This window comes from Zophobas morio, unplaced genomic scaffold (assembly GCF_036711695.1).
Source record: "Zophobas morio isolate AGI-343-1 ecotype UQ-CSIRO unplaced genomic scaffold, CSIRO_AGI_Zmor_V1 ptg000026l, whole genome shotgun sequence".
NCBI classification, from domain to species: Eukaryota; Metazoa; Arthropoda; class Insecta; order Coleoptera; family Tenebrionidae; genus Zophobas; species Zophobas morio.
The window spans coordinates 2,227,812-2,371,990 of NW_026972131.1; the positions used below are offsets into that span (position 1 = coordinate 2,227,812).

Genomic DNA, 144,179 nt, shown 5'->3' on the forward strand with positions numbered 1-144,179 from the left:
ACTTCACTTAAAAGAAAATATAAGTAAATACGATTCCAACAACTGTTTTCACAGTCATGATACACGAAACAGATCAAAACTAATTACACCCTATCATCGTTTAAAAAAGTGTCAAATTGGACCTAATTATCTCTCTATTAAGTTTTATAATATTCTACCAGAATCGGTGAAAAGCTTGCCATTGCCTAGATTTAAAAGCTTCATGAAATCTTTTTTAATTAAAAAGGCTTTCTACAGTTATGAAGAATTTTTAAAATGTAAAATTGTGATGTTTGACTAAGATCTTTGTTATAAGAATAATATAACACTGTATGTATACATTTTAATGACGTGTATAAGCAATTTAAGTGCAAAAATACGAAATAAAATCATTATTATTATTTGTCAAAATGACTCTTATTTTGGCAATTACTAACCTGGCTTACCCATCTTTTATTTTCTTAGAGGATAGGCCTTTTTTTGCTTTTGATTAAAATTCGCCAACCACTTTTTTTCCTTTGGCCCCCACACTTGTGTAACATCGGTGCAACTCAGTTGCTCTAGATCTTCATGTTTATAATGAATAATTTAATGTTAACATTTTTCGTGATCATGGATACGCTGTTATGATTCCCCTTATTATGTGATAAAAATGTTACCTTTATTTTTCTGATTTAAGTAAATTAGTGTAGTATATTGCGATAATACCGCTTTTTAAACTCGCATCATCACATCAATCTAAAACAATTTCATGAGGTGGACATTTGAGTGTCGATCATTGAAGACACATCGTCGTCTGAGAACTTGTTTGATCACTACAGACCAGAGCGCACTCAGGCCAATGTCGACTCTAAGCGTTCGGAAACGATTTGATTTATAAACTATGATCCGTGATCTGATACACATCCTAACCGGTTTCGACCATAATTTCTTGCAGTTTCAACTTACGAATTCTCAGTTTTTCGAAATTTTAGTTTGGGGACTTTTCAGTTTACACCTATTTATTATTCAATTTCTCGGTTTTCAGTTTTTCTCTTCAATTTTACGATTTTGAAATATTTCGATTTTTCAATTTTGGACTTTTATAAATTCTTTATTTGTCGATTTTTCAATTAATTGATTTGTCAGGTTTTTTGGTTTTTCAATTTTTCTATTTTTTCATGTTTCGATTTTTTGACTTCACTTTTTTGATTTTTCGATTTCTCAATTTTTCGATTCTTTAGAGTTTTCGAAGATTTCAGTTTTGGGATTTTTCAGTTTTTCGATTCTTCAGTTTTTCGATTTTTCAGTTTTTCTTTCATTTTTCAGTTCTTCGACTTTTTCATTTTTGACTTCTGGATTTTTCGATGTGTCGACTTTTTACTTTTTCGATTTTTAAATTTTAGATTTTTAAATTTTTTGGTATTTTAATTTTTCAATATTTAAAATTTTAGATTTTTCGATTTCTCGATTTTTCATTTCAGCTCTTCTATATTGCAATTTTTCAAATGTTTCGATTTCTTAATCTTTCGATTTTTCGACTTCCCGGTTATATATTTTCTGTTTTTCAACTGTCGTTTTTTCAAAATTTCGATTTTTCAATTTTTCAAATTTGACATTTATAAACTCTCAATTTTTGGATTTTTCAATTAATCGATGTTTTGATTTTCCCATTTTTTGACTTTCGAGGATTTCGATATTCCTGTTCTTCAATGCTTTAATTTTTCGATTTTTCAGGTTTTTGATTTTTCACTTTTTAGTTTTTTTAAGGTCTCGATTTTTCGACTTCACTTTTTGGAGTTTTCGACTTTATTTTTTGGATGTTTCGATTGTTCAATTTTTCGACTTTTTAGGTTCTCAGTTTTTGGATATTTCAGTTTTCGGATTTTTCAGGTTTTCCATTTTTTAGTTTTTCTATCATTTTTCAGTTTTTCGATATTTCAGTTTTGGGATTTTTCAATATTTCGATTCTTGAACTTTTCGATTTTTGGCTTCTGGAGTTTTCGATGTGTCTGCATTTAACTTTTTCGATTTTTAAATTTTAGATTTTTCTTAATCTCTCTATTTTTCGACTTCCTGGTTTTAAATATTCTGTTTTTCAGTTTTTCGATTGTTAATTTTTCATTCCCGATTTATCCAGATTTGATCGTTCTGGTTTTCGATTTATCAGTTTTTCAATTTTTTATTTTGGCTTATTTCGGTTCCTCAGTTTTTCCAGTTTTCCATTTTTTCGTTTTTTGATTTTTCCACTTTTCCAATTTTTCAACTTTTAACTTTTTGTTTGTCGATTTCTCTATTTCTTGATTTTTCGACTTCATCACTTTTCGATTTCTCGTTCTTTTGATTTTTCCGTCTCTCAATTTTTCAATTTTTCGAATTTTTAAGTTTTTTGATTTCTCGATTTATCGAGATTTGGATTTTTCGATATTTTGATTGTCAATTTCTCAATTTATAAATTGTTCAATTTTTAACTTTTCGATTTTGGCCTATTTCGGTTTCTCAATTGTTCGACTTTTCGACTCAACGATTTCTTGAGATTTTGATTTTTCAATTTCTCGATTTTTCGAATTTTCGATTATTTTAATTTTCGATTATTTTAATTTTTCATTTTTTTTTTCACTGTTAATGCCATACAGTGTATTGAAAACAACCACAAAAATTGTCACTAAAAACATTAAAAAATTCATACAAAATAGAATACAGTGTTTCCAAAACATTTTCCCAAAAAAAATCCATTGGGTTATTACGATTTCTACAATATTCTTAGTTTAAGACGTTTTGCAGTATAAAACACAAATAAAGAATTAATTCTTAGTTAAACAAAATATGTAAAATCATCTAAATATGTACCAAAAATATTCACTTAGTCGTTATAAAAACCGACCAAACAACTATTTCCCACAGAAATTATAGTCCAAACCAACCAAACCGTACGCGCCAACAAATAGGATACCAAATGAAAATCGCAAACTAATTAATTAACTAATTAATTAAGTCACAATTAATTAATTAATTCGGGCATGTTTTGACGTTTTTGGTGCTCCAACTAGTGACAATGAAATTCGCGAAGTCATAAAAATTTCGTTAATTATTACAATAACAGGTATTACACACAAATTAAGTATGTTTTCATTTATTATATTTATTGACGGTGGCGCCGCTGGCGCGCAAAGTGGCAGCATTTGCTGCGCATGCGTATTTTTTGCATTACAGAAATTATAAATATTTTGGATTTAGGCGTACTACAATTACAACTCCAATCGTTACGACAACGGGTGCGGTTTCATCAAACCATAAACCCAGCATTAAAACGTCAACATTATTTTCCGCACCCACTATGTTCGGCTGTATAGATGTCTAACAAACCTTTTAAGTGGAAGTTGTAGATGGCGCCAGATCGCTGTGCATAATTTTGCTAAAAGAGTGGACTATCTATTTCCTTTCTCATTTATGATGCCAACGCAAGGTTGAGTTGAGGTTCTAGGTTGCCTCGAAGTTGTCCGTCGTCGTCGCTAGTTTGTCGAGTCCACAGTGTCGGTGCACAGTTAGGTAGCCAAGAAATGGCCAGCGTAGAAGTAAACGGACTGAGTGCCACAAATGGCTCGCCCCGGAAAAGACCTCGGATTGTCCCCGCCGAATCGAAAGCGATAGTGATTCTGGGAGCGCAATGGGGTGACGAAGGCAAGGGAAAGGTCGTGGACATGCTGGCCGAAACCGTAGACATCGTTTGCCGGTGTCAAGTAAGTTCACTCCTAGCGTATTATTAGTAGATGTTTTTCAGTTCCTTGTTTTGAACGTTAGTTTGGGTTCGAAGTTTCCACGGATTAGCGAATTTTAGTCGTTGCAAACATTCGGCGCGACCTTTATGTAACAGGAACATAGGAAGGCACGTGTTTATTTTTATTCACGGGTCGCATCGTTTGTTCAAATTTATAAAAATTTGTTCGCCTTTTGATAGGAATGAATATTTCGGATTTAATAAAGTGTGCATACTTCGAAACACCTATGCGCTGAACTTGGCACTTTTTGTAATAGTAAGATACGATAAGTGTATATTATTTATACATGGTTGTTTCTATATGAACATCGTGGCATCGCAGTACATAGAACATTCTGAAACTAATTTACGTTTGTGGTAGTTTGTGAGTGCTGTATTTTTGTAAAATAGGCGCCAAAGCAAGCTCAAGCTTGTTTGGCCCTGAATGTTAAAAATAGCCGGTGGTGTGTCTTTTCTCTGTTGCTGTGGGTGTTAAAAGACTGAATTCATAATGCACATTCAAATATAGAATCCAATGTGCTATCATGTGATTTTAAGGTTGCTTCACACTTGCAAAATTATTAGATTTTTGCCACTTTTGTAAAGTTACGGTTCTGCTACGAATTTATGCATTCACTAAATGTATTCATGTAAATTTTGCTTTGTGTTATAAGAAAGTTGCTGGTTGTTGCTGATAAATCGGTATTTATACAGTTGGCGAAAATATACATATACGTATACGTAGACACCAGATGCATGGTGAAACATGTCGTCAGTTTAAATATTTGAATGGTAACAGGGAGTTCTCGGCTGACGTCAACTGTATATACTATAATAAAGTGACAATAACTTCTTAATATTTTACAAACAGAACTTATGACGTCTAGTTTATGTCGACCGATAAATACTTATATCTAACATGCAACTGCTCCGTAAGTACGAATGTGATAAAAATTCACTACTATGCTTTTTACTTCCCGAGCAGTTATGATAAGCATGATAAGTTTTTATTCAAAATATATTTACTTGTTCCCGCCAAAAAATTGATGACGTCACGTCAAAAGTTTGCCGAATAAATCCTTTCTAAAATGTAGAAAATATGATGAGTCTGTACCTGTAATTTATCATTCCATTCATATTTTTTGGATTTACAGAAACTACAAAACCAAATGCTTTGAAATCTTGGAGATGTTGTAAAATTATCATTTACAATCAATTACAATTTACCTTAAAACTGCTTGGAAATTTCATCTTAAAATTTTGCCAGATAAATCTTATCTAAAATGTGCTAAATATTAAGTGTTTATGCATTTAAGCGGGATGGCAAATGACCCACTCTTCTAAGAAAATAAAGGGTGGGTGGGCGGGTCAAGTACTTGTCAAGATGAGACTGATTTTGGCAGATGACTTATTCTGCTAAGAAAGCAAAGGCTGGGTGAGTGGGGTTAGTACTTGCTAAAAATAAAAAAAAAAAAATCAAAAAATGATAAATTGAAAAATCGGATAAATGAGAAATCGGAAAATTGTATAACTGTATAATCGGAAAATCAGAAACTGAAATATCGAAAACTTGGAAAAAACAAATCTTATAAAATCGAATTCGTAATTCCAGTTTTAATTTTTTTTAGTGTTTAGATTTTTCAACTTTTGAATAATTCATTTCATAATTTGTTTGACAATTTTGCAGGTTTTAACTCCAATCTTTTGATTTTTCAAGTTTTAGCTTTACAATTTTGAATTTTTTGATTTTTAATTTTTCAAGTTATCAAGTCAAAATTTTTCCGTTTCAAGATTTGTCATTTTTCGATTTTTTAACTAATACAACAAATTTATTCGAACCGAAATTTTGAAACAAAATTTTCAGATGTTTTAAAGTTACGGTAAACATGACAAATCGTTGATCAAAATTACTTTTTACTCCCTTCCAAAAACTCGGTGACAAAAATCAAAAATCGAAAATTTTAAAAAATAAACATCTATTTTCCCGATATTTTTAAAAATTAAATAATTTTGAAATCGGAAAAATGCCAAAATTCTAAACTCAAAAAATCGAAAGTTTTTGTCAGTTGCCCAAAGAAATCAAAAATCGAAAGACGGATCAAAAAACTGAAAATTTAAAAAGCGAGAAATTGAAAAATTCGAAAGTTGAAAAATTGAAAAACTGAAAAATCTAGTAGTTTTCACTGCGATAAGACTGATTTTGGCAAATCATCTACTCTCTAAGAAAACAAAGGGCGGGTGGGTGGGGCTAGCACTTGTTAAAATAAGACTGATTTTGGCAGATGACACACTCTTCTAAGAAAATAAGGGGTGCGTGGGCGGGGTTAGTACTGGTCAAGATAAGACTGATTTTGGCAATGACCCACTCTTTAAAAAAATAAAGGGCGGGTGGGGGGGGGGGCTAGTACTTGTCAAGATGAGACTGATATTGCCAAATGACATATCCTCTAAGAAAATAAGGGCGGGTGGGCGGCGGACTAGTACTTGCCAAGATAAGACTGATTTTGGCAGATGACTTATTCTTCTAAGAAAACTGGCTGGGTGAGTGGGGTTAGTACTTGCTAAAAAATAAAAAAAATTGAAAATCAAAAAATGACAAATTGAAAATTCGGAAAATTGTACAACTGTACAATCGGAAAATCAAAAACTGAAATATCGAAAAATTGAAAATAATAAATCTTATAAAATCGAATTCGAAATTCCAGTTTTCATTTTTTTTTAGTTTTTAGATTTTTCAACTTTTGAATATTTCATTTGATAATTTGTTTGACAATTTTGCAGTTTTTAATTCCAATCTTTTGATTTTTCAAGTTTTAACTTTACAATTTTGGAATTTTTTGTTTTTTAATTTTTCAAGTTCTCAAGTCAAAATTTTTCCTTTTCACGATTTGTCATTTTTCGATTTTTTAACTAAAACAACAAATTTATTCGAACCGAAATTTTGAAACATCCAAAAATCTAAAAATTGAAAATTAGAAACAAAATTTTCAGATGTTTTAAAGTTACGGTGAACATGGCAAGTCGCTGATCAAAATGACTTTTTACTCCCTTCCAAAAATTCGGTGACAAAAAATCAAAAATCGAAAATTAAAAAAATAAACATCTATTTTCTCGATATTTTTAAAAATCAAATAATTGAGAAATCGAAAAAACTGCCAAAATAGGAAAATTAAAAAATCGAAAGTTTTTTTCAGTTGCCCAGAGAAATCAAAAATCGAAAGACAGATCAAAAAGTTGAAAATTTAAAAAGCGAGAATTGAAAAATTCGAAAGTTGAAAAATCGAAAAACTGAAAAATTTAGTAGTATGAGACTGATTTTGGCAAATTATTTACTCTCTAAGAAAACAAAGGGCGGGTGGGTGGGGCTAGTATTTGCCAAAATAAGACTCATTTTGGTCAATGACCTACTCTTCTAAGCAAATAAAGAATAGGTCATCTGTCAAAATTAGTCTTATCTTCGCAAGTATGAGACTGATTTTTGCAAATGACATATTCTCTAAGAAAATAAGGGTGGGTGGGCGGGGTTAGTATTTGTCAAGATAAGACTGATTTTGGGAGATGACCCACTCTTCTAAGAAAATAAAGGGTGGGTGGGCGGGGCTAGTGCTTGTCAAGACGAGACTGATTTTGGCCAATGACATATCCTCTAAGAAAATAAGGGAGGGTGGGCGGGGGGCTAGTACTTGCCAAGATAAGACTGATTTTGGCAGATGACTTATTCTGCTAAGAAAACAAAAGCTGGGTGGGTGGGGTTAGTACTTCCTAAAAATAAAAATTAAAAATCAAAAAATGCCAAATTGAAAAATCGGATAAATGAGAAATCGGAAAATTGTACAATTGTATAATCGGAAAATCAAAAACTGAAATATCGAAAACTTGGAAAAAAAACAAATCTTATAAAATCGAATTCGTAATTCCAGTTTTAATTTTTTTTAGTTTTTAGATTTTTCAACTTTTGAATATTTCATTTGATAATTTGTTTGACAAGTTTTAGCTTTACAATTTTGAATTTTTTGATTTTTAATTTTTCAAGTTATCAAGTCAAAATTTTTCCGTTTCAAGATTTGTCATTTTTCGATTTTTTAACTAAAACAACAAATTTATTCGAACCGAAATTTTGAAAAATCTAAAAATTGAAAACTGCCAAAATTGTAAAATTAAAAAATCGAAAGTTTTCTTCAGTTGCCCATAGAAATCAAAAATCGAAAGACAGATTAAAAAGATTGAAAATTTAAAAAGCGAGAAACTGAAAAATTTGAAAATTGAAAAATCGAAAAACTGAAAAATCTGGTAGTATACTCACTACGATAAGACTGATTTTGGCAAATAATCTACTCTCTAAGAAAACAAAGAGCGGGTGGGCGGGGCTAGTACTTGTTAAAATAAGACTGATTTTGGCAGATGACCTACTCTTCGAAGAAAACAAAGGGTGGGTGGGCGGTTCTAGTACATTTTCTTAGAAGAGGTCATTTGTAAAAATGAGTCTTATTTTGGCAAGTACTAGCCGCCTTTTATTTCCGTGGAGGGTAGGTTATTTGGCAAGTACTAGCAAATTTCGACCCATTTTCGACGATTTTCTAAATTTAACTAAATACTTTTACTATAGCCCCTAGAAAACACATAGTATCGTCACCGTGGAGCAGACCTGGCGGAAACTTAACAAAAACAAAAATTATAAACACCATTTGACAGACCGCGAAATTTAAAATGCTTTTATGTTGGATTTAAAGTTTGTAGTTTATATACAAAATATGGAGTTTTAATTTGAATAAAATATAAAATTTAATCAATAAAATCTTATTTAATAATTATTAGTTATATTAATTGACAATTAATTGACTTTAAATAAAAAGACCAAGCCAAGACCACGTGACAAGAACGGTTTACGCGCTGTCAACTCTCTGCTGACACAATTTGGTTCCAAACCAGGGGAATTTTTTGCGTTACCAACTGCATTTGCTCCACTCGTACAACAATGGCTGACGGTACTATGTATTTCTAGGGGCTATAACTTTTACTTTAAATTTCGGGGCGCGGAAGTCACTTCCGGGCTCATTTCTTGGATAACTTCAACCTTTTTTCCAGAATTAGATAATTAATTCAGTGCATTGAAATTTCACAATTTTTAGAAATTTCAAAAAATTCAATACAACACGTAGAGAAAGAAAATCTTGCGTCATTTTTCCAAGCAGGTGCATGTTTTCAAGTTCAGTTCGGATTGCAGAGTTTTTGTTCGGATTAAAGAGATATCGACTTCAACTAGCCTCTGTTCGGATAATCGTGGGTTTGGATTATAGAGGTTATACTGTATTTTGCAATTACGCTCCGCCCCTCGGTCCAACAACGAATGAAAAATTCATCACAATTGAGAGGGAGCGGGTGGGTGGGGCTTAATCTTTGTTTTTTTTTTGACAAAATATAAGCCCCGCCCACCCACCCCTTCTCAATTGTGATGAATATTTTATTCATCGTGAGCTGAAGGGTGGTGGAGTTTAGTTGCAAAATCCTCATTTCTCTACAAGAAATTACTAATATGAAATACTTATGTTTTTAAGAGGGTAGAATTTTTTAGAGAAATATTGATGTTACAATTAAACTCCGCCCTTCGGTTCAACAACGAATGAAAAATTCATCACAATTGAGATCGGAGCGGGTGGGTGGGGCTTAATCTTTGTTTTTTTTTTGACAAAATATAAGCCCCGCCCACCCACCCCTACTCAATTGTGATGAATATTTTATTTATCGTGAGCTGAAGGGCGGAGTTTAGTTGCAAAATCCTCATTTCTCTACAAGAAATTACTAATATGAAATACTTATGTTTGTAAGAGGGTAGAATTTTTTAGAGAAATATTGATGTTACAGTTAAACTCCGCCCTTCGGTCCAACAACGAATGAAAAATTCATCACAATTGAGATTTGGGGGTAGGGGGGTGGTCCTTAATCTTTGGTTTTTTTTTAATATATACAGTTTTCTGTCAACAACAGGATAGCTAAACATGTTTGCAGTTTCTTATTGAAAAAAAAAGACTTCGTATATTAAGAAAAAATGGACAGAATATAACTGAAAAATCTAAAAATTGGAAAATAAAAAATTGAAAGGGTCAACAGTTGGAAAATCGCAAAACTGGAAATTAAAGAAAAAAAAATTGATAAATTGCAAAGTGAAAAACGACGAAACGAAAAATTTAAAAAACAAAAAATTATAAAATCGGAACATTGGAACATTCTAGAAATAAAGAAAATAAAAAACTCCAGAAATTCAAATTAAAAAATTGCAACATCTAGAAATTGAATTGAAAAGTTGAAAAATTGTAAAATTAAATTTAAACTTCGAACCTCGAATAATAAATGAAGGAACAAAAATTGAACAAAAAAATTCAACTCAAATAATCTGCGGGAACGTTATTTACGCCATTGATTTTAACTTTATAGAGGTTATCAGAAAACAAAAATCGCAGAATAATTTTTTTATAATTTTTCAAAAAAAGCGATAATTATATTTTAGAAACGAGGGAAATAAACTCCGAACAATTTTTAATAAATGTGGAACTTTTTTTGTAAGTTTTGGCATGAATTCAAATTGGAGGTTACGCCATGATATAAAATAAGAATCGGATTTATACACATTGTTGAAAAACACATTTGCGGAATGCTGTGTAAGAGTTTAAAACATTACACGTAACAGTTTAAAAATGTGTCATGTTAATGTGTTGCTATTAGAACTTGGGAAATAAAGGACTAAAAGGTTGCAGTTAATAGTCTCCAAGTGGTCAATATATACGTAGATTCATGAGACCAATAAAATAAAATAAAACAAAAGCAGAAACTAAATTTTCAGATGGCCCCAGTAGACAATTTGAATTTGTTACGAAAATAATAGTTTTGTAAAAAATAGCAAATGTATGATTCAACCAGTAGCAATTAGGAAAAAAACGCATGCAATAGTTTCAGTGTCGTTAAAAATTTACCCATTCATTATTTATATTAATAGTAAACAAATGGTCAAAAATAACTAAATGTACATTTTAAAGACGATTCATGATGTAATTAAATAATAATTAAACTTAAAGAAAAGTGTTACAGTAGTTCATCTTTGTCTTGACATTTTACGACTAGAATACGAGTCCACCTGTTCCCATGTTTTTCAAAAAGTTCTTAGAATTGCTTTAAGTTCTGTCGATGAAATTAATTTTATGAGCTCCATTCGGTAACACGAGTGGAAAACAATAAATATGCAATAGAGTTCATTTGAACAACTTTTCGCCCAATCATTCTGTGGTTGTTCAAGGCGGACCAGTCGTGTGGAAAGTTTGGTGGAAATTTTTATGAGTGGAATTTCTTTTAATGCCACAAAATATGTCACAAAAAAAGAGAGGGTAGTACCTGCTACGATAATTAAGATAATTTTCGAAACTACCGAAAAAATAATTTAAAAAAAAAGTTTTTTCTTCTTCGAACACTTCGAAAATTAGCCAAGGGTTTTTTTTTTTTTTAATTCAGATTTGTAGAAGTTATTTTTGGTTCCATTTCTTCGAAAAATGCAACAAATTTAGCAGAATTGATCAAACGAAAAATGTCAATTTTCGAGGCAAAAAAATTCATTATTAAACCAAATTTTTCGAAAATATGTCCTTCTGTTTGTCAAATAAGCTGGCGAGATTTATAGCGCATAATCTTTTTTGAGTATTTTTGAGCAATTTTTCAAAAATCAAAAATTTTCAATATCGTCTTCCACCGTATACATTTTTTCAGCGTTTTTCGAACATGAATTGAAAATTACTCAGACATTTTTTTGTAGATTTCAACTGGTTTCTGTAGATTACAGTTTTGGGTCTCATATCATCAAAATTCCAATAATTTTTCCAGAACTGATGAAATGAAAAATTTCAACAGGTTATGTTTTCGAATCACTTCAAATTTTAATCATTTACTTCTATTGCCGAAATAATCACGTATATCAAAAATGATTAAAATATGTTTACTATTACTGGGTGTTCTGATTTCCATGCCACTAAGTATATTTTCAATTGACGTCATCAATTTTTTAGGGGGGATCAACTATGGTTATGATAACTTTAAAACATCTGTAAGATTTCAAAGGATTCGGTTTTGCAGATTCAAAATTAAATTGCAAAATGTTGTTTAATAATTTTGATTTTTGGTTCATTGAAAAATCGAAAAATAAAAAAAAAATGGAAATCGAAGCATACAACAGTTAAAAAATTGAAAAATCTATTTAGTTTAAAAAACGGAAAATTGAAAATCCAAAAAGTAAAAAGTCGAGAAATGTAAAAATCCAGAACTCGAAAAGTCGAAATACTAAAAAATCCCAAAACTCAAATGTCGAAAAATGGAAATATAGAAGAAAAATTGAAGAATCGAAAAACTGAAAAATCACAAAATTGAACGAAATATCAAAAAATTAGGAAATTAAAAAATTGAGAAACCGAAAAGTCAAAAAAGCAAAGTCGAAAAATCGCAAATTAAAAAATCGAAAAATTGAAGAACTGAAGAACTGAAAGATCGAAACTTTGGGAAGTGGAGAAATGGGAAAAAAAAATTAATTGAGAAATACGAACACTGGAAATTCAGAAACGTCAAAATTTCAAAATTAAAAAATATTGAAGAACTGAAAAGTCGAAAAATCAAAAATTTAAAACATTGAAAAATAAAATATCGTAAACTTGAAAAATGAGAAATCCAAACATCAAAAAATAAAAAAAATAAAAAATTGGAAATCGAAAAACTGAAAAAACAACCAATCGAGAAATCGAAACTGGAAAATTTAAAAAAATGGAAAATTGAAAAATCGGATAATTCAAAAATCGAACATCGAAAAATCGAAAAACCGACAAATCGAGAAATCCAAAAATGAAAGGATCGAAAAGCCGAGAAGTCGAAAAATTGGGAAACCAAAATAAGCCAAAATCAAAAAATCGAAAAGTAAAAAATGGAAAAATTGAGAAATCGAGAGATTGAACAATCAAAATATAGAAACATCTGAATCTCGATAAATCGAAATCTCAAAAAATTGAAAAATCGAAAATTTAAAAATTCGAAAAATTGAAAAATTAAAATATGGAAAAGTTGAAAAATTGAGAAATTGCAACATAAAACAATCGAAAAATTGAAAAATCTAAAGTTTAAAAAACGAAAAACTGAAAATCCAAAAATAAAAAATTGAAAAATCCAGAATTCGAAAAGTCGAAGAATCGAAATACTGGAAAATTGAAGAATTAAAAATTTGGAAAATTGAGAAATCGATAAACAAATAAAGCGAAGTCGAAAAATCGAAGAATTGAAGAACCGAAAAATCGAAACTTTGAGAAGTGGGAAAATTAAAAATAGATTAATTGAGAAATCGGAAAACTGAAAATTTAGCAACGTAAAAATTTGAAAAATTGAAAAATAGAAATTCTGAATAACTGAAAAATTAAAAAATCGAGAAATCGAAAAATCTAAAATTTAAAACAATGAACACATGCAATTATCAAAAAATCGAAAAATCAAAAATTCAAAAATTTAAAATTTAAAAATCGAAAAACTGAAAAATCGACAAATCGAGAATTCAAAACCCCAGAATTTAAAAAATTAAATTTAAAAATACCTAAAATTGAAATATAGAAGAACTGAAAACTCGAGAAATCGAAAAACCTAATATTTTAAAAACTGAAAAGTTAAAATATCGAAAAGTTAAAAAATTTAGAAATCGAAACATAAAACAGTTAAATTGAAAAATCTAAAGTTTAAAAAACGGAAAATTGAAAATCCAAATAGTAAAAAGTCGAGAAATCTAAAAATTCCGAACTCGAAAAGTCGAAATACTAAAAAATCCCAAAACTCAAATATCGAAAAATTGACAAATAGAAGAAAAATTGAAGAATCGAAAAACTGAAAAATCGACAAATCGAGAATTCAAAACCCCAGAATTTAAAAAATTAAATTTAAAAATACCTAAAATTGAAATATAGAAGAACTGAAAACTCGAGAAATCGAAAAACCTAATATTTTAAAAATTGAAAAGTTAAAATATCGAAAAGTTAAAAAATTTAGAAATCGAAACATAAAACAGTTAAATTGAAAAATCTAAAGTTTAAAAAACGGAAAATTGAAAATCCAAATAGTAAAAAGTCGAGAAATCTAAAAATTCCGAACTCGAAAAGTCGAAATACTAAAAAATCCCAAAACTCAAATATCGAAAAATTGACAAATAGAAGAAAAATTGAAGAATCGAAAAACTGAAAAATCACAAAATTGAACGAAATATCGAAAAATTAGGAAATTGAAAAATTGAGAAACCGAAAAGTCAAAAAAGCAAAGTCGAAAAATCGCAAATTAAAGTCGAAAAATTGAAAAACTGAAGAACTGAAAGATCGAAACTTTGGGAAGTGGAGAAATGGGAAAAAAAAATTAATTGAGAAATACGAACACTGGAAATTCAGAAACGTCAAAATTTCAAAAATTAAAAAATATTGAAGAATGGAAAAATCGAAAAATTTAAAATTTAAAACATTCAAAAATAAAATATCGTAAAATTGAAAAATGGAGAAATCCAAACATCAAAAAATAAAAAAAATAAAAAATTTGAAAATCGAAAAACTGAAAAAACAACGAATCGAGAAATCGAAACTGGAAAATTTAAAAAATTGGAAAATTGAAAAATCGGATAATTCAAAAATCGAACATCGAAAAATCGAAAAACCGACAAATCGAGAAATCCAAAAATGAAAGGATCGAAAAGCCGAGAAGTCGAAAAATTGGGAAACCAAAATAAACCCAAATAAAAAAATCGAAAAGTAAAAAATGGAAAAATTGAGAAATCGAGAGATTGAACAATCAAAATATAGAAACATCTGAATCTCGATAAATCGAAATCTCAAAAAATTGAAAAATCGAAAATTTAAAAATTCGAAAAATTGAAAAATTAAAATATGGAAAAGTTGAAAAATTGAGAAATTGCAACATAAAACAATCGAAAAATTGAAAAATCTAAAGTTTAAAAAACGAAAAACTGAAAATCCAAAAATAAAAAATTGAAAAATCCAGAATTCGAAAAGTCGAAGAATCGAAATACTGGAAAATTGAAGAATTAAAAATTTGGAAAATTGAGAAATCGATAAACAAATAAAGCGAAGTCGAAAAATCGAAGAATTGAAGAACCGAAAAATCGAAACTGAGAAGTGGGAAAATTAAAAATATATTAATTGAGAAATCGGAAAACTGAAAATTTAGCAACGTCAAAATTTGAAAAATTGAAAAATAGAAATTCTGAAGAACTGAAAAATCAAAAAATCGAGAAATCGAAAAATCTAAAATTTAAAACATTGAACAATTAAAATATCGCAAAATTGAAGAATCGAGAAATGCAATTATCAAAAAATCAAAAAATAAAAATTCGAAAATGTAAAATTTAAAAATCGAAAAACTGAAAAATCGACAAATCGAGGAGAATTCGAAACCCCAGAATTTAAAAAATTGAAAAATTGCAAAACCGGATAACTAAAAAATTGAAACATCGAAAAATTGGAAAATCGAAAAATTAAAAAAAAATGGAAAATCGAAAAATTAAAAATTCCGAAATTTGAAATCGAAAAACCTAAAATTTTAAAAATTGTAAAGTTAAAATATCGAAAAGTTAAAAAATTTAGAAATCGAAGCATAAAACAGTTAAAAAATTGAAGAATCTATTTAGCTAAAAAACGGAAAATTGAAAATCCAAAAAGTAAAAAGTCGAGAAATCTAAAAATCCAGAACTCGAAAAGTCGAAATACAAAAAAATCCCAAAACTCGAATATCGAAAAATTGAAAAATAGAAGAAAAATTGAAGAATCGAAACACTGAAAAATCACAAAATTGAACGAAATATCCAAAAATTAGGAAATTAAAAAATTGAGAAACCGAAAAGTCAAAAAAGCAAAGTCGAAAAATCGCAGACTTAAAAAATCGAAAAATTGAAAAATAAAAAAATTGAAGAACCGAAGAACTGAAAGATGGAAACTTTGGGAAGTAGAGAAATGGGAAAATAAAAAAATAGATTAATTGAGAAATACGAACACTGAAAATTCAGAAACGTCAAAATTTGAAAAATTAATAAATATTGAAGAACTGAGAAATCGAAAAATCTAAAATTTAAAACATTGAAAAACGGAAAAATCAACGAATCGAGAAATCGAAACTCGAAAATTTAAAGAATTGGAAAATTGAAAAATTGAAAAATCGGATAATTCAAAAATCGAACATGGAAAAATCGAGAAACCAAAAAGCAAAAATTCGAAAAATCGTCAAATCGAAATCGAAAAATGAAAAGATTGAAAAATCGAAAACTAAAAATGGAAAAAATTGATAAATCGAGAGATTGAACAAACAAAACATGGAAACATCCGAATCTCGATAAATCGAGATCTCAAAAAATTGAAAAATCGAAAATTCAAAAATTCGGACAATTGAAAAATTTAAATATAGAACTGGGAACTCGAGAAATGGAAAATTTTAGAAATTTGAAAATTGAAAAATTAAAATATGGAAAAGATGAAAAATTGAGAAATTGAAATATAAAACATCGAAAAATTGAAAAATCCAAACTTTTAAAAACGAAAAACTGAAAATCCATAAATAAAAAATCGTTAAATCTAGAACTCGAAGAATCGAAATACTGAAAGAAATATCGAAAAATTGAAGAATTGGAAAACCGAAAAATCGAAACTTTGAGAAGTGGGAAAATCAAAAATAGATTAATTGGGAAATCGGAAAACTGAAAATTTAGCAACGTCAAAATTTAAAACATTGAACAATTAAAATATAGCAAAATTGAAGAATCGAAAAATTCAAACATCAAAAAATAAAAACTCGAAAATTTAAAATTTAAAAATCGAATAACTAAAAAATCGACAAATCGAGAATTCGAAACCCCAGAAATTAAACAATTGAAAAACCGGATAACTAAAAAGTCGAAAAACTGAGAAATCCAAAAATCAAGACATCGAAAAATTCAAAAACTGAGATATCGAAAAATCCAAAAATCAGAGGATCGAGAAATTGAGGAGTCGGAAGCCCAAAACAAAACTTAAAAATCAAAAAAATGAAAAATCGAAGAATTTTAAAAAATAAAAACTAGAAAATCGAAAATTTAAAAATTCGAAAAATTGAAATATAGAAGAACCTATGAGAAGAACTGAAAACTTGAGATATCGAAAAACCTAGAATTTTAAAAACTGAAAAATTGAGAAATAGAAATATAAAACAGTCGAAAATCCCAAAAATAAAAAACCGAGAAATCAAAAAAAAATCCAGCAATCCAAAAATCGAAAAACTAAAAAAGTTAAGTCGAAAAATCGTAAGCTTAAAAAAATCGAAAAATTGAAAAATCGAAACTTTTGGAAGTCGACAAATGGAAAAATAAAAAAAATACTTCAGAAATCGGAAAACTGAAAATTTAGAAACGTGAAAAATTGAAAAATCGAAATATTTAAAAACCGTAAAATTGAAGAGGACAAAAATTGAAAAATCGGAAAATTGAGAAATCGAAAAATAAAAAAATCGAGAAATCGAAAATTTGAAGAATGGAAAAATTTAAAAAGCCCAAAATTGAAATATTGAAAAATTGAGACCTCTAAAGTTAAAAATCTAGAAATCGAAAATCATATTTATAGGATTTTTTCATGCCTTAGGAAAACAAAAAGTAAAAAATACAATAACAACTCGAATTTTTGAACAGTATATGTTGTGTATTTATTTATCAATTTCTGTCGTTTAGATGTTTGTTTTGGATTTTTCAGGGTGGAAACAATGCAGGACACACGGTGGTGATCGAAGGGATGGAATATGATTTTCACTTGTTGCCGAGTGGTATTATCCATCCCCAATGCACTTCCGTCATTGGTAAGCGCTTTTTTTGTTTTTATTACTTGTTGCTCGATCAGATCGATTTTATTGTATTTGAGCTTGTATTTCAATTACATTTAATGAAAATCGAGTTTTGTGACGAATTTTTTCGTAAATTGTGCAACATTTGGGTGTTGCGTCAAAGTACGCAACATTACATATGTGTATTATATTACAAACAAGATTATTTTTGCTCGTGACCCAAACATTTAATATCAAATTCTCTTCAATTTACCACAAAAATAATTCAGATATTCCAACTTTTGCTTTATTTATTGATCTAAGAATTACAAACACGCAATAGGTTATTAAATAAAGACTTGTCTTGCATGACATAATAAACATCATCAGTAATTTTATAACAGAAGTACCATTTGGCGAATGGTACCGTTCCAAAAGCATGTTAATAAGTTTGAAGGTTGAATGTTCCTCAGTATTTTAAATAAATAACTTGGATGTTTGCTTTATCTAGGGAATGGCGTGGTAATCCATTTACCAGGATTGTTCGAAGAAGTGGAAAAAAACGAAAGAAAAGGGCTGCAGAACTGGGAAGGACGCTTGATTATATCGGACCGCGCTCATTTGGTTTTTGATTTCCACCAACAAGTTGATGGACTCCAAGAACAAGAAAACACCCAAAAAGGTCAAGGTTTAGGGACTACGAAAAAAGGGATTGGACCGACGTATTCGTCGAAAGCGACAAGAAATGGCATCAGAATTGGGGAATTGTTAGGAGATTTTGCGCAGTTCGAAAAAAAGTATGCTCGTGAGAAAAGTTTTGGTTTTTTCTAATTGACTACTGTAACTGTAGATTCAAAGGCCTAGTGAATATGTATCAGAGGATGTTCCCGGACTTGAAAGTCGACGTCGAAAGTGAATTAATTAGGTACAAAAAATTCGCCGAGAAAGTAAGGCCTTTTGTTCACGAAACGGTTTCCTTCCTGGACAAAGCAATAAAAGCGGGGAAAAAAGTATTAGTGGAGGGTGCCAACGCAGCAATGTTGGACATTGACTTTGGTAAGTGTATTTAGTAAGTAGAATGTAGTTTTATTGTATATTTTGCATTATTCTGTAAACAAATTCTCACGCAGTATGTCTACAGTTTACAATTTCAGGGACTTATCCTTATGTTACATCTTCGAATTGTAGTGTGGGTGGGGTATGCACAGGCCTAGGGCTTTCGCCTTCAAGAATTGGTGAAATTATAGGTGTTGTTAAGGCCTACACAACGAGGGTAGGAGACGGTCCTTTCCCGACTGAACTACACGATGTAAGGAAAATTTAATATCTCCCACTAGTCATACAATTGCGTCAATTCCTTACAGAGTGTTGGGCAATGTTTACAAGAACGAGGTGCCGAATTCGGTGTCACCACAAAGAGAAAACGGAGATGTGGTTGGTTGGATATCTTCCTTCTTCAGTATAGCAACATGATAAATGGTTACACCGCTTTATGCCTAACGAAACTTGATATATTAGATACTTTGCCTGAAATCAAGCTCGGTGTTGGATATAAATTAAAAGGAAAGGCGATTGATTATTTCCCGTCTAGTGCGGCGGACCTCGGTGAAGTAGAGGTAATTGATTTGTTATTATAATTTTTAAGCGACTTGTTGAATTTTTGAATTATAGGTTGAGTACATTACGCTGCCTGGGTGGAACACGTCTACAGCAAACGTACGAGAGTTCAACGATTTGCCAGAAAACGCGAAAAAATACGTCGATAAAATCGAGCAGTTGCTAAATGTTCCTGGTACGGTATTACTAATTTTGTAATATTTTGTAAAGTACACCATTTGTATTTCAGTGAAATGGATAGGAGTCGGCAAAGGCCGGGAGTCCATTATAACAATAGCAGCCCAGTAAACACTACCACAGTACACGTTTTAATTAAATTTTTAATGTGTAATTTCATCATTTTAAAATTATTGCGCTATAGTGAAATATGCAATAGTATTAGACATTAAGTACAAACATGTATTTAAACCGAGTATTTGTTGTTTATTCTTATTTTTGTTTAATTTAGAAAAATTTTTATTGCAAATATGTTTATGAATTGAATTGTTATCAAGCTGATGGTTTTTGTAAAGGCAAATTTAAATTTTCACTTTGCACAAATATTAAGTAGAAGTGTAGGTAATCAGTTGAATTGTGGCTTCCAGTATTTGCTACAATAATAATAATATTGTTATATATTTGTGCAGTTGACTGAATCATTGGCTGTAGTGCCTATTAAATTTTGTATACAATATTTAAAAGTGCGCAATTTATTTGAATTGAGTACTTGATACCCAAAGGATTTTGGCTTTTTAATTGTCGGTAAAATTGTGTACAAGTTGCGTGTTATCTACGTTATAAATTATCAAGTATCACAGAAAATGGATAAGCAACAAGTGTAAATATAGTATTTCTTATCTGCTATTAACTACAGTTAGACTTTGTTTTACAGGTGTAATTGATATTAGGATTAGTTACTTTTGAGAATCCAGCGATTAACTTGGTTTTAATAAATCGTGCGCACACGCCTTAATAGGAATTTTACACTTCTATTAAGTTTCTAAAAATTTATTTATGTAATTTGAAGGAAACCCTTAATTGTATTTTCTTTGTTTCAATATAACTGGTTCTATTTTTCACTTGATGCTTAATCGCAACTTTCTGATTGTTGTATAAATATATTTTAAAAGAAATGTTGTTCTTTTTGTTATGATCATATTAATTTGCCGTTTTGTTTCTAGAATATTGAGTTATTTTGTCGTGAAAATAGCTTTTAAATTATTTAACATTGACAATCTAATTTATTGCATTGTCACTCCACTAACTGATAAATTTTTTTGTTTATCATTTTCCATAATCTATAAAATTTTATCATAGTCGTTGTTTGATGCGTAAAATGGTGTCTTTGACAGGAAATTGTAAAATTTTTAACAAGCAAAGAACTTTTTTTAAAGTCAACAAGCGGCAAATGTAGATGGTACATTAAGTTTATTTTTGGATGGAAAGACATATTTAGCAATACTTTCTTGGAATGGAATTTAAAAGTTGGTAACTTGTCTTGTTTATATTTGGACAAGAATTCTAACTCAATGTCTTCTTTATCAAAATGAAGCAAAAATGTGTCCTGAACTCTTAAACGTTGTGTACATAATAAAAATGAAAGAAAATACAGACATGAATACTATAAAAATTAAGCTTTAAGAAAATTTGCAGTAGTTGGATATGCTGCAAGTTGCAAGATACAAAAATTAAAATTTAACACGTTTAGAACGTTATATTGTATGTATAAGACTGATATACTGACTTCTTCAGAGATACGGTGGTATTTATAAAAATGAAACTTAATCCATACAGTGAAAAATTTTTTTAGGTAAATTCCGTTCGTTAGATTTCCATTCTCGTTTGGTGTGCAATTTTTGATTAAAAAAACTATAAACTTGACCAATTTTCACACAACAAACTTTAAACGGACACGTTCATGAATTTTTTAATGAAATGCTGAAAGTGTTTGCGTTCTGAGATAGGAGATACACCTTTCTTGTGATACCATTTATAATCCTAAAAAATTCTGGTTCTAATTGTGAATCCTCTTTGTTGCGTGGTTGGTTGCCGACCACAAGTTTCGGGATGAAAATCGATTATGTAGTGTAGTAACTGTCCCCTAGAAGGCGCTGGTTAACCTTCAAACATTTTTTAGTAGAAAATCTGAGATCCGAATTTTCAGTTACAATACCGTTTTAATGATTCTAGAAAACTCTACTTTCTAAAATAAACTTTCAAAATGTGTTGTAAAATGTTGATTTTTACTTCCCGAACGTAAGCTAAGCAAGTACAGTAATCGACAGTCATGAACTCATGACATCATGACCTATAGAGTCTGATAAAGTGGTCTCCCGTTTCCGTCTATCTGTCTGTCTGTCTGTCTGGTGTCTGTATCCATTTTTATTAGACACGTAATCTCCGAAATTGCCGGACCGATTGTTTTGTATGTATATGTATTAGGAATATCATGTAAATAGTTAAACGCTAATTAAAATTTGGCAATCATCCCACCACCAATGGGATAACGTCATTTCCAAAATTTATAGTAGTAATTGTTTTAAATTTTATAAAAGAAGATACCCCTGCACTGGTCTGTGAATTCGTGGAAAAAATTCGGAACTGTATAACAATATTTTGCAATTTAACTTTGAAACTGAAGTTCTTTGTTTATTCCCTCCCAAAAAATTGATGACGTTATCTCCAATTTTTACGAATAAATCCTCTATATACCAAATATTATCAATGTATACTTATGGTTTATCAACGCACTCATCCTTTTGAGAATTACTTATACAGGGTGACACAAAAAGTTAATGAAAGAGTCAGAGATAATGTATTTATATTAGGAATATCATGTAGACGGTAAAACGCTAACCAAAATTTGTCTAATAGTAAATGGGTTTTGAATTGTACAAAATAACATAGTCCTATACGTGTAGTTTATGACTCCGTGTTGAGTTTTTACCGGAAACGTCCAGATTTTTGGAAAAAAATCAAAATTATAAAACATTTTGCAATTTAATTTTGAGTCTGCAAAACCGAATGCTTTGAAATCTTGCAGATGGTTTACAGTTATGATAACCATGATAAGTTTTTAATCAAAGTGTATGTGTTTATCAACCCCAAAAAAATTGATGTTGCATTAATATTTTTTTTAGATTTGCATATACAGGATGACTCGAAAAAATTATGAATGAGTCAATTTATTTTATTGATTGAATCAAGCTTGCAAAACTGAATACTTTCAAATCTTGCAGACGTTTTAAAGTTATTGTAAGGATGGTAATCGTATTGTAAGGTAATCGTCAGGTTGATCATTTTTTAACCAAAATATATCTGTTTCTTCCCCTCAAAAAATTGATGATGTCATCTTAAAATTTTGCCGAGTAAACTCTATTCAAAAGGTGCAAAATATGATGAGATTTTACTTGCGATTTTTCATCGCATTCATATTTTTTAGCACAAAAAATTTTTTGAAATTCAATACTGTTATTTTTAGTATCATCATCAATCCTAGTTGATAAAAAACTTAACTCGAAAATATTAGATATGTTTCATTGTACTTCAGGAGCGAGGGAAGTTCTGTGGAATCAACTTCCGACCAATTTTTTTTCAAATATCGGAATTTCTAGTGTGGTGACCGAATTTGAATTAAAATTTCTCGCTGAAAAAAAACAACGGCGCGAAATTGCATTTGAATAATTTGAATTTGAAAAAAAAAATTCAGTCAAGAAAATCATTAAACATAGGCAACCATGTGCACGTTTAGTTCTTTTCTGGTAGTTGGTAGCTCCTAGGGAATTTTAGTTCGAGGGTTGGTAGTAAGAGGGTTGATAGCGAGGTGTGCTGGTTTGGTAGAGGGTCGTCACACGTCACTTTTTAAGTTTAGTTGGTTTAGTTGTTAGAAAAAGGGATGAAATCTTTGTTTAACGAAAATTAATCGTATCGATTGCGATGTCACAGTTTCCCCAACACGCGTAACTAATTCTTGCGGTTTTTCCAATGCGAATTTTCGACCGACGCTAACAGGTGGTGTAAATTTGTTTTATTGTTTGTAAATTCATGTCAGGATTTTAATCGTTAACTGGTTCTAACACAATTTAACAATCAGGAGATTATTTAGATACAGTACTGGCTAGGAGGTTTCGTGAGATTCACTTACTCAGGGCTCATCCTTTTTTTACTAAGTTATAAATAAAGACGGGCAAAATTACTTGGCTTGCTCGAAAAACGCTCCCACTACTCATTTTCACTGCCAGTCCAGGGTCGCGCGACCGAACATGCAGCGATGGGCGAAGCGAAACAATAACATAGCGCGCTACTGAAAGAAAGTGGTGGGAGCCGCATGCATTAACTTTGACTGTCTCTAGTTATAAATAAGGTTTCTAGATGCTTATACTTTATACTTAAGTGTTAAATTATAACATTTCTTAATTCCTCACACAAGATTGCTAATAGTTCATAACGGCAGTTAAATTAAACGTTGCCCCATTCTGGGAAAAGGACCGTGAAAGTGCAGTAGAATTCATAATATCGTGGAATGGGTTACGGAGGAATGAAAAATTTCTCCCCTTAGGCAGTTATTATCATCACATCATCACATCACCGAGACATATTTTCTCGCAACGTGGAAAATTACATCACCGAGAAGCTTTTCTCACAACGCCGGATGCATTTTGTGTTTATTTATCATGTGTTTGTCTAGGATAAGTTGATTGTTTTTAAGTAACCAATCACTTGGATAGTGGCATAATTTAACATAATGTAAATTCTTTGTTTGAATCGTTGATAAATTGCGGCGTCATTTCACATAATGTACATTCTTGGTTTGAATCGCTGATAAAGTGTGGCATAATTTAACATCAGGTAAATTCTGTGTTCTGGCAACCGTCATGTTGAAAGAGTATTTTCAAACCGAACACATGTTTGAACTGTAAAATTTTATTGAACAAATTAACAACATCGTAGGTCATGTGGGACGTGCATTTTATTCCTTTGATTTTCGCATTTCTAGGAGACATATTTTTGACGCACATTGCAGCTGAATAACTTCACTTTTAAAAAATTAACCAATAACTCGGATGGACATAAAATATTGATCTCATGTAATTTTGTTAGCTTTGCAATTTTTCACCTCATGTAATTTTTCTCTATCTCGCAGTTTTAACTTCAGTAATTTTCTTTGTTGTATAATTTAAATTTAACGTAAATTTTCATGCTCCGAATTTTCTAACCTCAGGTAATTTTTTTGTCTGCAGAAGTTTTATTTCACACCAGATCTTTTTTGTTTTTTATAAATCTTTGCTAGTTTTTGTTTATTAATGCTTCCATCATATAAATTGTCTGATATTCAATCTTAATCTATACTTCTATACTTATATAATAAAGCTGAAGCTTTTGTTTATTTGAACACGTTAATCTCAGAAACTACTGGTTCAAATTCAAAAAATCTTTTTGTGTTGGATAGTCTATGTACCATATCTACATATAGGCTACATAATATCACGCTACGATCATTAGGAGCGAAGTAGCAATGAAAAATTCGGAAAAACGGGAAAATTATTTCTCCTTTGACAGCTTCCGTTGCTGACGCTGCTTAAACGGTTAAAGTTACGTAAAAATCATGTATGACGAAATTGTTCCCCTCTAAAAGTTCTAAAGAAAAGTCCGCGACAGCATATGTCTATCTTTTAAGGTCGAGTCAGTATAACCTTTTTTATGATAATGAAATTTGTTCTAAAAGTAATAATGCATTATGTATAAAATTCTCGCGTCACAGTGTTTGTAACCGAACTTCTCCGAAATGGGTTGACCGATTTGTATGAAATTTTTTTAGGTATATTCGGTAGGTCTGCGAATAGGTTGTAAACTATTTTTTAAACCCCTAAGTGATAAGGATGGCCCACCCTAAAAAGTTTTTGTCTATTTTTTGGACACATTTTTTTATTTTTATTTTTTTAAGAATTAGCATCAAAAATTACACATAACCCTGAATTTTCACCTTTCTATCACCAACCTCCATTTTTAATCGTCTATATAATAAAAATCAATTGCTGTTCCTGTTAGTCTCGCTAAGACTCAAAAACGGCTTGATCGATTTGAAGAATTTTTTATATTACGGGGATGGTTTATAAATAAAAAAAATAAGGAAAACTTAAAAGAACAGTTAAAAAATAAAAAAATTCTAAAAATTTTGTATGGGAATCGCCACTTCGAATTAATTTCAATAGTTGGTGTTTCTGACGGACCTGTCGTCTAACTGACGTGTCATACAAAACTAATTCTTCCGTGCAATTGTGAAAAGTATGTTGCATTTCAAATCCTTCTTTGTTTTTTCGTAAAAAAAAAAACGTCGTTTATTTTAAGAAAAGTCTTGGTTAAAGTGAATTTAATTACACATTGCGAAAGTTTCTTATTAATTTTGATCTGCCATTCTATTTACCTATATTCACTTTGTTGGTTTCGACAAAACCTCAAACTTTACCGTTATTCGAGGATTTAATTTGAAGTTTTCAATATTTTAAAATTCTCAAGACAAAATTTACAGATTTGACTGACTGTGAAAATAATTCTGTGTCGTTTTATGAGGTTCATTAAAATGCCGAGAAGACGACAACCTCACATAGGTCCACGAAGTCAATAAAATGTACGACGAACTACCTCAGGTGCAAACCGCAATGATTTATTTCATGGGTAATTCGGATATGGAAGTTGATCAGCGTTGTGCTCATAATCAACATAATCAAACATTGAAGCGAGACATTGGGTGGTATGAATAAAACTGAGTAGAAACTAATATTCAAAGTACGAAGTACCTACTTCATTATTACTTTTATATACCTGAGCATCTACTCTATGTACTGAGTACCTACTTGGAAACATTGTATCTCCCCGGACATTGAACATCTACGCGTTTTGTGAGCATTTAATCTCAAAATGAGCATCGGCGTGGCAAATAACTGAGCTGTCTGTTAAGCAGCTTAGAAAACGAGTAGGATCGTTGTAAGAGTGAATTTTGACTAAACATGGTGACTTTCATGAACGTGGAACGTCGTCAAAAGGTGCATTCAGTTTGAAAAACACATTAGGAGCAGGAATATCGAAAACTTTTCAGGTAATTAACTTTTATTTATGCATAAATTGTGCAGTGCATTTTTTATAACACTGGCCATAGAGATTGCCATCTCAAGGTGTCTACCCCATACTAACTTATATTTTGGTGACTCGATTTTTGCTTTGATGGTTGAACACTGTCACTGCTGTCCTTTTTTGTTGTATCGAGATGCTACTTGAGCATCAACTGTTACCTACTGAAGTATTAATATCATCTAGAAAAACTAGAAATATTTTGATTTGATATTCGAGTAGATAGTTCATATTTCGAGTATGAGCATCTACTGAGTTTTATTTATATCAACCATTGTCAAAAAATTGTTCGAACGTTGTTTCGACAGAACTTCCTTCGCACCAAAAGTATAATGAAACATATTCAGCATTTTCGAGTTGAGTCTTTTCTTCACACAATTTTGTGATGACCTAATCAACATTTACGATTAACACGTATACCACCTTGGATTGGTGCAGTGTAATACTAAAAATAACTGTATTGTATTCCCAAAATTATCTGCGAAAATCGAGTGAGCCGTTCCACCAATTTTTTGGGGGCAATAAATAAATATTCTTAACAATTTACCATGCTTACAATAACTTTAAAACGTCTGCAAGATCTCAAAGTATTCATTTTTGCAACTCTTGAGTTATTCACTAAAATAAATTGACTGATCCATATATTTTTTTGAGTCACTGTAAAAGCAAATCTAAAAAATATGAATGCAATGATAAATTACGAAAATATACTGATGATATTTTCCACATTTTAGATTGGATTTATTCGACAAAATCTTGAGATGACGTCTTCAAGTTTTTGGGCTTGATAAACAGATATATTTTGATTGAAAACCTACCATGTCAAACAGTAACTTCAAAACCTCTGCAATATTTCAAAATTCAGTTTTGCAATTCTTGATTCAATCAATAAAATAAATTGACTTAGTGATTAATTTTTTTGAGACACCCCCTATAAGCAAAACTAAAAAATATGAATGGAATGATAAATCACAAGTATAGTCTCATCGTATTTTGGACATTTTAGATAGGATTCATTTGGCAAAATTTTGGGCTGGCGTAATCAATTTGTTGGAGGGGATAAGTAAATATATTTTGAATAAAAATTTATTATGCTTATCATATGTTTAAAACATCTGCAAGATTTCAAAGCATTCGATTTTGCAGATTCAAAACTAAATTGTAGGTGAAACGAAGTTCACGGGGTCAGCTAGTCTCAGATAAAAATTATTTGCTGTTTAAATATTTCACGAGAGTCAATGACGAATTCAAATGTTGTTTATTTCTCTTTTTGAAACTTAACACTTGTTCAGTTGTGGTTTAATAATAGGGTTATAAGAATTGAATATTTAAATGGAATTGAGGTTAAATAACAAAAAAAAACACGTGGCTGAAGCAGAGTGCGCGGTTCCTTGTTGAGCTGGCCGTCGCGCCATCTGCACAAAAGATGCAGACCTAGAATAGAGTCAGGGGCGGTCGGGATGACATGACGCTGACGGCTTTTGTCCATAGCCGGGGCCCAATCACTAGTTTGCGACCGTAACGGCCTGCTCGTACGGCGAGCCGTAGGCGAGATCTGTATGTTTGACAATGCCATAAAAGTGCTACCGGTCGTATATTGTATAACATTTTTTAGGATACTGCAACAATTTCAAAAATTCATGAAAACAATAATTTTATCCGATTCGTCGCGTCGATTCAAGTGGCGCATAAAGTGAAAATCATCACATATGTGCTGGTTTGTTGCTAAGATGAAGGCAGTAAACAATAAAATTTCGTGAATTTAATTTTCCATTAAAATGGATTTGTCCCAAAATTTTGAAGAAAGTAAACAGCGCTAGATCGAATATTCTGCCAGGAAAATCTTCGGGAACATCTTGTTACGTTGATTAGTGAATAAAATCGCTGGACTCGACTCCGCTGAATAATCCTCGTTCCCGACGGTGGCCTCTTTTTAAAGCCATATATTCCTCTGGATACATCGCGAACGCCGCTTCGAGGTTTTTCTGGACGCCGCAATCGAGACTTCCGGTAACCCGCTCCAGGCTGGTCTTTATACGAACATCACCCATCATCGTCGCATATACTAGAAATGCCTCGCTAAACCCATAGGCGTCATACCGGGACGACATATAGGTTTACACGGAGGATGGTAATCTTCTTCCGTTGCACGCAGTTACTTAGAAGATTCCACCATACGCAAAAGAAATATTGCGGAGAAAATTTTGGGTTCATCTAACGGAAATGAATCTGTTGCAATTACCGAGTTATCTTCTGTATGTCATGCAAGCCCCAAGAAAGATCAACGGGGTAACGAAATTAATTTGTTACCAGCGAATATTTGTTTCAGTCATATTAGTAATTTTACTTTTAATATTTATGTAAATAAGTGAAATGTTTTGTTCAGATAATAAATTGGGTATACTACTGGCTTAAAGGCTGGTAAATTTTAGTTACCGGACTCGTTTGTAACTATGTAATCATTAGTTATTAAAGCAGTATCCTAAAAATACTATTATGGCGGATTTATAAACATAGCTTTTGTCGATCGATTGACAAACATGTTTCTGGATTACTCTTTTTTACTTCCCGAGCGTAAGCAAAGCAAGTATTGTAATCGAATCCGTCGGTCGACTCTCTACTTTTGCATTTTCTCGACCTATCATGACTCCTAGAGGACAAAGAAATAGGTCTCCCGCTTCCGTCTGTCGGTCCGTCTGTCTGCCGTCCCGTATTTCTATTAGACAGATAATCTCCGACAGTACTGGGCCGATTGTTGTCAAATTTTGTATTTATATTAGGAATATCATGTAGATGGTAAAACGCTAACCAAAAATTGTATAATGTAACATAGTCCTACACATGTAGTTTATGACTCCGAATTGAGTTTTTACCCGAAACGTCCAGATTTTTGGAAAAAAAAATCAAAATTAGGAAACAACATTTTGATATTTAATTCGGAATCTACAAAACCGAATGCTTTGAAATCTTGCAGATGGTTTACAGTTATGATAAGCATGATAAAATTTTAATCACAATATGTTTATTTATCCCCTAGCAGTATACAGTACAGGTCAAAATTTTATAAATAGAGCAAGTGATTTTTATTAGGCAGATGAGTATGTACTTGAGATTTATCATCTCAATCATATTTTGTAGATTTGCATATACAGGGTGATTAAAAAAAATCAATGAATGCGTGAATGTATTTAATTGATTTTTATCAAAATGTATATGCTCATCCCACCTAAAAAACTGATGACGCCACCCCAAAATCCTATCTTAAATGTATAAAATCTGATGATATACTTGTGATTTATCACTGCATTAAAATTTTTTATTTAGATTTTTTATTAGATCTGCTTATACGGGGTGTCTAAAAAAATTAATGACTGAGTCAATTTATTTAGAGCAATTTTTCGTACCTAACAGTTATTTTTTTTTCCTGGGGATAATCGGATTGTTTACCAACTATTTACAATCTTGCTAAATTTTGATAACTGTAGAATTTGGGGAGGGTAACCTTACCTCTTTTGGACCTTATTTTATGACGAATTAATTGACTAGTCATTTGTATCTGAACATAAGTTATCAAAAAGTCGAAAATTGCAAATTTTATTTGTTTATTAAGTAATGTTAATTGAATGTACATTTTCAACATTGTGTAATGAATGAAAGGGTACGGAAGCATAAAATAAACGAATTAACTCTGCATTTATAAACCATAACTATATTTTGCACACTTTAGACACGATTTATTCAGCAAAATTTTGAGATCATGTCATCAATTTTTGGAGGATTTAAACAGATAAATAAGTGAGATCTTTTTTTACAATAAATTTGTCATAACAAATATTTTGTGTTATGATTATCAAATCAAGAACATTTTTAGGTCAGTTTGTTTGGAAGTGAAACGTGTGTTTACTAAATATAGTTCATTATAAATCAAGTTAAATTATGACCAGAATTTAGTACAAGTTTTTATTCCACAGTTGACATAATTATTAATTTTCTACTCAAACGATCACTACAATCATAAAATAAAACTACGTTTTTAGTTTATTTACAAAATTTATTTACACATTTGGAACAGTTGATTTCTGTTAATGATCATTGAATAATAAATAAATTATGGAATTATGGTAAGGATTGTAAAATTTGTTGCCTAAATCTGGTGATTGACTGGAAGTAAACATTCTGTTAAATGACTTTGTAATAATGCTTGAGCAGGCAGGAAGTTGAGCACTTGGGGAACTGGACTAGATCTAGGCGAACTCGGCGTGGTAGAACTTTGTACAACTTCTGAACCAGCGCGATTTATATGGTGCATTTTTTCTCGTCTTTCTCTTGCTCTTCTATTTTGAAACCAAATTTTTACCTACAATGACATGTTGATATTACGGTTCAAATAAACTTTAGCACCAACTTACTCTAATATCAGCTAGTTGAAGTCGCCTAGCTAGTAAAATAACCTCTTCGCTACTGAGATACGGACTTTGCTGAAATTTTTCTTCCAAAACTGAAAGTTGATGACTAGTGAAGGGAATACGCGGATGACGTCCAAGTTGCCGTTTTTGGGGACCGCACCTCTTCAGGGTTCCTATTTCAGGTACAAATTATTACTACATTTTATGGTGATTCCAAAAGAACTTACGTGGAATTTTCGGTGGACAGTATCTGGTGCAGTTTAGCCAAGTGTACGCGTCCAGTGATAAACTAGCACTTGTAGAACTTTCACTAACAATTAAATTAGTATCACTACTCGAACAACTATTTCCTGCTCTGTTTAAAATATGTTCTATACTAAAATCGGAACTGTGTGATGCAGCATCGTTAGCACTTTTATTTATTTCTTTTTGAGCGGTCATTGTTAATACAAAAACAAAACGTTTTATCACGTGTATACAAAAGGTAATACATTTATCCACTTTTAACAACCACTGTTTACAAACCAGTTAGTTACCCTTATTTTATACTTCCCCACTCTTTTCAGTGGATGCATTTGGGCAGATCCCATCTTTGGGTAATTATGCGTAAAATAGTAGCCTATCTAACATCAGTAGCTTACTGGTTGTCGAAGGGACAAAGGACGGCCTGTTACATCTTTTTAACCAATGAAGTTCTTCGAATTTCAGCGTGTTCATAAATAATATTGAATTGAAAATTTGTCATATTACGCCTTAATTCCCTTTTTCGTTAAAATATCAATACATTTTATTTAAACATACGTACTTTGATAGAGTGCACACATTAAATGATAAAAGTGCTTCAACAAGTCAAATTAAAGAGAAATTATTTTTTATTTGCTTCAAAGAATGAGTTCTATAAAGCTCTGAATAACCAACTCGAACAAATTACATCGAAATATTATAAAATTATGCTTGAAATATACAAATTTTGTCTGGTTAAAATTCTTCATGGTGTATGAGAATTAGTTTGTTCTTTTTTTGCATTAATATATAATATTTTTATAATTTTTGTGTATATAAGACTTGCAATATGTTGATATTTGAAAAATCCCTAAAATTTGAACTATTTTTTCTTTTTGGAAATTACTTATCTTGTTTATAACGTTGAAAGAGATTTTTTTTATTTTTATTTGTTTCACTACTAAATTGTACATACATAATAACATTAATAATATGTACAATTTTTCACTTCCCAAGCTTAAGCGACTAGCTACTTCGACGTTTACGAATAAATGGGTTACCCGTTACCGTCTGTCTGTCTGTCGGTGTCGTTTTTTATTAAACAGAAAAAAAATCAGCCGTAAATCTCCAAGGTCCAAAAAACATCATCTCTATTAAAAAAATGTTTATTATTATTTTTTATCGGTATCAACAAAATGATTATTACCGAATAGATCAGGTGATCAGGTGATCAGGAACTTTGTAAAGAAACTCAATATCTAAAATCTCTGACTAGAGTGACGTGCGTTCGAACGGAAGATAAATCCATCACGGGCGATTATACGGAAGCCAAAAACTTGTGGTTTCATTATGCTGCTCAAGCAATCGTAATTAATTCGTTATTACAGGAGCATTAGGACGAGCCTGGTGGTCTGATTCTCATGTAAACCTAATACTCCGTTGTATTATTTAGAGCTACCACCTGATTTAAATATTCATTTAGTCTGTAACTGATACCCTTGAACAGAAGCAGCCGAGCGGTAGCTGTCGATTGTGAGTGAATTGGTTGCTACCCGTCGTTGCTTAGGTACATACATCACATCGGTATCATACATACTGTAGAAATCATTACATACAATATAAATATATGCAGTTTATTTTGTCGTTATGTGTCTATGATAGTTCAGCAACATTTTTAGGCGACAATTTCAAGACAATTCGTTTTTTGCACTTAACGCTAGTAGGTCATGATTGTAGCCTAAGTAATTGCTTTTTTCCACTTTTTAATAACACCGTTTTAAGTTTGTCACGGTGAAGACCTTGCAAATTATATCATTAAGAATAGTGATTGTTGCATTAGTGTTAACAATAAGCTTAAAATGTTGTTTATTGACAAAATGTGTAAAACACAAGTATCATACATTTTTTGTATAAGAATTTTCTCTTGTTTGAATTGTTGCTTCTGTAATTGTACTTATAGTAAAATAAGAAAAAAGGGTTTATCAAAAAAGTAATTAACTTTTATTATCTAAATGCGGATGGGTTTCCAAATGGGATTAATGATTTGGTTTTAAATGTTAACTGTTGCGTTTATGGCATTATTATCATTACTGAGATTTGGTTGTGTGATAAAATGTCAAATGAAGAATTATTGTTGAGGAATTATAATATTCAAATTTCGGCCAAATTTTGACATTTTCGAAACTTAACGAAATATATTTCCTTGTACATTTCGAGTTCCAGAAGTCACTTCCGGCCTGGTTTTTTCGATAACTGCAACCGTTTTTCCAGAATCGACCGTCGAAATATCGAAATTTTTAGAAATTTTCAAAAATTCTCATTTCATACTGATTCTAGCGAATATTTTGCTCCGTGACCATAAACATTCTATATTTTTGGAATCAGGAAATCGAGATCTACATCCCTGATATTTTTCAGAATTTTTAGACAACTTTTTTTTAGTGAAATTTTTCCAGTGGACCACCTTCTTCAAATTTCAGCCAAATTTTGATATTTTCGAAACTTAACTAAATACATTTTCTTGTACATTTCGTGTTCCAGTACTCACTTCCGGCCTCGTTTCTTTGATAACTGAAACCGTTTTCTCAGAATCGACCGTCGAAATATTGTAATTTTTAAAAATTTAAAAAAATTCGCGTTTCATACCGATTCCAGCGAATATTTTGCTCCGTGACCATAAACATTCTATATTTTTGGAATCAGCAAATCGAGATCTACAGGCCTGAATTTTTTCACATTTTTTAGACAACTTTTTTTTAGTGAAATTTTTCCAATGGTCAAATTTTGACATTTTCGGAACTTGACTAAATACATTTTCTTGTACATTTCGAGTTCTAGAACTCACTTCAGGCCTCGTTTCTTTGATCACTGCAACTGTTTTCCCAAAATCGACCGTTGAAACATCGAAATTTTTAGAAATTATCAAAAATTCTCATTTCATACCGATTCTAGGGAATATTTTGCTCCGTGACCATAAACATTCTTGTATATTTTTGGAATCAGCAAATCGAGATCTACATCCCTGAATTTTTCCAGAATTTTTAGACAACTTTTCTTTTAGTGAAATTTTTCCAATGGTCCCCCCTTCTTCAAATTTCCGCCAAATTTTGACATTTTCGAAACTTAGCTAAATGCATTTTCTTGTACATTTCGAGTTCTAGAACTCACTTTAGGCTTCGTTTCTTTGATCAATGCAACCGTTTTCCCAAAATCGACCGATGAAATATCGAAAATTGTAAAAATTTTGAAAAATTCGCATTTCATACCGATTCTAACGAATACTTTGCCCCGGGAGCATGAATATTTCACATTTTTGGAATCAGCAAATCGAGATCTACATCCCTGGGTTTTTTCACAATTTTTAGAGAACTTTTTTTTTTAGTGAAATTTTTCCAATGGTCCCCCCTTGTTCAAATTTCGGCCAAATTTTGACATTTTCAAAAATTAACTAAATACATTTCCTTGTACATTTCGAGTTCTAGAATTCACTTCCCGCATCATTTCTTTGATAAGTGCAATCGTTTTTCCAGAATAGACCGTTGAAATATCGTAATTTTTAGAAAATTTCAAAAATTCTCATTTCATACCGATTCTAGCGAATATTTTGCTCCGGCAGCATAAACATTCTATATTTTTGGAATTAGCAAATCGAGATCTACAGGCCTGAATTTTTTCACATTTTTTAGACAACTTTTTTTTTAGTGAAATTTTTCCAATGGTCAAATTTTGACATTTTCGGAACTTGACTAAATATCTTTTCTTGTACATTTCGAGTTCTAGAATTCACTTCCCGCATCATTTCTTTGATAAGTGCAATCATTTTCCCAAAATCGACCGTCGAAATATCGAAATGTTTAGAAATTTTCAAAAATTCGCATTTCATACCGATTCTAGCGAATATTTTGCTCCTTGACCATAAACATTCTAGATTTTTGGAATCAGCAAATCGAGATCTACATCCCTCAATTTTCTCAGAATTTTTAGACAACTTTTTTTTTAGTGAAATTTTTCCAATGGTCCCCCCTTCTTCAAATTTCGGCCAAATTTTGACATTTTCGAAACTTAACTAAATACATTTTCTTGTACATTTCGAGTTCCAGAAGTCACTTCCGGCCTCCTTTCTTTGATAACTGCAACCGTTTTCCCAGAATCGACAGTTGAAATATCGAAATTTGTAGAAATTTTGAAAAATTCGCATTTCATACCGATTCTAGCGAATATTTTGCCCCGGCAGCATAAATATTCTAGATTTTTGGAATCAGCAAATCGAGATCTACATCCCTGAATTTTTTCAGAATTTTTAGACAACCTTTTTTTAGTGAAATTTTTCCAATGGTCCCCCCTTCTTCAAATTTCCGCCAAATTTTGACATTTTCGAAACTTCTAAATGCATTTTCTTGTACATTTCGAGTTCTGGAACTCACTTTAGGCCTCGTTTCTTTGATCAATGCAACCGTTTTCCCAAAATCGACCGTTGAAATATCAAAATTTGTAAAAATTTTGAAAAATTCGCATTTCATACCGATTCTAACGAATACTTTGCCCCGGGAGCATAAATATTTCACATTTTTGGAATCAGCAAATCGAGATCTACATCCCTGAATTTTTTCAGAATTTTTAGACAACTTTTTTTTTAGTGAAATTTTTCCAATGGTCCCCTCTTCTTCAAATTTCCGCCAAATTTTGACATTTTCGAAACTTCTAAATGCATTTTCTTGTACATTTCGAGTTCTAGAACTCACTTTAGGCCTCGTTTCTTTTATAACTGCAACCGTTTTCCCAAAATCGACCGTTGAATTATCGAAATTTGTAAAAATTTTGAAAAATTCGCATTTCATACCGATTCTAAGGAATACTTTGCCCCGGGAGCATAAATATTTCACATTTTTGGAATCAGCAAATCGAGATCTACATCCCTGAGTTTTTTCACAATTTTTAGAGCACTTTTTTTTTAGTGAAATTTTTCCAATGGTCCCTTGTTCAAATTTCGGCCAAATTTTGACATTTTCGAAAATTAACTAAATACATTTTCTTGTACATTTCGAGTTCTAGAACTCACTTCCGCCATCATTTCTTTGATAAGTGCAATCGTTTTTCCAGAATAGACCGTTGAAATATCGTAATTTTTAGAAATTTTCAAAAATTCTCATTTCATACCGATTCTAGCCAATATTTTGCTCCGGCAGCACAAACATTCTATATTTTTGGAATCAGCAAATCGAGATCTACAGGCCTGAGTTTTTTCACAATATTTAGACAACTTTTTTTTTAGTGAAATTTTTCCAAATTTATTTCTTATTTTATCCACTTGACCTGACTTGACCTAACGTGAACTGACCTGTCCTGACTTCTCTATTGTACCAGATAAACAAATTTGAAACATTTCTATAAATATATAAAAACCACAATGTAAATTCTTGAAACAATTGTATTTTTGTGAAACAAAAATTGATAATTTCCTTTTTTATCTACAAAAGTTTTCTAGAGAGCTATTTTGACGAAACTGTAAAAATGGCTAAATTTCAATTAGCGATTTTGGAAAAATGACAGGAATTTCCGAAAAAACGAAAGCGAAAATGACTTCTGGATATCCAGATCTACAAGAAAATGTCGAAAGTACCAAAATCAGTCTTATCTTATCAAATACTAGCCCCGCCCACCCACCCTCTATTTTCTTGGAAGGTATGTCATTTGCCAAAATGAGTTTTGGCTTAGCAAGTACTGCCCCCCTCCTGTCCTTATTCTAACGACTAATTTTATTTTCTGTTCGGTATAAGATCATTCAAATCGGATAAAATCAATCACTAAATCGGAGGCGAGGTGGGTGGGCGGGGCTAATCGTATTCTTCCGTCGAGTAGGAGTGGATACTAATAATAGAATCTAGGATGTGAAAAAAGTAAAAAAAAGGCTAATCATATTTTTTTGTTATACTTACTATTTGCTATAAAATTTATTTTTTATTTCATGCACCTGACCTGACTTGACCTAACGTGGATTGACCTGTCCTACCTTTTCTAATGTCCCAGATAAACAAATTTTAAACATTTTTATAAATCTATAAAAACCACAAAGTCCATTCTTGAAACAACAGTATTTTTGTGAAACAAATATTAATAATTCTTTTTTTATCTACAAAAATTTTATAGCGAGCTATTTTGACGAAACTGTAAAAATTGCTAAATTTCAATTGGTGATTTTAATAATAATAGCATTTATTGCCCAACAGTGTACACCATTTACAGGACAATACATTGTATAATACCTACATTCTGCATAGTATAATGCAATTAACAAAATATATATGTAAAATAAAATAAGAATTAATTAATTAAATTGTGAAAAGACTTAATATGAGTGAAATACATACAAAATAATTTACAGTTAGTGTGCAATATGAAATATATCATCATAGTGGATGTTAGCAAAACATGATATTCTAGTCATTGGCGAGTTCTTCATGACATTAGTTCTTGGTGTTACCAAATGAAACGTCTCCACATAACGTGATGCATATTTCGGGACATGAAAGTTTACATAACCCATAATATATGGACAGTCAATCTTGTTAGTGATGAGCTTTAGCATAAACTTCGAACATTGTAAGCCACGCCTGTCAGACAATGAGCTGAATCCATGTCTTTGCACTAGTGAACTATAATCAATTCCCCTTTCCGGATAAATACCATCAATTTTGAAGGAGATGTATTTTAAGAATTTTCTTTGGACTCTTTCCAGTTGAAGCTGATGTGAGAGATACAATGGCGACCATACTATCGAGCCATATTCTAGTTTGCTGACAACAAAGGCATAATATAGGGTTTTCAACGCCATGATATCATTGAATATTCTGCCATTCCTCATAATGAAACCAAGCATTTTCATCGCAGCCTTAGAAACAGAATCTATATGATTAACAAATGACAGTTTGCAGTCAAAAGTGACTCCAAGATCTTTAATATACTCCTTCCTTTGCAGAGGACATCCCTTTATGATGTAATTGGTTTGAACAAGATGTTTTTTCTTTGTGTATGACACCACATAACATTTATCAAAATTCAGTTTAAGTCTATTAAAGTCACTCCAGCAAACCAAGTGATCCCAGTTTCTTTGAAGGCGAGCCGAATCCTCAATATTGTAGATGGGGCAAAAAAGTTTGATATCATCTGCATAAGCGAGTGTGCTGCAGTTTACTGATGTTAGGAGGTCATTTATAAACAAGTTAAAAAGCAGGGGCCCAAGATTAGACCCCTGTGGAACTCCGGATGTTGACACGTAATTATCAGATTCAAACCCATTAAAAAAGACAAAATTCGAACGATTAAACAGATAAGAAGATATCAGGTTCATAAGTTTCAAAGAAAATCCAAAGCTGCTCAACTTCTGTAGGAGGATGTCATGGTCGATGCTATCGAAGGCTTTGGAAAAGTCTGCATATATGACATCCATTTGTCCTCCCTTGTCTACAACTTCACACAAAGATTGCGTTAAACAGACTAGATTGGTAACAGTTGACCTGTTAGTCATGAATCCATGTTGATGTTGTGAAATATATGACTTGACACTATTGTATATACTGTTGTAGAGTAGCTGTTCATATACCTTAGCGAAGTTACATAAGATTGAGATAGGTCTGTATTTGCTTGCATCTGAGCGATCACCATTTTTAAATACTGGCACAACTCTCGCATTTTTCCATTTTTCAGGAAATACACAATAACGAATCGACAAGTTTATGATTTTCTGTAAAGGTTTTGCGAAAATTCCTTGACAGTCTCTTACTAGAAAAGAAGGTAGTTGATCATTACCACATGTCTGTCCGGCTGGAAGTTTTCGTATACTCTCTAAGACTTGACCCTCTGTAACTTCTGAAAGAAAGATTGTTGGTAAATTAGAAGAGATGTCTTCAATTTGATACGTTGCTTTGCCAGAAAAACCTTTTGAGAATACCCCTGCAAAGACATTAACAATTTCAGAGGGATTACGATATACATTATCATCATGTTTTATCAGGCCAGGAATTCTCGTTTCTTTGTTCTTAAGATGAATATATTTCCAAAAATCATTGGGGCATTTTTGCAAAGACTGCTCAGCTTTTTGGGTAAACAGTTTATAAGCATCAGAAATTTGCAGTTTGGTCAGTCGTCGCAGGCGGTTGAATTCTGCATAATGCCTATAGCATCCGGAGCATTTCCATTTTTTCCTATAGTATAGCTTCATTTTGATGTTTTGTATTATTTTTTTATTATACCAAACAGGAAACTTGTTGCCTTCATTGCGATTTCCAACTTTCGGAACAGAATTATCAAGAATTTGATAAACGACATCATAGAACTTTTCCAAAGCTACATTAACATCATTATGTGCATCTAGAAATGACCAGTCAACATTTAATAAATCAGAATAGAGTTTGATGTAATCTGCCTTACGAAAATTGTATCTTACATTAGTAGCAGAAGGAAACGGTATGGGATCAGGAAATTCAATAAATGTATTTATTGATAGCGCAGGATGATGCAAATCTTCCCTAACCAGTGGGAATTGCTCATGATGAACCGTCGTCTCAAATTTTGTATTTGATAAAACTAAATCCAAGATATTGTTATTGCGATTAACAACACCATTAAACTGAGTTAAGTTTAAGAGGTTACAGAAATCAACAAAACAGCGAGTTTTTGCACAGGCAATGTGACGATTAGGGTCAAGAGAAAACTGTGGCAGGTTGAGATCACCTATTATAAAAACAGAATGTTCTAATAACATCGGTGTAAGTGCTTCAGTAAAAGAAAACATGTCAGCTGATGATATATCTGGTGGTACGTAAATAGTAATAAAAAATATGGTTTTGGCATTCGTGACGTATTTGCACATGATGATATCAACCAATGGTACCAGATTGCTAATATGCAATTTTTGGAAAAACGGTAGGAATTTCGGAAGAAACGAAGGCGGAAATGACTTCTGGAAATCCAAATCTACAAGAAAATGTGAACAGTGCTAAAATCAGTCCTATCTTATCAAATACTAGCCCCGCCCAAGCACCCTCTATTTTTTTGGAAGGTATGTTATTTGCCAAAATCAGTCTTGACTTTTAATATGACTATTTTTTTTATAAAAATACAAAAATCACGAAAACTTGAACCGTGATTGTAGATTTACTTTTACTTTTAACCCCTTGTTTGTGACATATTTTAGTTTACATCAAAAATTATTGTAACAGACGTATTTAAAAATTTTAGAAATCACAGCAGTGATTACCTGAAATTTTGTATTTATCGTCGTCATCTTTAAATATTATCGAGTAAAAATTTTGTAAAATAAAGTGCAAGGAAGTGAAACTCTGATTCTGAGGATTTTTTGAATTACGACCTAAAATAAATTTATTCGAAACGACAGCAACATTGGCACAGAGATTAAAGTTCATATAATGTCGGTTTATTTCCACGTGAACATTTTTATCATCAGATGTTGAGATTTAACGCATTAACTAACAATTGTTTTTGGAATTGTTGTTAGTACAGAATCCAGCAAACCTGACATAAAAAGAAGGATCATTTAGAATAAAGTTCGAAAATGTTATAAAATACAGGATGTCCCATTTGAAAAAAAAATCCTATTGTTAAAAATACCAGAATTGTGATTTTTTAATATGACCTTTTTTTCCATAAAAATACATATCTTGAAAACTTTACCCGTGATTTAATATTTTATTTTTTCTTTTAACATTATTTATACACCAGAAAGTATTGTGACAGATGTTTTTGGAAATTTTAGAAATTACAGTAGTTTAACTGAAATTTTCTATTTATGTCGTTTAGAACATGTGAAGTTCCTCTAGATAAGTGTGGTTTAATAGCCCACTGTTATCTATTTATTTATGCCTATTATTATAATTTGCATTTTTTTTGTTCAATATACGTAGCCTTCTTTTCCCAACAAGAATCATAAAACATGTTTAAAATGGTAAATTTTTGTAGAAAAATATGCATTTTGTCCGCGCCTCTAACTGAAAACGAATAAAAAATTCATCACAAGTGAGATAGGGGCGGGTGGGGTGGGGCTTAATTGTTGGCCTCCTTTTCTTAATGTGTACCTATTTTCGACAACACGATATTTGAAACATAATTCTAACCTCAAATTTACCATTTGATATGTCAAGTATTTTTATTGTTGGAAGAAATACTAATAAAATCAAAGGATAATGATGAATTTTTCATTCGTTGTTAGACCAAGGGGCGGAGCATAATTGAAAAGTCCATATTTCCTAACAAAAATTTACCATTTTAAACATCGTTTATGTTTCTTGTTGTGAAAAGAAAACTACGTATACAAAAAACTCAAATTTTGACATTTTCGAAACTTGACTAAATACATTTTCTTGTACATTTCGAGTTCTAGAACTCACTTCAGGTCTCGTTTCTTTGGTCACTGCAACCGTTTTCCCAAAATCGACCGTTGAAACATCGAAATTTTTAGAAATTTTTAAAAATTCGCATTTCATACCGATTTTAGCGAATATTTTGCTCCGTGACCATAAACATTCTATATTTTTGGAATCAGCTGATCGAAATCTACATCCCTGAATTTTTTCACAATTTTTAGACAACTTTTTTTTAGTGAAATTTTTCCAATGGTCCCCCCTTCTTCAAATTTCGGTCAAATTTTGACATTTTCGAAACTTAACTAAATACATTTTCTTGCAGATTTCGAGTTCTAGAACTCATTTCCGTCCTCGTTTCTTTGATAACTGCAACCGTTTTCCCAGAATCGACCGTTGAAGTATCGAAATTTTTAGAAATTTTCAAAAATTCTCATTTCATACCGATTCTAGCGAATATTTTGCTCCGGCAGCACAAACATTCTATATTTTTGGAATTAGCAAATCGAGATCTACAGACCTGAATTTTTTCACATTTTTTAGACAACTTTTTTTTAGTGAAATTTTTCCAATGGTCAAATTTTGACATTTTCGGGACTTGACTAAATACATTTTCTTGTACATTTCGAGTTCTAGAACTGACTTACGACCTACTTTCTTTGATAGCTGCAACCGTTTTCCCAGAATCGACCGTTGAAATATCGAAATTTTTACAAATTTTCAAAAATTGTCATTTCCTACCGATTCAAGCGAATATTTTGCTGCGTGACCATAAACATTCTACAGTTTTGGAATCAGCAAATCGAGATCCACATCCCTGAATTTTTTCAGAATTTTTAGACAACTTTTTTTTTAGTGAAATTTTTTCAATGGTCCCCCCTTCTTCAAATTTCGGCCAAATTTTGACATTTTCGAAACTTAACTAAATACATTTTCTTGTAGATTTCGAGTTCTAGAACTCATTTCCGTCCTCGTTTCTTTGAAAACTGCAACCGTTTTCCCAGAATCGACCGTTGAAATATCGAAATTTTTAGAAATTTTCAAAAATTCTCATTTCAAACCGATTCTAGCGAATATTTTGCTCCGTGACCATAAACATTCTATATTGGTTATTTTTTTTTGAATTTGAGTCAAATGAAACACATTCCAAATAATATTAATATTTTTTTGAATCTTGTATTTTCTAATATCGATGGTTTGCCTGTTGGTACTACAGAAGACCTTAGTTTGAAGGATACTGTTCATCATATTCCATATTGCTGGTCTCTTGATTATTAGTATCATTTTAGTTTATGATTTTCCAAATGATAATTCTCAATTGCTTAATGATTTTTATGCCTCTATTAATTGAGAGAATATTTTCAATAGCCTTAGTTTAGATGAGAAAGTCTCTAATTTTTATAACGTTATTTTTATAGGCATGGATTTATATATTCGGAAAAAACGTATTCAAGTTAATAGATATATAGGAAAGGAAGCATAGATGGTTCAATAGCGAGTTGAAAAATTTATGTCGTAAGAAACAAGAAGCTTATTTAGCCTACAAACAATCGGGTAGATTTGAGAATTACCAATATTTCAAATCTTTACGTGGCCGCTGCAAAGAACTTAATCAAAGTCTCGATAATTTATACGTTGAGAGTGTTAGCAATAGTATAATAAATCGTTCGAAGTTTTCTGGAAATTTGCCAATGACAGAAAACAGAATAACGGAATTTCGTATGAAATGAAATTTCAAGAATGTGTAAAGAGTGGTAATGTGTGAAAATTATGGATTTTATTGTGTCTCAACAACTTCAGTGGATGACTTCTTCTATTATTTCTTCCAAACAGCATGATGGGTTCTTCAAAAACAGGTCCCCTTTAACTAATTTTTTAGAGTATTATAGTTATCTTACTAAAGCTTTCGCCTATAAGGTACAAGTTGCTACGGTATACACCGATTTTTCCAAAGTGTTCCATTAGGTAAACCAGTTGCTTCTATTCAAGTTGAAAAATCTCGGATTTATATTGGTTATTTATTTTATTTTGTATTATTATAATCAGGTTTATATTTTGTAAAAAGGTTTCCCGTCAATAAATTATTATTATTATTAATTAACAAATAGGAAAGTCTAATTCTTACATCGCACCGGTCGCGTGCAAGATTCGAAAATTTCAGCTTTGAAAGTTGTCATCCTTGTAATAAACAGTTACCATTGTGTGCTTCCTTCACAATACAAAAGAAATGTTGCGTGAAGATTTTAAGGCCACAGTCGCTAGAATGTCGGCTTGTTTGTGGAAAAATATTGAGTAATGGTAGTGGTTAAGGCACGAGCCGCATAGGAGGTACCCTTTTTGCTGGCAAACAAATTGCAGTGTCGGCTTTCTTCTATTCTGCACCTCCTGCGGTGTTATATTACATTACATGAATTAAGGAGATCATGGTACAATTGTTGTTGTTACTGTTGTTGTCGGAGATTAAACGCATCGCTTAAACTTGTGTTCTGCATGACAGAGAGGCATAATACATGCGGTATTAAATTTTAATGGGGATTTCGGATGCGCTTTTATTTGTCGAAGAGTATCGTTTACATTAGGGAAGCTACACTGTCAGCAGTCTCGGTCATAATATATAAATACGTGCAATAATTAATTATTACATGGTAAGTAAACATGTTTTTTTTACTTCCCGAGCGTAAGCAAAGGAAGTATTGTAATCGAGTCCGTCGGCCGACTCTCTACTTTTACGTTTTCTCGATCTTTCATGACCCCTAGAAGACGAAGAAATAGGTCTCCCATTTCCGTCTGTCCGTCCGTCCGTCTGTCCGTCCGTCTGTCCGTCTGTCCGTCTGTTGTCCCGGATTTTATTAGACAGATAATCTCCGAAAGTACTCGACCGATTGTTGTGAAATTTTGTACTTATATTAAGAATATCATGTAGATGGTAAAACGCTAACCAAAATTTGTCTAATCATCCCCACTACTAATGCGATGACGTCACTTCAAAATTGTACATAGTAAATGGGTTTTCAATTGTATAAAATAACATAGTCCTACACATGTAGTTTACAACTCTGAATCGACTTTTCACCCGAAACGTCCAGATTTTTGGAAAAAAAATCAAAATTATAAAACAACATTTTGAAATTTAATTTTTAATCTGCTAACCAGAATGCTTTGAAATGTTGCAGATGTTTTAAGGCTATAAAGAGCATCATAAATCTTTAGTCAAAAAATATTTGCTTATCCCCTCCAATAACTTGATGACGTCAGCTCAAAAGTTTGTGGAATAAATCATATCTAAAATGTACAAAATATGATGAGTCTGTACTTGTGATCTATCACTCCATTCATATTTTTTGGATTTGCATATACAGGGTGACTCAAAAAAATTAATGAATGCGTAAATATATTTTATTGATTTAATCAGGAACTACAAAACCGAATGCTCTGAAATCTTGCAGATGTTTTAAGGTCATAAAGAGCATAATAAATGTTTAGTCAAAATATATTTGCTTATCCCCTCCAAAAACTTGATGACGTCAGCTCGAAAGTTTGCCGAATAAATCATATCTAAAATGTACAAAATATGATGAGCCTGTACTTGTCATTTATCACTCCATTCATATTTTTTGGATTTGCATATACAGAGTGACTCAAAAAAAATAATGAATGCGTAAATATATTTTATTGATTTAATCAGGAACTACAAAACGGAATGCTCTGACATCTTGCAGATGTTTTAAGGTTATAAAGAGCATAATAAATGTTTAGTCAAAATATATTTGCTTATCCCCTCCAAAAACTTGATGACGTCAGCTCGAAAATTTTCCGAATAAATCATATCTAAAATGTACAAAATATGATCAGTCTGTACTTGTGATCTATCACTCCATTCATATTTTTTGGATTTGCATATACAGGGTGATTCAAGAAAATAAATGAAAGCGTAAATTTATTTTACTGATTTACTCAGGAACTACAAAACCGAATGCTTCGAAAGCTTGAAGATATTTTAAAATTATCATAAGCATGGTAAATTTTTGATCAAAACGTATTTGGTCGTCCCCCCTAAAAAATTTATGATGTCACCACAAAATTTTGCTGAAAAAATCCTATCTAAAATGTACAAAATATGGTGAGTCTCTTCTTGTGATTTATCATTCCATTCAAATTTTTTCGATTTGCATATACAGGGTGACTCAAAAAAATTAATGAATGCGTAAATTTATTTTATTGATTTAATCAGGAACTACAAAACCGAATGCTTTGAAATCTTGCAGATGTTTTAAGGTTATAAAGAGCATAATAAATGTTTAGTCAAAATATATTTGGTTATCTTCTACAAAAAACTGATGACGTCAGCTCAAAAGTTTGCCGAATAAATCGTATCTAAAATGTACAAAATATGATGAGTCTGTACTTGTGATTTATCATTCCAATCATATTTTTGGATTTGCATATGCAGGGTGACTCAAAAAAATTAATGAAGGCGTGAATTTATTTTATCGATTTAATCAGGAATTAGAAAACCGAATGCTTTGAAATCTTGGGAATATTTTAAAGTTATTATAAGCATGATAAACTTTTGTTCAAAATGTATTTGTTCATCCCTCCTAAAAAAATTGATGACGTCACCCTTAAATTTTGCTGAATAAATCCTATCTAAAATGCAAAAAATATGATGAGTTTGTACTTGTGATTTATCATTCCATTCATATTTTTTAGATTTTTTTAAGAGGTGGTTCAAAAAAATTAATGAAGTCAATTTATTTTATTGATTAAATTAAAGGCAACACTTATTATTAGTATTACACCCCAACCAACCCAATGTGGTAGACACAAAATTTGTTAAAGGAAAAACTCGGTTGAAACATAAGGGTGGCACGCTTATTTACATCGACTTTAACATTACAGACCTGCATTTGTTTTATGCGCTCACTTGGTTCCGCGAATGTGAAATAGACATGTTTATAATCAACCAATTGTGAATTTCACCGTCAAGAATTAAAATAAAACCCAATGTTTTATATAATAAGCGGAAGTCGAAGCAATAAAACCGATGGTCGTTTTGTTTACAGTTTCTCTGTATGACTCACACGTATGCTGTTACGCCTGTCATCTTAAATTAAGAATGTTTTTACATACACGATTTTCAGTTGCCTCTGATACGTATACGTGAGTAAATTGTTTCGTTATTTTATTGATTATTACAAATCAATATTCAAAACGACCCAATTCATTTTCCCGAAAATTTGAGAATATAATAATTTTATTCTTAGTATTACACTACATCTATCCCAACTGATATACGTGTCCTTGCAAAAATGTTGATGACGTCATCGCAATTTTTTTTTAAATTCCCACTACAAAAATGTAATGAGAAAAAAAACACAATAGGCATGCAGTCGTCAAGTTTCCGACAGCGAGGGAAGTACTGTCTAAACTCTTTAGACCAATTTTTTCCTAAATTTTTAATGGTCAATAAGCTGCCCATAAGAAAGCTGATCTGTTTGTCCTCCATATAACTGAATTATAATGGAACAATAAAGTGTTTCGGTTGTTTGCTCACTCACCTTTAAAAACATCCCTTGTCTCTATTATCATTGAAACATCTTCCAAACCATGGTTATCTAATTCCGATCTTGTTTTCCACTTCTGCCGCCTATTAAACTGTGGGCTTCTGACATACACCCCAGCGGTTCCAAACAAGTAATTTTTTTTTACTTGTTTGTTACTTTCTAGCGTCTAATTCCGACAAATTTTGTGAAAATCAGTGAACAGACATTTTTTATTAGTTATTTAAATTAATTTTGTAATTTCGTCTCCAGTAACCAGTAATACGTTCATCAACATTTTTGGTGGTTCTGGACAAGTCTATTGGACCTAACGTTGTCGATCAGATAAAAATGAGTGGCGGGTTCATTCGCTTTTAGCGGTTTGCAACTGTCCACTTGAAATCCACTAAATAAGTTGTCAATTATACATTTCTGGTATTCATCTGCCTGGAAAACGGATTTGAAATTGTTCCAAATGCTAGTAACAGTCTGAGATGAATCGAATGCATTCTAGGACCTTGAAAAGTAGGAAATAATTGATTTGTTTATTAAACACTATTCCTTTCTCATGAACCATGAAACCCAAAGCTACGGGTTACAAGGTCAAACCACAACTTGTCGTGGACAAATAGTACATACTTCACTGTTCGCTGCGTTTTCCGCGCATTTGCAAACATACCTACTTTCAGGAATTATTGTAGTAGTGTTAATATTTTAGTACACGGCAAAGTTGGAAAATGAGTGTCCCCAGTGTTACTTTATGTGATAATGTAAAAATGCCCGTTTTGGGTTATGGAACTTGGCAGGTCAGTTTTTATCGTTGTTGCATATAAATTAAGTATTCCGATTAAATTAATTAATTTGTTTATTATTAATATAATGCGGTCATAATAATTTCGAAATTCTTTTTTTTTCGATACGAGTGAATACGGTAACGTTGTATATCACGAAACAAGAAAGTTTAATGAACTTCCGTCGCGTCACTTAAAACACACATCAAACATATCGCTTTTCTTTTGTTAATTATTATCGAAATATGTAAAACAATGAGATTTAGGTGAAGATAATAAAATAAAAGCAAACATTTGGTATATTTAATGCGTAGTGCAAATGCAAGATACACACATATTTAAAATGCTAATACCTACCGGCAAAAATAATCTTAAGCTACTAAACAATCATGGTCACTAAGCTACTAAAACTAGTCTCCTATTTCTTGCAAAAAGTGTTATGTAACTTTACGCTAAATTTTATATCAATATATTTAAGATTTTTATTTTTGAAACAGACATTAAAAAGAAATTTCCGTAGGTATACCAGACTTGAGCTTTGTACTGTAAGAACTTAACACTTTTATATTAATAAGTTTAGTTGTTAATCGTTTTAATAATATAATCTTTTGTGTTGATGTGTGCTATAAATAACTATTATTGTGATGCGGAAATGCCAAAAATAATTACCAGATTAAAGTGTTGAGTAATTATTTATCTTTGAAAGTATTTTGCCTTCATAGACATACTTTTTAATGTGTTGTTGATTTTCTTCTGTATGTGAATGTAGATAACCGGTGTTCAATTGAAAAATCACTTAATCAAAATTTTATAGTTTATGTCCTCCAAACATTACTGACGACATTTTACAGTTTTCCCGAATAATTTTTCTTTTTATAGAATTACATACTCTTGAATGTGTTATTTATGAATCCGCGTTTTTTACACTATACATCCATATTTTTGGGAAAAAAATTGGTCTAAAGAGTTTAGACAGTACTTCCCTCGCTGTCGGAAACGTGACGACTGCATGCCTATTATGTTTTTTTTTTCGCAGTGGATTTCAAAGAATTCGGTTTTGTAGTTCCTGATTAAATCAATAAAATATATTTACGCATTCATTAATTTTTTTGAGTCACTCTGTATATGCAAATCCAAAAAATATAAATGGAGTGATAAATGACAAGTACAGACTCATCATATTTTGTACATTTTAGATATGATTTATTCGGCAAACTTTCGAGCTGACGTCATCAAGTTTTTGGAGGGGATAAGCAAATATATTTTGACTAGACATTTATTATGCTCTTTATGACCTTAAAACATCTGCAAGATTTCAGAGCATTCGGTTTTGTAGTTCCTGATTAAATCAATAAAATATATTTACGCATTCATTAATTTTTTTGAGTCACCCTGTATATGCAAATCCAAAAAATATGAATGGAGTGATAAATTACAAGTACAGACTCATCATATTTTTACAGTTTAGATAGGATTTATTCGGCAAACTTTCGAGCTGACGTCATCAATTTTTTGGAGGGGATAAGCAAATATATTTTGACTAAACATTTATTATGCTCTTTAGAACCTTAAAACATCTGCAAGATTTCAAAGCATTCGGTTTTGTAGTTTCTGAGTAAATCAGTAAAATAAATTTACGCATTCATTAATTTTTTTGAGTCACCCTGTATATGCAAATCCAAAAAATATGAATGGAGTGATAGATCACAAGTACAGACTCATCATATTTTGTACATTTTAGATATGATTTATTCCACAAACTTTTGGGCTGACGTCATCAAGTTTTTGGAGGGGATAAGCAAATATTTTTTGACTAAAGATTTATGATGCTCTTTATAGCCTTAAAACATCTGCAACATTTCAAAGCATTCTGGTTAGCAGATTAAAAATTAAATTTCAAAATGTTGTTTTATAATTTTGATTTTTTTTCCAAAAATCTGGACGTTTCGGGTGAAAAGTCGATTCGGAGTTGTAAACTACATGTGTAGGACTATGTTATTTTATACAATTGAAAACCCATTTACTATGTACAATTTTGAAGTGACGTCATCGCATTAGTGGTGGGGATGATTAGACAAATTTTGGTTAGCGTTTTACCATCTACATGATATTCTTAATATAAGTACAAAATTTCACAACAATCGGTCGAGTACTTTCGGAGATTATCTGTCTAATAAAAATCCGGGACAACAGACGGACAGACGGACGGACAGACGGACAGACGGACGGACAGACGGACAGACGGACGGACAGACGGACAGACGGACAGACGGACGGACAGACGGACAGACGGACAGACGGACAGACAGACGGAAATGGGAGACCTATTTCTTCGTCTTCTAGGGGTCATGAAAGATCGAGAAAACGTAAAAGTAGAGAGTCGGCCGACGGACTCGATTACAATACTTCCTTTGCTTACGCTCGGGAAGTAAAAATCAAAATTATATAACGACATTTTTGTCTTGTTTATACCCCCGTAAAACTGGTGACGTCATTTTAGTTTTGTCGAATTTTTACTTCCCGAACGTAAGCAAAGGAAGTATTGTAATCGAGTCCGTTGGCCGACTCTCTACTTTTACGTTTTCTCGATCTTTCATGACCCCTAGAAGACGAAGAAATAGGTCTCCCATTTCCGTCTGTCTGTTCGTCTGTCCGTCTGTCCGTCCGTCTGTCCGTCCGTCTGTCCGTCTGTCCGTCTGCCGTCCCGGATTTTTATTAGACAGATAATCTCCGAAAGTACTCGACCGATTGTTGTGAAATTTTGTACTTATATTAAGAATATCATGTAGATGGTAAAACGCTAACCAAAATTTGTCTAATCATCCCCACCACTAATGCGATGGACGTCACTTCAAAATTGTACATAGTAAATGGGTTTTCAATTGTATAAAATAACATAGTCCTACACATGTAGTTTACAACTCTGAATCGACTTTTCACCCGAAACGTCCAGATTTTTGGAAAAAAAATCAAAATTATAAAACAACATTTTGAAATTTAATTTTTAATCTGCTAACCAGAATTCTTTGAAATGTTGCAGATGTTTTAAGGCTATAAAGAGCATCATAAATCTTTAGTCAAAAAATATTTGCTTATCCCCTCCAAAAACTTGATGACGTCAGCTCAAAAGTTTGTGGAATAAATCATATCTAAAATGTACAAAATATGATGAGTCTGTACTTGTGATCTATCACTCCATTCATATTTTTTGGATTTGCATATACAGGGTGACTCAAAAAAATTAATGAATGCGTAAATATATTTTATTGATTTAATCAGGAACTACAAAACCGAATGCTCTGAAATCTTACAGATGTTTTAAGATCATAAAGAGCATAATAAATGTTTAGTCAAAATATATTTGCTTATCCCCTCCAAAAACTTGATGACGTCAGCTCGAAAGTTTGCCGAATAAATCATATCTAAAATGTACAAAATATGATGAGCCTGTACTTGTCATTTATCACACCATTCATATTTTTTGGATTTGCATATACAGAGTGACTCAAAAAAATTAATGAATGCGTAAATATATTTTATTGATTTAATCAGGAACTACAAAACGGAATGCTCTGACATCTTGCACATGTTTTAAGGTTATAAAGAGCATAATAAATGTTTAGTCAAAATATATTTGCTTATCCCCTCCAAAAACTTGATGACGTCAGCTCGAAAATTTGCCGAATAAATCATATCTAAAATGTACAAAATATGATCAGTCTGTACTTGTGATCTATCACTCCATTCATATTTTTTGGATTTGCATATACAGGGTGATTCAAGAAAATAAATGAAAGCGTAAATTTATTTTACTGATTTACTCAGGAACTACAAAACCGAATGCTTCGAAATCTTGAAGATATTTTAAAATTATCATAAGCATGGTAAATTTTTGATCAAAACGTATTTGGTCGTCCCCCCTAAAAAATTTATGACGTCACCACAAAATTTTGCTGAATAAATCCTATCTAAAATGTACAAAATATGGTGAGTCTCTTCTTGTGATTTATCATTCCATTCAAATTTTTTCGATTTGCATATACAGGGTGACTCAAAAAAATTAATGAATGCGTAAATTTATTTTATTGATTTAATCAGGAACTACAAAACCGAATGCTTTGAAATCTTGCAGATGTTTTAAGGTTATAAAGAGCATAATAAATTTTTAGTCAAAATATATTTGGTTATCTTCTACAAAAAACTGATGACGTCAGCTCAAAAGTTTGCCGAATAAATCGTATCTAAAATGTACAAAATATGATGAGTCTGTACTTGTGATTTATCATTCCATTCATATTTTTGGATTTGCATATGCAGGGTGACTCAAAAAAATTAATGAAGGCGTGAATTTATTTTATCGATTTAATCAGGAATTACAAAACCGAATGCTTTGAAATCTTGGGAATATTTTAAAGTTATTATAAGCATGGTAAACTTTTGTTCAAAATGTATTTGTTCATCCCTCCTAAAAAAATTGATGACGTCACCCTTAAATTTTGCTGAATAAATCCTATCTAAAATGCAAAAAATATGATGAGTTTGTACTTGTGATTTATCATTCCATTCATATTTTTTAGATTTTCTTAAGAGGTGGTTCAAAAAAACTAATGAAGTCAATTTATTTTATTGATTAAATTAAAGGCAACACTTATTATTAGTATTACACCCCAACCAACCCAATTTGGTAGACACAAAATTTGTTAAAGGAAAAACTCGGTTGAAACATAAGGGTAGCACGCTTATTTACATCGACTTTAACATTACAGACCTGCATTTGTTTTATGCGCTCACTTGGTTCCGCGAATGTGAAATAGACATGTTTATAATCAACCAATTGTGAATTTCACCGTCAAGAATTAAAATAAAACCCAATGTTTTATATAATAAGCGGAAGTCGAAGCAATAAAACCGATGGTCGTTTTGTTTACAGTTTCTCTGTTTGACTCTCACGTATGGTGTTACGCCTGTCATCTTAAATTAAGAATGTTTATACATACACGATTTTCAGTTGCCTCTGATACGTATACGTAAGTAAATTGTTTCGTTATTTTATTGATTATTACAAATCAATATTCAAAACGACCCAATTCATTTTCCCGAAAATTTGAAAATATAATAATTTTATTCTTAGTATTACACTAGATCTATCCCAACTGATATACGTGTCCTTGCAAAAATGTTGATGACGTCATCGCAATTTTTTTTTTTAAATTCCCACTACAAAAATGTAATGAGAAAAAAAACACAATAGGCATGCAGTCGTCAAGTTTCCGACAGCGAGGGAAGTACTGTCTAAACTCTTTAGACCAATTTTTTCCCTTTGGTTGTCTTCTGAAAAAACTTAGTGGATGATTTTTAGTAGTTAACTTGTCTTTGTTTTGACGCAATGCCTTGGATTTTTTAGGCAACCTCTGGGAATTTAGTTGAACTCACTTTTATGAAAATCGGTAAAGATTCAACAAAATTTATTCGACAAACGATTCATTTGACAATGACAGTGGCATCGCCTACTAAAAATTACTAATAATTTTAAAACAGAGGTGGTAGAGTTGCAGTTCTTTTGTTGAGTCAAACTCAACAACGCCTAGTTAAGTACTTGTTACTTAAATGCTTATTATTCTCACTTTTGTTAATTATACGTAATTATACATAACAACAATTAATTAAATATTTACGAATGTAGCCAACTGTTATTAATTAATACTCGTTTCACTGCGAATACAGCCGTCTCAATTGACTATCTTGTAATTTTTGACAAGTAAAATAAAGACAAAATGAATTAAAAGTGTCAAATATTTGACGCGATCTGTCACAAACTTTAAACTTACAAATTCGTAAATGTTTTGAAGTCATATAGTAAAGGTAGATTTATAAACTTGTCGCTGACGTTACTGTTCGCCGTTGACGTTACCGTTGCAAGATAAATACGCAGCGAAGGTATGCGTCGTTTATATCATCCGTTGACATTGCCGTTGACGTTGGGTTTTCAACCAATCAAATTGCGGTAGTGGGCGGTGCTTCCAACTTAAAGGAAAATCAATTTTCCAATTAGGCTCCGCCCCTCGCTCTGACAACGAATGAAAAATTCATCACAGCACGATACTCAAAAACATGTTTTTTATTTCTTGTGGAGAAATAACGATTTTGCAATTAACCTCCGCCCTCTTGTCTCACGACAAATAAAAAAAATCATCACAATTGAGATAGGGCGGGTGGGCGGGGCTTATATTTTGCCTTTTTTTCTTAATATACATAGTCATCATTTCACAACAAGAAACTTAAAACATGGTTAAAATGGTACATTTTTGCAAGTAAATATAGATTTTGCTATTATGGGGCGGAGCGCACTTGCAAAATCGATATTTCCTTATACAAATTTTCCATTTTTAGATATTTTTAAGTTTCATGTTGGGAAAAGTAGTCTAAAAATATTAAAACAAAAAGGCAAAATATAAGCCCGCCCACCCTCCCAACCTCAATTGTGATGATTTTTTTTTATTCGTCATGAATCAATGAAACTTAACTGCAAAATACTTATTTCTTTACAAGGAATTAAAAACATATTTTTAGTATCGTGTTGTTCAAAGAATACCATGTATATTAAGAAAACAAGGCAAAATATAAACCCCGCCCACCCACCCCCTCTCGATTGTGATGATTTTTTTTATTCTTAGAAACTTAAAACGGGTTTAAAATGGTAAATTTTTTGTAAGGAAATATGGATTTTGCAATTAGGCTCCGCCCCTATGTCTACCAACGAATGAAATCTTCATTACTATTTAAATCAGGGCAGGTATGAGTAGGGCTTAATCTTTACTTTTATTATTATTTTTTTTTAATATATGTACATAGTATTCTTTGAAGAACACGATACTCAAAAACATGTCTTACATGGTAATTTCCTGCAGAGAAATAATAAGGATTTTGCAATTATTAAATTTTGCTTGGGCTCTCGACGATTAAAAAAAAAATCATCACAATTGTGATAGGGCGGGTGGGCGGGGCCTTTATTTTGCCTTTTTTCTTAATATACATAGTCGTTTTTTCAGAACAAGAAACTTAAAACATGTTTAAAATGGTAAATTCTTGATGACAAATATAGATCTTACAATTAAGCCCCGCCCCTCGATCTGACAACGAATGAAAAATTTATTACAATTGAAAATTGAGATCAGGGCGAGAATGGGTGGGGACTAATCTTTGGCTTTATTTTCTTCTTAATATACCTAGTATTCTTTGAACAACACGATACTCAAAAATATGTTTTTAATTTCTCGCAGAGAAATATGCAGTTAAGCTCCGCCTTCTTGGCTCACGACGAATAAAAAAAAAACATCACAATTGAGATAGGGCGGGTGGGTGGGGCTACATTTTGACTTTTTCTCTTAATATGTGTAGACTTATTTCGACAAAAAGAAACTTAAAACATGTTTAAAATGAAAAATTTGTATAAGGAAATATCGATTTTGCATTTAGGCTCCCCCCCTTAATTGAAAGATCCATATTTCCTTCCAAAATGTACCACTTTAACAATGTTCTAAGTTCCTTGTTGTGAAAAGATGGCAATGTATATTAGTAAAAAGAAGGCAATATATAAGCCCCGCCCACCCGCCCTATCTCAATTCTGATGATTTTTTTTTATTCGTCGAGGGGAAAAACTGGAAAATGTAACATTGAAAAATCAAAAAATAGGAAATTCGGAATGGAAATCTAAACATTGCAATCGAGAAATTGAAGAGTCGAAAAATTAACAAACTGAAAGTTTCAAAAATCGAAGAATCCAAAAATCGACCAAAGGAAAAATTAGAAGTCGAATAATTCTAACATCGAAAAACTGAAATATAGAAAAATCGGAAAATTGGAAAAAGAAAAAATTGTTGCTGAAAAATCGAAATGTTGAGCAGTCGAAAAATTCAAAAATCGGGAAAAATCGAGAAACTGAAAAATTAAAAAAAATGGCAACGAGATACCCAAAATTCACAAAATAATAAAACTAAAAAATTAAAACTGAAAAAATCGAATAATTCTAATATCGCAAACGGAAAAACTAAAATTTAAAAATTCTAAAACCGAAAACTGAAGAATCAAAAAATTGACAAATCGATAAATTCAAAAACCGAAAAATCGAATAATTTGAAAATTAAAAGTCGAGTAATAAAAAAATCGAATGTACTGAAATGGAAAAATTGGAAAATTGAAGAATTGAAAAATCTAGATATTAAAAAATGAAATCTTGAAAAATCGAGAAGTTGAAAAATCAAACAAATGAGGGACGAAGTTTATTTGTAAAATCCTTATTTTTCTACGACAAATTACCATGTGAAATATGTTCTTTAGTAATCGTGTTATACAAAGAAAAATAAATGTATTAATTAAAAAAGAAAACCAAAAGAGAAGCTCCACCCATCCGTCTCGTTCTCAATCGAGATGAATTTTTCATTCGTTGTCAGACTGAGGGGCGGAGCGTAATTGCAAAATCGATATTTCCCTCTACAAATTTACCATTTTAAACATGTTTTATGTTTTTTTGTTGTGAAAAGATGACCACACATTAAGAAACAAGGTAAAATATAGCCCCGCCCACCCGCCCTATTTTGGGATCAATTATGATGATTTTTTTTTTATTCGTCGTGTGCCAAGAAGGCGGAGCTTAACTGCAAAATCCTTATTTCTCTATGAGAAATTAAAAACATGTTTTTGAGTATCATGTTGGTCAAAGAATACTATGTATATTAAAGAAAAAAATAAAGCCAAAGATTAGACCCCACCCATAATAATTTTTCATTTATTGTCAGATCGAGGGGCGGGGCTTAATTGCAAGATCTATATTTGTCTACAAGAATTTACCGTTTTAACCATGTTTTAAGTTTTTGTTCTGAAAATGCGACTACTTATATTAAGAAAAAAGGGAAAATATAAGCCCCGCCCACCCGCCCTATCTCGATTGTGATGATTTTTTTTAATCGTCGAGGGCCAAAGGAGCAGAATTTAATTGCAACATTTTTATTATTTTTCTACAATAAATTACCATGTAAGACATGCTTTTGAACGTCGTGTTATTCAGAGAATACTAACCATGTATACTAAGAAAAAATTAAAGCCAAATATTAAACCCCACCCATACCTGTCCTGATCTAAACAATAGTGAAGTTTCATTTGATAGCAGACCTAGGGTTGGAGCTTAACTGCAAAATACTTAATTCTTTACAAGAAATTAAAAATTTGTTTTCGAGCTTTGTATTGTTCAAAGAATACTATGTATATTAAAAAAAAAAGGCAAAACGTAAACCCCGCCCACCCACCCTGTCTCAATACTGGTGATTTTTTTATTCTTAGAAACTTAAAACACGTTTCAAATGGTAAATTTTTGTAAGAAAATGTGGATTTTGCAATTAAATTTTTCTCCTTTGGCTCTCGACGATTAAAAAAAAAATCATCACAATTGAGATAGGGCGGGTGGGCGGGGCTTATATTTTACATTTTTTCTTAATACGTATACATAGTCGGCTTTGAAAAACAAGAAATTTAATAACAAATGTTTTTTCTTATACTCAAATATACACGATACTCAAAAACCTGTTTTTAATTTCTCGTACAGAAATAAGGGTTTTGCAGTTAAGCTTTACCCTCTTGGCTCACGACGAATAAAAAATTCATCACAATTGGGATAGGGCGGGTGGGCGGGGCTATATTTTGCCTATTTTTCGAAATATGTGTAGACTTATTTCGACAGTAAGAAACTTAAGCAGACTCAGTCATTTCTGAGCACACGGTAGCAATTTCTTTCCGGTGATTTTCACAAAATTGTTATTAACGTATTGTTACGATTTACGTCGTGGGTAAAACACAACAATCGGTTTCTCAGTAATACAAATTTACATGACTATCTACACTGCGAAAATGTAACAGCGAATAATTTCAACTCACCTTGACTGATATGCATTAATCGAGTCTACTGGATAAGACTAGACTAGTCTGCCCCCAAATGCCCCTAAGTCATACTTTCTTCTGAACAGATCGCGATCGCCGGTTTCGAGGTTGTTCTGGAGCCCACCATCTTCCCCAGATGTCCGGTAAACCGCTTCTAGCGTTTATTCGAACAACGCGGTCGCCGATAATGATAACTTTTGAAAGTTATTTTTGCATAATTATGACTAGTCGAAACAACGATTTTGAAAGTGATTTTTAGAAAGAAACGTACAGTCTTTAAATAGTGAAATATCTGTTGGCATAATACGCAAGATCTCTCCAATAAAAAAAGTGGTCGAAAGTTATTTCGACAGAACTTCCCTCCCTCCTGAAATACAACAAAACAAATCCAGCGTTTTCGAAAAATTTTTATTATGATTAATTTATAATAATTTTAATTATGCGAATTTTATTTTTTATGAGAAATTTTATAAATTTTTAAAGAGTTCTGTAGAAAAAGCCTGCACCCACGTTTTTCATTTATATGTGTAGGTGCCTAAATCTTTGATGGTATTTACGTTTCCTGCTCCGTCCTTATGAGGTTCACTGAGCACAGAGCTAAATATTTACCCGTAATATTTTCAGGCAAAAGATGATGAGCTGGAGCAAGCTGTCGAGGCAGCTTTGGAAGCAGGATATCGGCATATCGACACAGCTCACGTATACGAAAATGAAAAAGTTATTGGAAAAGTTCTGAGTAAATGGTTTTCCTCTGGCAAACTAAAGAGTAGTGCAATGTTATCAGTGTGAAAAGTTTACATTTTATCGCGAAAATACATTACAGGGCAGGATATTTTTTTGGTGACAAAATTACCCCCTGGAGGTAATCGTCCCGAATCTGTTCCAAAGTACCTCAAGAGGTCGCTCGAACTGCTTCAAGTTGAATACGTGGATCTATATTTAGTGCATGTTCCCTTTGGATTTAAAGATGTAGAAGGTGATTTGCATCCCAGAACTCCTGAAGGACTTATTGATATGGATACCGAAACGGATCACGTGGCTTTATGGAAGGTAGAGATTTAAATTAGGTAGTTCTAAATGAATTTATTGGTGAAAACGTCGCGGTGATAGGCTAGGATAATAAGATACCCGTTTTATCACAAAAATGTATTGATTTGTCAATAAACAATTTAATTTCTTAAATAAGATCTTAAATATAAGTGTATATTTTGTTAGGCATTTGTTTGCAATACTTTTATTTTAAGTATTAAACTAAGTTAAATTGATTGTTGACAAAAAATTCCTAGTATCTACTAAGTGAATTACTTTCTAATGTCAAAATTTAAAAAAATTGTATTGCATATTTTGTTCGCTGTCTTAAGCTTTGTATAATAAGCGTTAAACATTGTTGTACAAGTTGTATTAATTTTTCCTCTTGCTTTAAGTTCTTTACTTTTTCAAGACATCTTGTTTTTCCGTTGCTATTCATTCACTCTTCGCTGCTCTTTGACCTATTCTTTAGATCTGAACTATTATCTCATCATTTGCGTTGTTTTCTTTTTGGCTCCATGAAGCATCTGCCAATTTTAAATCTTGCATATTTTAAGGTGGAATTATTAAAATTACTTTTATTGATTCCCTTGTGCACAGTACTGAAAGATTCCTTGAAACTTCTAATTACTCCCAAGGTTGCAATATCGCGTGTAAACACGTAATGACTTCCCAGAAATGAGTGAATGTTCCAGCCATTATCGTTAAAATGCAACTCCTTGGATTCAATCTGTTTTTCCTATACTTAGGCAATGGAAGCTCAAGTTGATGCCGGTTTAACAAAAGCAATAGGGATTTCGAACTTCAACAAAAATCAGATAGAAAAGATTCTGGAAAATGCTAGGATTCCTCCATGTAATTTGCAAGTGGAGCTTCATGCTTACTTGCAACAGAAAGATTTGGTCGAATTTTGCAAGAAGAATAAAATCGTTGTGACGGCCTATTCACCGTTGGGATCCCCGGGACTGGCTAAATTTATGGCTCAATTTGGTCGAACGTAATCATTTCTTCTGCATGTTGTAACGTATAACTTAATTCTGTTTCAGGATTGATTTACCAGATATTTTGAACAACCCAGTGGTTCAAACGATTGCAACGAAACACAAGAAAACGGAAGCGCAAATCGTCCTTAGACATGCAATACAGAAGGATATCGTCGTGATTCCGAAGAGTACAAATCCGAAACGTCTTCGTGAAAATATTTCAATTTTTGATTTTCGTCTAGATGACTCAGAAATGAAACAATTGAATGATTTAGATCAGGGGCTTAGAATCTTGAATTTCATGATTTTTCAAGGGTAACTTCGTGCATAGGTTACGTTATTGTTCGTTACAAATCTATTGTTTTAGGATTCAGAACCATCCGGAATACCCTTTCAAAGCAGAGATCGGTAAACTTTAATAAAAAATTTATTGTTTCGTTAACGATATGATGCACAGACAATACAGGAAATTATTTTCGTTGTAGTTTGGTGTTTATAAGTATAACTAGGTAGTAATTTTATTGTTTTTTTGCACCTAATTGACTTTTCCTTAACTATGATATGCAAATTTAGTAAGACATCACTTTAAAAATTCAAGCCTTGCAGTCTTAAAAATAGGACCTGCAATATAAAACTGCTAGAAAAGAACATTTAGAGAAGACACTCTTTAATGAACAGTAAGCGTAAAAAGTGTCTTCAAATAAATAACAATTATGTGTAGGTAACAATAATTAACAAGGTTGTCTTAAATACTACTTTCTTTGATAGAACAATCGTTATGAAAATTCCTAGTTGGAGTAACAGAGTTTAATTCCGATGTAGACGGATCATATTCTTCTACGGTAATATGAACACTGTTAGTTTCATCACGTGCGTTCTGATCATCAAGTTCTTTGTTTAAATTATTTTCATTATTAACTTCCGTATCACTGACATTATCAACGAGGTTTTGTTCGTTGTATGTATCCATGTTACGCATCTCGATATTTTCGGGTTCGTTCAACATTCGTCTATTGTATGTCCTAAACATTAAACTAACTTCACTGTAAGAAGGCGGAAGATCGTTGCTTTTGTCGCCAAATATGTCTTCGTACGCAGGCGGTGATACTCCCAGAGAGGTTGGAGAGAGCCCCTTGCTTGTGGTTTCCGAATCGAGAATACTGGGCGTACTCCCAGTTTGGTACCTCTGGGCTCGAATCAGATTCGCACTGAGTTCCATGAAGTCGATACCCGTATGGTCCGCTTGCAACTGGGCAAAAACAGCTCTATCGACAACCAACATTCTTCCATAAGGTAAAAGGATTATTGTCGGCGTTGTTGACTCTCCCGCCGCGCTAGCTGTAAAGAAAATTTTTATTAAAATATATTGATTGCGTGTAAATATTTTTTAATCATACAATTCAGTGGGTGGGAAAGTTCTACCAGTTTTCTGTATTCAAATTCAAGACACTGTTAATGACAGCGCAGTCTGTTTGAACTCAATGAAGAAATCGTAATTTAAGCGAAGTGTAGTGTGATACTTAGTTTAAAAAGTAAAACTGTGGAAACAAAAGTACTTGCATTCTTGGTTTAATAATTTTTATCTTGAAGTAGCGTCTTCAAAGAATAATGTTAAGTCAGGTAGAACTGGGAGACACCAAATTTTCTTTAAATTTTTTATTGTACCACGTACACAAAATAAACGTAACTTCAGACAGTGTTTTCCAAGAGTACATAAATTAGAGCTGTATTTAATAATAAAATAACTTTGTATTAAATGGGATCGTCAAACGTTTACAAAACTGCTTCTACCTGGAAGTAGAATAAATTTTACGTAAGTATTGTCCGAAGGGTAAACCGCAGAGGAAATCAACTGTATACGTGTATCAAAGGAAATCACAGGAAATCAAAGGAAAGCAAAAGGAAATCAAGAGGAAATCAACGAGGAATCAAGAGGAAATCAATGAGAAATTAACGAGAATTCAACAACAAAACAAAGGAAATGCAGAATCATCATACCAAATCCAGTTAAACTAGATATTTTCTAGAACTAATAAACGTAACATGTGCGACATAAGTCATCGCATTCATCATAAGAAAGAAAATATCAATTTAATCTTACAAGTGGAGATTAAATAACCTTTTCAGGGGATAATGACAGAAAATTCCAGTATAATATCAGTAACTGACAGCATGATATTTCAGCTTGACAAATATTAAAGTTGCAGTTAATGAAGTGCAGTTCCGATGAGAAATGATACATTATATTGCTTTATACCTACAAACCAAATTTATAATTTCACCCCAAATTAGTTTTTAAAAATTGAGTTTGTGATATGAGGTACCAAATTCATTAAGTTCAGGTCGTGCAAAAATCTTACTAATGATATGTTCTTGCCTTGGAGGTTTAGCTCTCAAACTTGTGAGAGTATGTTTAGAAGCCTTAGATCAATGACCTCAACTTTTAGCACAATTGTTAATTTTAGTAGGTATGAGAGATATGTTGCATCGAAGTGACAGACTGCTAACTATAAACAACATTAAAAACGATTTGGATAAAAAATTCGTTTTTCTTAAAGAAATCAGGAAAAAAAGTTCAATCACGAACAGAGATTTTGTGAAAAATGATGACTTGGGAAACATTTCAGATAAAGATATACAAAGCACCGTAGAATAAGCTTTACGGGATTGTCTGCGTGACACTGAAGATTTAGGAATGAAAGTGATTGATTTCAACTATGTATTGTCTCCGTGTAAAGAAAATGAATGCAATGACGAAGTTGAAGATGAAATATTTAGTGAAGAACAAATTGAAAATTACAGCAATTCTCAAATAACCATGAAACGTAACTTTTTTCAAAGTTTGGAAAACGATCCAGTTGACCAAGATGAAGATTTACTGAATGATCTTTGCACAATTTCGTACGAATCTAAGAAATTTGACAGAGACATACACCTTAGAAGTTTTGATAGTGACGATATTTTTGTTGAAAAAGGTGATCTAGTCAGAATACGCTTAGATAATACAACAAAAGTTATAAAAAAGTCTTCACTTTGCTGGCTGTTAGACAATGAAAAGGATCGCGTCAGTGTGGATCGTCTCAAAAGATTTATTCAAAATAAGAAATGTAATAGTAGTAGAGTTAACTCAGAAACAGATACCTGCCTTCAACATAAAGATGCATCTCAAATTCAAAAACCAGTCCAAATTGGAAAACAAAAAAGACGCTATAATATATCAAGTGACTCATCTGATTTAGACAACCCAAGTAGTATCGAATATGATGACAGCACGGACACCGAAAGTTTGAATTCTTCCAATTATTCTGATGATTTGAATCCTCGTTTGAATCTCAGGGCTGAAAATAGTAAGGCTGATCGTTCTAAACCAGACTTAAATATAGACGATTATATTATAGTACAATTAACAACTCAAAAACAAAACAAAAAATGTTGCATTAGTAAAGTGTCATCACTTAACTCTATTTTTTGTGATTTTTTGACAAGGAATCCAAAAATTCCGGATGCTTTTATGTTTCCGGACATTAAAGATCAGGGGGAGATCCAAGAAAATGAATATATAATGAAACTACCTCCACCTCAGGTACTCAGAAGAGGCAGTTTAGTTTTTGAAAAAAAATTATTGAAAAAATATTTGATTTAATTCTAGTTTTTTTTTTAAGTGATGTGATTAAAATTTGTGATAATGTAACCTCAACCTGGGTCGAGATTTGTACAAGTATATATCGTAGAGAATGCTAAAGTAAGAAACTGTGCAAAATTCTAGGTGCCCATGAACACTTTTAAATGGGAAAATTACCTCTGAAAATTTATCAAGTGGGGTTATCCACTCCTTTATTGTGCAAAAAAAAAAAAATTCTTACGTGTTAAATTTTGCATTTCAAAAGTCTTTTTTCTAATATGCTTTATTTGAAAGTTGTGAACAAAAAATTAAAAGTGTTATCATCTGTATTTATGGGTAGCTAGAATTTAGCACAGTTTTTTACTTCAACATCATCTACAATATATACACAAATCTCGACCCAGGTTATGGGATAAGTATTTTTTAAGAAGTTGTTTTATTTTGTGATATTTTGTTATGATCCAACAGAAATGCTTTACTTTTATGTTTAGAGTTACCGTTTTTTTTAACATTTAATAAAAAAAATGAAACTACTTGTTTTTTCTGTTTATGCTATCATAATAAATGAATAAAGCCAATTTTTAAAAAGTAATGACTTAAGTTATTATTATAAGTTTGATTTAGTAGGTCAAACTTTAACATGATCTTGTATTGAACCTAATAGAATGATTTTGGACTATTTGGTATTCATTAAGACCTCTGTGAACGTATGAGCCAGTCGCTGTTGCCTTATGAAGATGAGTCACTGATAAGTAAAAACTGCTGACGTAACTAAAAATATCCTGAGAGAGCCGAAATGCGGACAAAGAAATAATTTACTGAAATTATCCGAGTGTTGTCGAGAATCAGAATCTTCCTGGTTTATTATGAAACGGGAATACAGTTAATTGGAAAACTATCCATTATTTTTTTCCAGTCTTGAATAATCACTTCTTTACATTGAATTATAGGATTGGTGCGGAGGAACTCACAAAACACTGTACTTGGCATACAGGAGTTCATCCACTTCATATATTTTAATCGAGTGATCTAGATTTAGTTTTATTATGAACTGTATCACATAGAAAAAATAAAATATTCCTTGGTTTTGTGAAATTGAAATACTTTTTAGAAAAACACCTCTCCGAAAAAGGGGTCGATAAAGACTGCAGAGGGACGATTGGCCCCTGTTTTCAAATCATGTAGGAGTTCATCTTACATGTGTATTTTGATATTTCTGTAGACAACAGATTGACAACAAATATCTGGAAAATGAAAAAGGTATTCTGTACTTACGGGGATATAGGATGAGAGTTTATAGAACTGAAATTTCATTACAATTTATTCTCATAGACTACGTGGGATGATATCTGTGGATTTTATCATATTCATTATAATATATACCTTTTTCATCTCAGGACTCAGCACTCATTTTTACTTCCCGAGCGTAAGCAAAGGAAGTATTGTAATCGAGTCCGTCGGCCGACTCTTTACTTTTACGTTTTCTCGATCTTCCATGACCCCTAGAAGACGAAGAAATAGGTCTCCCATTTCCGTCTGTCTGTCCGTCCGTCTGTCCGTCTGTCCGTCTGTTGTCCCGGATTTTTATTAGACAGATAATCTCCGAAAGTACTCGACCGATTGTTGTGAAATTTTGTACTTATATTAAGAATATCATGTAGATGGTAAAACGCTAACCAAAATTTGTCTAATCATCCCCACCACTAATGCGATGACGTCACTTCAAAATTGTACATAGTAAATGGGTTTTCAATTGTATAAAATAACATAGTCCTACACATGTAGTTTACAACTCTGAATCGACTTTTCACCCGAAACGTCCAGATTTTTGGAAAAAAAATCAAAATTATAAAACAACATTTTGAAATTTAATTTTTAATCTACTAACCAGAATGCTTTGAAATGTTGCAGATGTTTTAAGGCTATAAAGAGCATCATAAATCTTTAGTCAAAAAATATTTGCTTATCCCCTCCAAAAACTTGATGACGTCAGTTCAAAAGTTTGTGGAATAAATCATATCTAAAATGTACAAAATATGATGAGTCTGTACTTGTGATCTATCACTCCATTCATATTTTTTGGATTTGCATATACAGGGTGACTCAAAAAAATTAATGAATGCGTAAATATATTTTATTGATTTAATCAGGAACTACAAAACCGAATGCTCTGAAATCTTGCAGATGTTTTAAGGTCATAAAGAGCATAATAAATGTTTAGTCAAAATATATTTGCTTATCCCCTCCAAAAACTTGATGACGTCAGCTCGAAAGTTTGCCGAATAAATCATATCTAAAATGTACAAAATATGATGAGCCTGTACTTGTCATTTATCACTCCATTCATATTTTTTGGATTTGCATATACAGAGTGACTCAAAAAAATTAATGAATGCGTAAATATATTTTATTGATTTAATCAGGAACTACAAAACGGAATGCTCTGGCATCTTGCAGATGTTTTAAGGTTATAAAGGGCATAATAAATGTTTAGTCAAAATATATTTGCTTATCCCCTCCAAAAACTTGATGACGTCAGCTCGAAAATTTGCCGAATAAATCATATCTAAAATGTACAAAATATGATCAGTCTGTACTTGTGATCTATCACTCCATTCATATTTTTTGGATTTGCATATACAGGGTGATTCAAGAAAATAAATGAAAGCGTAAATTTATTTTACTGATTTACTCAGGAACTACAAAACCGAATGCTTCGAAATCTTGAAGACATTTTAAAATTATCATAAGCATGGTAAATTTTTGATCAAAACGTATTTGGTCGTCCCCCCTAAAAAATTTATGATGCCACCACAAAATTTTGCTGAAAAAATCCTATCTAAAATGTATAAAATATGGTGAGTCTCTTCTTGTGATTTATCATTCCATTCAAATTTGTTCGATTTGCATATACAGGGTGACTCAAAAAAATTAATGAATGCGTAAATTTATTTTATTGATTTAATCAGGAACTACAAAACCGAATGCTTTGAAATCTTGCAGATGTTTTAAGGTTATAAAGAGCATAATAAATTTTTAGTCAAAATATATTTGGTTATCTTCTACAAAAAACTGATGACATCAGCTCAAAAGTTTGCCGAATAAATCGTATCTAAAATGTACAAAATATGATGAGTCTGTACTTGTGATTTATCATTCCATTCATATTTTTGGATTTGCATATGCAGGGTGACTCAAAAAAATTAATGAAGGCGTGAATTTATTTTATCGATTTAATCAGGAATTACAAAAACCGAATGCTTTGAAATCTTGGGAATATTTTAAAGTTATTATAAGCATGGTAAACTTTTGTTCAAAATGTATTTGTTCATCCCTCCTAAAAAAATTGATGACGTCACCCTTAAATTTTGCTGAATAAATCCTATCTAAAATGCAAAAAATATGATGAGTTTGTACTTGTGATTTATCATTCCATTCATATTTTTTAGATTTTCTTAAGAGGTGGTTCAAAAAAATTAATGAAGTCAATTTATTTTATTGATTAAATTAAAGGCAACACTTATTATTAGTATTACACCACAACCAACCCAATTTGGTAGACACAAAATTTGTTAAAGGAAAAACTCGGTTGAAACATAAGGGTAGCACGCTTATTTACATCGACTTTAACATTACAGACCTGCATTTGTTTTATGCGTTCACTTGATTCCGCGAATGTGAAATAGACATGTTTATAATCAACCAATTGTGAATTTCACCGTCAAGAATTAAAATAAAACCCAATGTTTTATATAATAAGCGGAAGTCGAAGCAATAAAACCGACGGTCATTTTGTTTACAGTTTCTCTGTTTGGCTCTCATGTATGCTGTTACGCCTGTCATCTTAAATTAAGAATGTTTATACATACACGATTTTCAGTTGCCTCTGATACGTAGGTATACGTGAGTAAATTGTTTCGTTATTTTATTGATTATTACAAATCAATATTCAAACGACCCAATTCATTTTCCCGAAAATATGAGAATATAATAATTTTATTCTTAGTATTACACTACATCTATCCCAACTGATATACGTGTCCTTGCAAAATGTTGATGACGTCATCACAATTTTTTTTTAAATTCCCACTACAAAAATGTAATGAGAAAAAAAACACAATAGGCATGCAGTCGTCAAGTTTCCGACAGCGAGGGAAGTACTGTCTAAACTCTTTAGACCAATTTTTTCTACTTTATTCCATTTTCAGACAAATAAACAATTATTGCTAATGTTTTGGTTTTACCAAAATGGCAGTCCCATATTCCCCCTTTGATAATAAACCTGGAAGAATTTGAGCCTGACTCAGATTATTATCGTTTACAATCAGAGGTGTAATTAACTCAGATAATTTTTATAATAATAATAATGAAGTCAGTACAATATTTATTAATACTGTGGCGACCCAATAACACGTTCGTAAGCGGAAATAGATAAGCTCCTCCGTAGTCTAGTGGTAAGAGCACCCACCCGGCAAGCGGTAAACGTGTGGTTTGATTCCCACCGGAGAAGCAATATTTTTCTACGCTTACCTTCATTGGTGACCACCAACAGGAGCAACGTACGCACGCATGCACGCAACGTCCTTCTGCTAATAGTGAATAAAGTATTTTTTATATTTGTTCCTTAATTTATTCAATAATTTTTTGACATGGGTCCTCACTTTTGAGCAGTAAGCAAAATACAGTACAAATATTCATAATCTACAGGATTATTCACCAGAATAATTAACTCTCCGTTACGCTTTTAACAATCAACGGGTGAGTCTTTGAAAAATAGTAAAAACATTCCACACATTCTGGTGGAGATATAATAATTTTAAAATTGGTTTTTTGCTACCTTTAACAACTAAACAACACATTCATTATCACAATAACTAGTAATAAAACTTTTAGTTAATATTTCTCTCAACCATGACCATGTTTAATTACCATTTCAAAGCGAATAGTACTAAATTTTAGGTCCCCTGGTGTTTTATTTTCGGATAAATTTAAAGGAATCTGGTGTTTTGTTGCTAGATGAACTTGAAAAAATCTTTTAAGCTTTTGGTGTTTAACTTTTTACGAATTTGAAAATTTCTTGACTGCTGCAATATTTGAATACTCGTGATGTGTTGTTTTGGGAGCCCATGGAATTTTTTTTTGTAAATTATTTAAAAGAATTTTGGGGGACTTTGGTGTTCTATTTTTGGAAAATTCTAACTTGACCTGTTTTTGACTTAATTTTGGGGCTCCGTTTTTTTTTTTAAATTTAAAACTGTCTTGAGGTTCTAGGTATTCCTGCTTGGAAAGAATTTGAAAGTGCTTTGGAGCTTCTAGTGTCTTTTCTTATAATAATTTAATTAAATTTTTTAGAGGATCGTCATTTGCTAAAACCAGCCCTATCTTAGCAGGTACTAGCCCTACCCACCCATCCTTTCTTGGTTAGAGGATATCTCACTTGACAAAATCAGTCTTATCTAAGAAGCTATTAGCCCCGCCCACCCACCCGCTCTTTTTTTAGAGGATATGTCATCTGCCAAAATCAGTTTTATCTTATCAAGTACTAGCCCCGCCCACCCACCCTCTCTTTTTTCAGAGGATATGTCATCTGCCAAAATCAGTTTTACCTTGACTAACTTTTACAAAAAATTATCACATTACGAATTTTGGGACCTCGTTTTTTTTCTACTTTTTTTTTGAAAAATTTAAAACATTCTTGAGGTTCTAGGTATTCCCGTTTGGAAAGTATTTGAAAGTGCTTTGGAGCTTCTTAGTGTCTTTTCGTATAATGATTTAATTAAATTTTTTAGAGGATACGACAGCATTTGCCAAAATCAGTTTTATCTTATCAGGTACTAGCGCCGCCCACCCACCCTCTCTCTTTTCTTAGACGGTATCTCATCTGCCAAGATCAGTCCTATCTTAGCAGTTACTAGGCCCGCCCACCCACCCTCTCTTTGCTTATAAGGTATGTGGTTTGCCAAAATCAGTTTTTCCTTAGTACTGATGACTAACTTTTACAAAAAATGATCAAAATTTGGAAACATCTTGAGCTTACTTACATGCACAAGGCAGAAATTTTGAACATCTTCTCAAGTGTTTATTTGGGTATGCTTCAATGGATTTTTCTTTTGTTAGTTTTGTTTTTGTTTATAACTTATTAATGTCTTACTAAATGTTTGTTTTTGCATTATTTATTAATGAAAAATAACACCTTCTTTATTAATAATAATGCACAACGATTAATGTCTACTGGTTCTGTCATGGTTATCGTACTAAAAAAAAAAATTAAAGGTAGATTTCAGTGACCATCGTTACTAAGAAATTAGAAAGTAAGCACTCATTAGGTGTGTGCAGTGTTGCCAATTTTACTTTTATAAAATTACGTTTTTTCCGTAATCTACACCATAAAGAATTTTTTTTTTTTGGGACTCCTGAAAACCCTGAAATTCCTGAATTTTGCATATAAATAAGTTCGTGATATTTTGATAATTTTTTTGTAAAAGTTAGTCAAGATAAAACTGATTTTGGCAAATGATATACCTTCCAAGAAAAGAGAGGGCGGGTGGGCGGGGCTAGTTTTTACTAAGATAGAACTGACTTTGGCAAATGATATACCTTCTAAGAAAAGAGAGGGTGGGTGGGCGGGCCTAGTACGTGCTAAAATAAGACCGATTATGACAAAAGACATACCCTCTAAGAAAAGAGATGATAGTGATATAGTAGTAACAGCAACCTGAATAACTAATAGTATTTTACATATTTTAGACATAGATATTAATTTTCAGATGTGGTTATATTAAATACACAGTGTTTAATTGCTCGTACAAAGTTTAATTAAGGTTGTTTTGCTGTTAAAAAATACTCCTATATTATATAAAATAAACTTTTTTCGAAATTTTGGAATTCCCATTAATACATATCCAAGGCAATTATATGAGAACATATGTACTATAAAAAGCTGTATTCTAAAGTGTTTTAATTGGGGTATTCCCAAAAGTATATGTCCAGGTGAAATTGATTTGTCTAGTAATCTACTCGTAACATTGTTACTAGAATCTATTTCACTGTCAAAACACAGTCTGTACTAAAAATGAATTAAAAATTAGCAGAAATACGGATTAGTCTTCAGACTATTTTTCAACGTTTACCAGTAATAATCTAAGTAAGTTCCAAGCCGTCACATCTCTAATATGACCTGACTTGACATGACCTGACCTGACTTGGTTTTTCAGATTCTATGGAACATCACTTTTCAGCAAACAGTTTAAAATATTGAAAAAGTAAAAAATTTGTATAACTTTTTGGACTCTAAAAAAGACATTTGGTTTTTAGTAGAACTTTCGCACGCACTTGAATTCAAAGAAGTACCTGTTAATAAAAATTAGAAATAGTACGTTCTGAACTTTTTACGAGTAACGTGTTTATGTGTGCTGGTTACTAAATAATTACTACGACTGTTGATAAACAGGTATACGATTTACTGACAGATTGAGTTTCTGATTCGATTTTTTTGCAGCGATAATGATAAAACAAGCAAACATTTCAAAGTTAATTGGTTAAAGTTTACACAGCGAAAGATTTCATTTATAGAAAACGTCGTGCAATCAGCAAAATCAAAACAAATCCTGGGATTCTCAATCACATAAATTATCGTTTTTTGATTTGTGTTAGTTTTACACACAAGACAGTAAATTAGTAGAAGGTTAGTTGCTCGATGCAGTTACTTGTCGTGTTATTTTTACCTGGCTTTTTTTGCTTGACTCTGATATAACATATAATTCATCCGTGTGTGCGCTTCTTCTAGTATATACTGAAATTCAACAAATAATCATTTTAACATTCCTGGTGTGATTAAAATATACGGTTTTTTCTGCGAAATGGAGGTAGTTATTTAAGGGACACAAGTGGGTGGAAGAAATCTGTTGTTTTTACGTTTTCTATAAATATACCTCATTGTTTCGTTAAGAAATATTTGGGTTTTATAATTTTGAGAATAAAGATCTTATGTAATTATTTTGCGCAAAATATATTCACCATCTCTGTTATGCAATATCTACGAATGTAAGTTTCATACAAATTTCAAATTAATATAACAATCTGGGACGCTGATCCTAGGTAAAAAAAGCTTAATAATATCCAACAAAAATGTATAAAGTTATTTTTAATTTCTATTAGCTCGAAAGCAAAATTAAAACTAGATGTGTCGTACATCAGTCCGATACTGTATCGAATATATACAATTTTATATATTTTTTCTTATTTCAACATTGTGTACACAGTGAATAATTTTATTCATCACGGTATGTCCAAGTTTAATAGATTACATACTAGATCTTGTTAACATTCAATTAAAAATTTTTTGGAGGCAAAAATAATGACTTTTCAAATTTTTTGTTTCTTGAGCCCATTTTACTGGATTTTGAAAATACATTAAGAAATCGAATCAGATAAAGGGAGATTTAAAATATCCATTAAAATATTCCCTATGTCTTTCACATCTTTTGTTTCCAGTGCCCCCCTTTGTATATGTCCATCCTCTAATTAAATTAAAGTAAATAATAATAATTACTACTAATAGTTTAATTTCAATTTGTCTCAGTGACAGTGACATTTATATAAAAAAATATTAAACTACGCCCTACGTCTTTTACATCTTTTGTTTCCAGAGACTCTCCTTATATTAAATTTAAAAAATCATTCGGTAGAAATGAACCATTTTTGAGGAAAATTCTCAAATAAATCACGTTTTATACTCGCATTTCATTTTAAGTTGCATTTAACGCTCAGTTTGTTGAAAACAAATTGACCTCTTTTGTTCTTAGAATTTTTGTTTGTATTGTTTCAATAACTGGCAGACGGCGGAGATTAAAAGTGACAGATTCTGGAACGAAAGCGTTAATTTTGAAATTTATAGTCCTTGAGAAAATTAAGAATAATAGTTACTTGACCACATGAGGGATTTTAAGCGTCACTCTTGTCTCCTATGATACATTTTCCCTAATGATTGATAGTAGATGAGTAGAATACGACTTTTAATTAAGTCCACAGTGGATGATTTTGAGTACAAAGGGTTTCCTGTATATATAGTAAATAACCCCTTTGAATTTAGCCTTCCTGATTTGCTTAGGAATCGAATACTTGAGAGAGCGAACTCAAAAATCAATCGCTGACAGTTGTTAGTTAGAATATTCCATAAAATTCTTTTTATTCACAACATCCGTGTTGTCGACATAAAAGTCACATTTCACTAATTTAGTAGATGAATTACACATATATATAAAAAAAAACATATAAATTTTCTTTACATTTCCGAAAGGCTTAAGATTTAGCGATGTTATAGTTCGAGTAAGTAATTATTTAAAATTAGAAAAATTCAGAGCACGCTCCTATTATAAATCACTTACTTCAACCATCAAAAACACATCGTCTCGAAGCTTAATTGAAATTTGATGAAATTGTTCTGCTTTAAGTATTTTCGACGCTTTAAGCCTGTAACCCATCATTCTTTCTTTCATCAAAAAGACTGTTCATTTCGAGAACTGTTTATAACAACATTAATTCTTACTACTTCCATCACACCGGGTGGAAGCTTTCAAGGTGTTTTAATTTTTCAGGGAAGTGTGCTATTAATACATTTTCCGTGTATTTCTGTGCTTATTGTGTTTGTTATGTTTACTAACACCTTTGAACTGTTTTTTGTCAGTTTTTTGTTTTAGCTGTTTTAAAAAGAAAATCTAGATTCACACATTAGGTACACTACATCCGCCTGAAGTTGGTACTGCAAATGTCAAACTTTTTATGTGCCATTTCGACAAGACAAGTGTAAACGGAAAACAAAATTGAGAACGAGCTTAATATACGACGGTGGTCTGATATGTTCTCGGGCTAGATCAGAAATGAATATAAGTAATGTATATAAGTTTATGTATTATTTGGGAATTATTACATTTTTTCGTCCCCACAAAGAGAAGGTTAACCCAGTAGGAAGTTAAAATCTAGAATGAGTTTAGCACAGAATTTGTTAAAAAACCAGGTAACCATAATATACATAAGCTCTTCATCATTTTAAGGGTGAGCTAAAACATATTCCAGCATAAGGAAATGCAAATAAACTTCTGCCCAAGTTTTTGCCAAAAGTATACGTCTGATTGTAATAAATTTCACACCGTTGAAATGAGCGTAAAAAAACACTACCCACACTGCTTTTCCGTTTTTTAAATTTTGTTTCTAAAAAAAACTACAACGCGTTAAAATTGTGATGAGTATAAGATTATCTGGTTTTCGCTATTTATGGATCAATTTTAAATTTTCAAAAAGGTACATTAGTAGAAATTGCATTAAAAAATCCATTGCGCTTTACAGAAATAAAATATCTTAATAAATAATTGAGTAAACAGGGGCAAAATATTTAAAATTTGTGGTCAAACAAACTTTAGCCATTTTTATCTGCAAAACCGAATGCTTTGAAATCTTGTAGATGGTTTACAGGTATGATAAGCATGATAAATTTTTAATCAAAATATATTTACTTATCCCCTCCAAAAAATTGACGACGTCAGCTCAAAATTTTGCCGAATGTATCCTGTCTAAAATGTGTAAACTATGGGTGGGGCTTATAATAAAAATATTTTAAATATAAAATGGTAAATTTGAATGAGAAATAGAATTATGTTTTAAAAATCGTTTTGTTGAAAGTAGGTATACACTAAGAAAAAGAAGCCAATAATTATCTCTCATCATAATTGTCATCTATCTCAGTTGTGATAATGATTTTTTCTTCGTTGTCAGATAGAGGGGCGGAATTTAACTGCAAAATCCATATTTGAGAACGGGTGGGTGGGCGGGGCTAAGTTAAAGTTTTTGCTAGAGAGTCTTTTATAAGCAAGCAGTAGGTCCGCCCACCCACCCCCTCTTCATTTTGGTGACTACTCTTAATACTGTTAATTAAAACCAGATAAATTGTTATTTTCCTTCTATAAATTATTCAATCTACACCTTATATTTCAAGGGTTTTTTCTTCGTTTATAGAGGTAGTGATGCTGATGTTTTATTCGCCATATTACAATAATATAAAACGTGGGTTAATGGCACATCAGATAAAAATACAAAAAATAGAATATGTAATAAGGAAAATATAAAATTAAACGTAAATAATCTAAACCAACCAACATTTTGGACAGTTTTTTATTAATTTTGAAATTCTTTAAATTAAACCGTTAATTTTTTCTTTTAAACAAAAAATTTCCCAGTAACAATAAATTTTGGTAGGACTTTCCTAAACACTCGATTTGTAAATTGTTTATCAGTGGATACCGAGTTTTTAATCTTGATATTTTTTCAGTAATTCAGGGGCGGCTTGTTCTATGAGCCAATGAATTTTTTGTTCCCAGTTTAAGTTTTTTAATTTTTAGATTTTGCATTTTCGAATTTTCCGCTTTTTCAATATTTCGTTATTTCACCTTTAGATTGGTTCTTTCTATTATTATTTTTAGATTTCCCATTTTTTTGATATTTTACTTTTTCGTTTTTCAATTGTCAGATTTACAATTTTTTGATTTTTTATTTTGGATGTTTCCATTTTTCGAAGAAACACATCAAAAATACAAGAGCGACATGAAAAAAATCCTGCGTTACAACTTTTCAAAATTTCAGTTTAAATAAAGTTGTTCTTTTTGTCAAAATTTTAGAAATGCAAAATTGAGAATTTGATTATTTAAAAGCTAAAATTGAAACTAAAAAATTGCAATTCAAAAAATCGAAGACATAAAAATTTGAATCATCGTTTAATTCAAATAAAGGAAAATTAAAATATCTACTAATTGAAAAATCGAAGGAACGAAAAATTGAAAAACCGGAAACTTAAAAAATCGAAACATCCAAGAAACGAAAAATTGCAGATCGAAAAACTGAAGGAACAAAAATTTGCAAGATCGAAAATTTAAAAATTCGAAAAAGTAAAAACTAGAAAACTTGAAAACGAAAAATTGTAAAATCAAAAAACTGTAAAATTGAATAACTCTAAATGGAAACAGTTAAAAATCTAAGTAACTATAAAATCGAAAAATTGAGAAATGCATGAGTTAATAAATAGAAACTCCGAAAAATTTTAAACAAATTCGAAAAATTGGTCGAAAACTGTTTCAGCAGAACTTCCCTCGTACCTAAAGTCCAGTGAAACATATCCAGCATATTTGAGTTAAGTTTTTACTTTACAGAATTTTGATTTTTGTGATGACGTCATCAACATTTTTGCAAGGACATGTTGTATTCCCAAAATTTTCTGGAAAAATGGAATAAACCGTTCCTGATTTAATCAATAAAATAAATTGACACATTCATTAATTTTTTTTGAGCCACCTCACAGTAAAAACTTACGTTACTATGGAAATGTGCAATTTAACACCTTTAACTGATAAAATAGAGGGCGGGTGGGCGGGGCTAGTACTTGCTTAGATAAGACTGATTTTGACAAATTCCACGCCCTCTGTGAAAATAGATGGGGGCTAAAGGAAGTTATATTGCAATTATTCTATTCAGTTTCAAATTTTTTCTAAAAATTCTGGAGGTCTAGGGTGAAAATTCGACACGGATTCACACACCACAAGTACGAGAGTAAATTATTTTATAAAATTAAAAAAACTTTTAATTATAAATATGGGAGATGACGTCATCAAATTGTTGGTGGGGATAATTAGCCAAATTTTGGTTAGTATTTAACCATGTACATGATATTTGTAACAAATGTACAAAATTTGACAACAATCGGTCCAGCAGTTTCGGAGATTACGTGTCTAATAAAAATGGATACAGACAGACAGACAGACAGACGGAAACGGGAGACCTCTTTTTTCGTATTCTAGAGGTCATGACGTCGAGAAAAACTAAAAATTTTCAAAAACGCAAAAATGGGTATTATTAAAAATATTCTCAGTCAAGACGATGTAAATAAACGCGATGAAAGCAATTAAAAATTAGTTAGTTAGGAAAAATCTAGATATAAAAATTGAAAAATCCAAAAACTGTAAAATCCTGAAGTTTTCAGTTTTAATAAATTTGTTATTTTAGAATTAAATAAAAAATTTGAATCTGGGAAAATGTAACATTAAACAATTGGGGACTTGAAAAATTTAAAAGCTAAATTAAAAATTGAAATCTCGATTAATTGAAATAAGGAAAAATTAAAATATCTATAAATTGAAAAATTGAGAAGTGCAAACTTGAAATTTCGAAAAATTGCAAATTTTTCCTTATTTATTTTGGTCTGGGAGACCGAAAAATTTCAAAATAAAAAAAAATGCCAAAAATTCAGATGAAAATTAGAAAACCTAAAATCGAAAAATTGAAGAAATGGAAAATTTGAAAATCGAAACTTTCGAATGAGCCGATGTGCTTTGTTGCCATTATTGAAATTAATTAATATATACCGTTAATTAAAAATCATAAGTTAAAAAATTCAAATATAAAAATTGAAAAACTAAAAACGACAAAATCGTAAAACTGAAAAATTCAAAAGTTCAATAATCAAATACTCAACTCATGAGCCGCCCCTGCAGTGATTGTGTTTTCTGGATTGATAATTTTAAACGGAGCTTTATATTTGAAATCTGAGCTTTCAAATATTTAGGTACTGCGGTTTCTTTTAACTTTAAATGGTAGACGAAAGCTTCTTGGTCAAAATGTACCTTAAAATATAATTTTAAAGATACATAAGAAAGGATTTTACAAAATTTTCCAATTTGGACGCCTTAAACTTTCTTTCCGAAATAAAGGGTAATTGTCTTCTCTTCGCTCTTTGCCTCAGGACGAATAAAAAGATTAAGCACAATTGAGATGGGGCGGGTGGGTGTTATGTATTTTCTTAGTACATACATGTAGTTTTCTTTCAATAATAACATACTTAAAATATTAAATGGTATTTGGTGTTGTTGAAAATAGGTATATATTAAGAAAAAGAGGCCAATAATTAAGCCCCACCCACCCGCCTCTGTCTCGATTTTGATGAATTTTTTATTCGTTTTCAGATACAGGGGCGGAGTTTAAATGCAAAATCTACATTTTTCTACTAAATTTACTATTTTATACATGTTTTAAGTCTCCTTTTTTTCTTCTCTTCAATTGGGGTAGTACTTTTTTTATATAAAATTAATCACCGAAGTGGAGGCGGATGGGCGGGCGGGGTTTATTATATGTTCTTCTGCAGAGTGGGAGTGGCAAGTAACTCATAGAAACTAGGCTGTAAAAAAAGCGCCAATCGTAACCTTTTTGTTGTATTATTTGTTATAAGATTTATTTCTTATTTCAGAAGAAAAAAATGAGAGAACAGGTGGGTGGGTGGGGCTAAGTTTAACTTTTTCCAAGAGAGTCTTTTATAAACAAGCAGTAGGCCCGCTCACCCACCCCCTCTTCATTCCAATGACAACTCTTAGTAGTGTTTCGTTTTATAGTAGCAAGTACTAGCCCCACCCGTTCGCTCACTATATTTTTAGATGGTGTCATTGCCAAAATCAATATTATCTAAGCAAGTACTAGCCCCGCCCACCCACCCTCTCTTTTCTTATTTTAGCAGGTACTATAATTTATCATTGCATTCATATTTTTTAGAATTGCTTAAACAGGTGGCTCAAAAAAATTAATGAATGAGTTAGTTTATGTCGTCACAAAATTGTGTAAAGGAACAACTCAACTCGAAAATGCTGGATATTTTTCATTGTGCTTTAGGAGCGAGGGAAATTCTCTCGAAACAACTTTCGACTAATTTTTTTATTTTTATTTCTCGAGCGTAAATAAAGGAAATACTGTAATCCAGTCCGTCCACCGACTCTCTACTTTTACTTTTTCTCGACATTTCATGACCCAGGTCTTCCTTTTCCGTCTGTCTGTCTGTCTGTCTGTCTGCCAGCTGCCCGGATTTTTATTGGACAGATAATATCCTAAACTAATGGACCGATTGTTATCAAATTGTATATGGAAAAAAATATGCAAAATCATTAAAAAAAAATAGATTGAACTACATGCATGTAAAATAAACTGCCGATTTTTTGGTGATAGAGTTGACCCTTATATTTTAAACAGAGCGAGTAAGCACTATTTAAACTGCAATGATACAAAGTGAGACAATATCGTGCATGCGGGCACAAACGTGTTAGAGCGCTAAGTTGAGAATATCAATAAGCGAAAGCTTACGCACGTGTTTACGGCTTGATTCTGTCGAAAAAAGCAATTTGAGGCTATGTTTTTATTTACGTTGCGCTTCTAAAATCAACTGTAAGCAAAGTGGAGATTAGTCGGCACGTGGTTTTGAAAAAGGATGCGCATGCGGAGTCACAAATTTGGTTAGCGGTTTACCATCTACACGATATCCTTCACATACATTTAAAGTTTGACAACAATCGATCCGGTAGTTTCGGAGATTATCTGCGTAATTTAAATCTGCCAGCGTTTAACGTTTGTAAAACATTTTTCAAGCATTTTGCTTAATTTTTATAGCTGATTCTCAGTATACAATTCGTTTTTATGAAAACTTCGGGTCTGCTATTTATTAGAAACTTCCTGCTGTTTTTGTAACCATTGTTACGTACTAAAACAAAATCGACTATAGCGTTTATTATTATGATTATATATATATATGCACAGGTGGTCTGGAAATTCTCGTCAAAATTACTTGCTTTAAACAACGTCAAAATGTTTGCGTGCAATTCTTTGAAGAGCTACTATTTTAAGTAAATGTAGGAAGGTTATTACCCGTCTATTTACATTACAGGTTGAATTTTTTTCAAAAACAAAGTGGTTTCTAGGTTTACAACTTTGTATTTTGTTTTATTGCGTATTTACACTAATTAAACACTAAATTTCATGTCTATAAGAAAACTGTTTCGGAGTAATACGAGAATTTTTTGCCTGTTTAATGCCACTGTCCAAAGAATTTTGGAACAAAAACAACTTCAGTTAATTACCTAAAAATTATACCTTTTAATATTTTAAACCAAAAGAATGCTGCGGCTAAAATTAAAATACTGTCTTAACAGAATGCCAAGAATTTAAAAAACAACTTTTGTTGGCAATGTTCGGATGCGTATACATCAGAAAAGATAAAGCATTCTAACTTCCCTGTTAATTGTTTTTATGTTATAAAACTTACAAATTATTTAGAACGAACAGCGACGTTAGTTTATTTTTTCATATGTTGTTTGTTACGCATCCACTACAAAAACCAAAGGTGTGTTCATAATTCGCCGGTTTAATAAGAAAATTAAACAAATAATTTCTTCGGGATTATTTATATGATATTAATTTAAAATTAGCCATATAATAAACTTTCATGACAGTTGATATACAAGCGCACATGTTTAAAGCGGACTTGTTTAATCAACATTTTAATGTCAAGCTATATTTACAAGCGTAATTAAAATTTCGTGGGTGTAACAAACACGCACTTTTAAAAATTCACTTATTAGAATCGCGGAATACATCATTATCACCTTCCAGAATTGTTTACTTATTTTATATTACTTCGTTGAAAATATTAAGAGTGAAGAGAACACTTCAACTTAAAGCACAATTCACTCAAACAGATTAATGCTGAGCAATTTGCTATAAATGTTTAAGAGTGATGAAAGTATTCATGCATAGTTCTTCACTAAATTTAAACGTACAGCGCCAGTAGTCTTCAACCAGTTTCTCAATGAATACATTTTTTATCTGAAAATCGGATCGTAAAAGAGTTAACAAAACAATTTGAATCCATCAAGTATTTTAGTATCTTTGCGTAACAATAATTTAACAAATTGATTCTGGCGCGGGTACAAAACATAAATAAATGAAAAATGACATCCCCGAATTATCTCTGAATAACAAATAAGAATGAGAAATATGTATGAATGCATACCAGAGTGGTCCTATTGGATGTATTGAGGTAAATAGATTGTATCCACTTTTTTTATTTGTCCCATATGGCTGTTGACTGATTAAACTATTCAAATGTGTGTTCTAATTCGTTTTGATCATAATTTGAAAAATTAATAAGTGTAGCAATGCGTAAAACCAAAAGGTGCCACTAATAAATACTACAGCACCACCAAACCAAAATAAAATGAAAAAAATATTTCAAATAACATTACCATTGTCTTCGTCTGGATCGTCTATAACACAGGTACGGAAAATGTATCGTTTACATAAATCACGAACACCTGGCGCGGCAAAACAGCAAAACAGAATAATAATTGTTAAAACTGCTATCATAACAATTAGGGTTGCCAATCCCTGGGGGTTCGAAGACGAACTGGTCGTTGATGAGGTCTTCGGTTCTGAAACAAACAAAACGAAATGAGACGATCTGAAACTCATAAAAAGTAGCTATTGTCACAATTATAATTACGTTCTAAGCTGTTTATTTCATAACAAATAATCTCCGCAACTACTGAGCTTTGAAATTTCAAATGTACTTTCGTATTATCGTAAAAATTATGATGATGCTGTTTATTAACGGTAAAAAAAAAACAATTACAATAATAAAAACATACAAAAGTTACAACACTAAATTGAAATCTTCCTGTGGATCGATGATTTAAACCTGGTGTAAGAAATTTCCACAAACTCAATTTCATTATAGATAAGTGTCAGTCTAGCAAGACGACTAACAGGCGATTGAAACGCGTACAAAGTACGATGCTATGGAATTGAAAGTAAGTGAGAATTTCTTACTTGACGAGATGGAACGTGTATCATAAATAAAATTAAAATATTTTAACAAGTAACAATACCATACAATACTTTATAAACAAAACACATATCAAACATTATTCTTCTCTTAGAAAGTAACGTAAGCCCAAAATAACTTATTATCATAGTATAATTACAGTTATTGAAAAATATATTGAACTTATAGCACATAAATTTGACGAATTTTTTTTGAATTTTTTCAATTCTTTGACTGTGCATCTTATAATAAGGAGACCATATAGTAACATGGTATTCGAGGATCGCCCTTACAAAAGATGAAAACAAAACAATAAAAGATCTAAGATTTGAGAACTCACTACAGGTTCTTTTTACTAATCCTAACATTTTATTTGCTTTAGAAACAATATTATTTATGTGAAAAGTAAAAGAGAGTTTACTATCAATAGTAATTCCTAAATCACAAAAACTGGTCACATTTTCAAGAACAATAGAAGACAATGTATAATTATACTGTTGAGAACATAATTTGCGACTAAATCTTAAAACCTTACACTTAGATATGTTAAATTCTAGTCCATTTTTCTTACACCAAAATTCTGAAAAGTTCAAATCAGATTGTATCATATGACAATCAGAGGGGCAAGTAATTTTTTTAAAGATTTTTAAATCATCTGCAAATAGTAAAAACTGACTAGATTTTATAACATCTTTGATATCATTTATAAATAGAGAGACAAACAAGGGCCCTAAATGGGAACCTTGCGGAACACCGGAAGATGGAATTATACATTTTGATTTAAACCCATTTATAATTACAAATTGCCTTCGATTACTTAGATATGAATCTATCCATGATAGTAAAGGATCACCAATTCCAATCTTAGCCAATTTTAATACATAGTAGAATACGAATATTCACCCTATCAAAAGCTTTTGCCAAATCAGTGTAAATACAATCAGTATCGTAACCATTTTCCATATTATTAACTATATAATTAGTAAATATCATTAAATTAGAAGTTGTCGAACGCCCTTTAAAGAAACCATGCTGTTCATCTAGGATGATATTTTTTACATGGAAAGACAAAATATCACATGTAATTGAATCAAATATTTTGGCTATAGGTGAACCAATACTAATAGGTCTATAGTTTGAAATATCACTACGATGACCTTTCTTATAAATAGCTGTAACATAAGAAATTTTCCATAGTGTAGGAACTTTGAATAATTGTAAAGATCTTTTATATAAAATTTGAAGGGGAAAACATAAATTGTGAGCACATTGTTTTAAAAATGGTGATGGAATACCATCTGGACCTATTTTAACAGAAGAATCTAAGGAAAGTAATTTAGACAAAACAAGGTCGGTGGATATTTCAAATGAATTAATATCAACAAGATTGTGTTTCCAATTTGATGAACTCATATTAACATCAGTATCAGCTACCGTATATACAGTTTGAAAATAAGTAGCAAACAAATCTGCAACGGATTTAGAAGAATCAGTTGTGATATCACCTAAGAACATAGAACAGGGGAACCCCACTGTATTAGGTTTTGATTTCTTGACAAATAACCAAAAACAATTACTATTAACAATAATATTCTGCTCAACACTTCGAATATGATTTTTCCTACACAAGTTCATAGCCAACTTAGATGTACGTCTAAGATCACAAAACTTTACGTAATCTGAATATAATCCAGTTACCTTAAAATTCCTATGAGCTTCTTTTTTTTCACAATAAGAGATCTTGTATGGTTATCAACCCAATAAGGAAAATTGTTCTGAGGTTTTTTAACAACAATAGGAACAAAACGAGTTATAAGAGAATTTATGTGAGAATAAAAATAATACATACAATCATCGAGATGAGAAAAATTTTCCATGGTAAACCAATCAATTTGCTCCAGGTAGGTATTAATTGCATCAAATGACGCGTTCTTAAAATCCAAACAAGATGTGTATATAGTAAGATCTAGTAAAGGCAAGAATATGTCACTAATTTTAATAATAAAGGCAGGATGATTTATATCTTTCGGTAATAAGGACAAACATTCTTCAATGATAAGTGTAGTATTACTAAAGCTTAAATCCAAAATTCATTTCCATTCCATATAAAGTTGTATTGAAAAAGACCACTCACAGCGAAATTGTCACAAATTAATTCTTCAATCATTGAAACAACGTTAACAGGTATTAAATAATTACAATTAGTATCACTTTTCCAGCTCAATCCAGGCAAATTGTAATCACCAACAATACATACTGTAGTGTTAGGATAATCAGCAATTAAATCAACCAAAGATATATGGTCAGAATATACAGCTAAGGGTGAATTAGGAGGAAAATACACAGTTCCAATTATAATTTGAATGCCATTAAACGAGATTAGTGTCCAAACTTCTTCTCTTTGAAGAGTATCAATTTGCAGTAAAGTAGAAGGAATATTTTTTATAACAGCTATCATTACACCACCACCACGTTATTTATTCGTCTCTAAAAAGGATCTATCCTTTCTGTAAACAACACATCTATCATCTATAATCCCTATTAAAAAATGTGTCATTAAGCCAAGTTTCTGTTAATGAAATTATCGGATAGTTTTCGCACAATACACTAGAATATAAATCACTGATTTTAGTTCTCAACCCTCTAACATTCTGATAATAAATAGTTAACTCTGAGTTTGATGATATGGACTTTTTTGAAAATTTGATTGTCTTCGTACACTACGAGGACTAAAATATTTACGAACAGCAATACCGATTGGCCAAAAAGATGGATCCAAAACTTTTTCAATTAATGAGAAATCGATTGATAATTTAAAGGAACTGTATTTATCCGGGAACTTAGAATTTAACTGTTTGAGTTCAAAGGATTGAATATTGTCCATATTGTCATTTGCGCTACAAACACACTATAATTTATTCCTAATATATCTTCAATCCTACTAATATTAACCCCAGGATTTACTCTTGTGACATGAATGTCCCTTTTTCGTCGCCTAGTGACAGCAACGAACTCATTACTACGATCTTCAAGAGCATCTCCATTTTCATTGGTGACTTGAGAAGTATCAATTATCAAGGTCTTCATTACCCTCGTTTTACTGGTAGCATTAGTAATATTGGACTTAACTGGAGCATTTTTATTGGGTTCATAGACGTTTTGATTATCTTCCACAACAGCTGAGCGAAGGTTTACATTTCTTTTAAACGATGTTTTATCCAGGTTTTTCTGAGGACCTTCTTGTCACTATTACCACTAATTGTGAAGACATTACCTTCAATTTCATTACTATATAAAACCGATGATTTTTCAGATAAACGATCATCATCCCAACAAGGCAGTTTTAAAGAACTATACGGGGTTTCTCTTGTTGACATCTTCGCCATCTCGAAAATACTTGATTTTAGAATCTGAACCTCATCTCTAAGTTTTTTAATTTCGATCATTAGAAGAGGCACAGCCTTGTCGACCATTTTATTTAACAGATTGGAAAATTCATCACTATTCAAGAACTTTAAAACATCTTGAGCAGAAGATGTAGAACTATTGGAATTTACAGATTCATTCGAATCACCACAGCACTTATTACATACTAGCTCATTATTCGACATAAAAATAAGCTTGTTATTCCTTTCTTGTACCACTAAAGCACAGCTTTTATGAAAGTACTTATGACATTTAACACATGACCAGGCATTAGATACTTTGTTTTTACATTTTCTGCATTGCTTATCAACATCATCATTTGTTTTAGAAGACAACACTGTATGCAACACGTTTCCACTGGCCGACGCCATCTTTTCTTTGTTAAAGTTCGCCTGGTGTCTAAGCGTTCTTAAAATTGTAGTAAGATACCCACATTTAAGGAACCCTAATTGAAGACCATGGTCCGAAAAAGTATGTGTTTTTATATTACTTGCACAGGATACTTTAAAAAGACATTTAAACCGTTTTTTATTGGTAACACTATTTTAACCTTGGTGTGAGTAGTGCCGAATAACCCCCATCCACACTTTTCTCGCACCAATGACGAACATTACTTAGGTGCAAGGTGTACATAATTAATTGATTCCTAGCAAATGGCCCAAAGTCAAAATTTATTTCCTGCCTACCAAGTCTTAGAAAAGCAGAGAAAACCCAAGTCAATTAGTTGGATCTCAAGGAGTATTTTTTTTATTCGAGCTTTAGAGGACATCAACCACATAGGGTTTTTAGTCCCCAAAACGGTTGTGGTGCGATGATGACACCCCTGATGTTGATCGTCCAGTGCTGAGATCAGCACCATGATCAGCGTCGCGGTAGCAGATAAGAACCCCTTTCTCATGGTCATTCTTATACACAAGTCTATAATTTGAAGTTCCCCTCAGGTACCGTAAAATTCTCTTCACTCGAACCACGTCATGTTCTGTAGGATTCTCCAGGTTCCTGGACCACACTGACAGCATAAGCGATGTCCGGCCGAGTCCACACATCAAAAACATCAGCCAGTATGGAAAGTTTTCGTTACGGGCGCTTCCTACAGTTTCAATATCTTTGACAATGGGAGTACTTACTGCATTACAATTAAATCTTTCTAGCGACTTTTCTGTGTGATGAGTTTGACTAACTTGAAGGGAGCCATCTCGTCCTAGTTCGATTTCAAGTCCATGAAAATATGTCGCCGGTTTGAAAATAATTTTGAATTCTTTCTGAAACTCATTGATGAAGGTTTGTTCATCTTCACCTGCAATTAGTCCATCATCGACATAGAGAAGAAATATCATCGTCTTCCCATCTTCTTGTCTCACAAAAAGACATACATGTCTGTGCATTATCCAGGTTTTAAGAGGAAATTTTAAAATGGGACGAAATTAGGTGGACACTATGAGTGTTCATAATCTTATTAAAAATCGAGAGGGTCGAGGTTGTGTACTGGAGTCATTTGGGTAATTGAGAGTCCCATCAGACAAGGAAATGTAAAAAAATTCGTCTGAATATTTCACGTTTGTGTGCTTTGAAAAATTTTATTAAATGCGAACATTATTTATCCATATTTTCGTCAGCTTGTCAAATTTAGTATCTGATATACAAAAAAAAAACTTCCCTCGCTCACTTCTCTGAAAAACTATAATTTTTTTGCAATTTTTGTTTTTGAGAATCTCTATAGAGTAAAAATCAGTTCAATTTTTTATTTTTTTGGCCCTTCATTTTTTCGAGGTTTGAAGTTTAAATTTAAATTTTCAATTTTTCAACTTTTCAATTCAATTTCTAGATTTTGCAATTTTTCGATTTGAGTTTCTCGAGTTTTCGATTTTTAATTTTTCCATTTGCAATTTTTCGTTTCAGTTTTTTGTTTTCTTTATTTTTACAATTTTTCAATTTTTCGGTGTTCCGATTTTATAATTGTTTGTTTTTTCAATTTCACGTTAATTTTACGATATCTCTTCGAGTTTTCATTTTTAAATTTTCCAGTTTTCCGATTTTCCAACTTTTGGACGTTTCGATTTTTAGATTTTTAAGTATTTCATTTCTTCAGTTTTTCGAGAAAAACAAGAAAGTATAAGTTATTCTACGTGACTTACATTGGGAGCACAGTCCAAAATTATTGTATAATAGATTGACTTTATGTTTTTTATTATAATATCTCTTGTTCTTTGCGGCAAAAAATTGTTGAAAAAACTATGTATATAAAGAAAAAAAAACAAAGATTAAGAAAGAAGAAGAATAAAATATTCTTCACAATTTAGAAGCGGCAGGTGGGCGGGGCTTATATTGTGTCCATTTTTTCTTAATACACAAAGTCTTTTTTCCCAACAAGAAACTGAAAACATGTTTAAAAAAAAAGTTTACTATCTTGTTGTTGAAAGAAAACTCTATTTACAAAAAAAATATTAAGCCCCACCCACCCGCCCGGATCTCAATTGAGATGAGTTTTTCATTCCTAATCAGACCTAAGGGCGGAGTTTAATTGTAAAATCAATATTTTTCTAAAAAATTCTACCCTTTTAAAAATATATTTCATATGGTAATTTCTTGTAGAGAAATGCGAATTATGCAACTAAATTCCGTCTTTCAGCTCACGATGAATAAAATATTCATCACAATTGAGAAGGGGTGGGTGGGCGGGGCTTTTGTTTTTTCCATTTTTTCCCAATATAAGAAGTCTTCTTTTCCCAACAAAAAAGTGACAACCTGTTTAACTATCCTGTTGTAGAAAGAAATTTCTATAAATTAAAAAAGAAACAAAGATTAAGCCTTCATTTTTTTACGAAACAGACCAAATTTAAATTCTTGTAACAATCTTTAAGTCAGCTGTTTGTATATTGATCCGCTGGAATGATAATCAAAATCTTTAGAAATCCAAAACTTGGGGTGAAATGTAAAAAAATGTACGGCAAAAATTGACCTTTATATTTGGTAAATATACCTAAATTAAAGAACATTTATTTGGTAAAATTGTAAAAAGATGTGATTATTGTTTTAGAGGGGCATAATCAAAAAAATTTCATTAACGATTTACCATGCTTACGATAACCGAAAAAAGGAATTAAAAAATCGACTCCGACGGACGAATTGCCACTTTTATGTTTTCTGGATGTTTCATGACCCCGAAAAAAGTAATTTCGCGTTTCCGTCTGTCTGTCTGTCTGTCTGTATCCATTTTTATTAGGCACGTAATCTCTGAAACTGCTAGATCGATTGTTGTCAAACTTTGTACCTATGTTAGAAATATCATGTAGATGGTTAAATGCTAGCCAAAATTTGGCTAATCATCCTCACCAACGATTTGATGACGTCATTTCAATGACCCGTATTTTAAAATGAGTAGAATGTTATACAAAAATATACTCCTATGCTTGTAGTATACGAATCCGCTTTTAGTTTTTTCGCTTAACGTGCAAATTTTCGCAAAAACAATTGCACGTTATAATAACATTATATTACCACCACGAGCCACGAGCAAAATATGAATTATAATGTTCATAAAATTTTGTTCGATTCTGGTTTAATTAATAATTTTATGCCTTTGTTTTGAGAAGGCAAACTCATTCAATCAAAGGAGAAATATGTATTTTGCAATTACGCTCCGCCCCTCGGTCTAACAACGTATGAAAAATTTATCAAAATTGAGATCGGGGCGGGTGGGTGGCGCTTAATCTTTGTTTTTTTTTTTAATATCTAGCATTTTGTTTCTACAACAGGATCGTAGAAGCAGTTCGGTGATTTTCTTATTCCAGCAGATCAATATTTCTTTGATGGTTTTTCGATCCATCTTGTGTCTTTGCTGTTTCGGCACGTGAACATAGCACGTGGAACCAATGATCCGTAGATGTTTCAACCCTGGTTTCTTTCCATACCAAAGTTCATATGGAGGTGTCCCTACAACACTTATATTTTGTCCATTTTTTATTAATATACGAAGTCTTCTTTTGACAACAAAAAACTCTAAACTTGTTTAACTATCCTACTGTTGAGAGAAAACTCTATATATTAAAAAAACAAAGATTAAGCCCCACCCACCCACCCCAATCTCAATTGTGACGAATTTTATACGATAATTTCTTGTAGAGAAATGAGGATTTTGAAACTAAACTTCGCCCTTCAGCTCACGATGAATAAAACATTCATCACAATTGAGAAGGTGTGGGTGGGCGGGGCTTATATTTTGTCAATTTTTCCTTAATATGCGAAGTCTTCTTTTGGCAACAAGAAACTGAAAAGGTGTTTAAATAAAAAGTTTACGCCCCACCCATCCGTCCCGATCTCAATTGTGATACATTTTTTATTCATTGTTAGAGCGAAGGGCAGAGCGTAATTGCAAAATACATATTTCTCTGTTCATTTGAATGAGTTTGTCTTCTCAAAACAGTGGACTAAAATTAAAATGCGTTTAATGGAGCAACAAATTTTCGAAAACTTAACAAGATTTGCAACCTGAACAAAGTTAGTTTGTTTTTTTTATGATGAACGATAATAATTATTTTTAAAAATGCTTTCTTTAAGACGCAATTACACAGCTATAAATTTTCACCTGTCATAACTGTAAAAATTAAAATCTAATCTTCTCTGCAGTTCACTTGTTTTAAAAAATATGTGACTTATTTTATTCCAAGTTGGCTTATACATATTAAAAAAAACAAAGACTAAGCCCCGCCCACCCGTCCCAATCGCAACTGTGATTAGTTTCGTATAATAATTTCGTGTAGAGAAATGAGGATTTTGCAACTAAACTCCGCCCTTCAGCTCACGATGAATAAAACATTCATCACAATTGGGAGGGGGCTTATGTTTTCACCATTTTTTCTTAATATACGAAGTCTTCTTTTGGCAACAAAAAACTGAAAACTTGTTTAACTATCCTATTGTTGAAGGAAAACTCTTTATATTAAAAAAACAAAGATTAAGCCCCGCCCACCCGCCCCAATCTCAATTGTGACGAATTTTATATGATAATTTCTTGTAGAGAAATGATGATTTTGAAACTAAACTCCGCCCTTCAGCTCACGATGAATAAAACATTCATCACAATTGAGAAGGGGTGGGTGGGCGGGGCTTATATTTCGTCCATTTTTTCTTAATATACGAGGTCTTCTTTTGGCAGCAAAAAACTGAAAACTTGTTAAACTTTCTTGTTGTTGAGAGAAAACTCTATATTAAAAAAAAAACAACGATAAAGCCCCACCCACCCGCTCAAATCTCAAATGTGACGAATTTCATATGCTAATTTCTTGTAGAGAAATGAGGATTTTGCAATTAAATTCCGCCCTTCAGCTCCCAATGAATAAATTATTCGTCACAATTGAGAAGGGGTGGGTGGGCGGGGCTTATATTTTGCCCATTTTTTCTTAATATGCACAGCCATCTTTTCCCAACAAGAAACTGAAAACATGTTTAACTATTTTGTTTTTGAGAGAAAACTCTGTATATTAAAAAAAAATTAAACCACACCCACCCGCCCCAATCTCAATTGTGATGTATTTCATATGGTAATTTCTTGTAGAGAAATTACCATTTTGCAACTAAATTTCGCCCTTCAGCTCACAATGAATAAAACATTCATCACAATTGGGAAGGGGTGGGTGGGCGGGGCTTATACATTCACCATTTTTTCTTAGTATACGAAGTCTTCTTTTGGCAAACAAAAAACTGAAAACTTGTTTAACTATCCTATTGTTAAGAGAAAACTCTATATATTAAAAAAACAAAGATTATGCCCCACCCACCCGCCCCAATCTCAGTTGTGACGAATTTTATACGATAATTTCTTGTAGAGAAATGAGGATTTTGAAACTAAACTTCGCCCTTCAGCTCCCAATGAATAAATTATTCGTCACAATCGAGAATGGGTGGGTGGGCGGGGCTTATATTTTGGCCATTTTTCCTTAATATGCGAAGTCTTCTTTTGGCAACAAGAAACTGAAAACTTGTTTAACTTTCCTAATATTGAGAGAAAACTCTATATATTAAAAAACAATGATAAAGCTCCACCCGCCCGCCCCAATCTCAATTGTGACGAATAAATTATTCGTCACAATTGAGAAGGGGTGGGTGGGCGGGGCATATATTTTTTCCATATTTTCTTAATATACGAAGTCTTCTTTTGGCAACAAGAAACTGAAAACTTGTTTAACTATCCTATTGTTGAGAGAAAACTCTATATATTAAAAAATTGGTCTAAAGAGTTTAGACAGTACTTCCCTCGCTGTCGGAAACTTGACGACTGCATGCCTATTGTGTTTTTTTCTCATTACATTTTTGTAGTGGGAATTTAAAAAAAAATTGTGATGACGTCATCAACATTTTTGCAAGGACACGTATATCAGTTGGGATAGATGTAGTGTAATACTAAGAATAAAATTATTGTATTCCCAAATTTTCGGGAAAATGAATTGGGTCGTTTTGAATATTGATTTGTTATAATCAATAAAATAACGAAACAATTTACTCACGTATACGACGTCGGTGTGTAATATGTAGAGAGCGGATTTCTGTCCGGTTAGGCAAGGCCAAACTCGGTACGGCTCGTACGGGATGCGAATTCATTGCAGTTACGGAGTGCACTTTGTTTATTTGAGATTAGAATAACGCTGTTTCGTTGCACTCTGCTGTTAATTCCCGCTCTCATTTACTTAGCCGTTTGATTAATAAATCGTTAATTATATTTATGGAATTAGTACTGATTAAATTCAGTGATTATCTATCATCCGCTACTGAGTCCCGGCGATCCAGCGCGTCCCCACCGATAATCGTGACGTAGCATCGTGACAGAAATCCGCTGTCTAGTAATATCAGTGTAATATGAGAGGCAACTGAAAATCGTTTATGTATAAACATTCTTAATTTAAGATGACAAGCGTAACAGCATACGTGAGAGTCAAACAGAGAAACTGTAAACAACACGACAATCGGTTTTATTGCTTCGACTTCCGCTTATTATACAAAACATTAGGTTTTATTTTAATTCTTGACGGTGAAATTCACAATTGGTTGATTATAAACATGTCTATTTCGCATTCGCGGAACCAAGTGACCGCATAAAACAAATGCAGGTCTGTAATGTTAAAGTCGATGTAAATAAGCGTGCTACCCTTAAGTTTCAACCGAGTTTTTCCTTTAACAAATTTTGTGTCTACCAAATTGGGTTGGTTGGGGTGTAATACTAATAATAAGTGTTGCCTTTAATTTAATCAATAAAATAAATTGACTTCATTAATTTTTTTGAACCACCTCTTAAGAAAATCTAAAAAATATGAATGGAATGATAAATCACAAGTACAAACTCATCATATTTTTTGCATTTTAGATAGGATTTATTCAGCAAAATTTAAGGGTGACGTCATCAATTTTTTTAGGAGGGATGAACAAATACATTTTGAACAAAAGTTTACCATGCTTATAATAACTTTAAAATATTCCCAAGATTTCAAAGCATTCGGTTTTGTAATTCCTGATTAAATCGATAAAATAAATTCACGCCTTCATTAATTTTTTTGAGTCACCCTGCATATGCAAATCCAAAAATATGAATGGAATGATAAATCACAAGTACAGACTCATCATATTTTGTACATTTTAGATACGATTTATTCGGCAAACTTTTGAGCTGACGTCATCAGTTTTTTGTAGAAGATAACCAAATATATTTTGACTAAAAATTTATTATGCTCTTTATAACTTTAAAACATCTGCAAGATTTCAAAGCATTCGGTTTTGTAGTTCCTGATTAAATCAATAAAATAAATTTACGCATTCATTAATTTTTTTGAGTCACCCTGTATATGCAAATCGAAAAAATTTGAATGGAATGATAAATTACAAGAAGAGACTCACCATATTTTGTACATTTTAGATAGGATTTATTCAGCAAAATTTTGTGGTGACGTCATAAATTTTTTAGGGGGGACGACCAAATACATTTTGATCAAAAATTTACCATGCTTATGATAATTTTAAAATATCTTCAAGATTTCGAAGCATTCGGTTTTGTAGTTCCTGAGTAAATCAGTAAAATAAATTTACGCTTTCATTTATTTTCTTGAATCACCCTGTATATGCAAATCCAAAAAATATGAATGGGGTGATAGATCACAAGTACAGACTGATCATATTTTGTACATTTTAGATATGATTTATTCGGCAAATTTTCGAGCTGACGTCATCAAGTTTTTGGAGGGGATAAGCAAATATATTTTGACTAAACATTTATTATGCTCTTTATAACCTTAAAACATCTGCAAGATTTCAAAGCATTCGGTTTTGTAGTTTCTGAGTAAATCAGTAAAATAAATTTACGCATTCATTAATTTTTTTGAGTCACTCTGTATATGCAAATCCAAAAAATATGAATGGAGTGATAGATCACAAGTACAGACTCATCATATTTTGTACATTTTAGATATGATTTATTCCACAAACTTTTGAGCTGACGTCATCAAGTTTTTGGAGGGGATAAGCAAATATTTTTTGACTAAAGATTTATGATGCTCTTTATAGCCTTAAAACATCTGCAACATTTCAAAGCATTCTGGTTAGCAGATTAAAAATTAAATTTCAAAATGTTGTTTTATAATTTTGATTTTTTTTCCAAAAATCTGGACGTTTCGGGTGAAAAGTCGATTCAGAGTTGTAAACTACATGTGTAGGACTATGTTATTTTATACAATTGAAAACCCATTTACTATGTACAATTTTGAAGTGACGTCATCGCATTAGTGGTGGGGATGATTAGACAAATTTTGGTTAGCGTTTTACCATCTACATGATATTCTTAATATAAGTACAAAATTTCACAACAATCGGTCGAGTACTTTCGGAGATTATTATCTAATAAAAATCCAGACGGACAGACGGACAGACGGACGGACAGACAGACGGAAATGGGAGACCTATTTCTTCGTCTTCTAGGGGTCATGAAAGATCGAGAAAACGTAAAAGTAGAGAGTCGGCCGACGGACTCGATTACAATACTTCCTTTGCTTACGCTCGGGAAGTAAAAACAAAGATTAAGCCCCGCCCACCGCCCCAATTTCAATTGTGACGAATTTTATATGATAATTTCTTGTGGAGAAATGAGGATTTTGAAACTAACCTCCGCCCTTCAACTCACGATGAATAAAACATTCATCACAATTGAGAAGGGGTGGGTGGGCGGGGCTTATATTTTGGCCATTTTTTCTTAATATACGAGGTCTTCTTTTGGCAGCAAGAAACTGAAAACTTGTTTAAAGCAAAAGTTTACGCCCCACCCATCCGTCCCGATCTCAATTGTGATAAATTTTTTATTCATTGTTAGAGCGAAGGGCAGAGCGTAATTGCAAAATACATATTTGGGTTGCTGAGAAAATTTCGAATGAACTTGAAACTTTTGCCGTTTATTCTACAATCACGAAGTTTTTTCAGTATTAAGAAGCGCCGAAGTTGAAAATTAATTGAATAATTATAAGTTTTATTCTTTTGTTAAATTTAATTTTTAACACAACTCTAAATTATCAACACTACTGTCATCATCTTCACTATCATTATCATCCCAAACGGAATTAATATTGATAATGACTTGATTTGTTCCGTTTGCCATTAGAAAAAAAATCTATGCATTATCGTCCATTTATTTTATTTAGTTGTTTAGATGTGTAAGCGTGGATGAAGTAAAAAATTTCTTTCTCTTGTTTTCTTATTGTATGAAAGTACATTACAAAGTAAGATACGTATTTAAACAGTCACACTAAAAATATTTTGAATAGTAATGTCAAAATCCTTTAGACATAACTCAATTATAATAAAGTCAGTATTTGTCCATTAACCACATTCACAAAAATTCTTTACTTCGATAACTGGTAGATTTGGAAAAACGCCAGATTTTTAACAGATGCAACTTCTTCCAGGAAATTATAATTGATTGATGACATTTCAAAAAACAAGATATTTTACGTTAACAAGAGCACTTAAAACGCGTAAATAAAATGCAGATCTATATTAAATTTTTTACTTCTTTATTTCAGACGACAAATAAATTATTATGAATTTAGAGCTGTTTGTGAGCGGCAACAAAATTTATTTCACTGTTATACTGTCAACTGAAAATTATAATCCTCTAAATAATTGCTTCACACACTCTTTCAAACACTCTCCGGAAAAAATTAGATATAAACGTTGTGTAAAGATTTTATAGAATGTTGTTGTAGTCAGTTTATTTTGAAAAATATTATTCTATTGGAAATTCTATACTGCTGACATCGGTATCGCGAGCATTCACAAATTTCACTTTCACTGTTTCAACGTTTCAACATTCGCATCGATCCTTGGCCGAGTTTTCAGGCTGGCTTTTCATTTGTGCACACATGCTCATAGGGCAGCAGATATTCACCTAAGTACGTACCCACACCGCGTTTCCGACTTTTCTTCGCTGAGATCAGCCGAATCTTTGTATATAAAGAACATAAAAATGAACATGTTTTACTTAAATTTATTTACGGTTGATTTATGGTTTTAATTTTGCCCGTATTGTACCTATGTTTAAAATAAATTTTGTACTCCTGGATTTTTTGTTTACTTTGAAACTTATAAGAAAATGTTTCTACAAACCCATCCGCGTAAATGTTTTAAATTGTGGCAAATTTTATGTTTTCTGGACGTTTCATAGCTCCAAGAGTATGACAAAGTAGATCTCCCATTTCCGTTTGTCTATCGCCCCTCTGTCACCTGTTTTTTCTAAAAAAAATTAATTCGACTCTTACATGAAACAACGCGAAATTAAATAATCTGTAAAGTTATTTACACAGAACTTTTTTCGTCCCTGAAACATAACTATTAAAGTTTTGGCAACGACCCTGCCAATAAATAGCATGAGCTTAACAAAAAACGATTTCAATTCCTTGCTTGTATTTTGAATGTAACCAAAGTAACAGTGGAAAAAGCACGAAACGAGAAATAATGAAGCTGCTTTTTTTTAAATATTGTTTATTTTTAAATTGAATTTATTTCATAAGGTATTTTTCAATATTATAAAAATCATCACAATAAAAGCATTCGATCTGAGCAACTTACTCGTACTTCACAACTAGTTTAAACAGTTTCATCGATTAAACATTTTATAGCAGTTCCAAAAATATTACTGACGCTTATTGTACCTGTTGAAACTTATTTTAAAAATTGTCTACTATTTTACACAAACAACTTTGATCTCTCACATTACTGACAGCAATATTGCTTTTTTTCATTTTAATCTAGGTTGTGTAATGATTCACAAATTAACTATTTATACCTATCATCTAAACCAGCAAAGTATGAGATTTTGCAAAGAGCTTGAAAATAGAAAACTTACATATGTACAAATTTATAGGTAAATATTATTGGTTTTAGAACCAACTGAATGAAATAATACAGATGTGTATAAATCACTGTGGTAGTTCCAGTAATTTATAGATTGCTTACAGCCTGCAAACGAAAACAAGCGAAATTATCTAATTATGAGCAAATTACTGATTCAAAAAGTCAATTAACTGTGGTGATTGATTAATATCAACTCAGGCGATTTTTGTAAATAAAATACAAAATGAAGAGTTAATTAACTATGATCTATTTTCATCGTTTATGTTGATTACTATATTGTGGAAAAAATGGATAGAATAATAGCGAAATTTTACAAAAGTCTGTAAGTTAGATGTTTCGTAATGTACTTTTGAAATAAGATTATCAACTTACTGAAGAATTACAGTTATTTATTTCCCAGTTATATCACTAATCCGCGCCGCTTCGAGGTGTTTCTGGACCCGCAATCGAGACCGCCTTCAGGTTTGTCTTTATGCGAACGCCGCATAAACTAGAAAACCCATAGGCGTCGTACTGGGGCGACGTATGGGTTTATTTCGTAACAGTACATTAATTATTCTAAAATGAATTATGTATACAATTTGGAAAAAATAAGCGTACATTACTTAAATTTCTATGCCTCATGGTATATTTTACTATAAATATTTAGGTAATAACTTTTTGTTATGACGTCATTCATTTTGCAAGAACGACGAAGAGTATAGATTTTAGTTAATATCGCCAAATTTCACTGAATGTTGTTATATATTTTCTTAGATAAATTGTTGATGTTGTTTTTTTTTTGAACTGGTGTAACTAATTAATTTGAAATAAAGACGATTTTTTCCGGCTCCTAGAGTTTTAATTCAAATATAGGAGTATATTTTATAAATATATTCAAATGCTATTTTCGACAGCTTTCAGTTTCTTTGAACTGTTATTTACATTGGCACTTTATGAAAAACCAAATTCAGACATACCTACGACTGTTCTCTAACGCAGTTATTCTAGGTGTTATTTATATAGAAGCTTTTATTAATAAATCTGTAACAGGCGGTTTTTGTTAAAACCGCGATTGACATTAATCACACATGGCAGAACACATAAATGAAAATTCTATTGCCACAAAACATTTTAACTTTCGGAATATAACTGAAAATTAAGATAAATTATCTAACTATTCACTGAACTCCTATAGCGTTGATATCATTTGTTAAAATTTGGTGCTCGTGTTGGATCTAAATATCCTTTTCAGTAAAGTTTATTATTTTTAAATTAAATTATTGTCTTTATGGATTTAATTATAAATACTTCATACGAGTAGATATATGCTTGGATAATGTGAAAAACTATTGTTAATGTTTTATCAACGTTACAAATTTATATTTACAGCGTTGGTCCAAAACCTCAAGCAAATAATTCCAGGAGCTAGAATGTGACAACAGAATTGTGCCTTTCGTGGAATCCGAAATGTTTTTTGTCAGTTTCGTGAATATTACAAGCTTTTGAAATTTGGTAACTATACATCTTTTCAATTTCGACAAAACTTCCCTAGCCCCTGAAGTACAATAAAACATATCCAGTTTTTTTGAAAAATTACAAAATTTGATCTTTCGAATTTTATTTTTTTTTATAAGAACCTTATAAGTTTAAATAAAATTATGTATGTAATGTTAAAGTAAATGCAAAAAAACTTGCTACGCGTATGTTTCAAATGAGTTTTTCCTGTACAAAGTTTTGTGATGACGTCATCAACATTTTTGCAAGGACACATCATTCCCAAAATTTTTGGGAAAATGGAGTGAGCCGTTCCCGATTTGATCAATAACATAAATTGACTCATTCATTAATTTTTTTGAGTCACCCTATATAAGAAGTTCTAAAAATATGAAGTAATGATAAATCACAAGTATAGAGTCATCATATTTTGCACACTTTAGATAAGATTTATTTGACAAATTCACGTCGTCAGTTTTTAGGGGGGTCGTAAACGGATAAATTTTGATTAACAATTTACCATATTTCCGATAACCTCAAAAGGTGTGCAATTTCAAGTCAGTAGTGACAAATTTTCCATTATAACATAAGGTATAATGACAACTTCAAAAATTGTCAAAATTGTCAAAAAAAAAATTCACAGTTAATTTTAGGTCCCCCGGTGTTTTATTTTTGGATAAATTTAAAGTAATTTGATGTTTTGTTGCTGGATGAACTTAAAAAATTCTTTTGAGTTTTTAGTGTTTTACTTTTTACGAATCTAAAAAGGCCTTGAGTGCCGCAGTGTTTGAGTACCCACGGTGTATTATTTTGAAAGCCCATGGAGATTTTTTTGTAAATTATTTAAAAGAATTGTGGAGACTTTGGTGTTCTCTTTTTGGAAAATTCAGACCTGACCTGTTTTTCAGTTAATTTTGGGACCCAGTTTTTTTTTTTGTTTTAATTTAAAACAATCTTGAGGTTCTAGGTATTCCTGTTTGGAAAGAAATTGAAGGTGCTTTGGAGCCTCTAGTGTCTTTTTTACAATAATTTAATTAAATTTCTTACAGGAAAATCTTTGCACATACTAGCCCCGCCCACCCACCTTCTCTTTTCTTAGAGGCCAAAATCAGTTTTATCTTAGCAAATATCGATGGCTAACTTTTACAAAAAATGATAAAAGTCACAAATCAAACTACGTAATTTCTATGTGATATTCTTTCGATGTATAAACATAAATAAACACTTGAGCTTCACATTGTTATTATCTAGTGCTGAAGGACTCTTTATCCCGTTAATTATGTATTTTAAATATATTTTAGATTGTCGTTACGGCGCAAAGACTGTGGGGGTGTTATTTATACCTCTGGTTTTTACTTTACAGCGGTTATCACATAACGAAAAGCGGAAAATCAAATTTTATAATTTTTTTTAAAGAGCTGGATTTGTCGGATTATACTTCGGGCAATTTTTTACTGATCAAATTAAGAACCTCATTTTCGAGAAAATTTGATTATGATCAAATAAGAATAATAATGATCATATCCAACACATCATGTTCCATTGTGGTTTAATTAATAATTTTACTTCTCTGTTTTGAGGAGATAACTCATTCAAATTAAACAAATTTCTACGTGAGATTCTTTCGATGTATAAACATAAACAATCGAAGTTAGGCATGTACACTCTTTTCCGTTGGTTATTTGCTTTGAACATAGTTCATATTGTCCGTATGTCTGTGGATGGCACCTCCTTGGAATTTGTCATTTACACCACTGGTTTATACTATAGGTATAAAGGTTATCAGAAAACAAAAATTGTTTATAATTTTTCAAAGAAGCGGAATTCGTTGACTGTACTTCAGGATCAATTTTTTTAGCATTTAATTGCTTTCAAAATCGGAATATTTTTTCTATTTAATTGTCCAGTATTTTTCTTTCTCCTAAAATGCGCATTTAAAAGTACTTATTTTGATAAATAAGTTACCCCAGATAATTTAAACTGCATACAACAAATCTATCGACATTGTGAAAATCGATAGTATTGAATATCGACGAAGTAAGTGTATGTTTTTAATAAAGGAGTTAAAGAATAAGGAGAAAGTGTATTTAAAACACTTGGGGATTTCTGCCCTTCTCAGGCAATCTTAAAAACTTCCGTTTTAAGAGGGGTAAATTTTCGGTTGAAGATAACGGGAAACTTGAAACACCGAAATATCAATGCAGTTCACATCATTTTGTCTGATCATCGAATTAAAATAAATCATAATACTCATGGACAAAATATCGAGTATTTAGATTAATAATTGCCGCTGGAACTATGAATTCTTGCTCCATCCGGCTTTCCTTTGTTTCTCCAAATGAACGAAATTTTGAAAGGACAATACATGCATTTTCTTCCCAGAAATAATAAACGCTGTGGAGAGCTGGTTTGCAGAGCAAGAAGAAAAGTTGACGTTGAAAAGGAAATATGTACATAGAATAAAAAAATATTTTTATTTTCAAACTGTTTTTTTCTTCTCTGGTAGCTAAGAATTTATCAAAATAGCCTTGTAGTGTAGAATACCACGACCATCTGATACGGGATAAAGTAACAATGTTGTAATAATAAATATTCACAAAATTCCGTGTGTTCTTTCTTCAAAGGAACACACAGAGATTATTTGAAAAGTTATAGTATTATTTAATTTTGCGGTTTTTTTTATAACTCCTATAAGTTGAAAAAAAGATAGGTGAGGAATGTTAAAGTACAAATAATAAAGTATGATATGCGTATATTTCAAGTGCATCACAAAATTTTATGATGACATCAAATTTTAACGAATACACGTGTATCAATTTGAGTAGGTGCAATGTAATTTTCGAGAAAATGGGGTGAGTCGTTCTTCATTTGATCAATTAAATAGATATCCTCATTCATTATTTTGTTTGTGTCATCGGCTATATCGAATTTAAAAAAATATAAATGCATGAATTTAGATCGGATTCATTCAACAAAATTTTGAATGACGTTATCAGTTTTTTTTGAGTAGATAAATAGATAAACAACAATTTACCATGCCTAACACAACCTTAAAATGTTTGCAAAATTTCAGAGCTTTTGGTTTTGCTGTTTCACAAAATGTTATACAATTTTGATTTTTTTCTTCAAAAATCTGAATATCACGATGAAAACTCAACACCGATTCATAAACCACAAGTACAGGTGTATATCATTTTATATAATTGAAATAATATTTACTATTTTAAATTTCGGAAATGACGTCATCCCATTATGGTGGGGGCGTTTTGCCATCCAGGAAAGACGGAAATGGGAGCCAACCTTTTTTTGGTCTAGGGGTCATGAAACGTCGTAAAAACATGAAAGTGGACTCGATTACAATTCGCTTACGCTTGAGAAATAAAAAATGACAGAGTGAAGTGGAAACACGGATTCAGAATCGTCAAGAGAGGTAGGGAAAACTTAAGCGGAACTGGAAAAAGAGGGACCTGAAAGAATCGCGAGATCGCCGTAAGAGTAAAGAGCCAGCGACATATTTATTTTGCATGTTTCAGCAGTAATGATAAAAAATTATAATTATTGTAAAGTAATAGGCGTATCATTCGAAGATGAGCTGAATACTTGACACAACGTTTCCTCCTGTCCAAATCGTTAACTGAATAATAAAAAGTTGCGTAATTTTTTTGTTAATTGTTCTAATGACTAACTCTAAGTGCCCTAACAAAATTCCATCACCAAGTTCCCGCCAATAGTACAATAAATCTTTATGAATTTGGGGTTGGTTATTAACTTATTAAGGTTCGAAAAATTGGCTAGAATGGGTATTTCTTATTCTGTAAGTATTCCTTTGATTTTCATGCTTTCTGAAATATAAAAAGTAACTCTGTCACTAGCTCTTAATCTGTCAGGCCCAGATCAAACGCAACAACATAACAGACATTCCGAGGAAACAATAGGAGGCAGGACTTCACGAAAGGGACCTAACCAATACAACGAAAACAATGGCACACAGGTTAGCATCTTCGAGATGGACGATGACAGTTTTTGATTCGGTATAGCCATAACGGGCGACGGAACCAAAATGCTAAAGTAGATCAATCACCTTCAAGACGTAGGGTGAGGACAAGATTCGCGTTACCTTGATGCAACATGCAACAAGAGGGTTCTTACATGCTCTTTTGCTATATTCTTAACCCTGCTCCTGAAGATGCCACTTACCAAAGTGTGCGAAACGTTGAGCCCAAAAACTCAATTAACATGGTTCAAACCCGGAAAACGATCTTGTATTGATTCCGATCGTGGAAGCCTCCGAAATTAAAGACAGTTCTTCTTTGTTAAATACCTCGTCATATGGGGCATAGAGGAAACGAAAAAGTCAACACTGACTGGTGAGGTTTAATTCTAAAAAGGACTTTACGGGTGAAGATCCGGTTCAAACAATTCCTAAAAGTGTCCATAAGAGATACGTCACAGGCATGATTTCAGCAGAACTGGAACGTAGTGGGTCTGTTCACGGGACCCATCAGTACCCTAAACAAACAGTTGTGCGCTATTAATCTACAACTTCCGAACCGTGCTTCCGGTAGAACGTGTAGAAAGCGACCATGCAGTCACTCGTTGAGGTCAGGAAAAAAAATGAACTTCCAAACTTTGGAATCACATGCTACTACAGATGCGCCTGTAAGTTACAATATACATACTCATATTGGACTTTATCAAAAACACAGAATTCTTATGGGATCATCTTATGCAAAATCACTCCTGAAATTTATAGTGCAACATGTTCTTTTCTCTGTGGTTTAATAATTTGTTACTGTAAAATTTGTATCCATTCTGTAGTGTTGTTAAATAGTTAACTACGAGTAATTAAAAATGTAGTTCAACTACTATCGGTGAAGTTAACTACGTATTTAACTACATTTAACTATATTTTTTACTACATTTTTAATTACACTCTTGAATAGTCTCTTTTTAATCCGCCTCACTGTAAGGTTGGATTACCGGACCAGGTAAAATCTTCTTGTTCAGTTGCTCAGTTCAGTTCAACCTGTTGAAAACCTTGAAAACTGTGTCCTGCGTCTAATTCAATTTTGCCATAGAAAATAATTTGCCACCTATCTTTAAATTAGAGTTTTTTAAAATATTTGAAATGAATGGTGACAAAATTAAAGCGACGCGCCAATTTTGCCACGGAAGTCAAGGCATTATAAACGGTTGCAATAAATCAACCACTAACTTTTTAACACATATAAGGGTAAGTCAAGTCCAATTTTGATTTTTTAACATTTAAAAACAAATTTTAATCAATTTATTTATTTTAGGAGTAAGTTTCAGAGAAAACATCCAAATAAAGTGGACCTTTTGAACAAAAGCCAAAGCTAAAAGCCCGCCAATAATTCCTTTACCGAAATTATAGGACAACCTCCAAATAAAATTAGTAAAGCTGCAAAGTTCATTTTTTTTGCGGCAGCATTAGTCTATTCGAATAGAAAAGCAATTTCTTTTGATCAGGTAAAGGATTATTTGTATATTTGATTTGCCATGAAAATTAAGGTCAATTAGAAATACAGTATAACCTCGATAATCCGAATTTTGAATTGAATAACAACTTCATAACTGCTCTAAACAAATTTCAAGAAATAAACCTTAATTTTCCTAAACAGAAATAAAGTATTCTTAACATTGGAAAAAATATTACTCCGTAACCATTAACCACGCTATATTTTTGGAATCAACACGTCGGGATCTATATCCCTGAAATTAATCAGAATTTTTAGATGAATTTTTCAAAAATGAAATTTCCCATTATGTATTCGTATTACCTCCCTTGTGCGAATTTCGACCCATTCTCGACGATTTTCGAAACTTAACTAAATATTTCCATGTAGATCTTGGGCCGCAGAAGTCACTTCTGGCTTCATTTCACAGATAACTTAAACCGTTTTTCCAAAATCGTCCATTGAAATATCGCAACTTTCAAAAATTACAAAAAATTCGAATTTCACACCGAATTTTTCGAAAATATTGCTCCGTTACTATATACATGCTACATTTTTGGAATAAGCACGTCGGGATATACATATCTCTGAATTTTTTCAGAATTTTTAGATAACCTTTGCAAAAATGAAATTTTACGCTATGGTAGTATTTGCCAAATAAACTACCTTCTAAGAAAATAAGGCTGGTGGGCTAGTACTTGCTAAAAATAAAAACACTTAAAAATAAAAAAATGACGAATTGAAAAATTGGATAAATGAGAAATCGGAAAATTATACTACTGTTTAATCGGAAAATCAAAAACTGAAAAATTGAAAAAAAAAAACAAATCTCATAAAATCAAATTCTAAATTCCAGTTTTCTTTTTTTTAGTTTTTTTATTTTTCAACTTTTGAATATTTCATTTGATAATTTGTTTGACAATTTAGCAGTTTTTATTCCAATCTTTTGATTTTTTAAGTTTTAACTTCACATTTTTGCAATTTTTTTATTTTTCATTTTTCAAGTTCTCAAGTTAAGATTTTTCCTTTTCACGATTTGTAATTTTTCGATTTTTTAACTAAAAAGAACAAATTTATTCGAACCGAAATTTTTAAAAATCAACAAATAATCCAAAAACTGAAAATTAGAAACAAAATTTTCATATGTTTTAAAGTTACGGTAAATATGGCAATCGGTGATCAAAATTACCTTCTACTCCCTTCCAAAAACTCGACGACAAAAAATCAAAAATCAAAAATCGAAAATTAAAAACAATAAACATCTGTTTTCTCGAAATTTTTAAAAATCAAATAACTGAGAAATCGGAAAACTGCCAAAATTGTAAAATTAAAAAATCGAAGTTTTTTTCAGTTGCCCAGAGGAATCAAAATCGAAAGATGGATCGAAAAGTTGAAAATTTAAAAACCGAGAAATTGAAAAATTTGAAAGTTGAAAAATCGAAAAACTGAAAAAATGCGTAGTACTCGCTTTGGCAAATGATCTACTCTCTAAAAAAAAAAAAGGCGGGGGGGTGGGGCTAGCACTTGTCAAATAACCTACCCTCTAAGAAAATAAAAGACTGGGCTAGTATTTGCCAAAATAAGACTCTTTTTGACGAATGACCTACTTTTCTAAGAAAATAAAGAATAGGTCATCTGCCAAAATCAGTCTTATCTTGGCAAATATGAGACTGATTTTTGCAAATGACATATCCCCAAAGAAACTAAGGGTGGGTGGGCGGGGCTAGTACTCGTTAAGATAAGACTGATTTTGGAGATGACCCACTCTTCAAGGAAAATAAAGGGTGGGTGGGCGGGGCTAATACCTTTTCTTAGAAGACTAGGTCATTTGCCAAAATAAGTCTTATTTTGGCAAATACTAGCCTGGCCCATCCGCTTTTTATTTTCTTAGAGAGTAGGTTATTTGGCAAATACTAGCAAATTTCGATCCATTTTCGACGATTTTCTAAATTTAACTAAATACTTTTTCTTGTAGATTTCGGGGCGCTGAAGACAACTCCGGCCTCATTTCTTTGATAACTTCAACCATTGAAATATCACAATTTTTAAACCACCACTGCAGATATTTGGTCAAAAAATTGATACCAAAACTCTTAAAAGGAAATCTTTTGTTTTGGCTTATAGGAGCTTGCTTTTATAGCAGTTAAGGAATTCATAAATAAAATCTTTTAAATTATAAATTCCGCTGTCGTGTATGATTTCCTACATTCTGACGAGTACATATCATAAGTTGATTCTGGACTAGTAGTAAATAATAAAAAAAATAATAATAATAATAATTAAATATTCTCAAGATTAAATTGGTAATATTCTGCACAACACACACCAATAATTTATTAGCGATATTAGTAAAATTAGCGGTATTGTAACTGATAATGTCAAAAAAATTTTGTAAAGCTTTTAAATTTTTTTCAAACGAAAATACCAATGAAAATGAGTCTAGCTCATCTCAAATAGAAGTAGGAAACGAAACAGAAGAAGATGACGTTTAGGTTGATGATTTGAATTTCATTTTATTAAACAGCGAATACTATTTGGATGATATTATACATTTACCTAAACAATTTAAATATTGCTCACACACGTTAAATTAAATAGCAAGAGTTGAGATACATAAAACCGTATCTAATAGCTCTGGTAATCTTAAAAAAAATTATCATAGTATTTTTGGCAAACTATCAGCGATTTGGAATGCTAGCTAAAGATCTACGATTTTGTAGGCCATTGAGGAATACTATAGTAAAAAAATATCAGACCTTATATTTATGCAACTGTCTCATACCAGTCTTTAAGATGAATTGGATCGGATCATCAAAGATTTATTGATCTTTTAGATGATCCAAAATCTCCATTATTTAAATGTGGATAATTTTTTGACTTCATGCCGTCAAAAAATCTTGAAATATCTAATACCAATAGTTCTCAGATAGAAGTATCAGAATTTTTCCAAAGACGTTATGATGTTAAAAAAAATTTCCAAATATTTTAAAGATGTGTTACTTCCGTCATCAGCGCCTGTTGAGAGAATTTCTAGTTCTGGTGGGAAAACCCTAACACCATCAAGGAATAAATTAGATGACGATTTGAATCATTCTTATTGTCACGAAATAAACCCGTATGTGTTTCTTCTAGTATGTAGATTGACTCATCGGCCGGTCGAAGCGGCGTTCGCTAAAGAAAGGCCTGGAAGCGAAAGTCGCGATGGATTCGAGAAAGACCTCGATTGCGAAACATCGAGAAGGGAATATGGGGGTAAGTGGAGACCACCTTCGGGAACGAGATTATTCAGACGAGTCGACTCCAACGACTGTTAAGAAGAGCCAGACAAGTCGGGTCGAGATTATTTTGTACATAATCGCTGTAATAGTTAATCGTGTAAATTCGAGTTATAAAGAAATAAATTGTCGAGTTTAACCCACGCCGATTTTAATCACCGATTATCGTAACATTATTTTAAAAACATAACAAAGAGTAGTTGTAGTTGAAGTTAACTGCTTATTTGAAAGTACTTTTAAGAGCACTGATTCTGTCTCAAAAATTCCAAAATTACGAGCAGGATTGCTGTGGAAATACCATATTATCTGTCAACAAATTTAGACTGGGGGGCGTGGAGTTCAGGATACTTTAAATTCAAATCCGCGGCGTCTCATTTTTTTTTTGTATTATTTTAAAACGGCCATTTAATTTCTCCAAATTTTTTAAGCCAAAGTAACGTTGATTACATTATACATATTTAAATTTGTCACTAATAAAATAATACTACTCAGTTACTCAGTATAACGTACAAGTATTCTTCAGTTAGTGACCATTATGAATAATAATAATAATAATAATAATATTATAACATAATCTTTTTTTTTAAACGTCATTACTATAAAAACCACCAAAAAAAAAATGTGAAAACGTGAAGAGTACTCATTCACTAATTTTCTGTAAACTGGAAGTGGTTTTTACTGAAATAAAGATCGCAAAACTCGATTGGATCGTTATAAAAAACTAACTTTCGTGCATCTTTCAATATAGCAATTTTTTCCACATCCAGCTTTTATAATGAAGACAGCTAAGCTCATAAATATTTATTCACGTGTGGTTATGTTAAATTTATTTCCTTCGAAAATAGAATCAAATCTTGCAATGACATCGAAATGTATTAACCCAAAACAATAGACTTAACCTCGTGCTAATAATAAAACAACACGATTGATAGACATTCCCAGCGAAGTTTATAATATTCATGTTTCGTAGTAATCAATATTTTCACAAATTAATAAATAACGCAAAACTCAGAAGCAATATTTGGCGTTTTTTTAGCTTGTTAATTAGTAATTTAAACAAATGGAGGAGTGTTGAATTCTTTTCAAGCCAAGGAAAATTAGGTTTTCATGTTTATTTAAAGAGCGTGAAATAGATGTGTATTTATAAGACTTTTCACAACGTAACAGAAATTTTAAATATTCATTGTAAACATCAATTAAAAGAACACTTACTGCTCAAACCCCCGTCTGTTCCTTGCGAACCCATTGTAGATTGTTTCAAGTATTCTTCCTCGAGTTGTGCATCTTAATTAAAAGTTTAAGACCGTGGCTAAATTCCAAACGCTATATTTAAACACCTGTTTTCAACTCTTGACTTTTTTCATGAGGTATTGTTTTTTCCGTTCGTCGTACCACCATCATCAACCGTCTACAATGCAAAGCATATTCCGGTCATTTCCTTCCGATTTAAACTTAACCCACGTCCAGCTTTCTTCGAGAAAGTTGTCACCTAACGTGCATTTTAAACGCAGCGCCGTCTCCCAGGTATCGAACGAAAATTTTTAATTGATGACGCCTCCAGAAAGCCAATTTTCCTCCAGTTTTCCACCCAACACACTTTCCACACAAACATCTAACCATGCACTGCGGTGGGCGCCTTTTTTTCCGTAACTAGCACGCGGCGTCGTTACGTCACGAGTCCTGCAGCCTCACTCACTGCGGCGGCGCCCAGCGTCGCCTAGATAATCGAGATTAAAACAATAGCTTCGGCTTTTATTAAAGTCGGAAGATTTATTCAGCACTGAATGCTTCCGAGTGACATAATTACCAACATAATTAACTCAAGAAACAAACAATGCCGGCTTTATTTCATCAACCCCTTTTCACTTGAGAAATATTATAGCTTTTTTTTTAATACGGCGATCGTAATTTTCAACGTGGAATTATAGGACTCTTCAGGAACACCGAGTTTCATTTGTTTTATGGTAAGGACCTCACGGAAGTCATTATTACGACATAAATTTTCCGGTAAAAAATAAAATGGGACGGGGATATGTAGGTCATGCAGGTGATAAAAATATACCCAGAACTCTACAACTGTAATGTAATCACCTATACAATGAGAAAATTTCTTTGCTGCACTTTACCTCTTCCGCATAAATTTTAAAATGTGATTGGTTGTTTCGTACGTACATTACTAAGCTTTACCAACCTTACAAATGTAACAGAATTACCTAATTAGACTAATCAATTTTTTTGGGAAAACTCTCAACATTATTAAAAACTGTGCAACCTTATTTACTTCAAATTTCAGAGGAACTATTTGGGTACGCCGTTCTGACGTTTTCATTATAATCTTAGAGTTTATATAACTTGAGAATAATGCAGCTTGTAAAAACGTGAAATTTATTTTTTGAAATTTTGTTGTAGTTCTTCTTAAAAAAAATACAACCTATACGAGAGCTCGCTTTGTATGAAGATAATACAGTATTTTGATGTGAAACAAAAACCTACTTGTAGAGAATTTTATTGCGCATTGAGCTGAATTTCTTATTTGCTTTTAAAATTATGACTTTTTGAGATAATTTTAATTGTAAACTTGTGTGTACGGCTCAGAAGGATAGCCTTAATAATTATCAAATCCATGTAACAGGATATTTTTCAATAAAAATTTATTCTGTATTTCTGTGGACTGAGTTCATTAAATTTAAAAAATATTTTTTTAGTTATAACTGTAACACCACTCATCTTTTTTGCTGTTTTAAACTGATGGTCTATATTTATTTTTTAAGATCATGCTATAACGTAAACTTAAAAATGTGGGTGGATTATTAAAATGTACATAAAGTTACATACTTAACCATCTTTTAACTATCTTCAGACAGACGGAAACGGGAGACCACTTTTTTCGTACTCTAGAGGTCATGACACGTCGACAAAATATGAAAGTGGCAATTCGTCCACGATTACTATGCTAATTTTTGAAAAATCTGGATTTATTTACTTTCGACCAATTTTGAGTGTTTCGGTTTCATAAATTTTCATTCTTTCAACTTTTTCAATTTCTCGACTTCCAATTTTTCCAGTTGTTCGTTTCGAGATTACAATTTTTCATTTTTTGAAGTTCTTGAATCTAATTTTTTATTGTCACGATTTTTGAATTTTCATTTTCATATTTTTAACCTTTGATTTTTCGTTTCCTTGATTTTACAATTTTTACAGTTTTCCAATTTTTCAATTTCTTTAATTTTTCATTTCGTCAAATTTTCGATTTGAAATTTTTCGTTTCGCTTTATTGTTTTCTTAATTTTCCTATTTTTCCTTATTTTTTCAGTTTTTCAGTTTTTCAATGTCCTGATTCTATAATTTTTTTTCAGTGTGAAAATTTTCGGTACTTGGATTTTAGAATTTTTGTTCGTTTTTTGATTTTACAATTTTTCGATCTTTAAGTTTCTCAATTTTTAAACTTTCGCATTTTTAATTTTTTGTTTCTTCATTTTTCAGTTCTTGACTTCCAATTTTTAGTTCTTTGAAAGTTTTTGTTTTGTACTTTACCTTTTTACATTTTTGATTTTGCGAGATTTAAATTTTTTTGATTAGATAAATTGAAAAATCGAAAATTAGAAAAATCGGAAAATAAAAAATCAAAAAACTCGGAAATCGCAAAAAAAATGAAAAAGCGAACAACAAAATGCAAAAATGGAAAATCGAAGATTGAATAACTGAAAATCCCGAAACAAAAAAATTGAAAAAAAATGCGTAAGTTGGAAAGTCGAAACTCCAAAAATTACTAATCGAAAATCAGAAGAAACGAAAAATTGAAAGAACATGAAACTAGAAAAATGTTCAATTGGAAAAATGAAAAATTCAAAAACCTGAGGGTTGAAAAATCGACAAATTGAAAAATTCAAAAACTGAAAAATTTCACATTGAGATCGAATAATTAAACAAATAAAGAAAATAAAAAACTAAAACGAAAAATTGCATTATCAAAAAATGGAAAAAATCAGAAGTTGGCACATTGAAAAATTGAAAAATTTAAACCTGAAAACTGGAAAAATTAATAATAATAATAATAATAAATAATATAAACAAACAAGAAAAATGAAAAACGAAAAAATTGCGAACCGAAAAATTGAAAGAATATGAAACTGGAAAAATCTAAAATTGAAAAAATTCAAACTCAAAAATTTCAGAGCTGAAAAATCAAAAACTACAGATCGAAAAATTGAAAAATCAAAAAAATGAAAAATTTCACTTTAAAAAAAGAAAAATTATTTAGTCAGAACACTGAAGAACAAAAAAATTGAAAAAATAAAGAAAATAAAAAATAGAAGCGAAAAATTACAAATCGGAAATTTAAAGAAGAGAGAAATTAAAGAATCGAAAAATTGAAAACTCGAGAAATTCTAAATCGAAGAATTGCAAAATGTACTAATTGAAGAAAAGGAAAAAATAAAAATTTGAAAAAACAAAAAATTACAAATCGAAACATTGAAAAATTAAAATTGAAAACTCGAGAAACTCATCTGAAAATAAAAGAATTTAAAAGCGGGAAAATGGAAACACTGAAAAATTGTAAACCGAAAAATTGAAGAAATCAAAAATTCAAAGAACATGAAACTGGAAAAATTTAAAACTGAAAAAATGAAAAATTCAAAAGTCTGAGGATTGAAAAATCGAAAAATTGCAAATCGAAAAATTGAAAAATGCAAAAACTGAAAAATTTCACGTTGAGAAAAGAATAATTATAAAATCATCACTTTGAAATACCGAAAAATTGAAAAAATAAAGAAAAATAAAAAACCGAAACGAAAAATAGTAAAACTCCTGAAATTTTAAATCGAAGATTTGCAAAATCTACAAACTGATGAAATAAGAAAAATGAAAAATTGAAAAAATAAAAAATTACAAATCGAAATATTGAAAAATCGGTTAATTGAATAAATAAAAGAAATAAAAATCTAAAACGAAAAATTGCATAATCAAAAAATTGACAAATTCAGAAGCCTTAAAAACTCATAAATTGAAAAATTTTAACTTGAAAACTCGAACAATTGTAAAACGAAAATCTAAAGAAACAAAAAAATAAAAAACTAAACAATTGCAAACCTAAAAATTGAAAGAATATGAAACTGGAAAAATCTAAAATTGAAAAAATTCAAAATCAAAAATCTCAGCTGAAAAATCAAAAATGACTGACCGAAAAATTGAAAAATCCAAAAACTGAAAAATTTCACATTAAAAAAAGAAAAATTGTAGAATTTAGAATATTGAAAAACCGAACAATTGAAGAAATAAAGAAAATAAAAAATTGAAACAAAAAATTACAAACCGGAAATTTGAAAAAAAGAAAAAAGTTAAAGAATCGAAAAATTGAAAAAATAAAGAAAAAAACAAACTGAAAAATACTAAATCGAATATTTGAAAAATTAAAATTGAAAGCTCGGGAAACTATACGAAAAATTGTAAAATGAAGAATATGAAACTGGAAAAATCTAAAATTGAAAAATGAAAAATTCAAAAATCTAGGGGTTAAAAAATCGAAAAATCGCATATCAAAATATTGAAAAATTTTACACTGAAAAAAGAAAAATCATAAAATCAAACATTGAAAACCGAAAAATTGAAAAAATAATTCATAAAAACTAAAACGAAAAATAACAAGTCGAAAATTTGAAGAAATGAAAAATTAAAGAATCGAAAAATTGAAAAAGAAAAAATTGGAAATTCGAGAAATTTCAAATGGAAGAATTGCAAAATCTAAAAATTGAAGAAATTTAAAAAATGAGAAATTGAAAAAACAAAAAAAATCGAAACATTGAAAAATTCAAATTCGAAAACTCGTGAAACTCAGTACGAAAAATTGCAAAATCTGAAAATTAAAGAATTAAAAGTTGGAAAATTGAAAAACTGAAAAATTTAAACTTGAGAACTTAAAAAATTGCAAACCGCAAATCTGCACAAACAAAAAAAAAAGAAAAATTGAAAGAACATGAAACTGGAAAAATCTAAAATTGAAAAAATCAAATGATTGAAAAATTGAAAAATTGCAGATCGAAAAATTGAAAAACCCAAAAACTGAAACTTCATATTGAGAAAAGGAAAATTATAAAATCAGAACATTGAAAAATTGAAAAAATAACGAAAAATTGGAAAATTAAGAAAATAAAAAACGGAAACGAAAAGTTACAAATCGAAAATTTACGAAATGAAAAATTAAAGAATCGAAAAATTGAAAACTCGGGAAATTTTAAATCGAAGAATTGTAAAGCAAAGATGTGAAAAATTAAAATTGTAAACTCGGGAAACTTAATACGAAAAATTGCTTAATCTAAAACTTGGAAAATTCACAAGTTGGAAAATTGAAAAACTGAAAAATTTAAACTTGAAGACTCAAAAGATTACAAACCGCAAACCAGAAAATTGAAGAAACGAAAAGTTGAAAGAATATGAGATCGGAAAAATCCAAAAATTGAAAAATGAAAAATTCAAAAATCTAATAAGGGTTAACAACTCGAAAAATTGCAGATCCAAATACTAAACAATTTCACACTGAAAAAAGAAAAATTATAAAACCATAACTTTGAACAACCGAAAAATTGAAAACAACGAAAAATTGAAAAAAATAAAGAATAAAAAACCGAAACTAAGAATACCAAATCAAAAATTTGAAGAAACGTAAAATTAAAGAATCGAAAAATTGAAAAATTAAAAACTGAAAACTCGGGAAATTTTTAATCGAAGGATTGCAAAATCTAAAAATTAAAGAAATAAGAAAAATGAAAGATTAAAAAAATAACAATTACAAGTCGAAACGTTGAAACATTAAAATTGAAAACTCGAGAAACTCGGTACGAAAAATAGCAAAATCCGAAAATTAAAGAATTCGAAAGTTGCAAAATTGAAAAACTGAAAAATTTACACTTGTAAACTGCAAACCAAAAATCTGAAGAAACAAAAAATTTAAAGAACATGACTCGAAAAATTTCAAACCGAAAAAATTAATAATTCAAAAATCATAAAAATGATAATCGAGATTAAAACAATAGCTTCGGCTTTTATTAAAGTCGGAAGATTTATTCAGCACTGAATGCTTCCGAGTGACATAATTACCAACATAATTAACTCAAGAAACAAACAATGCCGGCTTTATTTCATCAACCCCTTTTCACTTGAAAAATATTATAGGTTTTTTTTTAATACAGCGATCGTAATTTTCAACGTGGAATTATAGGACTCTTCAGGAACAGCGAGTTTCATTTGTTTTATGGTAAGGACCTCACGGAAGTCATTATTACGACATAAATTTTCCGGTAAAAAATAAAATGGGACGGGGATATGTAGGTCATGCAGGTGATAAAAATATACCCAGAACTCTACAACTGTAATGTAATCACCTATACAATGAGGAAATTTCTTTGCTGCACTTTACCTCTTCCGCATAAATTTTAAAATGTGATTGGTCGTTGCGTACGCTTTACCAACCTTATAACTGTAACCGAAATACCTAATTAGACTAATCAATTTTTTTGGGAAAACTCTCGACGTTATTAAAAACTGTGCAACCTTATTTATCAGTCTCATTTCACAAAATTTCAGAGGAACTATTTGTGTAGGCCGTTCTGACGATTTTCATTATAATGTTAGAGTTTATATAACTTGAGAATAATACAGTCTGTAAAAACGTGAAATTTACTTTGCGAAATTTTGTTGTAGTTCTTCTTAAAAAAAAAAAATACAACGTATAAATACGAGATCTCGCTTTGTATGAAGATAATACAGTATTTTGATGTGAAACATAAACCTACTTGTAGAGAATTTTATTGCGCATTGAGCTGAATTTCTTATTTGCCTTTAAAATTATATCTTTTTTGGTTAATTTTAATTGTAAACTTGTGTGCACGGCTCAGAAGGATAGCCTTAATAATTATCAAATCCATGTAACAGAATATTTTTCAATAAAGATTTATTCCGTATTTTGGTAGACTGATTTCATTAAATTTAAAAAATATTTTTTTAGTTATAACTGTGACACCACTCGTATTTTTTTGCTGATTTAAACTGATGGTCTATATTTGTTTTTAAGATGATGCTATAACTTATAACGTAAACTTAAAAATGTGGGTGGATTATTAAAATGTACATAAAGTTACATACTTAACCATTTTTTAACTATCTTCAGACAGACGGACTTCAACAGAGACCACTTTTTTCGTACCCTAGAGGTCATGACACGTCGACAAAATATGAAAGTGGCAATTCGTCCACGATTACTATGCTAATTTTTTAAAAATCTGGATTTATTTACTTTCGACCAATTTTGAATGTTTCGGTTTCATAAATTTTCATTCTTTCAACTTTTTCAATTTCTCGACTTCCAATTTTTCCAGTTGTTCGTTTCTTCAATTTTTCCATTGGCAATTTTTCAATTTTGTAATTTTTCGAGATTACAGTTTTTCACTTTTCGATTTTTCAGCTTCTCAATTTTTAATTTTTCGGTTTTTCAATTTTTCGTTTCCTCAACTTTTCAATTTCACGATTTTTAAATTTTGATTTCCTCGATTTTATATCATATTTTTTTTGTTTTTTCATTTCCTTTATTTTTATTATACAATTTTTCGTTTATTCAGTTTTTCATATTTTTAAACTTTGACTTTCAGTTCCTCGATGTTCCAATTTTTTAATTTTTCAGTTTTGAAATTTTTGGAATTCTCAGTTTTCCAATTTTTCGTTATTTCTTCAGTTTTTCAGTTTTTCAATGTCCTGATTCTATAATTTTCAGTACTTGGATTTTAGAATTTTTGTTTTTTTTTATTTTACACTTTTTCGATCGTTAAGTTTCTCAATTTTTAAACTTCCGACTTTTCAATTTTTTGTTTCTTTATTTTTTCAGTTCTCGACTTTAATTTTTTTAATTCGAAAAGTTGAAAAATCGAAAATTAGAAAAATCGAAAAAATAAAAGTCGAAAAACTAGAAAATCGCAAAAAAATGAAAAAGCGAACAACAAAATGCAAAAAAATGTAAACTCGAAAAAACCTGAAAACTTTAAACTGCAAAACTCCAAAAATTACAAATTGAAAACCAGAAGAAACATGAAAAATGAAAAACTGATAAATTACAAACCGAAAAGTTGAAGAAACGATAAATTGAAGAGTACAAAAACTGATTTCACATTGAGAAAAAAAAATGATAAAATCATCACATTGAAATACCGAAAAATTGAAAGATCGAATAATTAAACAAATAAAGAAAATAAAAAACTAAAACGAAAAATTGCATTATCAAAAAATTGAAAAATTCGAAAGTTGGAAAATTGTAAATCGAAAATATAAAGAAACAAGAAAAATAAAAAACGAAAAAATTGCAAACCGAAAAATTGGAAAAATTCAAACTCAAAAACCTCAAAACTTAAAAATCAAAAATTGCAGATTAAAAAACTGAAAAATTTCACATTAAAAAAATAAAAGTTATTAGAAATTTAGAACATTGAAAAACCAAAAAATTGAAGAAATAAAGAAAATAAAAAATCGAAACAAAAAATTACAAATCTGAAAAAAAACAAAGCCAAAAATAGCAAATCGAATGCTTGAAAAATTAAAACTGAGAACTCGGGAAATTTAATAAGAAAAATTGCAAAATCTAAAATTTGCAAAAATTTAAAAGTTGGAAAATTGAAAACCTGATAAATTTTAACTTGAAAGAAACAGAAGAAACAAAAAAATAAGAAAAACTGGAAAATTTCAAACCGAAAAATTCAAGGAACTGGTAATTGAAAGAACATTAAACTGGAAAAATCTAAAATTGAAAAAATAATGAATTGAAAAATTGCATATCGAAATATTGAGAAATCCAAAAAGTGACAATTTTCACATTGAAAAAACAAAAATTATAGAATCAGGACATTGAAAAACTGAACAATTGAAAAAATAACGAAAAATGGGAAAATAAAAAATAAAAACCAAAACGAAAAATTAGAAATTGAAAATTTGACGAAATGAAAAATTAAAAGTTCATAAATTTAAAAACTCAAGACATTTTAAATCGAAGAATTGCAAAATCTAAAATTTCAAAAAAATAAGCAAAATCGAATAATTGAAAAAATAAAGAAGAAAGCCAAAACGAAAAATTGCAAATCGAAAATTTAAAAAATAAAAATTGAAAACTCGGGAAACTCAACACGAAAAATTGCAAAATCTAAAAATTGAAAAAACAAAAAGTTGGAAAATTGAAAAACTGAAAAATTTAAACTTGTAAACTCGAAAAATTGCGAATCAAAAATATGAAGAAACAAAAGAAAAGAAAAACTGGAAAACCCCAAACCGAAAAATTGACGAAACTGAAAATTGAAATAACATGAAACTGGGAAAATCTAAAATTGAAAAAATGTTACATTCAAAAATCAAATGGTTGAAAAATCGAAAAATGGCAGATCGAAAAATTCAAAAATCGAAAAATTCAAAATTTTCCCCTTGAAAAAAGAACAATTATAGAATCAGGACATTGAAAAACTGAACAATCAAAAAAATAACTAAAAATTGGAAAATTAAGGAAATAAAAAGCCGAAACGAAAAATTACAAATAGAAAATTTGAGGAAATGAAAAATTAAAGAATCGAAAAATTGAAAACTCGGGGAATTTTAAATCGAAGAACTGCAAAGTCAAAAAATTGAAGAAATAAAAAAAATTAACAATCTAAAAAACAAAAAATTACAAATCGAAATATTGAAAAATCGAATAATTGAAAAAATAAAAAATTAAAAAACAAAATGAAAACTTGCAAAGCGCAGACGTGAAAAATTAAAATTGAAAGCTCGAGAAATTCAGTGTGAAAAATTGCAAAATCTAAAAAAAAACACCAAGGTTTAAAAAGTAAAAAAATCGCAGATCGAAAAATTGAAAAATTTCATTCAAAATAGAAAAAAATATAAAATCATAACAATGAAAAACCGAAAATTGAAAAAATAACGAAAAATTGAAAAATAAAAAATAAGAAACCGAAACGAAAAATAACAAGTCAAAAATCTAAAAATTAAAAATTAAAACCTGTGGAAATTTCACATCGAAGAATTGCAATCTAAAAATTGAAGAAATAAGAAAAATGAGAAATTGAAAAATTAAAAAAAACAGATCGAAACATTAAAATTTGAAAACTCGAGAAACTCAGTACGAAAAATTGTCGGAAAATTGAAAACCTGAAAAATTTAAACTTGAAAAGTTGAAAAACTGCAAACCGAAAATCTGAACAAACAAAAAAAAATGAAAAATTGAAAGAACAAAAAAACTAAAAAAATCTAAAATTGAAAAAATGATAAATTCACAAATCAAATGGTTGAAAAATCCAAAAATTGCTGATCGAAAAATTGAAAAATCCAAAAACTGAAACTTGACATTGAAAAAAGAAGAGACCACTTTTTTCGTACTCTAGAGGTCATGACACGTCGACAAAATATGAAAGTGGCAATTCGTCCACGATTACTATGCTAATTTTTTAAAAATCTGGATTTATTCACTTTCGACCAATTTTGAGTGTTTCGGTTTCATAAATTTTCATTCTTTCAACTTTTTCAATTTCTCGACTTCCAATTTTTCCAGTTGTTCGTTTCTTCAATTTTTCCATTGGCAATGTTTCAATTTTGTAATTTTTCGGTTTTTCAATTTTTCGTTTCCTCAATTTTTCAATTTCACGATTTTTGAATTTTGATTTCCTCGATTTGATATCACAATTTTTCGTTTTTCCATTTCCTTTATTTTTATTATACAATTTATCGTTTATTGAGTTTTTCATATTTTTAAACTTTGACTTTCACTTCCTCGATGTTCCAATTTTTTAATTTTTCAGTTTTGAAATTTTTGGAATTCTCAGTTTTCCAATTTTTCGTTTCGCTTTTTTATTTTCTTAATTATCCAATTTTTCGTTATTTCTTCAGTTTTTCAGTTGTTCAATGTCCTGATTCTATAATTTTCAGTACTTGGATTTTAGAATTTTTGTTTTTTTTTATTTTACACTTTTTCGATCGTTAAGTTTCTCAATTTTTAAACTTCCGACTTTTCTATTTTTTGTTTCGTTATTTTTTCAGTTCTCGACTTTAATTTTTTTAATTCGAAAAGTTGAAAAATCGAAAATTAGAAAAATCGGAAAAATAAAAATCGAAAAACTAGAAAATCGCAAAAAAATGAAAAAGCGAACAAAATGCAAAAAAATGTAAACTCGAAAAATTCCAAATAAAGGATTGAAGAACTGAAAATCGCGAAACCAATCTATTGAAAAATTTCATAAGTTGGAAAATCGAAAACCTGAAAACTTTAAACTGCAAAACTCCAAAAATTACAAATCGAAAATCAGAAGAAACATGAAAACTGAAAAACCGAAAAGTTGAAGAAACGAAAACTTGAAGAATACAAAAACTGAAAAATTTCACATTGAGAAAAGAAAAATGATAAAATCATCACACTGAAATGCCGAAAAATTGAAAGATCGAATAATTAAATAAATAAAGAAAATAAAAGACTAAACCGAAAAATTCCATTATCAAAAAATTGAAAAATTCGAAAGTTGGAAAATTGTAAATCGAAAATCTAAAGAAACAAGAAAAATAAAAAACGAAAAAATTGCAAACCGAAAACTTGAAAAAATTCAAACTCAAAAACTTCAAAACTGAAAAATCAAAAATTACAGATTAAAAAACTGAAAAATTTCACATTAAAAAAATAAAAGTATTATAAAATTAGAACATTGAAAAACCGAAAAATTGAAGAAATAAAGAAAATAAAAAATCGAAACAAAAAATTACAAATCTGAAATTTGAAGAAAAGAGAAAAGTTAAAGAATCGAACAATTGAAAAAATAAAGAAAAAAAAACAAAGCCAAAAATAGCAAATCGAATGCTTGAAAATTTAAAACTGAGAACTCGGGAAATTTAATAAGAAAAATTGCAAAATCTAAAATTTGCAAAAATTCAAAAGTTGGAAAATTGAAAAACTGAAAAATTTAAACTTGAAAGAAGCAGAAGAAACAAAAAAATAAGAAAAACTGGAAAATTTCAAACCGAAAAATTCAATGAACTGATAATTGAAAGAACATTAAACTGGAAAAATCTAAAATTGAAAAAATGATGAATTGAAAAATCGAAAAATTGCATATCGAAATATTGAGAAATCCAAAAAGTGAAAATTTTCACATTGAAAAAACAAAAATTATAGAATCAGGACATTGAAAAACTGAACAATTGAAAAAACAACGAAAAATGGGAAAATTAAAAAACAAAAACCAAAACGAAAAATTACAAATTGAAAATTTGACGAAATGAAAAATTAAAAATTCGTAAAATTGAAAACTCAGGACATTTTAAATCGAAGAATTGCAAAGTCTAAAATTTCAAAAAATAGGCAAAATCGAATAATTGAAAGAATAAAGAAGAAAGCCAAAACGAAAAATTGCAAATCGAAAATTTAAAAAATAAAAATTGAAAACTCGGGAAACTCAACACGAAAAATTGCAAAATCTAAAAATTGAAAAAACAAAAAGTTGGAAAATTGAAAAACTGAAAAATTTAAACTTGTAAACTCGAAAAATTGCGAATCAAAAATATGAAGAAACAAAAGAAAAGAAAAACTGGAAAACCCCAAACCGAAAAATTGACGAAACTGAAAAATGAAATAACATGAAACTGGAAAAATCTAAAATTGAAAAAATGTTACATTCAAAAATCAAATGGTTGAAAAATCGAAAAATGGCAGATCGAAAAATTCAAAAATCGAAAAATTCAAAATTTTCCCCTTGAAAAAAGAACAATTATAGAATCAGGACATTGAAAAACTGAACAATCAAAAAAATAACTAAAAATTGGAAAATTAAGAAAATAAAAAGCCGAAACGAAAAATTACAAATAGAAAATTTGAGGAAATGAAAAATTAAAGAATCGAAAAATTGAAAACTCGGGGAATTTTAAATCGAAGAACTGCAAAGTCAAAAAATTGAAGAAATAAAAAAAATTAACAATCTAAAAAACAAAAAATTACAAATCGAAATATTGAAAAATCGAATAATTGAAAAAATAAAATATTAAAAAACAAAATGAAAACTTGCAAAGCGCAGACGTGAAAAATTAAAATTGAAAGCTCCAGAAACTCAGTGTGAAAAATTGCAAAATCTAAAAAAAATCTAAGGTTTAAAAAGTAAAAAAATCGCAAATCGAAATATTGAAAAATTTCATTCAAAATAGAAAAAATTATAAAACCATAACATTGAAAAATCGAAAAATTGAAAAAATAACGAAAAATTGAAAAATAAAACATAAGAAACCGAAACGAAAACTAACAAGTCAAAAATCGAAAAATTAAAAATTAAAACCTCGGGAAATTTCACATCGAAGAATTGCAATCTAAAAATTGAAGAAATAAGAAAAATGAGAAATAGAAAAAATAAAAAAAACAGATCGAAACATTAAAATTCGAAAACTCGAGAAACTCAGTACGAAAAATTGCAAAATCTGAAAATAAAGAATTCAAAAGTCGGAAAATTGAAAACCTGAAAAATTTAAACTTCAAAACTTGAAAAACTACAAACCGAAAATCTGAACAAACAAAAAAAAATGAAAAATTGAAAAAATGAAAAATTGAAAGAACAAACAAAACTAGAAAAATCTAAAATTGAAAAAATGATAAATTCATAAATCAAATGGTTGAAAAATCCAAAAATTGCTGATCGAAAAATTGAAAAATCCAAAAACTGAAACTTAACAATAAAAAAGAAAAATTATAAAATCAGAACATTGAAAAATTGAAAAAATAACGAAAAATTGGAAAATTACACATTGAAAAAAGAAAAAATTATAAAATCGTAAGATGGAAAAACAGTAAAATTGAAAAAATAACGAAATCTTGAAAAATAAAGAATAAAAAACCGAAACGAAAAATAACAAGTCGAAAATTTGAAGAAGCGAAAAATTGAAACATGAAAAATTGTAAAACTCGGGAAATTTCAAATCGAAGAGTTGCAAAATCTAAAAATTGAAAAAATAAAAAAAAAACAAATCGAAACATTGAAAAATTAAAATTTGAAAACTCGAGAAAACAGTACGAAAAATCTGAAAATTAAAGAATTCAAAAGTTGGAAAATTGAAAAACTGAAAAATTTCGACTTGAAAACTTGAGAAATTGCAAACCAAAAATCTGAAAAAATAAAAAGATGAAAAATTGAAAGAACATGAAACTGGAAAAATTTTAAATTGAAAAAATTAATAATTTAAAAATCCAAGAGTTGAAAAATGAAAAAATTGCAGATCGAAAAATTTCACATTGAAAAAAGAAAAATTATAAAATCATATAAAAGAAAATTTGAAGAAAAGAGAAATTAAAGAATCGAAAAATTCAACAATCGAAGAATTGCAAAATCTAAGAATTAAAGAAATAAGAAAAATAAAAAACTGAGAAAACAAAAAGTTACAAATCGAAACCTTGAAAAATCGAATAATTAAAAAATAAAAAAAAAAACAAAACGAAAAATTGCAAATCGAAAACTTGAAAAATAAACACTGAAAACTGAAGAAACTCAATACGGAAAATTTTCAAATTCCAAAAAAAAATATTAAAAAGTTGGAAAATTGAAAAACGAAAAAATTGCAAATCGAAAAATTGAAGAAACTGAAAATTGAAAGAACATAAAACTGGAAAAATCTAAAGCTGAAAAAATAATAAATTCAAAAATCAAATGGTTGAAAAATTGCAGATTAAAAAAATTGAAAAATCCAAAAACGGAAAGAAAATTCTCACATTGAAAAAATAAAGAAATTAAAAAACAAAATGAAAACTTGCAAAGCGAAGACGTGAAAAATTAAAATTGAAAGCTCAAGAAACTCAGTGTGAAAAATTGCAAAAATGAAATTTTATAAAATCAGAACATTGAAAAACTGATAAAATAAAAAAATAAAGAAAATAAATAAACCAAACGGAAAGTTACAAATCGAAAATTTGAAGAAATGAAAAATTAAAGAATCAAAAAATTGAAAAATTAAAAATTGAAAAGGGGAAATTTTTAATCGAGGAATTGTAAAATCTAAAAATTGGTAGGAAAAAATAAGAAAAATGAAAAATTGAAAAAACCAAATATTACAAAACGAGACATTGAAAAATGGAATAATTGAAATAAGTAAAGAAAATAAAAATCAAAACGCAGAATTGCAAATCAAAAACAATTAAAATTGTGAATTCGCGAAACTCAATAATTGTACGTTTAGCGAAAAAACTGGAAGTGGTTCGTATACAAGTATATGAATATGAGTATGTTTTTGTGTAACGTTCAAATCATTTTAAAATATCATTAATTGAAATGACGTTATTAAGTTGTTGATGGGAAGGATTAGCCAAATTTTGATTACAATTTAACCATCTACAAGATATTTCTAACATATATACATACAAAATTTGACAACAATCGCTCCAGCAGTTTCGGAGATTACGTGTCTAATAAAAATGGATACAGACACCAGACAGACAGAGAGACGGAAACAGGAGACTGACTTTTTCGTTCTGTAGGGGTCATAAAACGTCGAGAAAACATAAAATACTGTTAAGTAAATGTTATTAAATATTCAAGATTGTTGCCTTTTGTCTTTAATGATAACTGTTCGAGAACTTTGTTATCCCAAAAAGTTGTTATTAAATAAATCATTTTGGAAAAATCATAATCATACAGCAGTTTATCCTAAAATAGCAAATTATTAAATACATTAAGTATGTGCAATTTAAAAAAAGTTTATTTTAACTTTTAAAATTCATTTATATAAGTATCTGTTTTACTAAAATCTATGAAAGAGTCATTTATTAGGTGTATCCCTCGTAAAATAAAACCCCATACATTTTCTCACTAAACTTATTTATTGCGGCCATGAGCAAAGCTATAAACACTAAAATTAGCAGTTTAAAATGTAGCTATAATCCCCCCAAGACAAAATAAATATTAGAAAAAATCATAATAAAGAAAAGTATTTGAACTACTCAGAACTGGCAGTTTAATAGTATTAACCTGATTAGAAAAAATTGTAGTTAACAATTTGAATAAAGTAGTGGATAAACATTACAGCTTAGGGTAGGATGACTGAAACTTCGGACGATATTAAAAGCTGTAGACAATGGGGCGCATCAAAGAAAACCTATTGTCTAAACTTATCGTCTCTCCAAAAATTGTACATTTGAAGTTCTGCCAAATATTTGAGGAAGGCAGCACTAATAAACTTAAAAGTATATATGTATGTGTGACAACATTTCATTATACGCTTAAAGCCGATAAATTATTAATGTAGCAGTTTAATTAAGGTCTAAGTAATGCAATATTTGTTATTTCTTTTCATCCAAGGACAATTTAAACACAAATATACGCAACAAAGGTAATCATTAATCTAAATAATACAGCTGTCAAATAACAAACAGCTTCTTACTTATATTAAACAATAACGTCCATCCCAGTTTTAAGCTGAGCTTAGCAAGTAAATACATTTAGCAAGTTGTCGTGGCAAAGCACTTTATAAATTCACCGTGTCACTCAGCAAGTGCCAAGAAAAAAACAGTTTTACAACGCGTTTCCTTAAGCGTGGGCCACCTGTCTACAAATTCATCGTCCTACGTTCTTGTATGAAGAATAAAGTAGACGAGAATGACAATGTGGACCACAAAACACTACATAAATTTTAAAGCCAGGTCCAGTTCAACTTTTATTATAATTAAGAAGGATTTTATCTGAAGTAATTCCAAAAAAGCTGCACCTGTTTTCATCACTAAAGGTTTATTCAACTTTCTTACCTGTGTCTACTACATTACATATTGTTGTTAAAAGCTAGGCGATCGATTGTCCAGAAAAGAGTTACAGTAAACCAAAGAGCTATTAAAGAAAATCTATCCAGCAGCGCGCGCACATTGATACTATGATTTCTGAGGTCAAGGATATGAGTTCAAGGCTATAACTGTGCTATTTCCCTGCATGAATTAAACTGGACTAGGGGAAATGTATTTTCCTGAATCACCACCAGTCCACAAGTGTAATTTATAGGCACAATTAACTGTTGCAGTGTGCAATAATTGGAACCCACTGCCAGAAATGATAAAATTTACAAAATTTGGCAGATGCCTACATCTTAATTGTAAACAATCAACATTCGTAGAAATTTATTATTACATTGCTCCCACAAATTTTTCTTATGAACGGTTAGACAGGTTAACGCTTTCGTGATATCTAATATTCTCAAATGCTGAAACTATTCCAACGTTAGTTTTTTTTTCAGGACACACTATTGTGTCTGCTTTACTCACGCAGGGTTATAAATAACACAGATCTATTTACTCTATGTGGAAAGTATGTGCAGAAAATAAAAGGTAAATTACAAACATAGTTTGGCATAAGTCAATTCTGTGTATCCATGTATCAGTTGACTGACTGGTGAACAGTAATATTGACGTGTTTGATGATGCATTAATAATGTTTTACTCTCTCAAAGAGGAAATTAGGCACCGATGCTTCAATATGTCGTTATAATAGTATTCCACAAATCGAATTTTCACTCCCCGAACGTAACTCTCTATTTTGCATTTTCTCGACCTATCGTGACCCCTAGAGGACGAAGAAATAGGTCTCCGTTTCCGTTTGTCTGTCCGTCTGTCCGTCTGTCTGCCGTCCCGGATTTTTATTAGACAAATAATCTCCGAAAGTACTGGCTCGATTGTTGCCAAATTTTATATTTATACTAGGTATATCATGTAGACGGTAAAACGCTAACCAAAATTTGTCTAATCATCCCCACCACTAATGTGATAACGTCACTCCAAAACTGTACATAGTAAATGGGTTTTAACATAGTCTTACACATGGAGTTTATGACTCCGAATTGAGATTTTTCCCGAAACGTCCAGATTTTTGGAAAAAAAAAATCAAAATCAGGAAAGAACATTTTGACATTTAACTTGGAACCTGCAAAACCGAATGCTTTGAAATCTTGCAGATGGTTTACAGTTATGACAAGTTTTTATTTAAAATAGTTTGCCGAATAAATCCTATCTAAAATGTAGAAAATATGAAGAGTCTGTACTGTAATTTATCATTCCATTCATATTTTTTGTATTTGCATATACAGGGTGGCTCAAAAAAATTAATAAATGCATAAATTTATTTTATTGATTTAATTAGGAACTACAACACCAAATGCTTTGAAATCTTGGAGACGTTTGAAAGTTATCATAGGCATGGTAAATTTTTGATCAAAATATATTTGCACACCCCCCCCCCCCCTCTAAAAAATTGATCACGCCACCTCAAAATTTTTTCCGAAAAAATCTTAAATGTGTATTGTGCAAAGTATGATGAGTCTATAATTATGATTTATCACTGCATAAATATTTTTTCGATTTGCTTATACGGGGTGTGTGAAAAAAATTAATGACTGAGTCAATTTATGTTGATTAAATCAAAAATTGCAAAACTGAATACTTTGAAATCTTCGCGTTTTGAAGTTATTGTAATCATGGTAACTTTTTAATGAAAATGTATGTTTATCAACCCCAAAAAATTGATTACGGCATCTCAAAATTTTGCCGAATAAATTCTTTCGCAAATGTGGAAAATATGAACACTTTTAATCATTGCATTCATATTTTTTAGATTGGCTTAAACAGGTGACTCAAAAAAAATAATGAATCAGTCAATTTCTTATTATTGATCAAATTAAGAACGAGCCACCAATTTTCTGGAAAAAGTGAGAATAATTATAACAATAAAATAATGATAAGGTAAGAATTATAATAATAACAATCAGAATATTTTGTTCAATGGAGGTTTATGAATAATTTTAGTCATCTGTTTTGGGGTGATAAACTCATTGAAATCAAACAAATGTCTACGTGGCATTCTTCCGATGTAATGTATTCCCGTTGATAATGTGCTGTAAATAAATTTTTGCACACATAACCTTTTTTGATGACCTTGACGCATTCAACAGCATGCGGGACGTCGAACATCACGCACACATGCGTTTTGCTATGACGTCGTTGTTTATAAATAAAGCTGGGCGGTCGAAACTTATACATCCTATCTACCAGTCTGAAGTACTGCCGGTGCATCCTTGCCTTACTCGCTTCTGGCTTTCCAATTGTGCATAATTTTTAATAATTTATAGAAATAGGTTTATTTTCAGCGAGACCGACACATGAAAATTATTAAAAATATTATTAAGACCCACCACTGACCCGTAAATGACCGGCATTCAGGCAAGACTTCTATCATTACGGGTATTAAGACCAAGTAATGATGTGCATTGATTAGATTAACAAAACAACTTTCGAGATTCTAGAATTACAGCATACAAATTAGTCTGCTATTATTTTCTAATCTCACCCCATCCCCAAAAGTCTAGCGTAACTACCGATCATTTATCCACGCATCACTTGGAAATTGACCTACACTACTCTGACCTACTAGTGCTAATCTAATCTGACTGACATGATCAGACTGTTCGAGAAACTTACGAACAATATAACATGTTCCTAACAAAACAGCTTTTTGAATTTTTACAACTATTGAATCATTCAAATGCAAAGTCTTTAAATTCTCAACTAAGCTATTTGGGACTACACCTACATTAGAGATAACTAAGGGTAGAATTGAATTTTTTTTAAGATTCAACGTGGATTTCATTTCTATCGATAATTGTAGATATTTTGAAATCTTGGTGTGGTATGTTTGAATAATGTTGTTTGTGTTAGGAATAGTAATATCAATGAGAATGGCTTCGTTCGTGTATTTTTTGATAAGTATGATGTCTGGTCTGTTAGCTGTAATGTTTAAGTCTGTAAGTATTGTGCGATCCCCGTATAATTTGTATTTGTTATTTTCAAGGAACGAAGATGGAATGTAAGTGTAATAGGGTGTCGTATCTTCGATTAAGTTCATAAGTGTTGCTAATTCTTTGTGAATGATTTTGGCTGCGTTGTCGTGTCTAGCTTTGTAGTCAGTTTGTGCCAGGATGCTGCAGGAGGAAATTATGTGCTGGATCGTTTCAGGTTTTGCTTTGCAGAGGCGACATCAGTCGTTTCTTATGTTCGGATCTTTGATGATGTATTTTCTGTAATTCTTGGTATTGATTACTTGAATAGCAAACACAAATCCTTCTGTTTCGGCATACAAACTTGATTTTTTTAACCAAATCAATGATATCTTCTTGTTGACATGAGTTTCTTCTAAGTCTTTGTAGAATTTTCCATGTAGTTGTTTTTGTTTCAGTCCATTTATTATTTTGTCTATTGTGTGGGGGGTGTGGATTTCTTCGGTGTTCGACAGATTTAAGAGTGGGTGATTCAAATCTGCGCTTGTGATGGTGCGAAACATTTCATTTCTTTCTGCTCGTTTCAAGAAATACTTCTTCAGATCTGAGATTTGTCTCTGATATAAGTTTTCTAGGTTCTGGAAACCCCTTCCTCCATTCTGTCTTGGTAATGAGAATCTTTCAATCGACGATTTTGGATGATGCCTTCTATACTGTGTAAAGATTTTCCTTGTTGCGATGTTTAAATTTTCAAGATCAGTTTTGGACCATTTAATGACTCCAAAAGAATATGTTAGCAGTGGAACGCAGAATGCATTTACAGCTTTCATTAAATTTTTTCCATTTAACTGTGTCTTCAATATTAATTTTAATCTCGCTAGGTATTGGTCTTTCAACTGTGTTTTCGTTTTGGTATGATTGATGTGGGAGGATTGACAGAAACCCAGATATTTGTATGTATCATTTCGTTCTTGAGCTTCGATTATTTCGTTATTCTGGGTTATATGTGGTACTTGGTGTTGGACGCCTTTTCTGATTGCTTGGGTCTTACATTTCTCAATACCAAAGACATACCAATATCACCGGAAAATTGTTCAGTCAGATTTAATAGGTTTGTTAACTGATTTTGTGTACTTGCATATATTTTTATGTTATCCATATATAGCAAGTGACTTATTCTGTTTTCTCTTTGTTTGTTAATTCTTATATTGAACCCATAATTGCAGCTGTTCAGGATATTGGAGAGGGGATTTATTGCTAAGCAGAACCATAACGGGCTAAGAGAATCGCCTTGAAAAATTCCTCTTCGGATCATTATTGAATTTGACTGAATTGTTTGTTCATTTAAGGTTATTTGGAGGGTGGTCTTCCAAAATTCCATGGAACATTTGAGAAAAGTGCAGATTTTAGTATCAATTTTGTATAATTCCAGAATTTTGCATAGCCAGGAATGAGGGACAGAATCATAATTATTATGTCGTGGATATGAATTTTAAAATTATTAACTGACGTTCAGTGAACGTTAGTTTTCTCATAATTTTCTCGGCGATGCGTAACATCGGTTGCGAGTGCTACAAAAATGTAATGAAAAAAACATAATAGTCGTCATGTTTCCGACAGCGAGAGAAATACTATTCAAACTCTTTAGACCAATTTTTCTCTTCTGTGTACAATATTAATAGAGATCGGACTGATATTCTTGTTGATCTTCGAAACGCATTGAGTTAGCTTGATTACTTGAATCGCATTCGACGCCAATATCTCTCCGAACGAGTGTAATTAGCGTAAGATCAATTAATTAACGAATTTCTGATCTAAAACGTTATAGAACTTTGGTGAATTCAACAACGCGTGTTAATTTTTTTTTTTTTTTTAATTAATTAATGGTTTATTAACGGAAAACTCCAATTACATAAGAAAAGAAATATAAATAATTTTTAAATAACTTAACTAAAAAAAAACAAATACAAATTTAATAAATAGATAAACTGGTGAATATATTTCTTGATACAGATATTAGCATGCATAAAAAAAAACAAAAAAACAAAACTTAATGTCGGTAATAAAAAGTAATTTTATTCTTGAAAACCGCTTTGGAAGAACTAAATAAACAAACTTCTTTGCGTTTGATATAACCATTAGCAGCCTCCATAATTCTTCTTAAAGGATGATTAGCAGAGAAATTAGTTGTCGCAGGAGGAATCCTAAAAATAGATAGGTTACGTGTAGATCGACTGTCAACTGCCGGGACGACGAAGGACAACTTAGCTAACAAATCTGGATTGTCAATATAGCCATTTATAATCCCATGAAGAACGCAAGCATCAGCAATCTGTCTTCGAACACTCAATGTTTGGATGTTAAATTTATTCATAATCCATTGGTAATCACCTTTATTGTGCCTACGGCCTAGCTTATATTCTAAAGTGCGGAGAAACCTTTTTTGCACTTTTTCCAACAGTTTAGAATCAACATGGTAAATTGGAAGCCAAATAGAGGAACAATACTTTAGATGAGAGCGGACCAAAGAACAAAAAAGAGTCTTTAAGGCCACTGGAGAAAGATTCTTACAATTACGCCAAATGAGTCCCCATATTTGCAAAGATTTTTTGAAAATATACGAATAATGAGATTTGAAGGAAAGAGCAGAGTCAAATATTACCCCCAAATCTTTAATTTCTGAAATACGAGACACAGAATGATTATTTAATTGATAGTCGAACTCAATGAAAGATTTCGTATTATAAAATGAAATTATGTAACACTTTTTTAAATTTAAAGTTAGCCAATTTTTATCACACCAATCAATTAAAGACTCTAAATCAAGTTGAAGTTTTTCAGCATCCACAGTAAAACGAATGTTTTTAAAAAGTTTCAAATCATCAGCATAAAAAAGATAATTACAATGACGAAAACAACTAGTCAAATCATTTATGAATAATAGGAAAAGTATAGGACCACAGTGTGTACCTTGCGGTACACCAGAAGAAACATCAAAATGATCAGAAATGTATTTACCAATGCGGACCTGTTGTTTTCTGTCCGTAAGAAAAGAGGTTAGCCAACTAATTGTCAAATCTGTAAACCCTAGTTTTCGCAATTTCAAAATTAATGATCTATAGTTAACACGATCGAACGCTTTGGCGAAGTCTGTATAAATAGAATCAACTTGAGATCGACAGCTGATAGATTCATTAAGAAAATAATAATATTCTAATAAATTAGACATTGTCGATCTGTTGCTGCGAAAACCATGTTGTTTAGAAGAGATTATTAATGAAGATGTCCACTGCAGTTGAGAAGATACAATACTGTCTAGAAGTTTGGGAAGTACTGATTGATTGCAGACTCCTCTATAGTCATCAATACACTGTCGCTGTCCAGATTTAAAGACCGGAATAATGTAACTGTTCTTCCATGCATGAAGGAAAATACCCAAATTTAAAGAAGTTTTAAACAAAATAAACAGTGGCAGCGAAAGAGTATAGTGGCAATTCTTTAAAACGACGCTAGGAATTCCATCAGGTCCACTATTGCAAGACAGATACAAAGCCGAAATATGTTCAAAAACAATTGAAAGAGTAACGCTTAAACCATTATCATTCACCTGCAAAGGCACTTCAAAATCGCATAAAAAATTTCTTGAATCATCTTTCACATAAACTGAAGAAAAATACTTCGCAAAAAGGTCTGCTATTTGTATTCCTCCTTTAGCAACTTCTTGATTCAGACACATCTCACTAGGTATCATATCATTGTTTCTCTTGTCTTGAATGAACTTCCAAAAAAATTTTGGGTTGTTAGAAATACTCAAGTTAACTTTAGAAACGTAGGCCGAATACAGTTGTCTACTCAATTCTTTGCAACGAGATCTTAAATTTTTAAAGTGCAGGTAATCCTCCAACTTTCCAGATTTCTTATAATGGTAATGTGCAGACTTTTTCATAACACATAAATCTTTGAGTTCCTTGGTAAACCATTTTGGAAATGTTTGAGCACTATTTATTACTACCTTTAATGGAATATACAATTTGAAACCAGCAAATATAATGTCATAAAATACAGATACCATTTCGTCTATAGTAAGACCAGACCAAATAGAATCTCAACGTACAGAAGCAAAAAAATTATTTAAAAGATTACCTTTAGCAGAGTCAAAACATCGAGTCTCTGAATACACTGGAAAAAGAGAAGTAGATGGCACGCACCATTCATATGGAAAATGATGAGCTGACGCAGGAAATATAGGATCAATGGCAATACTAATATCCAAACTAACAATATTGGAAAAAACCAGATCTAGAAAGACATTTCTACTATTAGGGATCTTGTTTAGTTGTTCTAAGTTCATAAAAGCAGTAGTGTAAGAAATTACATTATAATAATCACGAGAACCAGAAAGTGCATTGTTTTGAATGTTGCCTAAATCCCACCTAAGTTGGGGTAAATTAAAATCACCCACAATAATATAAGAAGACTCCGTAAATTTTTCGAAAATAGATTCCAAATCACAACAATAATCCTCAAACACATTTAATGGAGAAGCCGGAGGTATATATACACCACAAACAATCAGGTTTAATTCGTTATGGGATATGTGGACATAAATACTTTCAACCGAATTACCAGTTAAAATAAGAGACGAATGAATATAACTTTTCACAGCGATTAGCACACCGCCACTCCTAACTTTGTTGCTAGTATTAACATCTCGATCAGCACGGAAAACATTATAATCACTTAAAAGTAATTCCTCATTAGCAATATTACTGCAGAGCCAAGTTTCAGAAATAATGATCACATCATATAACCGGAATTAACACTTAACGAAAAATCATTTAACTTCGTCCTAATACCGCCTGCATTCTGATTAATACTTTTTTGAGGAATTATTTTGCGAATTAAACTTTTTAGTGATATAAAGGATGTAATTCTTGTACCTTAAAGTTATATTCTTTTCACCCTTAGAAACCCTGTCGTTGTATTCCTGTCTCATATTATTATTAAAATCTCGCTGTAATTTGGTTAAATCTGGACGAAAATGTTGTTTACGATTAGAATTATTTCTATTCGAATGTAGAACATCTTTAACAGTAGCTTCAGAATCGTATGTAATTCTTAAAGGGCGCACAGCATTTGGTTTATGTTGTCCAATACGTGTAATTTTTTTCGGTATAGGAAACGAACCTAAGGGAGATAGAATCGATGTGACATGTTGCAAATCGTCATCAATCTTTTGCGCAATCTCCGACGCAGAAGATTCGGGAATATTAAATAACACATTATTACTACGTAACCTGCGTTCTTCAATTTCAGATATTACATTATTCAAATCAGCTGTCGCATCATCCCTAGTAGCATTAGATTGTTTAAATTCCACCCATTCCTCCTGAATTGTGCGTACAGTATTTTCAACTGCAGATAGTCTCTCATTAATACTCTTAAAATAAAAGTCAATGGATTCCATGATTTCATTCCGAACAATAGATAGTTGCGATTTGATAATTGCCTCAATTTTTGCGATAGTAATTGTATTATCGTCAGTAGTATCACAATTATGGCACACCCATGAAGATTTTTCGCTTATGATATTAGCAATTTCGGCATCGCTTAATTTCAAACATTTTAAATGCGAATATTTTTTACATGACCCACACTTCGTAGACGGTGTCGTCGGAGTAATAGCACCATCGCAGTTTATACAAAAATTGGTCATAATGTTACTTTTATAATGAATAAAAATACAACAAAAATGCAAAAATTTTGTTGTATTTTTGTAAATTCCACGGTTCTAATACAATTTAACAACAATAATGGAAATTTGCCTGTAAAAGACTTGGTAGTAAATTCACTAATTCAAGCTTAACTTATCTTCGTGACTATATAACTTAAGTTCTAGATGTTTTTACTTAACTATTACATTATCCATATTTCATAACTTCTCACTAGAGATTTGTAATAATCCATTCGTGGCTATTAAAGTAATTTTAAACATCGATCCATTTTGGGAAGGCATTGAAAATGATCATTGGTTAACTAGATTAAGAACATCGTAGACTTGAAAAAGTAAGGGCTTTAATAAATTTTTTTAATTGAACATTTAGTCTTGAAATATCTAAAATTATAAGTATATCCATATAAAGAACATAAACTAAAAAAATTTGTCGACTTTGTTTCGACAGATAATAAAATCCGGATAGACGCCATACAGACGGACAGACAGACGGACGGACAGACGGACAGACTGACAGACGGAAACGGGAGACCTACTTCTTCGTACTCTAGAGATCAAGAAAGGTCATTTGTAAGGTAAAAACTCATTTGAAACAAACGTGTAGCACGCTTCTTTACGTTTTTAGGGGTTCTTCTAAAAAAATTAATTTCGCAACATTGTGGTGGCCGAATTTGAATCAAATTTTCGCGCTGCAATTAATTAACACCGGCGCGAAATCACATTTGAATAATTTGAATTTGAGAAAAAAAATTCAATCAAAAAAATCGTTAAACATAGGCAACCATGTGCACGTTAGCGCCTTGTGGGTAGTTGGTAGCTCGCTGGGGATGTTTTAGTTAGAGGGCCGTAGAGTAGACAAAATAGCGACATGGCGACAGCATGGTGAAGGCGTGATGATTGTTCGGTGTTGTGTGAGCAAGGTGAAAAGACGCTGGAAGTTAGCTAGGTTAAATTAGTTGGTTTGGTAGTTAATAAAAGGGAGGAAGCCTTTGTTTAACGAAAATTAATAGTAACGATGGTTCCCAGTTTGCCCCAACCCACGCAGCTTTTTTGCATCTTTATAATCGGAAAAAGTGCTAATTTTCGCCCGACGCTACTCGTACTGTAAATTTGTTTTATTGTTTGTAAATTCACCGATCAGGTTAGAATTTTAATCATTAACTGGTGCTAACACAATTTAACGGCACTTGCTAGGAGATTTCATTAAATTCACTTAGTTAGAATAACACCCTTTATTTGTTTAATTACAAATGAGGTTTCTGGATGTATATACAAGTGTTACATTATAACACTTCTTAATTCTACACACAAGATTGCTAATAGTTCATTTACGGCAGTTAATTTAACAAAATTTATAATATTGTGAACTGGCGCGGGGTTAAAATAATTTCTTCCCTTAGGCAGTTATCATCGTTATCATCATTACATCACCGAGGCATTTCCTCGCAACGCTAAAAATTACATCACCGAGACGCTTATTCCTCGCAACGCTGACTGGATATTTTTTGTGTTTATTTATTGTGTGTTTTATTGGGGTAACCAGTTCACGATAAACTCTCAAAGTTAATTGTTTTAAGTAACCAATCACTTGGATCAAGACATAATTTAACATAATGTGAACTCTTTGTTTGAATCGTTGATAAAGTGTGGCAAGTATTAATCTCATATCAATTTGTTAGCTTTGCAATATTTCACCTCATTGAATATTTTTCTATCTCACAGTTTTTCACCTCAGTAATTTTCTTTGTTGTATAATTTAAATTGAACGTAGACTTTCATGCTCTACAGTTTTAACCTCACGTAATATTTTATCTGCACAGGTTTATTTCACATTAGATCTTTTGTTTTTATAAATCGTTGCTAGTTTTTGTTTTGTAAGTATTTTGTGGACGAATGTTTCCATCGTATAAATTATATGACGTCCAATTTTAATCTCACATAAGAATTATTTGTTGTTTAAAATTTCACAATATTGTATGGCGAATTTAAATGTTGTTTATTTATAAATGGAATTGAAGTTAAGTAACACAGAAGACGGGGCAGAAGCGGAGTGCGCGGTTCCTAGTCGAGCTGGTGGGATTTATCGCGCCACCTGCACAAAAGATGCAGGTTAGAATAAAATTTAGGGGCGGTTGAGACGACGTAACGCTGTCGGCTTTGTGATAGCCGGGACCCAACTGCTTTGCGGCAGGCTTGCGATAGATAGAATCACCGTCGCGGGGGAGAACAGCCACGACCGGTAGCCTCAAACTCCGCTTGTGCTATAACGCCCCTATGGGTATTTTTGTTGTGCTCTTGTTGACTGCCATAATTCGATTTTGCTTTGTTTTTATTAAATTTGTGATATTCAAATATTTACATTGATTTCATTTAAATTTCATCCAAAGTTCAATAAAAGCTATGTACTTCTCCTTTGACATACTTCTAAGCTCTCTGGAGTACCTACCACTTCGGATAACTATATTTTTTACATTTAAAAATGGGAACATGTTTATCCAACATCGTATATATAAAAAAAATCACATGCTTCATCGACGTCAGTAATTTGTTGAAGAAAACAACAGTACTGTATACTCAAATTTGTTTCATTCATTAATTTTTTTGAGTCACGTTGTATAAGTAGCTCAAAAAAATATGAATGCATTGATATAATATAGTAAATAATAAAATTACCAAGCGTAACAAAAAAAAAGAATATGAATTCGACATTGGATAAACCTCATACCCAAATGGAAAGGAATTTTGTATATATTAAATATGCAATTACTAACGGAATTGCGTATTTAAATTGTTAAAGGGAATAGAAGGAGAACTAACTAAACAATACACGGTTATGCGTCGATATTAAATCCCCAAATTCCTAAATGGCAAACTTAGAAATGCTGGGATGCTACCTTTACTCGGTTTGTTGGTTGTCATTGTAAAATCTGGGACGCTATTCGAGCTCTCCCATAATTTTAGACCAAAATATCTCTTTTTCACTAAAGCGGAAACATAACTGTTGAATCGTAGATCATCAATGTCATCATCAATCGTCAAATCCAAACGTTTGGCACTAGACACTATTTCTTTCAAATTACCTCTAAATTTTTTAGTAGCGAAACAAAGTGCTTTATCATTTTTTGGGATTTATTTTTAATCTTGAATGTTTGAAACGAAGTGATACTGTAATAAATGGTATTAAATATCACTGTAATAGTTACCTCAATAAACGAATCTATCTGTGGAGTGCATTAATCAATCATTTTCTAAATTTTATTAAGATCTCACTTATCACATACACCGAGTGTTTATGTTTACTTGTAGTTTAATAATCTGCTTCCGTTTTGTTTTGAATTTAACAGGAACTATCACGAAAAACCTGATATTTATAATAAAGACAAAAAGAACTGGAAAAATTACAAAAAGGGTAGATGAAGAGGAAAAACTTGTGTATTTGGGGGTCATAATAGATGAAAAATGGTATGAAGAACATGAGCTAAAAGCAAAAATGGCGAAAGGATGTAAAAAAGTTTAGATACATAGTGTTTATAATAAATTGTTTTATCAGGCAGACAGTCGGCAATATAGGGTGTGTTTAGACAGCCACTTTACAAACACGTGTATATCTGAATAATTAAGAAACTTCATCATAAAACTTTAACGGCCTTAATCAAAACGAGCTAAGTAATTACATTATTAATATTTCAGCCAACAGTCCGGGAAACATCCCAGAAATATTTAATTGTCCATTAATCTAAGAATTAATTAATTACATATTAATGAAAAAAATGAGTCTATGAGTACTGAAGAAAACATTAATACCGTAACTTGTAACTATCGCAGTAATGTCGTGGTGCCATCATCAAAAGGAAACTTTTAAAAAATTAGCCACAAAAACTTTACAAAACTTATATTTGACATGAGAAATTGGGTCGTTTAAAGTAAATCTGATAATACTTTTTAAACATTCATTTACTTTTATAAACGTATTAATTTTAAAATAGGTATAAGGAGTATATGAAATTTTATTTTCGTTTTATGTACAAAATGCACAATCAAATTTTATAATTTTTCGAAAAAGCTGGATATGCTACTGTACTTCAGGGGCGGGTTAAGACCAACTTTTAACTCGGGTACACCTCGTCGAAAAAATTGCATTTCGTGTATTAGGTCAAACGAAAAAATGTTGAAATTGTTGTTGCTAATGTTTCGTAAAAAATAAAATGGATTCATTATAGTTTGTAGGGATAATTTTATGTTATTAAAAAGATATAATATGACAGTTAAAAAAGTTATTGATGTGAACGTAACGATTTATTGTCACTTGCACACAAGTCTGCTAATACAAATATTGTGAAATCTATTTCTATCCAGTCATAGAACTTTTTTAATTTTGTAGAATCACACAATTAATTTAGTTCTAATATTAACATAGTCCTAGGCAGTAGCCAAAACATTAGGAAATAATCCAAAACTTCGAACAGAGTAATAATAATCATAAAAGTACCTACGTAACTGTGTTACAAATAAAAGCATAAAAAAAACAGTAATAGAAAATGTGCATATAAGTATCTGATGCAAAAATTATAAAATAATAATTTAACACCAAGTATGTGTTTATAGACTTTATTGGACAGTGGCAAATATAATTTTAACATGAAAACCAAGTACAAACTAAAGAGAGATGAAGTCGCTTGCTATTCAAGTACAAAAAACAGTTTACTGCAGATACAGAAATGTGTTTTGGCAATGGTAGATGTAAAACTCACGCGAGGTGATCGAGAACACATTCCATATGTATTACAGGACAATGAAATCATTGAAGCAGAAGAATGAAGTGACACACAGAAAGTTTTGAGTTGTCGCCAACCTTACCTTGTTAATCACACCAAAACAAAAATAGCCCTTAAAAAGAAATATCTAGAAAGTCTAGGGGTATTTAGACAGAATTCTCCCCGATTCTGAAGCACATTACCTATCAAAATCCGTTTCTTCCAAAAATTATAAAATTCGTTTTTGACAATCAAAATTTTGCAATGATATCAAAATTTTGGCAAGGACACGTCTAGCAATTTGGGTAGGTACAGTGTAAGACTTAATACTGACTAATAATGACTTAACGCTATTGTATTCCCAAACTTTTGGGAAAAAGGAATCAACTGTTCTCGAATTTGATCAACTATATTAGCAATTATAAAAAATATGTGCGTTGATAACCACAAGAAAAGACTCCTACTGTCTTATACAGTTCAGATTAAATAGGTAAATTTTTGAAATTACATCATCAGTTTTGATTTACCATGCTCACGATAACCTTAAAATCACAGCTTAAAACGTTTACAAGATTTCAGTTGGGTTTTATAGTTAGAGTTATAGTTTTTATACAATTTTTATTTTTTTCAAAAAAATCTGAATATCAAGGGTTAAAAATCAAGACGGATTCATAAACCACAAGGGCACACGATATGCTTAATGGTCTAGTGTTTATGAAACGTTTAGAAAATCCGAAATTAGCTTTTCACCAAATCGACAAAACTGTTACAGAACTTGCTCAGCTTACGCTCGCGAAGTAAAAAAAAGTGGTAAGATACTACTCGTTTAACATTTTCTAATTATTGCCCTCTGCCGTGGAGGTAAGAACTATCATTCACTGACTGTCATCAATACCACCTCCATAAATTCTGCATTCAAATTTCGAACATGGCTAAACTATATGCAACCAACAATACAACAAGAACTAATATGAATAGAGAGCGGATTTCTAGGTTTAATGCTTTTTGTGAAAAATGTAAGCACTTCAAAACTTTTTTATATCTGTAACTATGATACAATTTGGAGTCATTTGACACATTTTTTAATGCTTATTTGCTTTTTTTTCAATGTTATGCATATTAAAACTTATATGCTTATTTAATGCTTTTTTCGACGAATATGAGTTTTAATGCATATTTTGTTCAAATGCCGGCCTTGTCGGGATGACAAATGCTTGTTAGTTAGCCGTATCATTGTTTAAGTATATTATAGTTGGACAACCTAATACAAATTTTACTTCGCCTAAATAGTGAGCTTTAGGACAAGGAATCCAGGGGGCGTGGGACAAATTTTTCGTCAACGCGCATTTTCACTACAGTGAGCCAGCGTATTAGGTTTATTTTACTCTAATTCAGATGGCGCCTTCAAACATTAGTAAACACCCTTCACTCTGCTCTTATACGAGGAGTTATCCATAAATCCATAATTAACATTGTTCCGTAAACAGTAATGTGTATATATATACATATATGTACAAAATATATAAATATACTTGACATAAAAAATATGAAGCAACGCGTTGTAACGTGATAAGAAAGAATTGAATTTAAATGAATTTGACGCATATTTTTATTTGACTATATCTGAAGACTGACAGAAACTTACCAAGGGTTTTTAAACTGGTATAATTGTTTAGTTTTACAAGATTAAAGTAAAACAAGATTTTAAGTAAAATTTAGATTCGTGGTGTTACAAAAATATTAACACAAAATGAAAATATATGTTCAAAGTAAATAACAGAATGCCATAAACTTTCGGCGTTAACATTACAAATAATTACAAGAGAGAAAAAAAACGCATTAAGAACTTAAGAGGCATATTTGTAATATCGAGTTGTTAAAGGCTGCTTTGAAGACTGTTTGTTTCTATGAAAAACAATTGCTGTTATCGGACATTTTGGTAGATTTTGTTCCAAAAATACGAGATAACTAATTGTTTCTTGAACTAGTTTCCGTAACTTCTAAAATTTAAAAAGGATACGCCGTTCTGCTGTAATAAAATCTAGAATAAGGTCAAAATCACACTAATATTACATCTGATTTTGTTAACCACATGAATATAATTTACATTAAAATAAGTTACAGACATTGTTTGAAATGTTTATTATAGTTCGAAAACAAGATAAAATAAATAAATAAATAAAATGTGCAGTTTATAAACTTCAGAATTTTAGTATAAAAATAATCATGTTTGAAGCTTTATTTTGTCTGTTCCATTTTATTGGGTGTATTGGGCTCCTCTCGGGATATAACATCGACATCAGTGCACCGACCCAACGTTCTTCAACCGATGGGATGATTTATTACTTCCGTTATGCTGGCCCTACACACAGCGATTTGGTTTTCGGATTTTCGGCTAGATCTGCACAGTTAACTCTTTGCGCACTGCACACTGACATAGAGTACTTTGTTCACGCGAGCATCAAAAATATTAGCCGAAAGCACTTCTTCAAGTGTTATTTTTTTTAAGATGTCATATTTGTCAGCGTTTCCAAAATTTTCTTTGCACAGGTCAACTAATTTTTCGTAAACCGCATTTTAAAATTTTTGGTATTGTATTTTTTACTTTTTAATTTTCTAAGGCATGAAAAAATCCCATATAGGTTTCTATGAATTTATTAACGAAATCAACTGATAACTTGCGCGCCATTTTGTGTTAATTAACACCAATAGTGATTATGATAATTCTATAATTATCATTTTAATGAAATTGTGTTGTTCACTTCGCGAACGACAGCAAACAATTTAAAATTACCGCTAGTCAAGCACCTGAAAATCCATCTCTCCCAAATATGTCTTTCTTGGCACGATTTGTAATCCGAAGTCTCCCTCCACATGCAATTTTTCGTCGCCTGAGAACTTGTTTGATCTACAGACCAAAGCACACTCAGGCCAATATCGGCTTTAAGCGATTTATCTATAAACCGATATTCGTTAGAGTTGATGTGATACACATCCACTACGAAGAACTAACCCATTTCGACCATTGGACTTTACAACGAATAAGTGAACAAAGTTCTTGAACATCTTAACGATTTAATACATAATGTTCCCGAATGACAAAATTTACATTTCAAATTGTATTATCAAATTACACTCTCCAAAATTTGTCACGAACAATGAAATGACGCAATCTCCAAATTTTACAATAGTAAAATTGTAGTTTCGTCCCGTTAACGGTTTATGCATCCGTGTCGAGTTTTCACCTTAGACGTCAAGATTTTTGGAAAAAAAAATCAACATTTTCCAATTTATAATGTTATGTATTTAAATTTTAAAAAGTAGAATAGTCCTGATCTTGTGATTTATACCTAAATACGCTATTGGGATTTTTCGGCTTGTCGATTTCTCGATTTTTCAACTTTAAATGTCTCAATTTTTCAATATTTCAATTTTGGGCTTTTCCGATTCCTTCATTCCTTAAATTTTCTATTTTTCGATTTCTCAATCTTACGATGTTTCAATGATACGATTTCTCAATTTTTGTCCTCTTCAATTTTACGGTTTTTAAATATTTCGATTTTTCAATTTTTCAAATTTTCACGTTTCTAAATTTTCAGTTTGCCGATTTCTAAAGTATTTTTTTTATTTGTCCATTTCTGGATTTCCTAAAGTTTCAATTTTTCACATCTTCAATTCCTCAATTTCTCGATTTTTTAAGATTACGATTTTTCAATTTTGCTGTTTTAGATTTTTCGATTTCTCAATTTTCCAATTTTTTTAATTTCTCAATTTTTTGAATATTTCTTTCAGGTATGAGATTTTTCAATATTTCAATTTTTCGACTTTTCGATTTTTGAATTGATGGATTTTTTTTGATTTCTCGCTTTTTTCCTTTTGGGATTTTCAATTTATTGTAAACTTTAGATTTTTCAATTCTGGGACTGTTTAATGCTTCGATTTCTCAATTTTTAAACTTTTCGATGTTTTAATATTCCATTTTTTAAAATTCTAGGTTTTTCGATATCTCGAGTTTTCAGTTCTTCTATATTTCAATTTTTCAATTTTTCGATTTTTTGAATTTTAATTTTTGATTTTCCAGTTTTTCTTTTTTAAAATTTTTCGATTATTCAATTTTTTAATTTCTCAATCTATCGAATTCAGATGTTTCGTTGTTTTGATTGTTCAATTTCTCAATTTTTCAATTTTTAACTTTCCTTTTCGGCTTCCGACTCCTCAATTTCTCGATCCTCCGATTTTTCGATTTCTCGAAGTCTCAGTTTTTGAATTTTTCGATGTTTCGATTTTTGGATTTCTCGGTTTTTCGATTTTTTTCTTTTGAGCTTTTCAATTTCTGGATTTTCCAATTTTTCAATGCCCCGATTTTCCAATTTTTCAAATTGAATTGGATCTCTCGATTCTTCAATTTTGCGATATTTTAATTATTCATTGTTTTAAATTTTAGTTTTTTCGATTTCTCGATTTTTTGACTTTTCAGTTCTTCAGTATTTAAATTTTTGAATTTTTCAAATTTTTGCGTTATATTTTCAGTTTTCTGATTTCTCAATTAATCTATTTTTGATTTTCCCACTTCTCAAAGTTTCGATTTTTCAGTTCTTCAATTCTTCGATTTTTCGACTTCGCTTTATTGGTTTGTCGATTTCTCAATTTTTGGATATTTCTTTCAGTTCTGATATTTTTCAATACTTCGATTCTTTCATTTTTCGACTTCTAGATTTTTCTATTTTTTATTTTTGGATTTTCAGTTTTTTGTTTTTTATTTCAATTTCTCAATTTTTCAACTTTTTCATATTTTAATTTTTAAATTTCTAGATTTTTCAGTTTCTTGAGTTTCCATTTCTATATTTCAATTTTTTAAATTTACGAATGTTTAAATTTTTTGAGATCTCAATTCATTGAGATTCGGATGTTTCGATGTTTTGATTATTCAATCTCTCGCTTTATCAATTTTTCCATATTTAAGTTTTCGATTTTTCGATTTTGGCCTACTTCGGTTTCTCAATTTTTTGATTTTTCGACTTCTCGATGTCTCAATTTTTGAATTTTACAATGTTTCGATTTTTCGATTTGTTGGTTTTTCGATTTTTTGCTTTTCGGTTTCTGGATTTTTCGATGTTTCGATTTTTGATTTATCCGATTTTTCAATTGTCCAATTTTTTAAATTCTCGACTTCTCGATTCGTTGATTTTTCAGTTTTTCGATTATTGAATTTTAAATATTTATTTTTTTTTGATTTTTTGATGTTTGGATTTCTCCATTTTTCAGTTTTAGGATATTTTAACTTTTCAATGTTTTAATTTTTAGATTTTTCGATTTGTAAGTTCTTCAATATTTTTTTATTTTTCAAATTTTGACGTTTCTGTATTTTTAGTTTTCGGATTTCTCAATTAATCAATTTTTTTATATTCCCATTTCTCCACTTCCTAAAGTTTCGATTTTTCAGTTCTTCAGTTCTTCAATTTTTCGATTATTCAGGTTTTCGATTTTTCAATTTTTCGATTTTTTAAGTTTGCGATTTTTAGACTCTGCTTTTTTGACTTTTTTGTTTCTCAATTTTTTAATTGCCTAATTTTTTGATATTTCGTTCAATTTTGTGATTTTTCAGTTTTTCGATTTCTCAATTTTAACTTTTCAATTTTTGAAATTAATAATTTTTTTCGATTTTTTGAGTTTTCAGTTCTCTATATTTCAATTTTTCAATTTTCGGAATTTTTAAATTTTCGATTGTCCATTTTTTTTTATTTTTCGATTTTCCAATTTTTCGATCTTTCGATTTTTGAATTAACCGATTGTTCAATTTCTCGATTTTTAAATTTTAGATTTTCCAATTTTTATTTTTTTGATTTTTTTATGTTTCGATTTCTCGATTTTACAATTTTCCCATATTTGAATTTTTCAGTGTTTTAAATTTACGATTTCGAGGATTTACTGTGTTACAGTAGTCATCAGTCATTACTCATCAAGAACGATTATTGCTGTGCGTTAAAATGCCTACATACTGATAAGCACGTACTTACAAGACACATTTAAGGCTGTTTTAGTATAATTTTTGCAATTTTAAATTTATTTCTTATTGTCTAAATCGTATATATTTAAATGGTGATGAATATTTTGTGATACAATCTTAGGATAAAATGCATTTTAGTTTCAAAAATAATATGTATTTAATGATTTGACTACTGTTAAAAAAAAATACGTAAGAAGATGTTCATATTGAATTAATTTGGTGTTCATAGTTTGATGATAACCCATAGTTATTCTGGAGGCAAATTAGATGACTTGTTACTTATTAATTAAAGTAGTGGTCGTTTAATTTCGTATACCTTTAAAGTGGACGAAGGGACGCATATTTGTTAGCCATGCAGTTCATGGATAATAGGTATACCGCGATAATATTAAATTTTTGTTACCTTAACCTTGAAACAGGTATGCACTACATTATACATATATTACAGTAAAGTCTTCAACACGTACGTTTGCTTATTTTGTGCATTGATTAAATACATATAGATAGACCCATGCTATTGTTTGGAGCGAACAGGCCAACGGCCGGCGAACAAGAGATGGCGCACCAACAGTCGGCCGTCAAACGCCGGCGAAAAGCTTGGACACCAATCGCGCGCGTAGATAACCCAAATCGCAGCAACAATACATTTAATAAAGCTACCACTCGACAGAGGGCGACGAAAACAATGTGTAAAAATCTCATAGTAACCATTTATATAATTTGCAACGTTGCCAGATGAGCCTAGCACAACTTTGCCGTTATTTCTAGTCGATTAGATTTTATTTCGTTTAAAAGTTTCTGGTGAATAAATGGAATTATTATAATGAATAAACAATACAAACAAATTATTACTTGTTATTTTAAATACTTGTTAGTGTTGATGAAAACATAAATGGTAATTAAAGTTATTCTAAATACGGTCCGGTAGCTCAAATTTTACAGTACGAGTGATATGTTTCAGGACGAGTAGGTAGCCGAGTCTTTAATTTCGAAACGAGTACTGC

At 31.0% G+C, this 144,179-nt stretch overlaps 4 protein-coding genes across 4 annotated transcripts; 2 read left to right on the plus strand and 2 right to left on the minus strand.

The window, feature by feature from the left end:
• Positions 1-3,397: 3,397 nt before the first annotated feature.
• LOC135136341 (adenylosuccinate synthetase) lies at positions 3,398-20,286 on the plus strand. Its single transcript, XM_064065572.1, has 8 exons — positions 3,398-3,698; positions 17,491-17,593; positions 18,069-18,354; positions 18,408-18,613; positions 18,712-18,866; positions 18,922-19,173; positions 19,229-19,349; positions 19,404-20,286. The coding sequence occupies exons 1-8, from the start codon at positions 3,519-3,521 to the stop codon at positions 19,460-19,462; spliced, it is 1,362 nt and encodes a 453-aa protein (XP_063921642.1). The 5' UTR covers positions 3,398-3,518; the 3' UTR covers positions 19,463-20,286.
• Positions 20,287-30,425: 10,139 nt separating this feature from the next.
• LOC135136617 (homeobox protein ceh-1) lies at positions 30,426-31,128 on the minus strand. The gene is made up of 3 exons (XM_064065980.1): positions 30,915-31,128; positions 30,691-30,779; positions 30,426-30,638 (listed from the first exon to the last, which is right to left on the minus strand). The coding sequence occupies exons 1-3, from the start codon at positions 31,126-31,128 to the stop codon at positions 30,426-30,428; spliced, it is 516 nt and encodes a 171-aa protein (XP_063922050.1).
• A 16,307-nt stretch (positions 31,129-47,435) lies between these two features.
• On the plus strand, positions 47,436-60,074 carry LOC135136326 (1,5-anhydro-D-fructose reductase). The gene is made up of 6 exons (XM_064065555.1): positions 47,436-47,631; positions 58,171-58,312; positions 58,370-58,596; positions 59,325-59,572; positions 59,622-59,873; positions 59,926-60,074. Exons 1-6 carry the CDS (start codon positions 47,563-47,565, stop codon positions 59,975-59,977), a joined length of 990 nt encoding a protein of 329 aa, XP_063921625.1. The 5' UTR covers positions 47,436-47,562; the 3' UTR covers positions 59,978-60,074.
• LOC135136327 (uncharacterized) lies at positions 60,024-107,564 on the minus strand. Its single transcript, XM_064065556.1, has 3 exons — positions 107,106-107,564; positions 80,280-80,465; positions 60,024-60,896 (listed from the first exon to the last, which is right to left on the minus strand). The coding sequence occupies exons 1-3, from the start codon at positions 107,137-107,139 to the stop codon at positions 60,304-60,306; spliced, it is 813 nt and encodes a 270-aa protein (XP_063921626.1). The 5' UTR covers positions 107,140-107,564; the 3' UTR covers positions 60,024-60,303.
• Positions 107,565-144,179: the final 36,615 nt, after the last annotated feature.

Excerpts from the sequence above, each read along its gene's own strand:
- LOC135136341 (XM_064065572.1), top strand. The coding sequence starts at position 3,519 with ATGGCCAGCGTAGAAGTAAACGGACTGAGTGCCACAAATGGCTCGCCC. Across the intron at positions 3,699-17,490 it reads ACATCGTTTGCCGGTGTCAA|GGTGGAAACAATGCAGGACA; the intron begins GTAAGTTCACTC and ends TGGATTTTTCAG. Across the intron at positions 17,594-18,068 it reads CCAATGCACTTCCGTCATTG|GGAATGGCGTGGTAATCCAT; the intron begins GTAAGCGCTTTT and ends TGCTTTATCTAG.
- LOC135136617 (XM_064065980.1), bottom strand. The coding sequence starts at position 31,128 with ATGACCGCTCAAAAAGAAATAAATAAAAGTGCTAACGATGCTGCATCA. Across the intron at positions 30,780-30,914 it reads CTGTCCACCGAAAATTCCAC|TTTTGGAAGAAAAATTTCAG; the intron begins GTAAGTTCTTTT and ends ATCAACTTTCAG. Across the intron at positions 30,639-30,690 it reads TTCAACTAGCTGATATTAGA|GTAAAAATTTGGTTTCAAAA; the intron begins GTAAGTTGGTGC and ends ATGTCATTGTAG.
- LOC135136326 (XM_064065555.1), top strand. The coding sequence starts at position 47,563 with ATGAGTGTCCCCAGTGTTACTTTATGTGATAATGTAAAAATGCCCGTT. Across the intron at positions 47,632-58,170 it reads TGGGTTATGGAACTTGGCAG|GCAAAAGATGATGAGCTGGA; the intron begins GTCAGTTTTTAT and ends TAATATTTTCAG. Across the intron at positions 59,874-59,925 it reads AATTTCATGATTTTTCAAGG|GATTCAGAACCATCCGGAAT; the intron begins GTAACTTCGTGC and ends CTATTGTTTTAG.
- LOC135136327 (XM_064065556.1), bottom strand. The coding sequence starts at position 107,139 with ATGGGTTCGCAAGGAACAGACGGGGGTTTGAGCA. Across the intron at positions 80,466-107,105 it reads AACAGACGGGGGTTTGAGCA|AACCGAAGACCTCATCAACG; the intron begins GTAAGTGTTCTT and ends TGTTTGTTTCAG. Across the intron at positions 60,897-80,279 it reads CGATCCAGACGAAGACAATG|CTAGCGCGGCGGGAGAGTCA; the intron begins GTAATGTTATTT and ends TTTTCTTTACAG.